At 35.4% G+C, this 144,179-nt stretch overlaps 5 protein-coding genes across 10 annotated transcripts; 3 read left to right on the top strand and 2 right to left on the bottom strand.

Annotated features, from left to right (window-relative positions):
• Positions 1-9,179: 9,179 nt before the first annotated feature.
• On the top strand, positions 9,180-14,026 carry LOC121408073 (uncharacterized protein KIAA0895-like). The gene is made up of 4 exons (XM_041599403.1): positions 9,180-10,004; positions 11,326-11,602; positions 11,960-12,265; positions 13,296-14,026. Exons 1-4 carry the CDS (start codon positions 9,324-9,326, stop codon positions 13,577-13,579), a joined length of 1,548 nt encoding a protein of 515 aa, XP_041455337.1. The 5' UTR covers positions 9,180-9,323; the 3' UTR covers positions 13,580-14,026.
• A 13,950-nt stretch (positions 14,027-27,976) lies between these two features.
• LOC121408072 (endonuclease/exonuclease/phosphatase family domain-containing protein 1-like) lies at positions 27,977-53,923 on the bottom strand. The gene is made up of 8 exons (XM_041599402.1): positions 53,816-53,923; positions 46,169-47,252; positions 45,493-45,544; positions 35,139-35,246; positions 34,321-34,527; positions 31,117-31,168; positions 29,427-29,618; positions 27,977-28,095 (listed from the first exon to the last, which is right to left on the bottom strand). The coding sequence occupies exons 2-8, from the start codon at positions 47,134-47,136 to the stop codon at positions 27,977-27,979; spliced, it is 1,698 nt and encodes a 565-aa protein (XP_041455336.1). The 5' UTR covers positions 47,137-47,252; positions 53,816-53,923.
• Positions 53,924-56,874: 2,951 nt separating this feature from the next.
• Positions 56,875-84,234, bottom strand: LOC121408070 (craniofacial development protein 1-like). 2 transcript variants are annotated; one of them, XM_041599398.1, is made up of 9 exons: positions 83,662-84,231; positions 73,127-73,241; positions 71,661-71,719; positions 70,435-70,622; positions 68,545-68,651; positions 64,685-64,855; positions 60,949-61,021; positions 60,389-60,474; positions 56,875-58,784 (listed from the first exon to the last, which is right to left on the bottom strand). In XM_041599398.1, the coding sequence occupies exons 1-9, from the start codon at positions 83,723-83,725 to the stop codon at positions 58,688-58,690; spliced, it is 960 nt and encodes a 319-aa protein (XP_041455332.1). In that variant the 5' UTR covers positions 83,726-84,231; the 3' UTR covers positions 56,875-58,687. The 2 variants fall into 2 exon arrangements, with proteins under 2 accessions (XP_041455332.1, XP_041455333.1); XM_041599399.1 differs by lacking the exon at positions 60,389-60,474 and having other exon boundaries at positions 58,696-58,784; positions 83,662-84,234.
• LOC121408071 (transmembrane protein 170A-like) lies at positions 83,664-93,972 on the top strand. Of its 2 annotated transcripts, none has more exons than XM_041599401.1 (4): positions 83,664-83,752; positions 89,126-89,206; positions 90,809-90,979; positions 92,678-93,972. In XM_041599401.1, exons 2-4 carry the CDS (start codon positions 89,137-89,139, stop codon positions 92,806-92,808), a joined length of 372 nt encoding a protein of 123 aa, XP_041455335.1. In that variant the 5' UTR covers positions 83,664-83,752; positions 89,126-89,136; the 3' UTR covers positions 92,809-93,972. The 2 variants fall into 2 exon arrangements, with proteins under 2 accessions (XP_041455335.1, XP_041455334.1); XM_041599400.1 differs by having other exon boundaries at positions 83,672-83,757.
• Positions 93,973-99,463: 5,491 nt separating this feature from the next.
• LOC121408069 (mitogen-activated protein kinase kinase kinase 7-like) lies at positions 99,464-143,828 on the top strand. 4 transcript variants are annotated; one of them, XM_041599393.1, is made up of 14 exons: positions 99,466-99,630; positions 108,572-108,883; positions 120,914-121,205; positions 122,507-122,834; positions 125,146-125,291; positions 128,063-128,112; positions 131,625-131,774; positions 132,780-132,850; positions 134,243-134,804; positions 134,974-135,066; positions 136,121-136,525; positions 137,718-137,867; positions 138,925-139,095; positions 140,433-143,828. In XM_041599393.1, exons 2-14 carry the CDS (start codon positions 108,580-108,582, stop codon positions 140,702-140,704), a joined length of 2,994 nt encoding a protein of 997 aa, XP_041455327.1. In that variant the 5' UTR covers positions 99,466-99,630; positions 108,572-108,579; the 3' UTR covers positions 140,705-143,828. The 4 variants fall into 4 exon arrangements, with proteins under 4 accessions (XP_041455330.1, XP_041455327.1, XP_041455331.1 ...); XM_041599395.1 differs by lacking the exon at positions 99,466-99,630 and adding an exon at positions 107,460-108,284; XM_041599396.1 differs by lacking the exon at positions 134,974-135,066 and having other exon boundaries at positions 99,464-99,630.
• Positions 143,829-144,179: the final 351 nt, after the last annotated feature.

The raw sequence follows: 144,179 nt of genomic DNA, 5'->3' as shown, positions 1-144,179 counted from the left end.
ACGTTTGCCTTTTAACCGTTAATTTAATTAAGCACCGAACATAGCCCATCTATACTCAACAAAAGGGTACGCCTCCATATCAAAATGCTGAACTTTCGAAAGGAATGATTTTAATATATTTCGTAGGTGTTTTTAAATACTAATTAAGCATCACCTTTGTCATGTTTGTAAAAATGAGATTGATCGGCTGAGTCATGCATGAGGATTAAAAGATTAAATTGAAAACGACGATTTTTTTTAAGTCAAAGGAGTCGTTTTTCAGATTGTGTAAATGTTGGGCGAAGTTTTTTTTGGTGCTTTTTGTGGTGCTAATGCTCTTTTATTATTACTATATCCATCATTAAGTCATTCCACACAAAATTTGGATTTGTTCATGCATGTTTGAGTGAGCATTATTGTTTGTGACGTATCATCATAGGGGTTTGTGGTAGTATCCTCTCTAATTAAAAGAAATGTTAGAATTTGAAATTTTTTTTTTTAAATTTCAATTCTTTTTATTTCATTTCCATTCAAAACATAATACAAAGTAATATAAAGTAATACAAATCAAGTACAATTTTACAGAAGGGCATTCTTACTTCGTAAAATAAAAGTATAATATAGAGCATAAATGGAAATGAGGGGGGTCCACTAAAAAGCAAATCTTTTAAAGTGTGGATCCCCCTTGGAAATGAAGAAAATATAGTCGACTTATTCTCATATGCGTACATGTATATATTACAGGAAAGAAAGAGAGAACAAAAGAAATCATATTGATGCAAACATAATTACTGAACAAATGCAAAGCTTTTCACACAAAGAGTCTTCGTTGTAAAGGATATATTGCGCAAGACAGAGAAAAAACAACAGAAAGAGGGGATGACAAGACATAGAAGACAAGAGTCAAGACAAAACAAGAGACAGGACAAGACAAGATAACTATATTTTAAAAAGGAGGAAAACTAAGAATGGGAAAGGGCTGACCACGAACCAGCTTGATCTGGTGAAATAACAAAAGATGATATAACTGGACAATATCAGATGAAATAAGATAAAACAATAAAAGTGAAAAATGTAAGGATTATAATCAAGAAAATTAAGTGTTAGTTCCGTTTCGAAGAATTAGAGGAATTAAGCAGGATAAGTTTGAGTTTACGTTTGAATGAATTTAAGGAGACACATGTCTTTAACATTATTAGCTAGTGAGTTCCAGAATTTAGGACCGTTGAAGAGGAATGTATTTTTGGCCAGTAAAGTTCTGTAAAGTGGAATATGAAGTTCGTCAGAGTGCCTCGTGGGGTAGTTATGATAAAATTGATTTTTTGGGAACATGGCATCAAAAATATGGGGAAGTGCATTATTATTATAACTGTACATGAAGTGCCCTAACTATAGTAAATACAGGTCTTTGACTTTCAACAGTTTACTTTCTAGAAAAAGTGGGTCCATATGAGAACGGAAACATGTACTATAAATAGTACAAAGTGCTTTCTTTTGCAAAAGTAACAATTTATCTAATAAATATTGATGGGTATCACCCCTAGTAAGAATCCCGTAGTTTAAATAAGGCAAGATTAAGGATGAGTAGAGCATGATTAATGATGTGGAGGGAATGCAAAATTTTAGCCTATTAATGATACTTATATTTCGTGAAATTATTTTGGATATATTTTCAATATGATTTTTCAAAGAAAGTTTACTGTCAACTGTTATTCCAAGAAATTTGGTGTAAGGTACCATTTCTAATGGGGTATTATCAAACATAATGTTCATCGGTAACTTTTCTATGGAATTACTAAATAACATGTATTTTGTTTCGTTAAGGTTCAAAGATAATCGATTGGCTCTTATCCATTCAGTAACATTAATAAGTTCAGAATTGATAACATCAACTATAAAGTTTGTGGATTCTGATGAGAAAAAAAATGAGGTCGAATCATCTGCAAACCAGATAAGGGACAAGATTTGGGATTATCTACAGAAATCATTTATATAAATTGTGAAAAGAAGCGGGCCAAATAAGCTACCCTGAGGGACTCCACAGTTAACATATTTCAAATTGGAGTTGTGATCTTTAACAAACACGTAATGTTGTCTGTTGAATAAGTATAGCTCCTGAACCACTCCAAGGACTTCCCTCGCACACCGTAGTGAAACATTTTTGAAAGTAGGATTTCATGATTGATGGTATCGAAGGCCTTGGAGTAGTCCAGGAAAATACCCACAACTACTTTGTTGACAAAATTCATCAGGGCATGAGTGGTGTTGTGCTTTTCGCGAAACCCAAATTGATCATCAGATAAAATATTATGCATTGACAAAAAGTTTTCGGTTCTAACGTATACTATTCTTTCAAGGATCTTAGAAAATGTGGACAAAAGAGAGATAGGTGGGTAATTACCAACATCCAACTTATCAACTTTTTTAAATAAAGGAATTACCTTGGCTATCTTCATTTGATTTGGAACTGTACCATTTTCTAAGGAAAGGTTGAATATATGCACCAGCGGGGAAACAATAGAATTTATTACGGATTTTAAAATAAAATTATTAATTTCATCAAAGCCAGGGCTTTTTTTATTTTTCAAACCAGATACAATATCAATAACTTCTTGATTATATGTTGGAGCAAAAAATATTGAATTTGGGTTAGGCGGGCCGAGATAGTCCGAAAAACTTTTCGTCGCGGGAGGAATATCTTTAGCCAGATTTGCGCCAATGGAAGAGAAATGGTTATTAAAAATATTTGAAAGGTTGTCACCATCATCAACAATAACATTATTAAATCTAATTTTGGAAATACTTGATTTATTATTGGATAGATTCATGGTCGGTTTTAGAACCTTCCATGTGTTTTGCATGTCGTGTTTAGAGCCAACTGCCTCGCAAAGTAATTTTTCTTTTCAATGCGTAATATTTTATTTATTTAGTAAGTGTATTCTTATAAGATGTGTATTCTATTTTTTATTGTTCTGTACCTTTCATTTTGAATTTATAAAATAAGTTATTTTTTTCTATTAATCGAACGTAATATAGATGGCGATATCCATGGTGACTTAGAAATCGTTTCGTTTGTATTACGCTTATCTTTTTTTAACGGTATATGCAGGTCTAATTTCTCATTAATTAAATTCATAAAAAGGTTAAAGGATTTTTTTGCAATCATGCTTTTAGATATGCAAGGAATTGTCATTGATATGTCCACACTGGCGTTCCGTGGGTCATGGCATTGTGGGGGCACCAGCAAACTTTTTGAATCACTGAGTGCGCGCGCGAAGCGCGAGCTGATTTTTTTATATTCACACCTAAAAAGGGACATTATAATCAAATTTATGTAATCATGATAGGTACCTGTCTTGCTAAACAATGCGAGCGCGAAGCGCGAGCTGAAATTTTCGTATATTTTGACCACAAACAGCGAGATTTTAAGGAATATATTTTAGGAATCCATTAAGAGTATGCATATCTCACCATAGTCATCTAATGCGAGTGCCAAGCGCTTGCTGATTTTATTAGAATTACATCTGAACAAATGAAACACTCTTTGTAGTCATTGCAATCATGATTATCATACGCATCTCACCGAAGCGCGAGCTGAAAATTTAGATAATTTCAGACCTGAAGTGGGGCATTCTAAGGTTTCTTTGTAGGAATTAACTATGACCATATAGGTATTCCATTAACCAAATGATGCGAGCGCGAAGCGCGAGCTGAAAATTTTTCATATTCAGATCAGAAGGAGGGACATTTTAAGGACTGATTTTAGGAATTCACGAAGAGCAGACATATCTCACCAATCCACTAATGCGAACGTAATCACGGACAGGAAATGTTTATATACGGAGACCTTAACATGGGGCAATCACTTTTTGAGTCATGTAAAAGAAGCATATGTCAATATATGATAACTCAAGTGCTAGAAAATATATTTGGTTTATATTGACTTGAAAACGTGATGTTTTAGTACAACAGGATTATATATCTTGTTAAACAGACAATGCGAGCACCAGGAACAATGAAGACGTAGGCCCTGGGCAAATTATGTTTCATAAAGTTATTATAAAAATGTTTCTTATGTAATGTAACATAAATAATTATAATATAACATTATAATGAATTATATTTTCTTCTTTCCCACTACGTTTCTCTTCCTTTCTCCCTCCTTCCCCCCTGTTTTTTTTTTGGGGGGGGTCGGTCAGCCGATGGGGGGGGGGCATGTGCCCCCCATGATGGTTTAATGGTTTTATTAGAGATTACATTCAAAATGTTTTAACATTCCATCTTAATCCCTCCCCCCAAAACCCCAACATTGATGAATTGGAAGAAACGGGGGTTTCTCTTCAATGTTATAATAAGGACAAAAGTATTTCGTTTGCAAATGATGAACTTGCTCTTTATTTGCATTTTATGATCCAATGATATTGTTTTATTTGTTAAGCGGTATTTTAGGAAGAATTTTCACCAACAAAACAATTATCTCTTGTGATTTTTTGTGGGGGGGATGTTTGTACAGGCCATCCCCCTCCTCGAAAAGTGGGGGGATATATCCCCCCATCCCCCCCCCCCGGATTTACGCCAGTGGTAGCAATTTCTTTAACTACACGAGTAGGTTTAGAAATCAGTGGCAAGAAGGAGGCCGAAAAAAAAGTTTCAAGAAAATCTTGAGATGCATTGTTGTGTTTCAATAAATCAATGTTAAAATCACCTATAAATACTACATCCTTATTAACGAGAGCTGGATTATTGTTGTTTCGGAAAGGTAAGTTAGAAAGTCATTCGTATTTGAGTTTGGGGGTCTATAAACTACACCAATAATCATATTTTTGCTACCAGGAATATTAATTTCAATAAATAGAGATTCTACAGTGGGGTTCATGGAGTTGAGATAGTCACAAACCGTATACTCATAGTCATGTGAAATATAGAACGCTACCCCACCACCAGGTCTGTCTTCTCGATTATTCATTACGAAATCATATCTGTTTAGTGAAAATGGATGGTTAGAATCGCACGATATCCATGTCTCGGTGAGGTCAATTGAAGAAAAGGGGCATTTTTTTTAGAATTTGAAGTGTTATTAAAAAATAACTGAAGTTCATCAAAATGTTTATTGAAACTTCTATTGGCATCCATTATGCAGATTGTATCGTCATTAATTTTTTTTGTAAGATTATTTACCTGATGTTGCGTAATATACTCAGAAGAAGGATTTTGCAATATATCATGATCCTGTTCAAAATCGAGATCCAATTCTTCCGAAGCTAAATTTATATTCTTAGTAACAAAATTATCATAAAAAGAAGGATTCATTGGGTTGCTAAGTACAGTATCCTTAGGTCTCAATTCGATAAAGAAGTCATCATTATCAAATGATGTAAATGGAAACTGGTGTGTATGCTAAGAAGTCAGTACATATCCGAAAGTGTTGTGTTATGTCCAATAAAGTGTCGGTCAAGGTCATATAAAAGGCAGTCAAGCAAAGTAACAGCGAGGGGAGAAGGCAAAGAACACAAAACACATAAAGAACATGAAGAGGAGGCGCAACACAAATGATTCTTACACAAAACCGAGAACGAAGGGCAAAGACCTAGTGTGAACGATCCAAAGTAGGTGAGAACGGAACGAATATAATCGAAACAGACATTGGCGGAGGACATAAAGTGAGAAGCTCCAAAATAAAATAATATGTAGTGAGATACACCTAAATAGTACATTCAAATATCAAGATATAATTTCAAATACGTATAGTGAATAAAGAATAAAGGAATACGACATACATGGCATGATAATTGAACATATTTGAGCACAAGTCCTATAAGAATCGAACAAGAATACCAATCACCAAATATTCGGAAATTATTCTATAGGTGTGGCAAGAGCAAACAAAAATAAAGTCAATGAATTGAAAGGAGGGCCGTGCCCAACATGTTGAAATATCAAATGGATAATAGAAAAGGAAGATTGCCATTTTGGTGAAACCAGCCATTAAAAGTAATTATTAACAAAAGGCAGACATTGCCTTTTCAAGTAAATTGTTTAAACAAAATGTCGATTATTAAACTTGTAATCCATAGTAAAACTGACAATAAAAAGTGATGCAAAAATGTTAGTGGCTCCCCTCCCCATTTTTAAATTCTTGATCCGCCACTGATTTGTCCATAAATTGGATTGATCCTGAGAAATTGTTAGGAAAAGAATACATTTGTGCAACATAAAGAGTATTTATTCCTACGTTTTCAAGTGTGCTCGCTCATGACAGTGTAAAAGTTCGGAAAGTGTGTGGTGATAAAAATGACGGATGATAAAATCAACAGCATTGAAATCACGTTTAAAACTGAATTTGCCCCCATTTTTTATTTTATAACCCCTCAAAATGAATTTGTGACATTGAAAATGCCACCCCCCCCCCCTTGATGCGTGCTCACTCATCCATAACTATAAACAAATCGATTTCATTTTTGCACAGAATTCTACCCATTACTGCCATATGACTTGCGCAAGACAGTTTTGAAGAAAAAAAAGTTCCACCATATTGAATAAGGGGTAACTTTATGCACACAAGTTCTATGAGAGAGGAAATCAAAATCTATGATAGAGGAAATCAAAGTTAAATGACGTTTTGTCTCATGGACGATTTCATTAGTTCTGCAAACAGATTTTTCATGAAACTTCTCCATGGTTTCAGAGAGACACTATATCCAGAAGGCGCTCACAACAAAACATTCATTCGATACGGCACAAAGTGGGACCAAGGCCAAGGGCTAAGGCCTTGAACTCGTGCTTAAACGATCTCATTTGCATAATTGTGTGCTCACTATTCATTAGACATCGGGGTTTTCATAAAAATCAAATCAAATGAACTATGCAAGAAGGTTTGTGACATGCAAACATAAAAAAGATCTATCAACATTCCACATGTTCATTCAAGTGTGAATGTTTAATCAAACGGCTTAGAATCATGAAGCATCAATTAGTCATGAACATATCCAAACACAGGTTAATAAGATAATTTCAGTTCCCAAAACGAAGCAGTATAGTTGCTTAAGATATTTGAAAATCGCATTTTTTTTGTTTTCATTAAATATTCATTCAGCCGTGAAATGACGAGTATTGTTGAACAAACTCAACCACGTAGCCAGGATTTCATTTTGGAGGGGGCGGTAAATGCACGCGAAGCGTGACTACACATACAGACCGCGCGAAGTGCGTTCCCTAGGCGGTGGGTGCAGGGAGGGGCTTTCGGTGTTTCATAAATTAAAATGAAAAGGAGCCGTCTCTCTTGTCTATAGTACCTTTATCAGCTCCAATTCAGTTGACTTTATTGTGATTTTGAACCTTGTTTTCAAAAGTGATTGTGAACGCACAAAAAAGTACAATGGAGGAAATTAAAATAATAACCCCGCGCGAAGCGCGGAAGCTAAAGCGTTCTATCATTTTTTTTTGCAAAGAAAGGGGTCCCGAGAAAAGGGTATTCTCTAAGATATATTGAATACTTCCCTCGGAAAGATCAGATTTGATTACAAACAATTTAGCGACAGTGATATCGTTAACTCGCAAAACAGAGGAGAAGAATTATGCCGGGAAGAAGATATTCCTCCCCGCGCAAAGCAATGAAACTCTGAAATTTCAAAGGGCGGACGTTTAATCAAATACAGATATCTCTAATACCCCATCGGCTTTAATTCAAATGATTTTCTAAGATTATTGAACTTCATTACAAAGAAAATAGTGCGCAAAAAGTTGAAACTTCTGTGATTTATTGAAATTATATTAAAATGGATATGTAAAATTTCTGTGACTTATCCTGAAGTGTGGAGGTGACGGCAGAAATTGATAGAAAGATTTTACCCGCCCGGAGCAGACCCGACCAGAAGTTGCGCGATCAATTAAAAAAATAAAAAAAGATATAACTTCATATACTTCGGCCTAACCTTACTCTAATTCCATGCCCTAATGTATACATTTGAACTTTACCTGGCAAGAAACACATATGGCTGAAAGTGGAAAAAAAAGGTTAGAGAAAAGGTCGGGGAAACGATGGAGAACTGCAATATTGTCATTTAATCGCGTGCAGCGCGGAAGTAAAAATTCATATATAAATTTAGAGCAAGAGTAAAGGAGTTTCTCTTTTGAGAAAAAAAGTAAAGAATAAAAAGAAAAAAAAAAACACACACAAAGCTATCTTTTTTCCATTTCCTCCCTTCGCTTTTCCTTTTCTTCCATCTTTTTTCCCTTCTTTTTTTGGGGGTACGCGCCTGAACAAACTTAAAGGACAAGTCCACCCCAACAAAAACTTGATTTGAATAAAAAGAGAAAAATTCAACAAGCATAACACTGAAAATTTCATCAAAATCGGATGTAAAATAAGAAAGTTATGACATTTCAAAGTTTCGCTTCATTTCACAAAAACAGTTATATGAACGAGCCAGCTACATCCAAATGAGAGAGTCGATGATGTCATTCACTCACTATTTCTTTTGTTTTTTATTGTTTGAAATATGAAATATTTTGATTTTCTCGTCATTGCCATGTGAAATGAAGTTTCATTCCTCCCTGAACACGTGGAATTCCATTATTTTAACATTTTGTGCTTCAGGCAAGGAGGTCCCAATCGTCAAATTCGTAAAAATTGAAATATTGTATAATTCAAACAATAAAAAACAAAAGAAATAGTGAGTGAGTGACATCATCAACTCTCTCATTTGGATGTAACTGGCTCGTTCATATAGTTATTTTGTTAAAAATAAGCGAAAATTTGAAATGTCATAACTTTCTTATTTTACATCCGATTTTGATGAAATTTTCAGCATTGTGCTTGTCTGATTTTTCTTTATTGATTCAAATCAACATTTTTCTGAGGTGGACTTGACCTTTAAAGCATCACTCAAGAGCATTAGGCTAATGGGCCCAAATATTGTCTGACTCTATTTGTTCATGGGCCCAGCGCCCATCCATTTCTTTGTCATAGTTAATGCTGGATACGGTAGTGTTAATTGAAATTGGATCCCCTTAACCCCCACCCCAAAACAATGATAATAATAAAAGTCGTAAAATAATAACAACAAGAATGATAATTTTTAAATGATATAATATATAGGGCTGAGGTCGACTCGCATATTCAAGCATCGTCGTTTGTGCTATACTGCCCTCTTTCGATTCAATTTTTACATTGAAAATTGCGTTGTTTTTGCAGCATCAGCTGTGCTGTTGCCAAGCATTTGTGCATAGCGAGCTAGATTGGATCGTAGTCATACGAATCTCTGAAACGAACCAAACTACGCTTTCTTATTCAAAAATTCACCACTGGTTACGATTAGAAGAAAGATGAATATACTTCGAGTATAATGATTGCCATAGAATCTTTGCCGATAGATACATCTATTACTCCAATAAAACAACATCATCTATTAAATCGAAGAGGAAAGTTGACTCGAAATAAACTTCGTCCAGTCGCCCGGCCCAAGAGCATCCAGCGCAACCCCGATGGATTGGCATGTTCGCAGTTGACGCCGGTGCATCCATCAAGTCCTCAGTCAGTCTTGTGTGTTGCTGACAATAAAAGTGTTGCTTCTGTTTCTTCAACAGGAAAGTGTCCCCGCAGGAAATTGAAGTCTGGTGATACGGATAAAAAGGTGAAACCTCCCGGCATGCCCGGGAAGTTACCACGAATTAATAAAAAGAAAGATGAGGGACTTGCAAGATCAAGAAAATCTGGAAAGCGTTCAAGTTCAAGCACAGCAGTCTCGGCATCGGAACATTCAGATTCACAACATCATCCAAAAAATCAAAGACAAAGCCTGAAAAATGAATCGATTACAGAAGATGGTGATAAAGCCAAACCTCAGAAGAAAAAGACAAAATCAGTGTACATCTTAGAAGCAATCAAACCAAATAATGTTCAATCAGAAAAGGAGAAATTCATGCGATTAAGGGGTCGTTACAACCCTGAATTTGAATATGATAATCCAGCATCCGAAAAGGTGATGAAGAGCTATAGTCAAGCTTCCAACAAACTTATACCTCAGGTAAGCTACTGTAAGTTTTGTGGCATCGCCTATTTCTAAGCACTGTGGAAGCTAATGTAAATAAGATTGATTCGAACCGCTAATTTGTGGAGGTGTAGTTGTGATCAATTTAATTTTCAATAAAACTGAAGAATGGTGCATACTGACCAGCAATTACCTTGGCTAAACTTTGTTTAAACTAAAGAGTAAATATCTACTAATTAAACATGCAACCACAAACATAGACTATAATCTTCAGTCTCTCTCTGTACCATCTTTTTTGTTCTGCTGAAATATGTTGACTACATGTACACTTACTCAGGATTATGGATACTAGGAATTGTCACCTGGATTTTTTTTATAAATCCCTAGAAAAGAAGGTTTACATCAGGGTCGGTGATCCTAGGGGGAGGGGGCACAGTGCCCCCCCCTACTTATTGAAGCATCGAAAAAGTGCAAGAAAAACGCCCCTCATGAACGTGTACTGTGCAACTTTTACCTGAGGAGGACCCGTTTTTGGTGTTAGCAAGTGCAATTTCTTGTGTCGATGCCAATTTTTACCGAAAAATGCCCCCTAATGAATGTGTTCTGTGTCCCTTTCACTTGAGAAGGACCCGTTTACCACTTGGCTATTGCAAGTGCCCTTTCTTGAATCAGTTTTGCTTTTTACCTAAGAAAAGTGCCACTCACGAACATGTTCTGTGGAATCTGTGCCCTTCACCTGAGAAGGGCCCTTTAATGTGTTAACGAGTGCCCCTTTGAAACAAGAAAACAATATTCTCATTTTTATATGTTACTACTAATGAAGGAAAAAAACTTTTAAGAATAATCATACATGCCTTAAGTTTCATGAGTCATGTGAGTGGGTAGATAAACAGTGGCGTACAGATGGGGGACTCTTCCCCCCCCCCAAAAAAAAAAGAAGATAAAATAAAAAAATTACAACCAAGAAAAAAAGAGAAAAGATAAGAGAAGGAAAGAGACAAGGGTGAAATATATTATTTTCTGAATATTTGAAATTCTATCACAAAATTGGATTTTTATCATAAAATGTCTAATTTTTGCTCACTTGCAGCTTCTTATAAACTTAAAAGTGATGCAACACATCTAGCCCCTTCAAAATTTTTGCTCATCACACCCCTGTAGGTCAGTAATTTTTTCTTTGTTTTAAGATAGTGCCCTGAATGAAAGAAAAGGTGCCCTTTTTCCCAGTGCCACCCCCCCCCCCACTTTCAAATTAGCCTCACCGCCCCTGGTTTATATGTACCTTTCTAATATACCCGGTATGTGCTTTTCAATCCTTTGCATCAATAATAATTAGATGTTTTATTTCTACTCTTAGGCTTTGAGGATCATGGAGAATGCTCTAGATAGATATGGAAGCTATGAGGCTTTTGAGGAGGCTATTGCTGGGGCTCGACTTACAGAAACAGAATTCACTGGACTCTTCAAAGGATTTGTGAATGCAGAAGGACTGGACAATCAAGTTTACTTGAATCTAACCCCCGATCTTTTGTCTCGAGCAGTTATGACCAGACTAAGATCACGACCTACCATGAATGTGAACAGTAAAGTTTTGAGGAGAGGTTGGGCCAAAGGATTACTTCAGCATGAGATTGGTAAGTTTTTGATCTGTTATGAAGTTTCAAATACCGAAAATACAGATTTGGTAATTAACCTTTTGTTTGATTTGACATTTTTAAGGCCATGAAGGAAAAATTACCTGCATCATTTTAAGAAATGAAGTTGTAATCAGGACATCAGGATCTATTTATTATTGAAAGCTAACATATCTGAATCAAATTTTTATTCTTCAATAACAAAGGAGAGAGAAAGTAAAGTTAACCTCAGTATTACCATATTTTGTTAAAGTACTAACAGTTATCATTGGTATCTACTACTTTGACATGTTTGCAGGTTACATACATGTACCATTTTAAGTTGCAAATTACAATGATGTTTTTTTTTTCTATTAGGAACTCATTATATGAGAAGTGCCAATAACCGCTACCAACCCTGGCACAACAACCGAGGTCGTAAGCGACACAAGCTACTTCCAATGAATCCTACAGAGGAGGGTTTAGCCAGTCTTCACAGTGTCCTAGGGAGGGATGATCCTTGTTTGTGGAGGTCAGCTATGCTGTATTATACTGTCTATCAGGCATCTCTACTGCCATTCAGGGAATTATTTGAACACCTGTCAAGGTTTATCCAAAGCCCTGAGGTTCGATGGGACTATTGTATGCGGGCAAAGAGAGGGCAAGTGGACACTTCTAAACCAGGTTTGTGAATGGAATTACAATTTCATTATTCATCCTTACTATACTATCAAGAATAGGAATTCATAACATACATTTCCACTGATGGTAGTTAGTCTTTCTTACATTTCCTGTAGAAATGCAGTTTGTACCAAGATCTTTAGTCAATAGATTTCATTTCAAAGCAACCCTGGTTTTAGGCTGGACAATTCAACAAGTTAAAGGACAAGTCCACTCTAACAAAAAGTTTATTTGAAAAAAAGGAGAAAAATCCAACAAGCAAAACACTGAAAATTTCATCAAAATCGGGTGTAAAATAAGAAAGTTATGACATTTTAAAGTTTAGCTTAATTTCACAAAACAGTTATATGCACATCATGGTCGGTATGCAAATTGGCAGACTGATGACGTCACCCACTCACTATTTCTTTTGTATTTTATTATACGAAATATTCTAATTTTCTCCTTGTCAAGTGCAGCAAAGTTTTATTTCTCCCTGAACATGTGGAATTACCAATTTATTAACAGTTTATGGTTAAGTTAAGTTGGTCCTTATTGTCAAATCTGTAAAAATTGAAATATTATATTATTCAAACAATAAAAAACAAAAGAAATAGTGAGTGATAGACATCATCGACTCTCTCGTTTGCATATCGCTGAGTTGTGCATTTAACTGTTTTGTGAAAAATAAGCAAAACTTTTAATGTCATAACTTTCTTATTTTACATCTGATTTCGATGAAATTTTCAGTGTTATGTTTGTTTGATTTTTCTCTATCAATTCAAATCAACAATTTTCTGGGGTGGACTTGACCTATAAAGAGGTGACTGGTCCAAGCTAATTTCATATCATGTTTTTTGTGTAATTAAAGAATAAATATTCATAGATGTTTTAGTCACCCAAACCTGATGGTAGAAGTAAGCCCTTAGGTAGAAGATAAATTGAATGATTAGCATCGCCCGTGTGTATTACACATCCTCAAATATCTGAACATTTATTTAGCCTAAGATAGATTTATCACTTGTTATAATTTCTTGTCCTGCTTGTGTTTCAGGTTGTTTCAACAAGGATCAAGTATACCTCAATGGTGCTCTTCAGGTTTTACGCTTCCGTTTTGATATCGACTTCCATGCCCTGGTCAAGATGGGTCGTGTGGCTTATCAGGATATAGAGCGATTGCGGAATGAGGCAGTCTTTGCTGAAGGCGTCGTCAGCGTTCCATCCTTCATGGCAGATAAAGATAAATACTTGCAGAAACTGAATGAGATCAGACTCAAGAACAGGCTTACAGACAAAGAACTCTGTGAGGTATTTCCTGTGATGGAAAGCTGCATTTGATGATTACCTCATGTTCATACTTGTTTGAAGTAGCCTTATGAAATTGTGTGTGTAGCTCCTACCAATCTGTTTTACTTGAATGATAGAATATGCCGAATAACACTGCATCTATGAAAAAGATAGAAAGGTCTATAACATTCTTTATCCACCATTTAAATGAAAGATGATTTTTACCTGTTACTTTATCAGAAGAGTGCAAAATTCTGGAAGAATAGATCAACTGACAGAGAGTCGGACATAACAGGGTACTATGTATTCTTCCATTCCATCTACTGACTTCGATATTCAATGACATTTGGTTACTGGTACTTGAGAAGGGATTAGATTTTTCTAACTGTAAAGGCCACTGCACATCTTACGACTTTTTGCGATCCTATTTTGGAACAAATCGCATTTTACTCATTTTCTGAAAATGTGAATGGAACATCGTTTTATTTGAGGTTAAATCAGTTGAAAGAATACTAATATAACCATTTTGAAAGATTGCAAGCCTTTATTCTAGAGTAAAGGCCAAATTAGTTTCAAATCGTAGCCAATCGTACGACTGCTATGACGTCATTACGACTAGATATTAAATTTGCTTATATTCTAAGAAGGATGATAGCATAGTCACAGATTTGAACATAGGTATTTGTACGATGATTGAGAACATAAGACAGTAAGATATTCCATGTCTCAATATTAACATCAAATTCTACTACAATTTATTCTGATATTGGGTTGCAGACCAATCGTAAGATGCGCAGTCGCCTTAAGCTGTTTTCAAATATGTGAGATTGCTATTTGCTGTTTCTATTAAGCACATGAGCTGGAATATTTGAAGTATTCTGTTAGCATCTGCTGGTGTTGTAATTTGTGAAAGTCTTGGATGTTTGAAAGGTTGTCAATATCATGTTGCAGAAAGAGTTTACAATCAAATAAAACTTGAGTTTATTTGAGACTTGCTTTTATTACTTGAATTGTGTTCTCATGCAACTTAATTCTGCAACAGGTCCTGGGCCTGATATGGAAAGCCAGCAACACTGTCTTCTAGAATCAAGGAGCTCTCCATATATTCAGAACGTTGGTGCATGTGCAGTTTATTTATCAATTTGCAATGCTTGGATGAATGATAATAATATTGATGGCTTTATAGCTTTGATTCATCAGATGAACACATATCTGTGTACGTGAGGGCCCATCTTACATTATTCAGATTTTTCATAGTCTTGTTTGGTAATCTTATGGTTTCACATCTTTGTTTCTTTGGGATATAAGCGTGTAACATTGAAGAGGAAGAAGAAGAATGACAAGGCTGACTGAGGATATGTGTGAGACAATATTTGGCTGATTATGTAGATTAAGATATTAAAGTGTGTCACCTTGCCAATATTAGTGACAAGAATTATGAGTAAGTACATGAGTATTGTAATGTTTTTATATACTATTTATAATACATAACAAACAAAGAAATGGTTATAGAATGCTAACTTGCCATTATATGAATATCATGAATCAAAGACATCATATTGATTGCTTTGAATCAATTTAATCAATATTAACTCTTTGCCCGCCACGTACACTATCTCCCTGCGCCACATTAATTTTGGGGTGCCGTATGCATTGTGTGTGAACTGTGACTTGAGTCGTCGTTGGCAGTCCGCTGTATGTGCTGCGAGTCGTGCGTGGCGGGCAAAGAGTTAAACAAATTGTTATGAACAAGAAATAGGTGATTCAGTTGAAAAACTCTCTTTATTGGTTGAACAAATTACTGCTGTTTATAATTTGATATTTGAAGCAATTATTTGATTGTTTGATGTTAATGATGTGTTCTTAGAGATATGAGAATTACCTATTATATAAACAGATGCAACTCTTTAGTTCATGGTTTACTACAAACATGTCAATCAGATTACATTTAATAATTGTTGAAATGGACTACTGGTGGAGTGACTTTCATGAAAAAAATAAACCTTGCTCATTTTTTTAAAATGAAAGTCGCTCCATCAGTAGTTCATGTCTACAGTGACATGACTGTGTAATGCGTTACTGGTTCCATGTCATCTAATTTCTAGTAAACAATGCACTAGAGAGTTGCGTTCAATCCTATACGAGATGATTCACTGATAAAATGGTGATGAATCTTCACTATCTCTTATTTCATCATTGAATGCAGGTTTTGTGTTCATTCTCTGTTGAACACATCTAAACTTTTATTTGTGACATGAACAGCACTCTTAGATTATACTCTTCATAGGAGTTCTAAGAATTTCTTAGGATAAAACATACAAAAAAGGGTTCTATCTACTTTCCCTTCACTTCAATTTAAATTGGTTTTCAAAATTATTCTATAACCGCATCATCCTTGGATGACATGGTACAAGGAATGATAGTCTTGTCATGGAGTAAGTATTATACATATAATGTTTCTACACACCATGTGAAATATACATGTATATATCTTGTGCCTTTAAAGAATGTCTTCGAAATAGAAGATTGTGGTGCTCATATTATATTACCTTAACAATACAAATTATGAAAAATATCTTATATGACTTTGTGGACTTATATTTTTTTATATTGGATTTCTAGAAGTGAGATGCAGAGGTTTATATTCTTGGGCCGTTTGATAAAGCTGTCCGTAAGTTATAAGCGACTTTAAGAACTGGTGATCCTTTCTTGTGGTAAATGGCATACACCAATATGTTCATTGGCGATGGTTTAGTGCAAAAGAAAGGATCACCAGTCGTTCTAAAAGTCACTCTTAACTTACAGCTTTATGACCCCCCCCAAAAAAAAATGGTTTGATTTAAAATCTGGTCTAAAGTTGTAGTTTAATTATTGATAGCCAATAATGCAAATCTCTGAACACGATACATTCAGTTTATCAGCTCCTTTGAAAGTAAACTCATTCCTATCTTTCTGCAAATAACTGAAAAAGTTATCCTCACCATCGAAGCATGAAGAAAGCACAATAATCATAAGTACAGAAATGTACAGAAAATAGAATTAAAATACAATATAAGGTAGTTAGAGATGAAGAAATAGGAGAAAAAAAATAATATGCAAAAAAATGAAGCATCTGTGGCCAATCAGGAGCATATCACATTTATCATAGAAAATCACTGACAAAGCTTCATGAATTTAAGGGATACTCCTTACTGAAAATAATTATATGTAAATATTGCAATACTAAGAGTAAAACATTTAAAAATTTCATCAAACCTTGTTAAAAAAATTGTTATAATTAGTCAATGAAATTATTAAATTCCAAAATTTAGCAATCTTTTGTGAAAACCATTATAGCATGCTGTTATAAATATTTTTTGTCTCGCCTGCATAGCAGAGCGAGACTATAGGCGCCGCTTTTCCGACGGTGGCGGCGGCGTCAACATCAAATCTTAACCTAAGGTTAAGTTTTTGAAATGACATCATAACTTAGAAAGTATATGAACCTTGTCATGAAACTTGGACATAAGGTTAATCAAGTATTACTGAAGATCCTGCCAGAGTTTCAGGTCACATGACCAAGGTCAAAGGTCATTTAGGGTCAATGAACTTTGGTCAAGTTGGGGGTATTTGTTGAATTACCATCATAACTTTGGAAATTTATGGATCTAGTTCATGAAACTTGGACATACGGTTAATCAAGTATTAGTAAACATCCTGCCTGAGTTTCAGGTCACATGACTAAGGTCAATTAGGGTCAATGAACTTTGGCCAAGTTGGGGGTATTTGTTGAATTACCATCATAACTTTGAAAATTTATGGATCTATTTTAGGAAACTTGGACATAAGAGTAATCAAGTATCACTGAACATCCCCTGTAAGTTTCAGGTCACAAAACCAAGGTCAGTGGTCATTTAAGGTCAATGAACTTTGGCAGTTTTAGGGGGTATTGTTAAATTACCATCCTAACTCTGAAAGTTTATGGAAGTAGTTCATAAAACTTGGACATAAGAGTAATCAAGTATCACTGAACATCCTGTATGAGTTTGAGGTCACATGACCATGGTCAGTAGTCATTCAAGGTCAATGAACTTTGGCTGGTTTGGGGGTATTTGTTAAATTACAATCTTAACTCTGAAAGTTTATGGATCTAGTTCATAATACTTGGACATAAGAGTAATCAAATATCACTGAACATCCCTGTGAGTTTCAGGTCACAAAACAAAGGTCAAAGGCCAGTTAAGGTCAATAAACTTAGGCCATGTCGGGGTAATTGTTGAATTGCCATCAAACTTTGACAGTTTATGGATAGAGTGAATGAAATGTGGACATGGGTGTAGTTGACAAGTCTTAAGCCACCGTTCAAATGTTGTTTATGGTCAATGAACGTGGTATTGTATGAATGGTGTTTTTGTGAATGATTATTTTATAGTAGTTTTCAAAGTTAGCACTGCTGCTATATTAAATCGCGTAATGCAGGCGAGACTGCCAGAGGCGTTCCACTTGTTTAACACAAATGACTTTTTAGCCTTGCCTATAAATTACACATGATCAATATAACTCATTCACAAATAAGAAATAATAACTCAGACATGTTTTTAAATATATGCTTTGAAATTTTCAGAACTGACTTTATTTCACATTTCAACTTAAATAAGGGCAATCAAATTCACCCTTAATCAAATTCACCATTAATTATGAAATATTTCCCTCAGTGATTTTCTACCATGGCACCATAATGTGTAGGGATTGACAAACACTTCTTGAAATTCAGTTGCTTGAATTATATTCTTTAGATGTTGAATTTATTTTTGTTAAAGAAATATCACATCCCATGTATGATGTATATATAAAATGAAATGATTGATATATGATAAAAGTATCTGATTAGGGGGTTTCTTTCCAAAATACATACCATCCAATATTAGTTGGATTCCAGACATTCTTCTTTTTTAAACTAAATCTAATCATATTTCTTTTCAATGAATATATCCTCATAAATACCACAAAAATACTCTTTCTGAGCAAATAAAGGAAACTTGTCAATTTAAAGGATTTCCATCACTACCTTCATATAAATATGTATAAACCTTTGCACATGATTGAATTCTACATTGCTTTATAATTAAGTAGCAGCAATCAGCAACATTTGAACTTGCCCACCTATCATTTAAATGCTAACAGAAATCTAATTTTCCCTATATTTACACCAATACCAATTAATCTATAACATCAGTTTAAAACTGTTATCAAGCACCTTATCAATACTAGTGCAAAACACATAAACATAGATTGCACCAATTAACAATTGAAAGGGGGTTTCTTCTACAAGAATATATTCTGGAAGGCTCAATGCAACATAGTACAGTATCATAATCCTTGCATAATAGAATTATTAAAAATCCGTACAATAAAAATGAACGATGATAGATTAATGGTAACCATAGAATGAATTTTTATTAAATGAAAACTTGGGACTGAATTCTTATTCATGCTCCATAACATAAAGCCTACCAAGATTGTGAGGATTATCTATGTGATTGATCAGACACAATAATAATAAAGAAGAAAACATTAAAAAAGTAAAAATGGGAGAGTAAAGATTGAGGAAAAGAAAAGGAAAGAAAGGAGGATGAATAAAAGTGAAACCAAAAGAAAGAAAGAAACGAGTTGGTGGTAATATTCAAACATGACTGGTTGCCATTATACCCAACAACCAACCAACCCAATCAATGGTTTAATTATAAATTCAATCAATTACAACCTCACAATCAGTCATAAGCTTTGTCATGGGGATTGGGTCAAAATAAAATGGCTCAATTACACAAAACTTGGAGTAATGAAAGTAATGGAAAAAATTGATTCACCTCAACCATAGTTTATAAAACACATAGTCCCCATAATACAATATTATGATACTTCTATGAGAGTAATATAGTTCATACTACATTGCTCTATGATGTGTAGCAGCAATTAACATCTAAAACTTGTCAAATCACCATAAGATTTTATTGACTAAGCAGAAATCTTCTTTTCCCCTTAAAGTGAATTTAAAAACAAATACTACTGTAAACAAAGTCATACAAATGATGGGCACTACGTACATAAACATATGCATTTTAATTTTTTAAATTAGTTTTTTTTTAAATATAGATTCGATCACACAAAATACAGACATGATTTTGACATGCTTTAGGCAAAATTTGAAATAAAATACAGGAACCATTGACACCAAGACTGTCTGAATTGCAAAAAGTACACTTGGAAGCTGTTATATGTGGGGGGATCAAAGAGGAAGTTCACCCTGGCGAAGAGTCTGATATAAAATACCAGAAAAAATAATAATAAATACTGGTGAAGGTTTGAATGAAATATATGAAGAATTTTTTAAAAAAAAGTTACAAGAATTTCAAGTTTTTGATTTATGACATCACAAATAAGCAGCTACCCCGTAGACTATGTAATATAAAATGCATGAATTTCACATTTCTAATGGTTCATTAAGACTGTAAACATGTGAAATAATAAGTTTGCTGATATACTGAGTGTACAATATAACCAATATTAATTCTTTTGAGAAAATGATATTTCATTCATTTTTCTAATTCCATAATACATGGGAACTGTGGAAGCAGCTCATGTATGATGCCACAAATAAAAAAATTAAAATTCTAATAACTTTTAAAATCTTTGATGGACTTTCCTCAATCTTTCACCAATATTTTTTTTATATTATTCTTTATTTTTACAATAAACTTTTTGTCAGGGTGAACTTGCCCTTTAAGTTTCCAATTATGAAAGTTTCCTTCTTTCTGAGGAGTGTAATCAGAATAACTTTCGATCCATTCATAATTGCATTTATACTTTATAAAACATGCATACAAACATGATCACTTCTTCCTTTGTCTAAACAGAAATAATAAAAGCTTTGTGAAAACATCCAAACTCACTAAAAATAATCAAAAGAATACACTTGAAAGAAGGGTAAATTCATTTGATTGATTAACTGGAAGTAAGCTTTGTGGTGTATTTATCTAGACTTTTAATTAAATGCATTGCAAGCATCCCTGCATACATGCAAATATTTGGCTTATGTCTATAAGCTACATACATTGTTTAATATTGGTCAACACCCATTGTTATAATCGAATCAGAAGCTCAGCTAGGCAATGTATTTTTATCATATATATTACAACAATGAACAAATACTGGCAACTGCCACACAGAAGATTTCTACTCCTGATAAATAAAGGCAAGTCTACACAAAAGTTACACACAAAATACATTGCCATATAAATATAAACACACAAAAAAAATCACTTTAGCAGTATGCCAATCAATTGTCTCATCAGGTAATTGTCTCATTAACAATTCCTTGGTCTGATATTTCACTGTACTATTTATTATAAGTTTCTAAAAAAAAAAACCTAATTTCGTTCTTTGCAACTCCCTTGCATCACCCATCATATGAATATACAGTGTGATCAAAAAAAAAGTTTACACTTTCAAAAAGCCCTGGGAATTAAAAAATATACAACATTTGGGTAATTTTTTCACATATAATCTTGGGTTTGGGTCTCATCTATCAAATGAAAGTAAAAGTTTTGACAGAATGTTACACTTGAGTGAGAACTGTCCATTTTTTGTAAAGCTCACAGAAATCTGTGCAGAAATGCTCATTTTCACTCTGTGTCAAGGGGAAAGGGCGAAATCAAACTTACCCTGTGAAACATTTATCATACATTTCCCTTGCACTTTGGTCAATTGAAATAAAATGGATACATTCAAGCATTTTGTAACTATTTTGCCACCCAAATTGAAATTTCAACACTTAGTAAGCACAACCTTTACCATTTTTGTGCCAGCTGGATCTGAGGACATAACTGAATCTTAACAAATTTTATATCAGACATCTCCAGCATTTTTTTCACCAAGTTTTTAGCATTCAAAGAGGGTTTACATTTCATTTTTGATTAAATACTTAATTCTCCACACTTTTCCAAAGCTTGACAATGAATAAGAAAAGGAAAATCAAGCCTAAGCCGGTCATGTAAATCACAGCTCAGTGTAAAGCAAATATCGTCACGATGGCCTCGTGTGTGGGGGAGTGGGGTGGGGCGCAATGCACTCTTCAAAGTGTTTTGGGCAAGAAAACAAGTTTAAAAATGTTAAGAGATATTTTCAAATTAATTTTACTAGCTAACTTCCACATGTTCTTCATGATTAAGGTCTACCTTTTTTCGCATAACTATTTCAAAGTTCTGCGCAAATCATTTTTCACTAAATTTTCAAAAGTAAGTGGTGCTCACTCAAGCGGAAATATTTTTTGAGTTATATCGTCATTTGCTTAAAAGGATCTGTACCAATGCTAAAATGTGGAAAAATCTTCAAGATATTACAAATGTATAATTTTAGAGGATTTTTTCTAAGTGTAAACTTTTTTTTGATACGCACTGTAGAGAAGATTCTATAAAAAATGGTAAAGTATGAATAAATCTATGTATAAGAATATTACATCGGACAACATTGCTTTGCAATAATCTTTTAAAATAAACATAACAGATGAAAGGTGAATCTCAAATTAAAATGTTTTGCTGTAAAATGAAATAAAAGAGATGTTTTATCTGTGTGAATGATTACGTTAGATATTATACAATATAGTCCAGTTACCATAATAAATATACATGGAACCAAGCTACCACACATCAAGCTATATCCCAAAAATTTTCAGGAATTCACATCACATTTATAAGAGTTTACATAAAAAAATATATATTTTGCAACATTTCTCAATGTAAGTTTTTGAATCAACCCATTCTGCAAAGAACATACGATTTCAAAATCAAAACATGTATGAGAGCAGAGTGACTATAAGAACAGCATTAATTTACAAAGACAGGTGCAGAACATGCATGAAATTACTGGTAAATACTGTGGTTTTTACTATGTCACTGGCGTTGTACAAACTTCACCTTTTCAAGTAAATGTTCAAACATGGCCAAAAACATATCACACACTAAGCCATTAGCTCCCCCCCCCATTGTATTTAGTGTACATTTAAACTAATACTGGTAATGGTGTACTGTATTGAATAAAAAATAAAATCAATCTTGGCTTGCTAATATATCCAAGGAATAAGACTTGATTCATTTTAAGATAATCATAATCTTTAGTATTCTTCATCCTGTCTCTTTTAGAGAGAGGAGGGGGGGGGGGGGGGGTGAATAATATTTTGAATATGATCATGTTTTTAATTACTCTCACTGATTTGAAAAGAAGATATATTCTGAGTAGCAAATTAGGACAATTTAATGAATCTTTTCACACACATGGCATATAAGATATTCTGTCTTATTTCTTATGGCAAAGGTAATGGCATGACTGAATTATTTTGATATTGTGTCTAAAAAAATACCAAATAGAGTTCGAACGTTTTTTTGTATGAGAAAAGCAAAGCACAATGGGTTGCAACATTGTTAATTTCTTGTAGGTGATACTCAAATCATAAACACACAATATTTTTGGGGGAAGGCAAGAACTCATTCACAACCCCTTCTCTGATGCATATTTGTTATGACCTACCTCTACGTGCATAGATATATATATATTTCAAGAATGGCGATAAAAAGACGTGGGTTTTCTCAAATTCAAGCTTTATGTGGGTTTGATTAAAAATCAAGATATGAGAAGTACAAATACACAAATGCAAATTATATATAATAATCTGTTCTGAATTTTTCTAGTTTCCATTCAAATTAAATCTGCTCTCTAGCAAACCAAGAATTCATCACTATGAAATAGCAATAAGACAACCATCCATTTATTATTGATTAATCTATCATTGCTGATCAAAATCAACCACAATTTTATCATACCAATTAAAAAAATCTGTTTTATTTTTAACTCAACAACAGTATTTTTTGTACCTAAGACATGAAGTATAGTGATTTCATACCACCTGCTATACAAAACTTTAATGGATATTGATAAATACTATTTTTATCATCCCCAAATTCTAGGCATCAAATTTCTAATTCAAGATTTAATCTTATCCTGTTGATGGATTGTACAAGTGCATCATGCACATGTAGCCATATTGTACTTTAATTGCATTGTCCATGTTGACCCAGAGGTTTTTCTAGCTGGTTCTTGTCGTTTTCCTGACAAATAATTTTCTTTTAAGATGAAATGGAGTTGATATTTAATGCTGCACTTTGTTTTGTTGTGCCAATAGGGTGACTTATTTGTACAAATTCATGAATAATGACAATAATTGAACCAAAGTATGTTACATGCTCACAGTTCACTATAAAAAGGTGATCAAATGAAAGCTTAACCAGAAAAAGGTGTCATTTAATATTTGTGATAAAAGCCACTTAATTTAACCTGCTGAGAGCATAGCAGATCGCGCAAATTGGCATCAGTACTGCGACTATTTTCCTATTAATATCAAACTCCATTACATATTGAAATCAGAATATCCATTTACAGGGACTTTTTCTGGTACATTCAAAGACTATTTTTCAAAACAACATGTTTGGCCATTTTGAAACCATTTTAATTGAGATGTTAAAATGGTTGACTACATTCTCATTGATGCATCTAAACTGTTTGGCTAGTAATCTGCTAAGCATAATATCTAATCTTCATCCATTCAAAGTCAATGACAATGCTTCTTAAAGCTGCATGTTATATCTCAAACCCTTCACATTACCACAATTTACTCAAATCAAAGTAAATCACTGAGCTTGTAAATGTAATATGGAATATAAAGGCAAGTAATGATTAGACTTAGACAAATGTGATGGCACGAGATCATCTCATATGTTGAACACTCATTTGAAACTAATCTAACTTTCTATCTAAAACATCTTGCATAATATCATTTTCAGCCAAAATCACACTTTACTTCACATGAATAATACAACATAATTATTTATATTTTAAAATTTTGTATGGCAGTCAGAGCACTTCAAATCACCATCAATTCAGTGAAAATCTATCTAATTTTGACATTCAAATGGAAAATGGTAGTATATAACTCCTCAATGGAAGATGAATTTCAAAAAAATAATATGCTACAGAAAAATACATTTCTCTTTCTCAAAACCTGTAACCAGAGCACTTTATTTCTACATGTATGTTACAAAAATAGGCAAGAATACATTTAAGAATGGGTCATTAGAGAGTTCAAAATGTGTGTTATATAAGCAAGATTTTGTCTCAGTGACCAACTCTATCCAAGAAGTGAAACCATTTGTGATGTAAGACAATCTCAGATGGCTGTAAAAAAAGGAACTAAAATTTTGAAAAATCTCAGATTTTATTAATACCCTGGTAAAAGTGAATGGAATTTTGAAAAGTCAACTCTCAAAGTGGCGCATAAAATTTGTCAATGCAAGAAAATAAACTAGCAATTTACTTGATGACATGCATTACTCAGTACTCTCATTACTGATGTGTATTTCTTTAATCCTATAAATTCTAAAGTGCGTATCAAAAAAAAGTTTACACTTTGAAAAACCCTTGGGAATTTAAAAATATAAAACATGTGGGTAATTTTTGCACATATAATCTTGGGTTTTGGTCTCATCTATCCAATGAAAGTAAAACTTTTGTCAGAATGTTACTCTTTAGTGAGCACTGTCCATTTCCATTTCTCACAGAAATCTGTTTGCGCAGAAATGCTCAATGCTCATTTTCATGCTGTGTCAAGGGGAAAGGGCGAAATCAAACTTACCCTACGAAAGATTTATCATACATTTCCCTTGCACTTTTAGTCGATTGAAATAAAACGGATACATTCCAGCATTTTGTAACAATTTTGCCACCCATAGTGAAATTTCAACTCTTATTAAGCACAACCTTTACCCTATTTGTGCCAGCTGGATCTGAGGACATAACTGAATCTGAAGAAAAGTTTATATCAGACATCTCCAGCATTTTTTCACTAAGTTTTTATCATTGAAAGTGGGTTTACATTTCATTTTTCATTTAATACTTGTTTCTCCAAACTTTTCTCAAGTTTAGCAATGATAAACATAATGAAAATCAAGCTTTAGCCATTCCATGTAAATCATACCTCAGAGTAAAGCAAATATCGTCACGATGGGCTCGGTGTGTGGGGGAGTGGGGTGGGGTGAAATGCATTCTTCGAAGTATTTTGGGCAAGGAAACAAGTCTAACAAGGTAGAAGATATCTTCAAATTAATTTTACTAGCTAAATTCCATGTGTTCTTCATGATTACGGTCTACTTTTATTCGCATAACTATTTCAATGTTCTGCGCAAATCATTTTTCACTAACTTTTCAAAATTAAGTGGTGCTCACTCAAGCGGAAATATTTTTCGACAGTTATATTGTTATTTGCTTTAATGGACCTGTACCAATATTAAAATGTGGCAAAATCTTCAAGATATTACTAATGCATAATTTTACAGGATTTTTTTCAAAGTGAAAACTTTTTTGATACCCACTGTATAAACATAATTTTAATATACCGACTTAAAGAAATATATTTTAAAAGATGTAAAAATATAAAACAGGCAATTATACTGGCAAGATGGTAAATTCTATTAACACCTTCAAAAGGCTACTGTTGCATAAAATGAACCAAGAAATGAATTGAATTCAAGGACTCAATGTAGTAATAAGTTTCATTCTCTTTTTTTTATCATTACAGCTCCCTTTTAAAGTGAGAAAAAAGTATTCAAATGCAACCATTGTATCGTATTTTGATAAATATCTACTTTACAATCATGAGATTTTGATTAATATTAGTCATGCTTGTTTGTAAATGTCTGTGATTTTTTTTCCTTTCTTTTGAGGGCCTCAAAGAGAACTTTCAAGGAAAACTGATAATTATATATGAAACATGACAAACATGTTGCTGTCAAGACAATCTAAATCAGAGAAATGTAAATCTCTGTTTGATCAGTTTGCTCAATCATCTGTTCTATCATGATTCAATTATAACTGATTCTAATACAGGATTCAAATGACACTGATCATAACCACTATTAGTAAGACTACTGATTTTATGAGCATTATTCTATTAAACTTAGAAAATCAACTGTTAACTTATGTCATAATCTGATTTCAAATTGAAAAAAAAATTCTTAAAATATAAAAAAATTAGTGAAAAACAAATGTAAAGTCATACATGGTCACACACGTCTCCAAATAATTCTGTCTAATGGCCTGGTCACACCACCCGAGCGTTGTTGGAGCGGTCGTGGAGCGGAGAGAAAAAAATCATCACTGCTCGCTACCGTTAACCATTTTCGATTTTGATTGTTTTTTTTTTTTTTATCGATTTTTTTCCCTAATTTTGTGAGCGTAATTCTACCCTATTTCCCTACCGCTCCACAAGCGCTCCAACAACGCTCGGGCAGTGTGAACAGGCCTTAAAGATATGGTAAATTCTGTATTAGAAATATTAGACACCACCCCCTCCCCCCAGCCATGGCATCAAACCATTATTTATCCCCTCTCAGAGAAATCATCATAACTGGAATATAAGCTCAGCCCATGTTATAGAGTGATCAGATACCAGTCCACCCATGGAATACACCATTCTTTATCCCCTCTGAGAGAAATGATCATAACTAGAATATAAGCTCTGCCCAGGCTATAGAGTGATCTGATACCAGTCCACCCATGGATTATACCATTATTTATCCCCTTTCAGAGAAATGATCATAACTGGAATATAAGCTCAGCCCATTTTTAGAGTGATCAGATACCAGTCTGCCCATGGCATACACCATTCTTTTTCCCCTCTGAGAGAAATGATCACAACTGGAATATAAGCTCAGCCCAGGCTATAGAGTGATCTGATACCAGTCTGCCCATGGAATACACCATTCTTCATTCCAACATTCTTTATCCTCTCTCTATCACATACATGCATAACACCAACTATTATGTGTTGCACTATCTTGGGTGTTGATATCGGATAAAAATGCACCTTTTTAGTCGGGTCGCAGCTGAGCCAGATCTGACAATATGGCGCTATCCATTAAGCTGACGTTATCCTGTAATGATTGCATTTATGTATTATATGATGTGATCGTAACTGGAATAAGCTCTGCCCAGGCTATAGAGTGATCTGATACCAGTCCACCCATGGATTATACCATTATTTATCCCCTTTCAGAGAAATGATCATAACTGGAATATAAGCTCTGCCCAGGCTATAGAGTGATCTGATACCAGTCCACCCATGGATTATACCATTATTTATCCCCTCTGAGAGAAATGATCATAACTGGAATATAAGTTCTGCCCAGGCTAAAGAGTGATCCGTTACCAGTCCACCCATGGATTATACCATTATTCATCCCCTCTGACAGAGGCTCTGAGAGAAATGATCATAACTGGAATATAAGCTCTGCCCAGGCTATAGAGTGATCTGATACCAGTCCACCCATGGATTATACCATTATTTATCCCCTCTGAGAGAAATGATCATAACTGGAATATAAGCTCTGCCCAGGCTATAGAGTGATCTGTTACCAGTCCACCCCAGGTCCAGCCTGCTGGTATGAGTGGATGTGAAAGACCTTCCTTGATAACACCACATGAACCTACATAAAAAAACAACATTGAAAAGATGAGTGTAATGAGTGAGCAAACGAGAGAGAGAATAAAAGAGAGGGGGAGGGGAAAGGAGAGAGCAGGGCTACAGATAAACACTGACCATGAGCAATTTGCCATCATGGCTCTCTCACTGGTCTGGATGCATGTTCAAAATCACACCACCCTAAGTCATATCATATTGTTAGTGGCTGCACATGATAACTTTTGTATATATCTTCCTATTGAGAGATAATCTTAAAAATCAGTTTTATTTCAATAACTGATATGTATTTGCTTAAATACCAACAAGAAGTATAGCATTTTCAACATGTACAACAAAAATAGAGTGGGATCATATTTTGCAATTAAAAAACAAGGTACATGTATGAAACGAAAGGTTTATAGTAAATTGTCAATTTGATAGTGAATGAAAAATAATTATCAGAGACGGCAAGCAGATATGCTGTTATACAATTTTTTTTATGTAGGTGTACAAATCTTAATCATTCATGCTTATTTTTATTTAGCCAACAGGATCAGATGGGGTCAAATCAAACCAACTAGAATAATTTCCTGCTATTTACATCTCCTTGCAGTAACCTTTTTTTTAAGGACAATAATACTTATGCATGGCCATTGTATATCATGTGTACTTGGTGGCCAGCGATGCTCTGACTAGAATACGCATATTAGCCTATCACAGGGTTCCCAGCTTTTCACAAAAAAAAAATTCCCTGATTTTTACCTGATGAAGTTTAAACATTTCCTGATAATTATCTAATGTTTCCTAAGTTGTTGCAGTGAATTACATGTATTTTCAGTGTAAAAACAATAATGTAAAACTAATTAGTAAACACTAAAAAAGTACCATAACCAGTCATTCAATGGATATTGTTTGATATGCAACAAAATATAACAGAGTCTGACTGACTACCGTGCTTTCAACTTTTGGGCCAATCAAAATTCCCTGATTTTTTCCTCATTTCAGGCATTTAAAAAAGAAATCAAATTCCCTTATTTTTTCCCTGACTGGAAAGAAGTAAATTAATTAATTTTCCCTGATTCCCTGATGGGCTGGGAACCCTGTTATCAACATCCATAACTTCACACATTTCTGGCCTTTGTATTTGTGTTGGAGAGTCATTGGCCATCAATTAAAGATACAGTATACATCTCGATTGATACTGTGTTGTCTTGATGAAATGTCATATTGGTGGGAAGCAGCAGGCTGATAGATGCTACACACAGATTTTTGTAAATTGTGACATTTTTTTTTTGAGTGACTCCTAAATACTGTAGTTACTATGATAAGCCTTAAATGCTTACTACATGTATTTACCTCTAAAGCACTTCTGTAGCTCATTGCTGAAGAAAAGATTATTAGTATGCTTCAGTTCTGGCGAATGGTCAACTCCGTTTGGCATCTGACCCTTTGGTGACACATGAATCAAACCACAAGTGATCAAAGGTGATAGATCAGAGAGGTCATGACTTGGAAAATGATCTGATGCTACGATCATGCTCTCCTTATCTGTAACAAAAGGACAATATTAAAGTAACAAGTGGAATGCCTCTGGCCGTCTCACCTGCATCACGCGATTCAACATCGCAGCAGTGCTGACTTTGAAAACTACTACAACTCGCACAAGATGTTCAGTGATACTTGGTTACTCTTATTTCCACGTTTTATGAACTAGACCAATACACTTTACAGAGATAGGATGGTAATTCAACAAATACCCCCAATGTGGCCAAAGTTCATTGACCTCACATGACCTTTGACCTTGATCATGTGACCTGAAACTTGCACAGGATGTTCAGTGATACTTGATTACTATTATGTCCAAGTTTCATGAATCAGATCCAAAAACTTTTAAAGTTTTGATTGTAATTCAACAGATACCCCCAAATCGGCCAAAGTTCATTGACCCTAAATGACCTTTGACCTTGATCATGTGACGTGAAACTCATGCAGGATGTTTGGTGATACTTGATTAACCTTATGTCCAAGTTTCATGAACTAGGTCCATATATTTTCTAAGTTATGATGACATTTCAAAAACTTAACCTCAGGTTAAGATTTTGATGTTGATTCCCCCAACATGGTCTAAGTTCATTGACCCTAAATGACCTTTGACCTTGGTCATGTGACATGAAACTCTAATAGGATGTTCAGTAATACTTGATTAACCTTATGGCCAAGTTTCATGAACTAGGTCCATATACTTTCTAAGTTATGATGTCATTTCAAAAACTTAACCTTAGGTTAAGATTTGATGTTGACGCCGCCGCCGTCGCTGTTGGAAAAGCAGCGCCTATAGTCTCACTCTGCTATGCAGGTGAGACAAAAAGTATCAATATACTCCCAAGTTCCATTTCTTTGCATTAACTTGTAACAAAGGTTACAAATGCATGAAAAAGAGCGAAAAGTGCTTCTACACATTAACCCCCCCCTCCCACAGCTAAACACAACACAATAAGACTGTATTGGACATGCTCAAGTAAACATATCAATGTACTCATTATTCAAATAAAGTAATAATAACTTGTGTTTGTTATCGCACTGTGTGTACATGCATTGCACAGTTTAAAATTTCATCAAGTACAATAAAATATATAAAGTAAGAGTACATAAATTCATAAAGACATCACATCCACTAAAGTTTGTTATAGACTTTTTTTTTTTCAATTGGGCTATTAAGGTGTCTTTTCTGGATGAATTCAAGTTCCTTTCCTTTTGTTGCAATTTGTTTCCAAAATGAAATAACATCATTACACTTCGGTATCACGCATTGAGATACACACTGGGTCATTATCAGCTTCTCTCAGAAAGATAGCTCCATCCAAATCATATAAGAAATAATATTTTGTCCTCTCACTTTCACCAATGCTAATTAGTTAAAGAAAAAATCTTGAACAAAGCAGTGCTGTTAATTCTACTTCTAGCAACATCATTGCTAAGATTTAAGTGCTCACATTCAGAACCAATTTATCAAAGGTACTAAGATGACTAATCTTGCTTTATTTACCTGGGAAGTACTGTTCAATGGTACGGCCTAATGCTTCAATGGACAGGAAATCCTGGAGGAAATAACACAAGAAACAATGACGATGGTTGAGACAGGACGAGGGTTTCATGTTTATTTGGAGGTAATTGAGGTGGTGGTAATTTCTATGAGAGGATTTCAAGAATTTATTTAATAAACAAAAGATATTCACTGAGAGAACAATGCATCCAGCTCATTTTGCATCGAAAATTTGATTGAATATATTTTCTCTGATTTACCTCATCCATACAAATGTACATCAGCTATCTACTAGCTGTTAAGCAATTCAATTATGGTAGATACCATTGCCATCAGAATACCCATGAAAAGGGTAAATAATATGCAACAAGGACACAGTCAAGAGAGTAGATAAAGAAAATGAAAAACTGCAAAAAATTGAATAAGTGTTTTTTATTTCGATATGGTATAAATGACAGCTTTAACTGATTAATCTCCTGCATTTGTTACTCCAAATAATTTTCTATATTGGTATGTTTTACTTGTTTTGTAACTTCTTTGACCTGCCATTCGTTTGGAATAAAACGGATATGTACAAATTATATCACTGTCCTGAACTTGAATAAAGTCATGATGAAACAACATGATATTACTAATAATGATAATGATAATAATGATAATAATAATGATGATGATGATAATAATAATAATGATAATAATGATGATAATAATGATAATATGAAAAATAATAATAAAAACAAAGCATGCTGGGGACAAAACTCTATTCAAGTTTTTTAAAATTGGAGGAGGCATTTTATAATCTTGAAAAAAAATCAGGGAGGCTTGTGTGTCATTGCCCAAGGAAAACAGAGGGAGTTGGTAACAAAATCAACATACCCCCCTGCTACTGTTAATTTGACTAAGTTATAATATAAAGTTATTTGTTTACTTTAAACGCTGTATTACTCAGGATATTACACTACCAAATACATTTCAACTCATAAAACACAAAATACTGGTATGATATTGATCCAGCATACATTAGAGGCCAGAAGTTTACATACACCCAAGAAATTCAAAGAAAAGTTGACACTTGCCAAACATCATAAAATTTAGTGTATTTTATAAGATGTTTGTGCTATCATGACAAATTTGATATCAAACAAAATGAGCATATAATGTCCCTTCATCACATTGCTTTGTTATCAATAGCTGAAAAATATGTAGGTGTATTTTTTTCCCCAAAAAATCTTCATATTTTAGACAAATATAAATAAAAACTGACAAAAACATTTCATATTTGTGATAGTTACTTCTTAACACTTCGTGTGGTCCAGTGGTTAGAGCATTGGACTCATAATCGCAAAGTTGTGAGTTCGAATCCCAACTCTGCCATTGTCTCCACTTTAATAAAAAGGCCCAAGAGTGATTTCTGTCATCTATTACGCCAGCTACTATGACTGATTAACCTAGACGTAAAATTTTCCAAGGTAATTGGTTATATACCAGCTTGGCGTTTACCAGCAAAAAATGCTGTCCTGCCGAGTTCCTAAGGGAGTTACCACAAACAAAAACAGAACATTTCAGATTACACTTTTTTGTTCAGTGGTGACATATGATAGAAAATGTAATATAAATCATACATTTGACATTTATAGATTTCTATGAAATGATGTTTGAAAATGTAAGATACAATAAAATACATTTGGCACAAATATTACTTGTTTTCTTCAAAGAAATTTCACCTGAAATATTCCCAAAAGCATCCAAATCATGTGAAAGAGCTTAATACGCTCTTTCATTTGACACCAAATTCTTCATGGAAGAATTATATTACTGAATATATAGTAAATGTTACGATGTTTGGCAAGTAAACAAATTTCACTGAATTTCATGGGTGTATGTAAACTTTTGGCCTCTATATACATTGCAAAAGAGAAGGAAATCACACCTTCAGTGCTCACAGAGTAAAAGTATCTTGACTGTTTATAAAACAGCATAGTTATGTTCCTTTACAGGTGAACAGACTTTCCTCTCACATGGGGAAAAGTTCATATCCAATAATGACCAGGATATCCTACATCCCACACACATGTCATTATTACAATGATCATTTCACAGTATTCAACTACATACATGAATTATGTTTTCTTGTATGGTACATAATAGGTAAACACTCAGGTGCGCTGCTAAATGGCAACTTGGCAATTCCCTCTTTACATAAAAATCAATGGTGGAATTAATCTCAGGATCAATGTAATCCCTGCCCCCCCCCAAAAAAATACATAAATAAATCGAATAAATAAATAAAACAATGAAATAAGAAATAAAATAAAATCAAATAATTAATGAACATATGAATGAATGGATTGAAATGAAGTAAAATAGAAGAAAATAAAATTAATGAATAATGAAAAAATAAATAACAAAAAAATAAAAAGAAATTAATAATCAGACACACTCCTGCCAACACCAATCTCCTAATAAGTACCACTTGGATACACAGGAAAAAAAAGAAAGACAATTTGGAAAATGAAAAGAAATATCTGAGCTCTAGCTATCAAATTTAAGGCCAACAAATACATGGCCATGAATAAACCCCTGTCATAATGCTATGCCTCTCACCGACCTCTTTAGGATTTTGGTGCTCTTTCTTATTCTTATTTATGCTATCATATGAACATGTGCCCTACAGAAAAGTAAACTAGCTGTTATAATAGCCATGGGACAAAAAGTGGGAGCACACTAGACCAACTTGAAGAAGATAATTAGTATCTCCTTGATTAGACAGACTCTCGCAGTATAAAACAGATCTACATCTCAGATAGGCTAATACATGTACCTATTCGGTCTTCTTGACTAAACCTATTCATTCTTCTATCAGTTTGGTTTGAGGCTCGGTCTACATTTAACCAATTCAGTCTAGTACTCAATTAGTAGGCCTACTATGATGCCATGTTGGTCAAGGCTCTGTTTTGTCTAATTATTATCTTTACTTTGTCAAAAGAATATTTGGTTCATAAACAATTCAACTAATCATACAGAAGTGATGGACTAAGTAGATGTTAGATAAAAATCGGTATTCTGGGCTAAAGGGCAATTAGACCAAATGTAGTACAGATAGACTAACTGGTTGAGATGAAGTAGGATTAGACCATATGAGATGAGACCAAACGGAAAATAGATAAAGAGGATGTAGACCAATTGGCAATCAACTGTAAAGCTCACCTCATGCTGATGATTGATATGATCATCATCTGTATTGAAAGGAACATTGAGGATAGTGATCTCAGTATGAAGAATAGCAAAGCGTCCAAGGAAGGGTATCCCTCCTGCTAAAGAGATGGTTTGGTTAGATGACGGTTTCAGACGGTATGAATGCTTCAGGCGGACATGTTGGCTGGTATCCCACAAGTACCCACAGGTTCCAATGCTCTGATAAAAAAAATAAACAGTTATTGAAATTAGGAGAGTTATGATGTACCTTTGCTTAATAATCAAATACATACATGTAGCTGTATTTGAGAACTTTGGATTCTTACGAAAAGTCAAGTACTAGTATTTGGTGCAAACTGGTAACTTTGCAAATAATTAATGTTAAGTGTATCAAAATGCCATTGTGCAGAGCATCTGGTATGTAACATGTATTCTCAATGAATAGTAGACCATGTCTAACGAACATTACCAATGCTGTAATATGTAAAAAGAAGACAAAATATGGACACTGCAATTGTGTTAAACTGGGTGTTTGAAGTCTGCTTATGCTTTAATTGGCTCAACAACAAAAGCTTAGTGATTGACTCGAGGCTAATCTATACGATTGATTACAGTACACATAGTTATTATGTGCATATCAATCACAAAAATCATATCAATTTCTACAATATAAGCTTCCTGTTACAGTGTTCTCAGCTTCCTTACTAAGATGCTTTGAAAATAGTGCTTCTCTAAAAGAATCTCATGAAGCTGATAGTTTGATACACCTGCACTAACACACAAAAAAAACCATAAAATTTAACCAAAGAATTTCTTCATGTGATTTATACCTGGTTCCGTCTATCATCAGAATAGGCTGTGATGCAGGTCCAATTCCCCCGATGTCCAGACCAGGCCTTCACTGGTCCTAGACTTGGATTGTTTAGCTCCGCACAGACCTAAATAAAAATGCAATCACAAAATTCACAAAATTTGCACAATCGGGGAAGAGTAAATCAAGTATCATTAAACATCCTGTGTGAGTTTCAGGTCACATGGTCAAGGTCAAAGGTCATTAAGCCAGGTCAGTAAACTTTGGCCATGCTAGGGGGCATTTGTTGATAACTTTGAAAGTGAAATGGATCTACATCATGAAACAATGACATATAAGGGTAATCAAGTATCACTGACCGTCTTGCAGGTTTCTTAGGTCACATGATCAAGGTCAAAGATCATCATTAAGGGTCATTCAAATTACATTTTGTAATGATATGCATGGTGTTTTTGTGAATAATTATTAAAAACTTATTTTCAAGGTCAACACTGCTGCAATAATGAATTGCGTAATGCAGGCAAGACTGCCAGAGGTTTTTCACTTGTTTATAGTCAACATCTAATGATTCCTGGGTAAAAAAAAAATTTAAAAAAAATTAACATTTAAAAGTACACTGTACATGTATGATCATCCATAAGGCCTGTTTGGGGGTAAAAATGGACACTTGTAACAAGCTAAAACACAAGGTATGCCATGGTGAAGTCCCTTTTTGTGTTGTAAGCTTATGTCACAGGGGCCTCTGAGGTTAGTTGGAACAAACGAAGGGGCTAGTTGGAACATGTTCCAACTTACCCTAAACATAATTATGAATAAAAACATTGGATTTGAGAAAAAAAATGAAGACAGTATTTCACACTCTTCTGAACTTGTATTGTAAACCATGCACGATTTTTGAGCCCCTAAAGCAATATTAAGGGGGAGGGGGGGTCAATTGTTACCAGTAGTCTATTACTATTGAACTACACTGTAGAAACTTTGTCAGTTCATTCCATTTTGAATTGGCACTTACATGTAGATAACCTTTTTATATCTCTGAGTAGTGACAAGAAAATTCATTCATCCGTTTGTCAAATCTTCATAATCATTATAATTTCATGGAATATAAACTTCAACTCCAAAAATAATCTTGGAAATTAAAAATCTTAACCCTGGTTAAATTTTGAATATTATAATCATAAGTCCACAAAGTCAAAGTTGTCCTTGATAATGCGACCAGAAAATTAATTTAATTAAAACTTGATTACTCTGATGTCCAAGTTTTATAAACAAAGTTCGTAAACTCAATAAAGCTATGACAATTCAAAATCTTAATCTTGGTGAAGTCGAGATTTAACGTTGACAATGCCACCAGATGAAAAGAAGCACCTACATGTACACATGTCTTGTTTTTACTTTGATTTCATGTTTGAGATTCTTTCTCAATAAAATTGATCAAACAAAAGCACTGATAAGCTAGGGAGGGCTAAAGAGTCAAGTAATCTACATATTCCTGAAATAGCATGTTTTGTTTTCAGGCAAAAGCATTGTTAGTCAAACACGTGACCACTGGTTCATGTGTGTGACCATGTCCTTAGCTAATGATGTATCTAATTAACACTTACTATGGATTCATATTTGGTGAGATGCAAGGCACACTAGATCTAGCTTTGGAGAAAAAAAATGCTAAGACCAGAGCCTTGGTTTAGAGGGGGCATACCCTTTTTGTGTTTTGGGGTCACCTGCGTGACATCTGAAAGTAATTAATTTCCTTTAATTATGTTAAAACAATAAATTTTACAGTTTTATTTCTATTCAAATCAAGAGGAATACAATCATATCTCGACATTATAACATTAATCAAACTTGGGATTTGGAAACCATTATTCACAATCCAGGTCGGTTCAAATAATTTTTTTTTTATATATAATTTTCACATTTAATTATCATACATGTTAATTGATGCAAATGAGGAATGACAGTTTGCAAAAATCATGAAAAAAATGCATTTCATGAAACTGCTGACATTGCTCTATTTGAATATGCAGCTTAAAGTCAATAAGTTAAAACTTCGCTTAAAAAAAAAGGTTCACCTTTCAAAGAATGGCCCAATGGATGAAAGTAACATGCAAAATTGGTATCATTTTCAGTGTTGCATGCTCCAGTAAAATTCATAACTTAATAACCATTTGTACAAAATTTGTGATTACAACATGCAAGTCACTCTATCAGACAGTGCAACAAACTCTTTTTTATTAGAAGTCATCTTGACAATTGCTTGGTTTTTAGGATATCTGTTTAGTGTGGACAGGGAAGTGGGAGGTGGTGTGGATATATTCTGACTTTAATACTCCTACCTTTTTCTCACTATTTTTTTTTAAATCTTTATTAAATCTGACTATTGTAAACCCTGTGCTATGATTTATACATTTTGAACAGGCAAAATTTCTGCCTAACCCAGGCTAAGGAAATACTTGTTTTTTTTAACACATAATTTAGTAATCCTGGACAAGTGGTAGCCATTCATGAGCGCTTATCTCTGATTTGACGGCATCATTGACTCTGTGGCATCCATTGAAGCTTGAGCACTGTCCTGGACTTGACCAGGTTTCTTTTCTTGCAATGACTCTTAACCCCAGACTTTCACATTAAACATTGCAATAACCCTGTTATTTTGCAAGGTCAAATAATCATTAATAATAATGTAACCTGTGGGGTTAGCCCACTGCAAATAAAAAGACCCCCCCCCCCGGACTCTAGATGGAGCTAACTTGCCATTTACGTTAAGCTTAAGCTGCACCTTGAGTACGGGGTTAGAAAAATTTTGCCCTTGAGAAAAGGGTAATATTAAGATTCCAATTGTTTGTTCAGTGATGTCAATAAACTACTACCAAGTTATCTTCAATATTGATTTACAATGTATAGACCCGAGTCTGAAGTTCAAGCAAACAAGTGACAAAAAACACTTGTCAAGGTGTAGATCTACACTTATATCATGCTTCACAAAACTAAAGCTACATTTATCTGAATTTTCCTATGCATTATTATCATAAAATATTGTTGTTATTTTTACTATCATTTATTTATTATTATTATTATTTTTCATTATTATTATCATCATTAATAGTATCATTATTTTTTATGGAAAATACATTTTACAAAGAGAGTCCTTAAAAATACAGATAAATACATGTGTAATAAAAATAAGGAAGAAACCAATTTTATACATGTTATGAAGATTGTAAAAAACTGCATTTACAATGTATAACCCCATATCAATCAAAGTTCACTTCTCCACATTTTGTAGAATATTGTTTCAAAGCAATACATGTAGTCAATCAGGATACATAGTGGCGTGATGCCAGTATGTTCTTCCTGTTGACAGCTGAGATTAGCCTTGATTCAAAGCTTAATCATTTTGATTCAAGGAATATGACTCAAGAATGTCACAAGACGGTCTTATAACTGTGAATTTCTAAATAAGGATCCATTCTCTTATTTCTTTATACATCAGTAAAATGCCCAAATTTGATGTTCTTTAAGAAGATTTTTTTCAAAAAAAGTGACCAAATTGTGTGTATTGAGGAAGTGTCACAAATCAGTCAAATAAAAAGAGAGAATACTGGAAAAGAGAATAAGTCCCAACATGATCTGAGGGTCATTTGAAATGGCATGATCACATACCATATGTCACAGAAGAAACTTATGTCAAACTGTTTACTCACAATTGGAGGGGGGGAGGGGACGAGTGGATATCCTGCGCATCCATGGGGTTTTGAAAAGCACCCTAAACAAGTCTTTTCCATGTTCCCAAAAAACTATTGGCATACTGACCAGAACAGAATAGCTTGTCATAGACGTGATCATATACATCGGCTTTACCTTTACTTACATTGGGTTTAGTACCACCCCTCCTCCCACACCTCACTCAATCGGACCCTGAACACGTACAGATAGTGTTGGCGTAAAAAGTTTAAAAGTACATCCTTTTTAAAGTATTCTAGCCTTTTTATATCCTTGCAAATTGGATTGTAAACATACATACTGTAGCTTTCCTAGCGAAATATATACCCCTTTTCAGTATTTTTATGTTTTTTACACCATTATTACGTTACATACGCCCAATCTTAAAAAGAGAGACCCTACATGTTTCTTTGGACACGCATGATATCCACTCATCAATGGAAGCCCCCCCCCACCACCGCCCGGCTCACAATTAAACCAAGTGAATCTCTCTTCAGTCTATTTTGATATGATTTGTTTAAATGGATAGAACTTATAGGCAAATTTGTGTATTCATTTGATGATTTTGTGCATTTTCGTAAAAAGATAAATATCATAAACTTTGCTGTCAACTAATATTATCAGTTACAAGTAGCTTAAAATATATAGACCCAATTCATGTATTCATTGCTTCATGTTCCTAAATGGTATTCAATATTTTTCTTATTATCTTTTATCTCAAACTGGTACACGTAAAAGTGCAAAATGACAACAAATGACAGGAAAAATCTGTCATTAAAAAAAATAAATCTGTGTAAAAAGTTGACATTATCCATATGTCATCAAATACAATTCACAATTGGCTCAAAGAATTGAACAAATCTGCCAAAGATGATCATATTTGTATTAAGAAGTATGGCGACACGTTTATTTGTTGAAAAACTAATAGTGTGCATGACATCAAACAAAATGTGCCCTGCAATTTGATAAAATCATTCGCATATCATGTGAGCAGTCAGTGAAAGATTACAACATGGAGCTATTAGCTCCATGATATAATGTCATCATGTATAGTCCATGGCTTGCATTTTTTTAGTAATTTATAGATTCTATAATAAATTTTAAACAGAAGAAGAAAAAAAAATCAATTATCCCGCCATAAGAAGGCCATGTTAATCTAAATTGGCCTCAGTGTCATGAATGCAAATACTTTCCTGAAGGGAACAACCACACTTTACATTCATGCTGCTATATTGAGAAATGGATAGACATTTATACCTGGGGCCTGTTGCATTTAACTTCTTGCCGTAAAATTATGATAAAACTAAAAACCCATGCTGGCACAACAGGGCACTATTCTTATTATGAATGTGAATACTGTCCTTTAATAGTCATGTAACCAACCAGGCTGTAGGTCTCTGTATACTTTTTAAGTGTTAATAATAATTTTGATAACATTATGGAATATTTTTCATTGTGTGCAAATGTGAATAAAACAAAACCCACTTGAAGTGAAATGGCCCGATAAGTCTCTGTATACTTTTAGTGTTGATAATATTCTGAGAATTGTATAGATGGAAAAATGTTATTGTGTGTATAATGTGAACAAAAAACAATACCAACTTGAAGTGAAATGGCCCGAATCCTTTCACATAATTGCACACACACAATGATACCGCAATTGGGTACCAACAAAGCATGAGTTAGTATTTGGGGTACTTGAAATATTTGCTTGCTGTGTCACCATCACATACATCAAGGTCAGTACACGTAGGTAGCATTATGAAAATCACATGAATGCTAATCTAATTGCAGAATTTATTTCTACTTTCTATAAAACTTAAGCAAGTTTATGCATGGTAAGTCCATTATTAAGCTAAATTCATCCTTGCCAGTAAAATTATTTGAGTGAGAGAGAAAAAAAGAAGAAACACTGAATTGTGAAGGCTTGACTGAAATTGGACCTGTGCCCCATTGCATAAAAGTTACTATTATGGTATCTTTGCCATCCAATGTTAACTTTTACACAACAGGGCCAGGAATTAATTTCAGCTCCATAAGAAATGAAATCACTATGTAAATCTCAAATTGGTAACTTAGTGGTTAGGACAACTTTCACATGTATTTTTTAAACAGAAAATTGTGTCCCCTTTTGGTTGGTTATAAAAATATTGTATGTTGTTATAGTTATAATCAAATCGGACTCTTCTGGCAGTCTCACCTGCATTACGCAAGTCAATATAGATCAGCAATGCTGACTCGAAAACAAATACTGAATAATTATTCACGTACAAGTGGAACGCCTCTGCCCTCTGGCAGTCTTGCCTGCATACACAATTCAATGTACATGTAGCAGCAGTGCTGACTTTGAAAACAACTAATACGATGACGTGTGTATGAAATTGATTGAACTTAAATTACCTTTGACCTCAGTCATGTGACCGGAAACTTGTGCAAAATGAGATTTGATTACCATATGTCAAAGTTTCATGACTAAAAATCCATTTACTTTCAAAGTTATTACATTTAAAAAATACCCCAATTATAAAAGTCCACTGCCCCAAAATGACCTTTGATCTCAATCATGTAACCTGAAACTCATGCAAGACAACCCATGATACTTGATTACTCTTATATACAAGTTTCATGAAATAGATCTACTACTTTCAAAGTTATGAGGACATTTCAAAAACTTAACCTTGGTTCAGATTTCAATGTTGATAACTCCAACATAGTTAAAGTTCATTGACCATGGTTACAGTATGTGACCAGAAACTCATGCAGGATGATGTGATATTTTCTTTTATATCCCAGTTTCATGAAACAAGTCCATAAACTTTTGAAGTTATGATAATAAAAAACTTTAAGACTCAGACCAGACCCAAAAGTAAAATTGAAAAATCAGATACCAATGGAAGCTTGTAAACTACTAGTACTAAACACAGCAACGCATTTTCAATGTTTACGCTGCCGTCGCTGCTGTTGGAAAACAGCGCCTATAGTCTCACTCTGCTATGGAGGCGAGAAAAAACACCTTTCCAACTAATTTCACTAACCATAAATTACCTTTGAACATGATCATGTGACCTGATCTAGTACCATTTAAAAACTTCTTAACTTTTGTTAAGATTTCAATGTTGATGCCCCAACATAGACCAAGTTTATTTGATGCCAAATGACCTTTGACCTTGATCATATGACCTGAAACTCGTGCAAGACGTGCAGTGATACATGATTACTCTTTATGTCCAAGTTTTATAAACTAGGTCCACAGGCCTACACTTCTTCGGTGGTCATCCAAACTGCCGTATCACACGTACAATGGTTCAAACCCATTTCAGAGAAAAATCAACCTCAATGTTTACTATAATTTTCACTTAGTTCCCCAGCCTTGTAACATATCCATTGCTAGAAAAATACATGGTTGGAAAGACTAAGACAATTGCTTGACATTGGTGTCTTTATTTTTACACAAAACAAAGGATCAGAGAAAATATCGCAGAAGAATTACATGCTTGCAATTTTGATTTGAGCGGTTTAGATTTTTCCCTGTACAAAAACGCAAATGACCGTGATTTCAATGCCCGCGATCAGTCAAAACGTCATATGGCTTTTTCACGTGCAAAATCAATGCAGTGTCGACGATATGAGCGGGGTGACCAGATTTCACAAAATGAAATACGGGACAATCGACAAAAAAGATCAACAAAGAAGGCTACACACTGTTACACCTGTGACAAATTATAAAGAATTGGAAGGGCGAACGAAAGAATGAAGGAGAGAAAGAAAAGACGAAAGAAAAGAGATGAATTGAGAAAAAAGAATAGACAGAATAAAATGATGAAAGAAAGAATAAAAGAGAGAAAATGTTTCCGTCATTCTTTGAATTGAATACAGAAAGAAAGAAAAAGAAATATGGAAGAAGAATACATGTATGAAAGACAAAATAAAGGAGAGAAAAAAAGTAAGAAAAAGGAGGAGGAAAGAAAGAATGAAGGAAAGAAAACTGTTTCCTTCATTCTTTGAAAGAAAGAAACAAACAAAGAATAAGGGAAAGAATTAGAAGGAAAAGTAACATAAAGAATGAAAGGAATGAGGAAAGAGAGGAAGAATGAAGTGAGGAGGGAATGAAAACATAATGGAAGAAGAGAAAGAATTAAAAGAAAAAGGAGAGGAAGGGAGGGGGAGAAAAAAAAATTTAAGAAAAAAGAATAAAGGAAATATAAAAAAGGAAATTTAATAAAGAAGACGGGTAAGAAAAAGGGAGGAAAGAAAGAAAATGAGCACACAGAGAGAGAAAGGATCAGGAAAGACAAATAGGAAATAAAGATAGATGGAACAAAAACAAGCAAGAAGGAAGGATATAAGGATGAAGAAAGAAGGATAGAAAAGAAAGAAAAAGGAAAAGAGTTCAAACTTCAAGCACAAAACTCTAATCATCTAACAAAATCATAATGAAATTTGGTGTTTTTCAAATATATTTTTGAAATAAAAAAACTGTTTTAGAAATGAATAAAATTTGAAAGTGATTTTGTTTTACTTAACAAGTGGAATGCCTCTGGCCGTCTCACCTGCATCACGCGGTTCAATATAGCAGCAGTGCTGACTTTGAATACTACTCTAACTCGCACAAGATGTTCAGTGATACATGGTTACTCTTATGTCCACTTTTTATGAACTAGACCAATAAACTTACAGAGATATGATGGTTATTCACCAAAAAACCCCAACATGGCCAAAGTTCATTGACCTTACATGACCTTTGACCTTGATCATGTGACCTGAAACTCAAACAGGATATTCAGTGATACTTGATTACTCTTATGTACAAGTTTCATGAATCAGATCCATAAACTTTCAAAGTTATGATGGTAATTCAACAGATACACCCAATTCGGCCAAAGTTCATTGACCTTTGACCTTGGTCATGTGACCTGAAACGTGCACAGGATGTTCAGTGATACTTGATTACTCTAATGTCCAAGTTTAATGAACTAGACCAATAAACTATCAAAGTTATGATGGTAATTCAACAGATACCCCCGATTCGGCCAAAGTTCATTGACCCTAAATGACCTTTGACCTTAATCATGAGACCTGAAACTTGCACAAAATTTTCAGTGATGCTTGATTACTATTATGTCCAAGTTTCATGAATCAGATCCATAAACTTTCAAAGTTATGATGGGAATTCAACAGATATCCCCAATTCGGCCAAAGTTCATTGACCCTAAATGACCTTTGACCTTGGTCATGTGACGTGAAACTCATGCAGGATGTTCAGTGATACTTGATTAACCTTATGTCCAAGTTTCATGAACTAGGTCCATATATTTTCTAAGTTATGATGACATTTCAAAAACTTAACCACAGGTTAAGATTTCGATGTTGATTCCTCCAACATGGTCTAAGTTCATTGACCCTAAATGACCTTTGACCTTGGTCATGTGACATGAAACTCTAATAGGATGTTCAGTAATACTTGATTAACCTTATGGCCAAGTTTCATGAACTAGGTCCATATACTTTCTAAGTTATGATGTCATTTCAAAAACTTAACCTCAGGTTAAGATTTGATGTTGACGCCGCCGCCGCCGTCGGAAAAGTGGCGCCTATAGTCTCACTTTGCTTCGCAGGTGAGACAAAAATTAAATGAAACATCGCGGCATCATACACAACAAGACTCAAAACGAAAGCTGAAACAACTAAATCTAGTTATGAAATCTCAGTAACTTGTTCCTCCGATTACATCTCCAAATCAGTAATCTGAGAACCCATAATATAATCATACAAATTTCCCGCCGATTTTGTGAGTATTTTGGCATGTTTGGTGGAGAGAATCTGCTCCGATCCTACATGCCTAGCTAGTAGCCTGCCACACAATGGCAGGAGGCCAGTTCGTTAATTGCGATGTATTGGGTTAGCAAGAAAATCACCGCAGAACTTTCAAAAGTTTATCGATTTTATTGTTGTCTCTGCTTCGTCATCTATTGGTTATTTTGATGAAAAATCGTCACTTTTAAATACATTTTGTTCAATATTCTGAAATACGGGACAAATAGGCGTCCCGGGAAGGGTTTGTCGGGACGCCGGGACAAAGAAGCAAAATACGGGACAATCCCGGGAAATACGGGACGTCTGGTCACCCTGGATATGACTGTTTGGCGCATATGCATATTAAGTGCATGCAGCTGTAGTTTGCTACAGTACACATTTCCAATGGGATTTGCACGTTTCATCAACAATTTGTATGCAGCACCATGTACAATGTAATAGAGACAAAATCTACTGCCTTAAAAACAAAGAAATTAGTCTGTTTAAGACAGCACACACAGATGTAAACCCTGGGCCCCGTCTTGCCAAGAGTGACGATTGATCCAATCAATCGCAACTATGGACGGCCAGTAACGTCAACATAATTTGTTCAAAATATTTTCTACATGTAGCTATTATGTATATTCATGCATTCATTGTTTTCTTGAAAATTCACTGAGCTCCTCTTTGCATACAAAGTACATTGTGCAAATTTTTCATAGAGAAAATTATGACACGGATGGATTTCAATAGAGTTACGATTGATTGGATCAATCATAACTCTTTGTTAGACAGGGCCCAGGTGGATTTTGAATTGTTATCATGATTCAATCAATTTACATGTATGGTGAACTTACCTCATCTAATGCAGTACTGTCTACAATGTCTTGGCAAGCTATTAGGCTGAGTCTATAGTAAAACAGAAATTCACAGAAGGTAAAAGGCCGGAGGCTTATAAAAGCATTATATTACCAGGAAATAAACACATGCCATAAATAAATTTTTTAAAACAAGTCGATAGCAAGGCAAAAATGCAGGCGCACATATAATATCTCTGACAAGGCTACATAGCCAAGTTTTAGGTCCCGCTACAATCTCTCGGATAAAATTGCAACCATAATAAGCAAAACAAGAAAACGTATTTATTTATTTTCTGAGTGGGGTACAATGTATGTTACAAATTCACATTAAATGAAAAAAAAGGATTGTTAAAAAAAAAAGCTAAAAATCTGGAATTAATCATTTGATTTATTGGTTTTTAAAAGTGGGTCAAAATGTTCAGATGCTACTTACTATCAGAAGCCACTTTTGAAAGAAATACAGAGAATAACATAAAGTAAAGCAACTCATAGGAAAATTGATTTAAAAAATAAAGCAGAAAACGTGCCTCAAATGCTGATTTTTTTTTCTTATTGTTACGAATCATACACACAACAATGATATCTGATTGGACCAGAGATTATCAGTACATATCATTATTCATTTGAAGTTATCCTTAGAGAAAGAATAATTACTATTGTAACTCAAGCTTACCCATTTTCCAGCAAGGTCATACAAATGACTTCCTTCACTCCAGGGTTTTTAACTTTATCCAGGCTTAATTTCTGAAGGTTCCATGATGCTACACGTAGTCTACCAATCCGTTGAGAAGGTGTTCGACGTAGCATCATTCGTCCTTTTCTCCTTGGCATTGTAGCAAATGGAGTAGGCATCGATGTATTGTCCGTCTGTGTTGCAGATGTGACATGGACTTTTTTTGATCCCCCATAACCAGATGGTAAGGTTCCATTGGGTCTTTCCCGGTCTCGCAAGAGTGGCAGTGAGTCTGAGGAGAAGTCTTCCATGATTGACATGGTAGTTGATGTGCTACACGTGCTTTCATTATCATCGATAGTCAAACAGTGTCTAATCTTTTCAAAATAATAGGTCCCTATTTCAGGTACCTTGCTAACATCTGTAAGAAACTTGTACTGGCCAACTTCATTCCTATAATCTACGATACGCTGCGCTAAATCTGTTCCAATTCCAGATACTTTGCTCAGATCAATTGCTGTAGCTTTATTAACATCCACTTTTATTTCAACACTTTGTTTCAAGAGTGCATTCAAACGGTGACTACTCTTTCGACTAGATGATGGTGTAGAGTGACTGCCAGGATCATATTTCCCACAATATATCTCCATCCGAATTAAAGCAAGTTTATTAGCACCTACTCCAGACACAAGAGCTAGATCTTCTGCTTTCCGAAACCCACCAATGTGGTTGCGATATTGGATTATGTTGCGGGCAATGTTGCGGCTGATAGTTGGTAAGGTCATAAGCTCTTCTTCTGTTGCTTGGTTAATGTTAAGCTGATCCAGTGTCATGACAAAGTCATTGGCACTATATGTAGCACTGATGTCACGACGGTGCCGCTTCTTCTTTGGTGACATGAGATCATGTTCACTATGGAGGCGGGACTTCTTAGGCCTCCGCCCACAGCAGCTAGTGACCATACCCATGGCTCATAGATTATGCAACAGTCACCAATAAAAAACGTCTTCATAACAGCTGTGTACCTACTCCTGGGTCAGTTATTTTTATTATGCAGTCATTCCAGTGTCATCTCATCTTGCCTCTGCAAGATAAGAACATTAAAAAGAAATGGGTTATAAATACTGTGACAAGTTGAAGGCAAACACTCCAGTATCTACTGCATGAACTGTACGCTATAAAATGTGCAGCAGCGTTGACTTTGCAAATTGAAATTATAAATTCTCATGATTTTTTCCCCTAAATTATTTGATTTTGTTTTACCTCATTAATGTCAGTTTTACTTTAACACAGTACGAACGCTTATGTGCACCATTGCTTATAAGCTAACATGCAATCATGCAGAAGTGCCAGTGGAAGGAAGGAAGGAAGGAAGGAAGGAAGGAAGGAAAGAAAGAAAGAAAGAAAGAAAGAAAGAAAGAAAGAAAGAAAGAAAGAAAGAAAGAAAGAAAGAAAGAAAGAAAGAAAGGGAGAAGGGAGGAATGAAATAAAAATAAAGGAAAGAAAGAATAACAAAATAAAACAGGAAAGAATTAAGGGAAGAAGAAAAAGAAAGGAAAGAGAGGAAAGAAAAAGAAAGAACAAATAAACAACAAGAATATGAGGGGAGAAGTCAAAAATTAAAGAAAATAAGAAGGAAAAAAAAAGAAAAAGCAAAGGCAAAGAAAGGGAAGAGTGAAGAAAACAAGTGGAACGCCTCCGGTCATCTCACCTGCATCACGCGATTCAACATAGCAGCAGTGCTGACTTTGAAAACTACTATAACTCGCACAAGATGTTCAGTGATACTTGGTTACTCTTATTTCCACATTTTATGAACTAGACCAATACACTTACAGAGATAGGATGGCAATTCAACAAATACCCCCGGGGGGGGGGGGGGCACTCAGTATATAATGCATAGTGGGTATGTGCCACGGAGGGGACCCCCATTTTCACACTCAAATTTCCGTTCCACGGCATAGCATTTTTGCCTTGTTGAGAAAAAGAACAAAGAAAGCCACTCCAAGGCATAGCATTTTCTTCTTATTGAGAAAAAAGAAGAGAGAAATCCGCTCCAAGGCTTCGCATATTTTTTCGTTACGCCGCTCCCAATGTGGCCAAAATTCATTGACCTCACATGACCTTTGACCTTGATCATGTGACCTGAAACTTGCACAGGATATTCAGTGATACTTGATTACTCTTATGTCCAAGTTTCAAAAGTCAGATATAAACTTGCAAAGTTATGATGGTAATTCAACAGATACCCCCATTATGGCCAAAGTTCATTGACCTTTGACCTTGGTCATGTGACCTAAAATGCACACATGCACTTTATCCTTGTGACACACTACTCACCAAGTTCTGCAAGAATCTTCAGGATTGAAGGAAGCAGACTACACAGAAGAAGAATGTTCAGTGATACTTGATTACTCTTATGTCCAAGTTTTATGAACTAGACCAACATACTTTCAAGGTTATGATGGTAATTCAACAAATACCCCCAATTCGGCCAAAGTTTATTGACCCTAAATGACCTTTGACCTTGATCATGTGACCTGAAACTTGCACAGGATATTCAGTGATACTTGATTACTATTATGTCCAAATTTCATGAATCAAATCCAAAAACTTTTAAAGTTTTGATTTTGATTGTAATTCAACAGATACCCCCAAATCGGCCAAAGTTCATTGACCCTAAATGACCTTTGACCTTGGTCATGTGACATAAAACTCTAATAGGATGTTCAGTAATACTTGATTAACCTTATGGCCAAGTTTCATGAACTAGGTCCATATTCTTTCTAAGTTATGATGTCATTTCGAAAACTTAACCTTAGGTTAAGATTTGATGTTGATGCCGCCGCAGCCGTCACCGTCGGAAAAGCGGCGCCTATAGTCTCACTCTGCTATGCATGTGAGACAAAAATAGACACAGAAAACGAAGGAAAGAAAGCGAGGAAAGATTAGATAGAAGGAATAAAAGAGGCATGAAGGAAGGATCTATAGAAGAAAGGATGAAGAAAGAAGGAAAGAAAACAAAGAAAGAAGCTCAAACACTGGGAACAAAACAAATAAAACTCAATCATCTAACAAGTTGAATTTCTTTGCAGTCTCGTCTGCATTACATAATTCAATAAAGCAGCAGCAACAGCTATTGCAGAATTATTCACAAAAGAAAACATTCATATGATTATAAACACTATGTCCATTGACCCTAAATGACCTTTTGACTTTGATAATGTGACCTAAGACGTGTGCAAAACAATAATCTATACTTGATTACCCTTATGTCTGATCCTGGGCCACTTCCATTCACGAGTGGATACCATGCGCGACCATGGGGTCTCGAAAAGCACCCTAAACACGTAATTTCCATATTCTGAAAATGCACCCCTTAACAAGTACTGGCGTGTGAAACCTTACCCTTAACAAGTATTGGAAACAAAACGATACTCTTGGCAAATATTACCTGAAATGAACCCCTAAACAAGTATTAAGGGTCCTTTGGTCGTCGGCTTTACCTTATTTGGCTTAGTACGACCCCACATCCTTCTACACCTCGCGCAAATCGGACTCTAAACAGGAAGTGTTGGGGCAAAAAGGACATCCTTTATAAAACATTTTAATTTTATTTTATCATCCCCGCAAATTTGACCCTAAACACGTAATCTTCCTAGCGAAATAGATACCCTTTTTTCATTATTTTTGTGTTTTTGACACCCTTATCACGTTACGTACGTAATGTGCCCTATCGTGAAAAAGACATCCTTTTTACGTGTTTTTTTGGTCGCACATGGTATCCACTCGTCAATGTAAGTGGCCCCCCCGGGTGTCTGATTCATGAACTAGATGCATAAACTTTCGAAGTTAGGATGCTAATTTAACCAAAAAGAAAACAAAGTTCATTGACCTTAAACGACCTTTGACCTTGGACATGTGACCTCAAACGCACAGGATACCGTAAGTAACGGTCTATTAACCCCACCTTTTTCTCAGCGGGATAGAAGCAAAAGCCGGGGGTGCGGTTTATCCACGGTGACGGGTCTGAACCAGCCCGTTGTAGCCCCTCCCGAACATGTAAGATGTCTGCCAGTTCACAACACATCGAGTGGCCGGGTGTAGCCGCCCAGGGCAATGTCGTTTAAGGGGTATGAGCCACGGGAAATGGGAAGCGATTATTACGATCTTATATTGTCCATAACAAACGCACCTAAAACGACCTTTAAAAATTTCACGGGAAATGGGAAGCGATTATTACGATCTTATATTGTCCATAACAAACGCACCTAAAACGACCTTTAAAAATTTCACGGCGGCATCTATGACCACGATGTGGAAGAGAAGATATCTATCCTCGTAAACATCGTCAGAGATAATACCGCGTCTTTCTCTGATTAATGCGACCACTAAATAGCTAGCACCTCAATAACAATCTTGAAATATGTTCTGAACAATCACGCACTGTAACTAGATCTACGCCAATTTTTTTTTTCCGATTTTTTCCTTCAAGGGGCATGATCGAAGATCGGCAAGTGATCGCCAATTATGGTGAAATCGAATGGAATCGGTTGCTGATTGCAAATCGGTTACAAGCTTACCCAAGTGAATGTGAATATCCCTCTAATACTAACGTCATTTAAGCGTTGATTTTTCTTCTCGTTGACAAAATACGGACATCGCTTCTAACTCCCAAATTTTCCATCTAATTAGCTAAAGAGGGCACGTGATTTAAAGACACTACAAGGGAAAGACTAGGCATAAAATCTTTTTACAAATAAATTGATGCAAAGCGTTACGCGAAGACGGCAAAGTGTCCAGTCTTTTTACTGTAAAGACTTCAGTGGAACGTTTATTGACAAACGAACGGTAGCACTGTGGGCTTCGTTCAAGGTATGTATCTTCTATTTTTGTTGGTTTAATTTGTCATCGCTTTGAATGTTTTTCAAAAAGTATTATCGTCAGCCAAAATAAATAAGTATGTTTTGTAAGTTATTGAATTTATTGGTGTCTACATTTTATAGAACAATCATGGGAACTGCGCATACAATGAATCAAGAATCTAGTTTTTAAAAATACCAACAAGCTGAATTAAGATTGTGAATTTTATTAGCGCCAAGTGGGCGCTGTGGTGTGCGCCTGTAATCCAAGCTATGTGGGGAAGTTACAAATTGAAGCTCAGAGGTTCGAGCCCTGGACTGGTCACGTCTTCCGGATAGTGACATCAAAGGTCGGTCGCAGACGTAAATAATCATATCTGATTAATACACGTCTGACAAAACTCAAATACACACACACATGCCACCAATGACCTTCCTCTTATTTTCGTGGAAGAGACATGCGAAGCAACTTAAATTCAGGCCGAGGTAAGCGATTTTGCTTTTTTTATGTGGTTTTTATAGGCCTATAGTCACGTATTGTATTACTGGACACTATTGTGATTCCCGACACGCATATGAATGCGTTTGAAAACAATTTCGTACCGTCAGACTTCCGCAATTCATTTTCACAGATCAATACATAGAACAAGATTGCAAAAACAGGGCGAAAAAATCAAACTTTTACTTTTATTTATCTCTAAAATGACAGAAAATGCTTAAAATATCATATAACATAGTTTTGCATTAACAATTGATATATTTTCTAACGGAAATATAGGCCTGATTTGCCGAATTTCAATCTTGTCGGCTCCTTCGATCGTATGATGAGGTGTGGTGTATTGTGGGTGATCGTCGACGGCTAGTTCTCAAGGTACAGTGCGCGAGGTTTACAGTGAGTAGAGCCGTCGATCGGCAGCTAGCGCATCGATAGAACTTGATGAGCGTCACAATACGAATGAGCACTGGAAAGTGCCATGAAACGTGCAGCTAACCAAAAAATAAATTAAGTTAACAAACTCAAATTTATTAGTATTACCAACACCTGCTCAGATTCGATATAAAAAAGCAAACAAAAAGTTAGCATTTATTCATGATATGATGTAAGAAAAAATCACAGAAATTTGTTCTTCCATCATTATAATCAAGGATATCTTTACCCGTCCGGCGCGCGTCCAGAATCATTATAAATGTAATTTGTCGCGCACAAAAATAATTGTTTTACGTGGAGGAGTATGCGGCAAGTGCGATGCAAAGAAAATGGTTGGTAAATATAAAATAATTTTAATAATATTTGGAATAGCAAGTGCAATTTTTTCTTGATTGTATTTCCTCTAGTTGTCATTTTTAAAGCACTGAAATAAAGGTGTCTGGCAATAGGATACAATAGAAAAATATTGGTAAAAATAAAATGGATCGCTTTTCACCAGAAAAAAGCCCTGGTGAGTAGCAGAATGAGTTTCGGCTAACATTATTGGCATTATCGTGATATAGGTAACCACCATTCACTTCATACAGCAGCGCTTTATTCAGTCGCACGCATGGTAGGGTGTCTGGAGAAAAAAATTATTTTTCTTATTTCAAGAAAATATCACAATTTCTTTGTGAATTTGATGAGAAATGACCTTCAGACTGACAGAAATGTAACATTTTTGAAAAAATTCCAATTATTGGCTGCAAAAAAGAAGAATGAAATTAGGTTAATTTTCAGCATTTTTCTGCCATAGACTGTGTAGTTAAGAAATGGGACACACACAAATCCAAATTTTTAGCTTCCGAGAGCTGTTATAAATTTATCATTAATGCCAAAAACTTGTCCATAAAGAGTCCAATAGGATTTTTTATGCTCTTTCTGATGGTATGATTTTTATAAAGATTTTGAAACCAGATCACAATGAAAAATTGCGACGAAATGAAAAAAAATGTGCAAAACAGAAATTTCATTTTCCCATAGAAAACGCATGGGGAAATGGCAATCTCAACACACACATAAATAAGAGTTTGAAAATTTTCTCTAAATCCTTATTTATAATGATCATATAAACTTGTCCTTACTGTCAAAAGAAGCCCCTGAATTTTCTCTTTCCATACATGCCAAACACAAGTTAATAATCAATTCAGATCACATTTTTCTAGCAGCCTGAACTTCGTGAAAAAAATGTGCCACATTTTCCCCTAAATCAGCCTGTTTTATGCTGACACTTTTCAGTGTGGCTTCAGACACCCTACGCATGGTTCCCTATTTCCACCTCCATTCACTTTGTAGGCCTACACAAATGCGCGTACACTAATCTATGAGTGGTTTCCAAAACCACGATTTGGCCACATTATTCATGTATGAAGCGATGTTAACCGACAACTCTAAATTAAATCCATTGCGTAAACACGTTGGTTAACCTGGCACTAGTGTGAGTGGGCCTAGAAATTCTAGTAGAATCTAACTTGGATCTGATTCTAAATCCTCGGGATAGACGATTGTCTTAACCAGGCGAATTAGCTCCTATGCAATTGGAATAAAGGCATCACGGAATCGTGTTATCCTAAATTCATTATGTGTGAAAATAAATTGCATACGACGGTAACGGTATAGTCTACCGGTACCGTATAAGCTAAGCAGGGACAAGAAACTCGCGATCATATTATTTATCATCACGTCCATTTTCAAGTAAATTTTCACCAATTTAAATTATAATCTCTTAAGTAAAAGTATTCCAACAATTGAAAGCAACCACTTGTATTCTCCAATGAATCTAAAGACGAATATTAAATATCTGGAAGTGGAACTTACCCTACAGCGTCGGGCCTGGCTTGGTCCTCGAACGTCAAAGCAATAAGACGAGGCGTTCGGATCATGGATGGAGTGCATGTGTGTACGTGTGGGAGTCGAGTACATTACTAGTATTACAGTGCAGTGTTTGAGGGTGTGAAATGTGGGTGTTGGAGGGGAGGGTGGGTAACGAGGGGGCAGGTAGAACCGCGCCTATACTTTTATTATAAGTTTTTTTTTTCTCAGATATTTGTGAGTCATACCTCATCTGAACTTTTGGAATAATGGACCTTATTTCGTTTTCGGACTAACCTTTGGAATAATGAACCTTATTTCGTTTTTGGACTAACAACCTTCGGAATAACAAACCCGATTTTGTTTTCGGATAAACAAACCTACGGAATTGCGAACACGATGTTCAGATTAACGAACTATTTTTCTTTTTTGGATTAACGAACAATGAGGTAAAGGCAATTTCCTTGTTTCGGAATTATGAACCTTCGGAACAGAGAACCTTACGAATAATGAACCTTTGGAATTACAGACTAACTGGGTTCAAATCATAAAAAACACATATTATTATCATCATTAAAAGAAGAAAACCTATTTGGTCCACTTCCTTTAAGGTCAAGTCCACCCCAGAAAAAGTTGGTTTGAATCGATGGAGAAAAATCAAAGCATAGCGCTGAAAATTTCATCAAAATCAGATATAAAATAAGAAAGTTATTACATATTAAAGTTTCGCTTATTTTTCACAAAACAGTGATATGCACAACTCACTGACATGCAAATGAGACGGTCGGTAATGTCCCTCACTATTTCTTTTGTTTTTAATTGTTTGGATTATACAATATTTCATTACAATAAGGATGAACTTGACTGAACCATATAGTATGAAATAATGTTCATTCCACATGTTCAGGGAGGAATTAATTGTTGCTTCACTTGACCATGAGAAATTTAGATTATTTCATATAATAAAATATGAAAGAAATAGTGAGTGGATGACGTCATCAGTCTCCTCATTTGCATACCTAGCAGGATGTGCATAAAACTGTTTTGTGAAATTAAGCAAAACTTTAATTCTTTTCTTATTTTACATCCGATTTTGATGAAATTTTCAGTGTTATGCTTGTTGGATTTTTATCTTTTTATTCAAATAAACTTTTTGTTGGGGTGGACTTTTCCTTTAAACTATGAAAATTTGATATCCCCTGGGATACCAGGGCCCGCTGGGAGACCAGTTTCAGAACTAAAGTGGTTTCCCTGGGTAAATATACCTATATTATTATCATTATTATACCCATCTCAACATCCACGTGTGATTTTGAGTCATAAACTCAATTATTCATAATTCAAATTTCTAGTTTCATTCTAGTTTTCATGGTTTAAGTATGTATAATGCATATTTTGCCTGTGCTATTATCCTGTCCTAACACTCAATTCCTGTATCTGGGCCACGTTGCATGAAAGTTACTATAATAGTTACTTTGCCATCAATGGTATCTTTCATGAATTCCTTGATTTTGATTGGCTGTTGGGTCACGTTACCATCGTATTTACCATTGGATGGCAAAGTTACCATTAATTGTAACTTTTATGCAACAGGGCCCTGTACGGCTTCCCTGATGTAACTAAGATATAAGATACATGCATGATGCCACACATGAAGAAATTCCCTTGAAACCTTGAAGTACTCTCTCCTAAAAAGCATACATGCTGTCCTGGAGAGGGTTGTGCTGTGTCAGGTGCTGCCAGTGCTTCACGTGATGTGGTGATCCTGTGATGGTATTCCTGGTGCACTATATACAGTGCACTTGATGCAGTGTGCTGATGGTGTGTGTGTGTCCCTCTTACAGCATCTTGAAGGGAGGAGGCAGCAACATTACTATTTCACATACTTTCAAAGTCTCTTTTATCATGTGTGTTGGTGGATTAGATGTTCTTTTCAGAAGAGGAAATGTAATAAGGTTTCAATAACATATATCATGGACAAAGAGCATGAACTAATATTAGAATGCAAAAGAAATGTTTTCTGTTTTTTTTTTTTCTGGTCCATCAAGGGGAGAAATCTTAATGTGTGACCTCACGCATCTATCTCGATAGTTTGGTGTTCTTGACATCCAAATGATTTTATCACTCATACGGTCTTTTTTATTTTGCTCAAACTTTCATAACCAGAGCAAAAAGGAAATGCCAAACACACTGCAAATATTAAACATTACTTGAGTTTTCGCTCTTTCCTCCTGCTGTTATCCTCACTGACTCGTCCCCTCACTGCAGTTCTACTCTTTCTCCTAACAAATCATTGTATAATTGTAATTCTTATATACTCTTTCCCTTTTTTTCTTTTACTTTCTACCAAAATTTAAATTGTGTTAACCACCCATCCACCTAAATGATAAAAAAGCAAAGAAATAAAGATCTGATGTGTTTTTTTTCACTACACAGATTTTTTTAAATCTAACAAATATGTTACACTTATCATGATGTTGTTTGTCAACATTTAACCTTTAATAGGATTCAAACTTTCTTGTACAGCCATGATGTTTTACCTAATTGTATGTCAAGCAATAAATGAAGATTTTTTTTCATCCTTATTAGAATGTCAATTAGAACAGAAACTTTTCCTTCTTTTATTACGATTTAGATAAGAAAGCACATGCAATATAAAACTTCTTCATGAGTTTCCACAAAGATCAATTTCAAAAGGTGCTGTTTCATAAGGCTTTTTGTAGTTACACATGACTTAATGGATGACTGGACCATATTCTTGTGCTAATTTAAGTGCCATAAATCTTTAAAGGCACTTTAACCAAGTAGGGTTAATTTGTTGCACAATAAACTGCTCTTAAAAACAAGATAACAACAAGATTATTCATCTACATTGAACATATTTTGACCATAGCTGAGTGAAATCAAAGGATTCTGAACCTGATATAACACTCAAAAATATATTCCAGTCATTTGTAATCATGCTATGCATAGCTTTATCAGCAGTTTTGTTAAACAGCTACATGCTTTTACTTCTTATGGTGAAAATTTTCAATTAAAAAAGATGCCTTTTTGACACTATGAGCTCACTATTTACTGTTTTATATTATTTTCTTAAAAAATAAACAAAGAAACAGCAAAACAAAAGTTGCTGAAGGCCAAATAAATGATGAATTCAGATTGATTCTTCTGCTTCATAAAAAAAAATCTTGAAAAGACTACTGGTATATTTCACAGCTTACAAATATCAACGTATAACAGATACCCTAACATACATCAACTGCCTTTATATAGAAAACACGTTTAGATGCATTTCTACACGATAAGGTTTTCTTTCAATATAAAATTAGGTTATAATGCAATTCTAGCATTATTTGCCTCCTTCAAAATATGATTGTGGTATTTTTAGATGAGTAATCATAAAAATCATAATAAGTTAGACTGTAATAATTACACAATTGACCCGTTTTTATAAAAATAAAAAACAAAGATAAGAGTTACATCCTTTTATAGCTGTATTTTAAAGTGCAATCTTTGAACAAAATAAGATCTTTACAAAATATGAGTTTAACATAGTCAAAATACCCCAAAAAAGTTTTGACTGACACAGAATTTTACATTATAATATCTACAAAAAGTGGGCAATATAAGCACAGACTGATCTCCTGATTACATTCAACTAATATAATAATGGACTCATGTGATTTGGACTCTTCAAAAGCTAATTGTAAATTTCTTTGCAGTGAATAAGCATCTTAGAAAGTAAAGGCTCAGGAGACAAAAAGATCACAATGCAATCCCTAACAGTACATCAGCAAGATATAAAAATGTCTTGCTGTGCTCTTTTAAGTCTCACATTTTATGGCCTCATGGTCAAATAAATCTACACACCAGCAGGGCCTGAATAAATCTAAGACCATCTAAAGCCATAACCTTGGATACCCTATTGATTGTTCCTTTTACTGGCCTTTGACATATTTTTGCTATAAATACAAAAATGTGTCCTTTTGAAAAGTGAACTTGCCCCCAAAATATTGAAATATGAGTTTTTGAAATACATTAATAATTCAAACAAAAGTGAATTTCAGAGGCCTTTGATCTCAAAAGGAGCTTTGGTCAAATTGGTAGACCCCGACATTGCTGTTCTTTAAATTCCTTTCTTTTCACATATGAAGTATTTCACAAAAGTCAACCTTTCATTTATCAGTATACCTCACCTTCGACAAAAGTATTCACAAGATCCATTTGGCACTCTCTATTAAAATCTGATCAATTTCTTTAGTCATGTAGGTCACTTTTTTGTACAAGACGCAGCCATTTCAGAGTCCCAATAGAATCATTCACAATTGTGTCAGGAAGAATTATCTGAAATCTCTGACCCCTATATTGTTGTTAATATCACCAATAACATTGCTTCTATTGTATTACCTAAGCAGCAGCAGATTTAGGAAAAACAGTGACCAAGGTAAGCGCTGAAATCCTACTCCTTTAAACTTTTGATGCTACTGGCTAGTACAGTACTTGGTTATTTTTGCACTCCCTAAAAGTGTCCAGTGGAGCGCATACACCAATGTATCCAAGTAATCCATTCAAAGATAAAATGTTACTGAAATGGAATCTGGATATGCCAACGCTAGGGCTAGAATCATGATCTGCTAGTAGTATGACTTGTAGCCTGAAGATGAAATAATTGATATTGACTCCATTCATTGATGAACTCCTATACATGAACTACTACCCAGTGAATTAAGCAACTGATCATCAGAGAAATCATTTCATATTCAATGCTTTGGGTCAGTAACGAGGAGATGAGTTAGATGGATCATGCACCATCAGCCTGAGTATATTAGGAAATATTCACATCATCCAGATATCTACATCAATGTCAAGATGATGTCATCATCTCAAGATCTTTGTCTGTGCCATTCGTAGATCTCTTTCAATCTCATACTGCCTAACGTCAGCCCTCTGCAAAAATCTTTGCCTCTCCACAAATCTAAGAAAAAAGAAAATTTACATATCAAAATGTCATCAGGATCCACTAATAAATTCTACAGTCCATTACAGAGTATTGTGTCGACAAGACAAAGGATATGCATGTTTAAGCAAACAATTCTTCTAATGAGGTGATATTGAACTGTCGATGACAATATATTTATTTAAACTTTTGTGGCTTGATTTGCAAACTAGGAGGGGGTTCAACATCATGTACTATGCAGATAAACTTGTTCTTCATTCAAGCGTAAAATTTAACATCCTTTGCCAAATGCATGCATTCATAATTGACCCTGTATCAGTGTACATGTTTGGATAAGCGCAGTTATGTACATGGAATCTGGATAGTTCATGGTTTTTACCCCTTCCTAGTTTGAACTTCTTTTGTGAATCCGGGTCGGTACATTCAATGTCATGTCCATATAGAGTCGTTACAATCCAAGCTTCACATAGATTTATCATGCTTTTGAATAAATAAAAACAAATTGAACATGAATAAGAACAGGTTTGTGGGAACATCCTGTAATTGTCCCTAAATAATATTGTTGCTTATTGTCCAGAAATACTGTAGTAAAAAAGAGTGATATTTATTTTCAATTTCTGAATTGTTTGAAGCTTCAAGAACTTTGGGGGAAGATATTTTGTACCAAAAAGAATCAGAAGCATTCTTTCCAAGGACTATTTGATATTTCTGCAATGTCCCAATCATCAAGCTTTATGCTAGAGTTCAAAGCTTATGAAACCATTTAATAACAGAATACATGAGGAATTTAAAAATGCCAGTTGTGATGACGATCTCAAAATAACTTTTTACAGAATCTAATACAATGACCACCCAAGTGTCTGTTTGTATCAATAAAAAATATGTGCCAAAGGATTCTGGAAGAAATTGTGCAATTACTGAGAAATAAGCAAAATAAGCGCAGATTCGATCACTTCCGTCGGGTCTTTATTCCACATGTGCCTATCTGTGTTGGCGATCTCTAGTGTGATCGTTTTTTCAGCTAAGATTTTATGATTTCACAAAGTTCAGTTTATATAACCGTACCAGATCTAGATCCACAATGATCTAGTAATACTTATCCTTGGTTTTACAGACTTTCTCACAAAATCAGTGTTTTACTGCAACTACTTTCATTTAGCTTTAAGGATATTTATAAATATTTGTTATTATAATGCATTTATAAGGAGAAATGGGAATACAATTAATAAATTCAATTTTTACAGTTATTTCAGTCTTCCATGATTTTCTATCACTACTAACTTCCAATTTGGACATTTTTAATTTCTAATTTATGGAGGTAAAATGTGGATAAACAGGGAGGGGGGCGAGGGAGATTGCAAAATTACTAACTTTGTAAGACCCAGGTGCTCTAGAGTAATGGGGGTAAATGAATTATTTCAAACCTTTGATCATCAAAAAAATATCTGACTACTGACAGTCTTGGCAAAAGTGAGGGCATAAGACGATGGGGGCAAGTCTCGTATTTGGGTTTTAAATACTTTTCTGAAATTTTAGCTAAGGCAAAAACCCCTCACATAAATCCAATCTATGTCTCATGGAAGTAAAGGGCACGCAAAAATGAAACTATAAATATTCCTTACCCATCTTTGCCTTTATTATGTATTTTCAGTTCATCTGCGATCCCTTCTTTATTCTTGAAACTCTCCCAATCTAAGCGAGATTTTTCCTTCGAAGAAAAAAAATATGAATCATATTTAATCATACTTAGTCATTATCATCTTCTGCATTATCTTCCTCTCCTATATTGTTCTTCTTTCTCTTCCTCTTCTTTTCCTTCCTCCTCCCCTTTCCTCTTATTCTTCAGTTGTAAATATTTCCTTGCCCACCATAACAATACATCTTCTCTTTGTTCTTTTCTAAAAAATGTATTAGATTCGTCCGGTTTTCTCATCTTTACAAATTATAGTAACCTTGTAGTATCAATGTTACAATTAATTGTAAAGATGAGAAAAACAGGAGAATTATAACAAAGAAAATATTACAAATGGACACTTTTTTACGATTTAATCATTATGGGGGCTGGTTGTTGAATATTATAAATTTGGCATTTTATAACCACCACTTATCACAATTTATGTTTATCAAAGAAAATAATTAGAATAAATCCTGAAATTGAAATTTGATTCGAAGTATTACTTACCAGTGTACTAATTTTCTGCTTTTTGCCAATTTGACCTAAGACATTTCCTAGTCCACCACCAGATCGTTTTAACCTGCAAAAATAATTTGTTTTAAAGAAATCATCACATATTACCCAATGACTAATTACCAGGAGGGTGCTAAAGGGGCAGGAGGGTGTTTCTCCCCTCCCCTTGGGATTTTCAAGTAAAAACAAGGCAAAAGCGATTTTGTGTCTCGCCCACGTATAAAAATAACCAGAAATATCGTGATTCGCGAGGGCATGCAACAGAATTGTATCAAAACTTCATTGTAATATGACTGGGATGGAATAACACTTGCCTTAAGAGCCTTGCACGTAAACTTTAATGTTGACCTGAAAATGACCTTTGACCTTATCATGTGACCTCCGACTGCAGCATAACATGCAGGTCCCCCAAGTCCATCTACCATCCAAGTTTGGTTGAAAAGCACCTTACGGTTGCGGAGTTAGGTAAGGTTGACCTGAAAATGACCTTTGACCTTATTGTGTGACCTCCAACTGCAGCATAACATGCAGGTCCCCCAAGTCTATCCACCATCCAAGTTTGGTTGAAAAGTGACTTACGGTTGCAGTTAGGTGTCATAAGAGAGTCTTACATGTAAACTTTAAAGGTCCTATGAAATTAAAACTAAAGATGTGTTAGTAGAGGTATTTTGCCATGAAAATTGCGAATCTGTGACCTATTTTTGATAGTTTAAGAGTTATTCCCTGACAAAGAACTTGACAGGGAACGCCCACCTTTTTTCCGGCGAAAACCTCGAATAGAGCTGTCAATCATAATGACGTCACTTGCAGAAGTCGGCTTTCGCTAGCGGCTCGCGTTCGGCTTTATTTACTGTATGTTTGCGTGCACTTTGACAGAGCTGAGCTAACTTTACTGAACTTGAGATTGACCTTTACTAATAGTAATGGCGAATTCCTCCCTTTCGGATGAAGAGTCAGCATGGTGGTGGTCTACTTCTCTCTCCGAAAGATCTAGCTTCGAGTCTGATGATGGTAGAAATGGAAATGATGGAATAATTAATCCATATCAATTTGAGCCTGCAGCCAGTGACGGAGCTGACGAGGAGGAAGATGATGCCAATGGCAATGCCAATCTGGATCAACAAAGGCTTGTTGACAACTATTGGTAGGTTTATAATTCCAGATTTCTATTCAATAACAATCTATCTGAGTTTTTGTATAATAAATAGTCCCAATTTGTATGTTTGATCTCATTTAGTTCTCTTATTTTCTCGCCTCCACTCGTCTGTGGTGTAGAAAATGCGTTGATGCTCTTGCTTTGGGCGAGCTCCTCGATTCGTTCATGCACGGTGCACTAGCGCCAGTGATCTCTATGCCGGATACGCTGCTCGCGCTGCCGCGTACTCTGCACTGAATCGAGGCCCAGAGGCTCGAAATTTATTTGGAAATCACGATTGTGTGGTATGCCTTAGATTCTGTAAAGATCGAGATTTGCATGAAATTAAGATTCAGAAAACAGTTTTTGTAAGAATTGCAAAAAGGCTGATTTAAATTCCAGAAGAAAGTTGAGCAAGCTCGAGGACCGAGTCAAATAAAAAATCACGAAATTACATTCTGATAAGTCTTGTGAGTGATGCTCTAATAAAAAATGAGAGCTTTTCGGAGAACAATATCCAGATTTTGAGTATGCTACATAAAAATATGGTTATTTATCAGGCAGGTAAAAATTGTGTAATGTGAAAGATCTGCTTGTATTACATTCAATTAAAAAATACAATAACAGGCATCACAAAACGAATCCACACGTGAAACCTATGGACCGGCAGCAAAACAAACCAACGCTGGTGCTGCTTTCTTCAAGTGACGTCACTGGTCACGTGATACTCCGAAAAGACGTTCTGCAGAATTTTTGTGGGTGGGGCGTATTGGCACAGAAAATGGGCAATTTTCCACTTTCATTTGGCTGTGAAATTAAAATTATATTTTTCTAAAGAGAATGGTGCGGAGAATTGCGATGTGGGAACACTTATTCAACGAAAAATTGAAAGTTTTACAATTATTTCATAGGACCTTGAACGTTGACCTGAAAATGACCTTACCATGTGACCTTCAACTGCAGCATAACATGCAGGTCCCCCAAGTCCATCTACCATCCAAGTTTGGTTGAAAAGCGACTTACGGTTGCGGAGTTAGGTGTCATAAGAGAGTCTTGCATGTAAACTTTAACGTTGACCTGAAAATGACCTTTGACCTTACCATATGACCTCCGACTGCAGCATATCATGCAGGTCCCCTAAGTCCATCTACCATCCAAGTTTGGTTGAAAAGTGACCTACGGTTGCAGAGTTAGGTGTCATAAGAGAGTCTTGCATGTAAACTTTAACGTTGACCTGAAAATGACCTTTGACCTTACCATGTGACCTCCAACTGCAGCATAACATGCAGGTCCCCCAAGTCCATCTACCATCCAAGTTTGGTTGAAAAGCGACTTACGGTTGCGGAGTTAGGTGTCATAAGAGAGTCTTGCATGTAAACTTTAACGTTGACCTGAAAATGACCTTTGACCTTACCATATGACCTCCGACTGCAGCATATCATGCAGGTCCCCTAAGTCCATCTACCATCCAAGTTTGGTTGAAAAGTGACCTACGGTTGCAGAGTTAGGTGTCATAAGAGAGTCTTGCATGTAAACTTTAACGTTGACCTGAAAATGACCTTTGACCTTACCATGTGACCTCCAACTGCAGCATAACATGCAGGTCCCCCAAGTCCATCTACCATCCAAGTTTGGTTGAAAAGCGACTTACGGTTGTGGAGTTATGTGTCATTAGATTTGTGACGGACGGACAGACGACGGACGGACAACATTTGGATCCCTAAGTCTCGCCTTCACCTCTGGTGGGCGAGACAAAAACACCGAAAGAAAAAAAGAGTCTAGATCAATTTTCTTGACTGCCACTTTCGCCAGACCAAGAGTTTACTACATCTGATTTATGAAATTTACAAATAATTAACTCTATGAGCTTTGACCTTGTGACCTCAAAATCTATTCAGATCCAATATGAGCCCTCAAACTGTTCAATAATTGCAAGAGATACATTTTCATGTATGACATTTGACCTAATGACATACAGATATAATTAGATCATTGTCCCTTCAATATATATAATGCATATACATGACCAAAGACTTATCTATCATGATGCTTGAAGGCAGAGACTCCAACCCTAAACACCTGATCTGGAGATTCTCCCGCCTGGATCCCCTAGCAAACTGGAGACTCTAATTTGATGTGCGAAGAAAATTTAAAGCAGGAGAAAATACATCTTATGCGGGAGACACAGGGCCTGGGTGGGAGATATAAAATCTCAAGCGGGAGATTTTGCGAAAAGGGCTTTTGGCGGGAGATCTCCCGCCGAAAGCGGGAGTGTTGGAGTCTCTGTTAAGGTGAGATCTTATCCTAAACATACCTAATCTCAACCAAGTTGGCTAAGGTGATTTAAAAAAAAGTACAATAAAATCAATCTTGGGGTAAAAAATTATCTCCCAAACTTCACCTGATGATAAATTATTTTTCATTACAATTCATTTTAAAGATAACTGATTCACAATGTTGAAAAGGAATATCCCAAGCTGTAACTTAATGTCCCACTTGTACTAAAACTTGTTTGGTCACACTTGGAGATTAATCATTAATTTCATGTTCCAATATCCGCAACCTTTCCCAAATGTCTGAGAATAGTCTACATACCCTGAAGAAATAGTTGGTTTTGATGATGAAGCAGGTGAGTTGGGAAGTACTGCCGACCCAGTGTTAGAACTCCCTGGTATAGTGGTGGACTTGGCAGGACCATCCTTCTCCTCCTGCTCTTTGATGTAATTCTTCGCTTCTTTTGAGGAAGCAGATACTTCTTTGGTGACTCTAAAATCAATGAATGTAATATATGGGACATGTTGACATGAATTCACAAAGGTGGTTTGAATTTGTGATTTGAAACCATGACTGGTTAATAGTGCTTTTATTGAGAAATGGTCCAATTATGAATGCACACTTTTTGGTTTGAGTCTATTATTAAAGCAAATTAACTGATACATAATGCAATTGACTGTGGGTTAATAAAAGTCTCAATCATGGCCATAATAGCATCCATTGCCATTTCAATCTTAAATCTTAAATGACTATATTTTTTTTTCCCGGGGGGGGGGGGGGGGATTCCCAAATTCTCCAACCTAACTAGCTGAACCCATGTACTCTTCTGAAATTATGCCATGCATGTTAGACGTTACATTACTCAAACACATAATTTCATGTACAAATCCAATGCAAGAAAGTTTTACTCTCAGATCAATAAAATGAATTGTGCTTCAATAACTTGTCATCATGGGACACCACAATGGGGAGAATCTGATTTTATCAGACAGATTTGGGTATTCAGGCATTCTAGTTCAGGCATATTATTGACTATCAGTAGTAGAACAACACAACTACATGTATTTACCTTGATTATGAAACGAGAGAGAAAGGAAGAGAAACATTCTTATATATCAGTGTTCTAGCTAGACCCATTTTAGTGGTGGTCGCCATTTCACGGCATTGCACAGTTTTTCAGGCCAATTAGTGGTCTAAATGCCAAATGTGGTGAAGGAACATCAATGAAATAACAATCTGGCAACTTTGAAAATAAACTAATATTTATAAAATATATGCTTAATGTAAATCATGCAAATAAAACAAGATTCTGCCTTGTAGGAAGTTAGTTTTGAAACACTTTTCATTTTGAATAAGTGGTGGACAGAAGCAGTGTTTATAATGATGAGCGGTGGTCAGAAATCTGTGTCGGTTGGGCCTGACCACTGCCGTCTACTGTAGCTATGACACTTATATGAATGGAAACTACTACATCTACCTTATCCTTCCCATCCTGGGCCCAGTAACTTTCAAATTAATTTTCACTTGCCATTATACATTTTTTTAGTTAAGGTGACACTTTCTATTAATTTTCATTATGTCAAAGAGTTGTGTTCCTTTGTTTATTATCCTGTTGCATGCCTTCATTTTTTTGTGTGCCTAAAGATTTGAGGAAAACCAGATAAACTGGTCAAAAGCTTGGAAATAAAAGGGTCAAGTTGAACCAATTTTTACGTCCCACAGCCTCTTTCTCTTTGTCAATCACGCTCTCTCTCTCTCTCTATATATATATAAACCTCTGAAAAAAAGTTTGGAAATCTGTGTTTGGCCATTAATTTCTTCCTACTCCCAATTTTAAACAATGCACATTTTACATCATTTGAAAGATAATTTAATTCTTTTTAAAATGATACCATGCTTGTTATGATCATGTCATCATGAAAAGAGCAAGATTCAAATGTGTTGGATGAGGTCTGAACTGAAAAGCTGCAAAACGAGCAAAAAGGGTTTGGAAATCTGAGTTTTGACCATTCCTTTCTCCCAACTCCCAATTTTACACAATGCATATTTGATATCATTTAATTTTCTTTAAGATGATACCATGCTTGTTATGATCATGCCATCACGAAAAGAGCAGGATTCAGAAGTGTTGGATGAGGTCTGAATTGAAAAGCTGCAAAACGAGCAGAAATAGTCATGAAGGGTCAATACAGAACATGGTTCTTTTGTCTGTGTCAGTAGAGATGAAAATCCATTCAAACCAAGCCCCTGCTTCTGTAGTGATGGTTCTGTGAGATGCATGGTTTGTGTCGTTGTTTGAAATACCCATGCATGTTTCTTTGTTATTTTTTGCTTGTGCAGAGGTGTGTTTGATTCCATGTTAATGTTGATGTTAAGGTGCATGAAAACAAAAGAAATTACTGAAAAACTCACTCATCGCCACGGGAAAAAAGAACAATGACTGTCAATATTGCGTAATTTTGCAACTTTGGAATTTTGACCTTGCCCCACATTTCAAGGCACTGCACCTCCATGTGAATGATAATCATATCATATAGGCTATCATTTTAAAGAAAATGAAATGATCTATTCAGTGATATTAATTACACATTGATATTTACTAAAACCGTTGAGGAATTATCGGTCAAAGTAAAAACAAAAAAACGCTGAGAAACTCACTCATCACCACGGAAAAAGAACAATATTGTGCCATTTTGCAGCTTTTGAATTTTGACCTTGCCCCACATTTCAAGGCACTGCACCTCCATGTGAACCATAATCATATCATGTAGGGTATCATCTTAAAGATAATTAAATGCTTTATTCATTGATATTATAGGTTTTCCCGTCCAATTTCGTCAAAATTTCAACCGATTTAATGATGTAATAATTCAATTTGCAATTAATTTGAATGACCTATGAGATCAGCATTTAAATAGCCAAATACTTGATTTAATTTAATTCTACTGGCACTCGATTTCATAGTTATTTCATTTAAACATTTATAAAGAACGATCAAATTAAAATAGCTGAGTAGTGTTTTCAAATTCGCACCGGTACCTTCCTTGCGAACGTTTAGGAATTCAAAATCATTAATATGCAATCACTTACAAGATATGGACAGTGTTTTTCGTTGCTGTTTTTTTTTTACTTCTTTTGAATAATTATGGAAATGGGTTTTACTCCTAAATTGGATGTTAAAAATTTTATTGAATTTTACATCTGACAGACCATCATTGGGACAACAACTCGTTTTTGTTCCACTTTCATAACTATAGACTGTGGTCAATACCATGATACCCATCCCCTCCCCAAAACGATTTAAATTATATACAATAATGTAAAATAAAAAAGAACAAGATGATGAAGAAAAATACCTACCATTGGTATACAAGGTCATCGACCCACTCAACGGCGGATCCAGGGGAGGGCACAGCCGACTCGTGCCCCCCCTTTAGAGGCACAATTTTTTTTTTTTTCGTGGACGGAATACCCTTATTCTTTGGTTAAAAATCTTCTTTTTTTACTCGTCAAATTCCTCCGGAAAATGTGCCCCCTTTTCGGAAATCCTGGATCCGCCCCTGCACCCACTCATCAATCACTAAAAGAATATGCGTTTACAACCATATAATAATTATAAGTGTTGCATGAATTACGTCTTTATCAAACATAATGGAATAAATGATTCTGACTGAAAAGATCCGCAAAAAATAGAAATATAGGGTAAAGTTTGAAAAAAAATGAATACAGAAACATGATACATGTATCTGAATTTGGAAGTTTAAAGTGCAAATATGTGTGCCGATAAATGAAATTGAAAATGGTGTTTTAGGCGAAATTAAACGATCAGTTCGTCGTCGTGAAATTAAATGACACCTTAGGGCCATTAATTTGAACGAACTTCTCTCTAAATTGAATTTCTACAAAATTCAAAGGAATGATATAGAACGGAATTGAATACTAAATGAATAAAAATGAACCATGTGTGCAGAGGGTGGACAGAAATCTTTCGAATTTGAACGTCCTTTCATTAATTGAAATGCAACTCTGATGAAATTGGACGGGAAAACCTATAATTACACATTGATATTTATTAAAACCAGAGAGGGATTATCGATCAAATTCAGATTTCCAAACTTTTTTTGAGGAGTTTATATATGAAATTTATTTTTGACATTACAAAACAGTAAAAATGAACTCACTCTACTTTTTCTCCAGCAAAGTCAAAAACTTTAGTTATTTTAAGAGTGCTGTCTGCCTTGCTCCCATTTGTTTGTGAAGTTGGAGTTGCTGACTCATTGGAAGATGTCTGAAATACAAATAAGAAAACAACCATGTCAGGATTCTTTCTAAACTAGGCTTCAAGATTAACAGCTTCATACATATAACAAGCTTTGAAAATACCTGCAATTATACACAAGAATGTTTTTTTACCAGAGGAAATGAAGAGAAATTCATGCCTAAAAATGGTTCCATGAGATTTGTTTTATTGACAGAGCCTGCATGTTAAACCAAACATTAAATCCAACCAACCTAAACATAACAGACAACTAAACATAAATCCCAATCACAAAACCTACAAAATGTTATGTTATTCTAAAAATATATCATATAATAATTTTTAAACATCAAACATTAAATGCAAGGAAAAATTAAGACAGATCTGTTTGATTTTTTATACTTCAAAATTATTAGCAAGTCCAATAATTTTCTTTGTTTTTACCAAATTAATTTTTTAACCAATATTGGCTAAATTTTTTTTAATATATTGTATTATTCAAAGAGGGTCTCAGGGTTGCTAATACATGTACCTATGCACATCCTATATCTCCCAAAGAACTAATCTTGAAATATTAAAACAGAATTTGACATTATACCTCAATGAGGGATTTTAAAGACAAGATATAAACATGTATTTTGCCTGTCCAATCGATTAACTTATTAAACACAAAATCTACCACAATGGCCCAGCCAGTGTTCAGCTGTCTAAAAAGGGACCATGATATTCATACAAAGCTACTCCACAAACATCATTTTCCTATTGCGCTTATGTAGTAAATCATTGGTCCGTAATATTCGTCAGCGTTGAAAATAGACAGGAGCTATAAACAATTTCACTCTCATCTGCTTTGGAATCACTCTCGCAACTGCCTAAATCTGCAAATACCAAGCGACTCCCAATATGAAAATCTCTCCCGTCCTCGCCCACCCAGTCTCCAATCCACACCTGCATAGTAGCCAGACAGCCAGGCCTGCACAGCTGCAGTTATTACTTCCATGCATCGTCACTTTCTGACGTGTAACTGAGTGGACTTTTTAGAATCATGGGTGCGGCGCTTCCAAAAAATGTGTATCAAGTTTCAAACTTCAATATTCGGGGGTAGTATTTTTCAAAACGCTGCACGGCGCCAGGTCTCACCGTAACTTTGATAGGAAAAGTTTGAGTTTTTATTGCGTTTTGAAGACACCATCCTAAATTTGCTAGAAAATAAGTGAGCAAAAAATCTCGAACAAAATCAGATTTTTAAAATTTTTGCGTATTTTTCAGCAATTCCACTTCTTAAATCTGGACTAAACCACAGCTTGCTCTAAAAATATGGTGCTGATCCCGCAATTTGAAGGGCGAAATAAGAATTTCTAGCAGGGATTTTTGTTGAGTGTCAATTGCCCGAGTATCAACATGCATTTGCTATTTGGAGCGTGTTGCCGTAATGAATGAGCTGTGCTGCGGTCAGTGGCTGCGCTGGCGTAGTAAATATCCGTATTTCCATTTCATCAAACCCAAGCACGAGCCTTGTATACACGAATGTGCATGCCATGTATGCTGTGTGCCTGCGCTTTATACACTTATGTCACAATTAGCCAGGGCTAGGATTACTTCATCAAGTTAAAAAAATAACATGAAAATCAGACATGTCAGAAGTACCAACATGTAAACAGAATATATTGCTTCATAATAAAATAGCTTATATTACACATCGTACAACTGCAGGCCTATAGGTGATAATAATATTTTGACTGGCTTTAATTTTCTGGAGATACCACCACATTATATTTCCCTCAAAGCCAGTCAATATTATATAAATATCTACCTTTTTAGGAGATGGTGTCACAGATTTAGCAGATTTGTTATTTTGTATTTGAGAAGATTTAGGCTTTTGATTAACACCACTCAAAAAGCTACTCCACAGATCATCAGCTCTCTTCTTTTCTGCTTCCTCCTTTTTCCTTCTAGCTTCTTCTTTTTCTGCTTCTTGAAGCTCACGTTGAATACTGGATGCTAAAAATATAAGGCATGATTTAATGGATTTATTGCTATAACAAGAATTTTTTTGTCTCATAATTATAATATTCTGCTTTTATAAAGTGTTTAATACATCAAAATGTTTCACATGCTTTACAAAGATATCTTATTGCAGCCGATTCTGATTATGTCTTGTACTTCCACACTGACAACCCCCACCCCCCCAAAAAAAACCATTATAATAATAAAGCAGCTTTAACATACTATTTTCGCATTTGACAATGTACCACTTAAAACCTACTTAAGGAATGGAAAAGTGCAGATTAATATTTTACCTAAAAAAAATGATACTGGAGCAGTGATGGGATTTGATCACATGATCCACATACTTCCTATTTTATTTACATCATAATGCTACCAAGACTCTTCCATGGTTTGGGAATTAATTATTACTGTATTTATGCCTCTGTCATATATTTCACTGTTGTAGAGATAGAATATTCTGGCAAAGCAAATTACAATGTTACTCTAATAGAAATAAAAAATAAATTCATGCCAATAAGTGGGCCAACAATAAGATACTGAATCATTGATATTGAACTAATTTATGTTTTTGGCTCCTTATCAATGAAGTCAATGAACTTTTGTTAAACCCATATTTTCTTTTTTTATTATTGTATATCAATTTTTTGTTGCAAGCAGATAAAAAGCATTTGAATAAGTTGAATAAGTTGAGAATTTTGAATAAGTTGAGAATGAATAACTTATTATTAGTTGAGAATGAATAACTTAATAACTTATTATTGGCTTTATCACCGGGAATAAAATAAACTTTATTTCTAATTCTATAAGAATGACATTGTCATTTGCTTTGCCAGAATATGGCATATAAGGAAAGCAAATATTATGCGAAATTTCAGTTACTTCGTGGGAAAGTTTTTCACACGACGCCAATTAACCCTTACCGCCTCTTTATAAACAGCATTTAAGCATTTTTCAAAAGAAACCTGATCACTCGGGTCTACAACCAAATTAAAGAATATATTTCAGTGGAATTTTACTCTTTGCTAATACCTTCATCGTTGGCATCATCACCCTTTCCTTCATCTGCTAGAGCTGACCACCCTCTTCTCCTTAATATGAAAAGAAGATTAAAAAAGAAAACTTTGAATTTAAATAGAACAGACCTTGTGCTCTACAAATATTTTTTTTAGAATAAAAACTACGTAAGGAACAAATATTTCTCAATAGAATAATTTCCTACCTCTACGTATGACACCAACTTATATATTCCACGGCAGCAACTTCATAGCAGATTGAAAATATATAACTTAGGACTGAATGGCCAGTACCCATTGTATTTTTTTCTCTCTCTCAGTTTGATAAGCATTATAAAAATATGAATGTTGTTGTTGCAGCTAAACTTTTGTCTCCATTGGAATGCACAATCAGTAGCACTGGGTAATTTGTCTTTATACTATCCATTTTAATATATCCAACATGTTGTTTTTAATTTACCTTCACTTCTCTATCTCTTATTGGAAACAAAGAAAATATAAACCAGAAAGTGCAAGTGAAAGAAATCACAACAAAATATGTAGAATAACCAAACTAGATAGATATCCCGAATCTGATTCAAAGACTACTTTCTAACAGAAGGTAGGACTAATGTTGGAAATAAAAACTATGTATGATCATCCATCATGGCTTAAATTCATTTTACCTTACTCTAGAATGAAAACATCCAGAGAAAATATATAATCATATCATTAAACAAGGCAAAAGCGATTTTGTGTCTCGCCCACTAATGAAAATAACCAGAAATATCGTGATTTGCGAGGGCACGCAACAGAATTGTCATAAGAGCCTTGCACGTAAACTTTAATGTTGACCTGAAAATGACCTTTGACCTTACCATGTGACCTTCCACTGCAGCAAAACATGCAAGTCGCCTAAGTACATCTACCATCCAAGTTTTGTTGAAAAGTGACTTATGGTTGCGGAGTTAGGTGTCATGGAGAGTCTTGCATGTAAACTTTAACGTTGACCTGAAAATGACCTTTGACCTTACCATGTGACCTCCGACTGCAGCATCACATGCAGGTCCCCCAAGTCCATCTACCACCCAAGTTTGGTTGAAAAGCAACTTACAGTTGCGGAGTTAGGTGTCATAAGAGAGTCTTGCATGTAAACTTTAACGTTGACCTGAAAATGACCTTTGACCTTACCATGTGACCTCCGACTGCAGCATAAGATGCAGGTCTCCCAAGTCTATCTACCATCCAAGTTTGGTTGAAAAGCAACTTACGGTTGTGGAGTTATGTGTCATTAAATTTGTGACGGACGGACGACATTTGGATCACTAAGTCTCGCCTTCACCTCTGGTGGGCGAGACAAAATGTATGTACAGTATACCGTGAGAACGATTCAAGGGATATTTTTTAAAAGTTTTTATAGTTTATATTTATAAGAGCATGCGATATACTACAATGCATAGATATAGTGCATTGAGTGCAATTGTTTTATTCAATCAAGCTTACCTCCTGCTAGTTGAAACTTTTGATCCTTTCTTCTTCTGTTTTCCTACACCTTTCTCATGGATGCTCTCTTCTTCTTCAACTGTACCTTCTAGTTCATCAAAGCTCTCATCTTCACCTTCAAGAGAAAGGGTGAGGAGAGATAGATCTAGGAGAATGCTATATTTTAAAACACTAATTTTCTATGACAAGAATGTGAGTTGCCTGGATATCATGTTACATGATTTTTTAAAACTTTCATAATCTTAATTGGCGTGATTTTTCTTCTACGCTGTTGACAAAACTCTTAAATCCACACCCAGAGATGGTGCTTATGGCCAGGTCTTTATCAAGGCATGTATTCTATAGTGTACGATGCAAAGTTTTACAAAATAATATAAAACTTTATGAATAAATGCCAGGTCATATGAACTTTACACAATGTCAGAGGCATATGTATGTATGTATTTGAGATTTATCAGACGTGTATCAATCAGATATGATTATTTACGTCTGGGACCGACCTTTAACGTCACCATCCGAAAGACGTGACCAGGGCTCGAACCTCTCCATCAATTTGTAACTTCCCCACAGCTTGGATTACAGGCGCACGCCACAACGCCCAGTTTTGTTTGTTTGTTAGGTTTTGTTTGTTAGGTTTTGTTTGTTTCCAGACTATGGAGGGTGCTCTATATTCTTTGGGCCATGTTTTTTTATTTTCACTTAGTAATGTCATGAATGGGTACTGTCCTCTTATATTCCATCCAAACATAGAAAGATACATGGGTCATTTTAATCAGCTGCTCTCCAGTGCCGGCTGCACAAAAGCATTGTTAGCCAAACAGAGGACTAACAGTTCGCCCAGTCACATCTCTTGGATTGTGAAGTCAAAACATTTATTTCAATAATGCATTGTTGTAACATTAGACATTGCTGCCACAATACCAGTTGTAATAGGGCCTCTGTTGTATTGGTGTATTGTTAGTACTCACATTTCTGTGGTCAGTACAGATGAACACTTGGTGATACAATATACCTGAAATGTCGGGAGGATGTAAGCGTTTAACTTTGGAGGGTATTCCTTTCCGGGGGGGGGGGGGGTCACTCACGACAGACGACGGATGACATTTGGATCCCCAAGTCTCGCCTTCACCTCTGATGGGCGAGACAAAAATTATGAATATATAATTAGCCCAATTGAAGTCAATGTATTATTGGCCTGGTTCTAAATGTAAGGAACCATAAAGCTGTTCGTAAGAGCGACTTTTAGAACGACTGGTGATCCTTTCTCACATGCTATTGCTTAACCTTTGCCAATAAATATATACCATTTACCACAAGAAAGGATCACCAGTAGTTCTTAAAGTCACTCTTAACATACAAACAGCTTTATGAAACACCCACCAGGCCATTAATACACTGATTTCAATGGCGCTAATTAAGTATTCATGCATGAGATCATATCATGGAGCCCCATGGACCAATTCCCACCAAATGTGGGTAGTGGAGGTATCATGCTCTTCCAAAATAATGATACCAAAAACGCTGAAATGCAACAAGGCGAGAGCAATTTTGTGTCTCGCCCACTTATGAAAATAACCAGAAATATCGTGATTTGCGAGTTTTGTTGAAAAGTGACATGGATAGTCTTGCATGTAAACTTTAACGTTGACCTGAAAATGACCTTTGACCTTACCATGTGATCTCCGACTGCAGCATATGATGCAGGTCCCCTAAGTCCATATATCATCGAAGTTTGGTTGAAAAGCGACATACGGTTGCGGAGTTAGGTGTCATAAGAGAGTCTTGCATGTAAACTTTAAGGTTGACCTAAAAATGACCTTTGTCCTTACCATATGACCTCAGACTACAGCATAACATGCAGGTCCCCTAAGTCATCCAAGTTTGGTTGAAAAGCGACATACGGTTGCGGAATTAGGTGTCATAAGAGAGTCTTGCATGTAAACTTTAACGTTGACCTGAAAATGACCTTTGACCTTACCATGTGACCTCCGACTGCAGCATAACATGCAGGTCCCCCAAGTCCATCTACCATCCAAGTTTGGTTGAAAAGCGACTTACGGTTGCGGAGTTAGGTGTCATAAGAGAGTCTTGCATGTAAACTTTAACGTTGACCTGAAAATGACCTTTGACCTTACCATGTGACCTCCGACTGCAGCATATGATGCAGGTCCCCTAAGTCCATCTACATGTACCAACCAAGTTTGGTTGAAAAGCGACTTACAGTTGTGGAGTTATGTGTCATTACAGGTTTGTGACGGACAACGGACGGACGACATTTGGATCCCTTCACCTCTGGTGGGCGAGACAAAAAGTGAAAATTGATGTCACACTTCTGTACGGTAGGCCTACTCTACGGCAAAACCTATTGATAACATTGGTTCTGTTTCAAAATCTCAATGATTTTTGAAATACTCAATTGCACACAACAAAAATCCATGCCTCCATCATAACCAGATCAAATATGAGGCAGCCATCATTTTCAAGCTCAATCACCCAAGATGGGGGTCTCCTGCATTCTATTCATTTCAAGTATAAAATTTTCTTTCAAGTGAATAATGCATTTTGTTAATATTCATTTTTCATTGCTTACACATATAATATGACTATTGTATTATTGTTTTGTTAAATACATGTATGGATTACCTTTGTATGATATATTTCTTATTCATCATCAATGCAAAAATCAAATCAAATAAAAATATACACACACTCAACTTTGAACATTTGACCTTTGAACCACAACAACGGTTTCATTACTAGATATTTATTAAAGGGATGGTCCGGGCTGAAAATATTTATATCTTAATACATACCGGTACATGTAGAGTGGAATTCACTGAACAAAATGCCAAAAATTTCATCAAAATCGGATAAAAAATAATAAAGTTATTGAAGTTTAAAGTTCAGCAATATTTTGTGAAAACAGTCGTCCTGAATTTTCATTAGGTGGGCTGATGATGTCACATCTCCACTTTCTGTTTTCTTATGTTACATAAAATAATTATTTTTTCATTATTTCATACTTGTGTGAATAATATGTCTACCTTATGAAATAAGTTGCAGCAATAAATATCTAATGCACTAAAAAATGTAAAATTTTTCTAGTTCTTGGAGAATTTTTTTTAATAAACCTGATTTCATATAATAAAATACAAAAGAACAAATGGAGATGTGACATCATCAGCCTACCTAATGAATATTCATAACGACTGTTTTTACAAAATATTTGCTTAACTTTAAAATTCAATAACCTTGTTATTTGTTTTCTGATTTTGATGAAATTTTCAACATTTTGCTCAGTGAATTTGACTCTATTTATTATTAAGATATAAATAATTTCAGCCTGGACCATCACTTTAATACAGACAAGCACTGTCATCTCCTAGATTAACTGCTGACATACATGTCAAGTGATCATCTGCCAGTATCTTTATATTATGAAAAATTATTCTGAAAATATAACTTAGAGTTATGAAGGTAATTCAACAGATACCCCCCCCCAAAAAAAAAACATGGCCAAAGTTAATTGACTTTTGACCTTGGTCATGCGGCCTGAAATTCGCACAGGATGTTCACAGCCAAAGTTCATTGACCCTAAATGACCTTTGACCTTGGTCGTGTGACATGAAACTCAGACAGGATGTTCAGTAATACTTTCAATTTCAATTCAATTCAATTTTTTTTATTTTCCACTTTCAATTTCATATTTACAATTATGATACAATTGACATAGCAACATATAATCACATTTGAAGTACATACAAAATTGATATTATAAAATTAAATTAGAAAATTATCAAATCGAAATATAAATTGAAAGGGAGGGAGGGCAAACTAAAGAGCAGAGCTTGTATAATGTATAATGTACAATGTAGGCCCCCCCCCCCCTAATATTGTAATTACGTGTTTATAGCAACTGAATTGCTCTTTTGTAAAAAAAACCAAAAAACAAAACAAAACAAAAACAAATGGAATGCCTCTGGCAGTCTCACCTGCATCACGCGATTCAATATAGCAGCAGTGCTGACTTTGAAAACTAAAACTATCAAATGATTATTCACAAAAAACACCATTCATATAATGATACAATACTATGTTCATTGATATTTGACCTTGATCATGTGAACTAAAACTTGTCAGTGAAACTTGATTACCCTATATCCACATTTTAAACACTACAATATATAGACTTTGAAAGTTATGATGGTAATTTAACAAATACCCCCAACTTGGCAAAAGTTAATTGACCTTACATGACTTTTGACCTTGATCATGTGACGTGAAACTCAAGCAGGATGTTCAGTAACACTTGATTAATCTTACATGTAAGTCCAAATTTAATAAACTAGGTTATGACATTTCAAAAACTTAAGCACAGGTTAAGAATTTGATGTTGATTCCCCCAACATGATCTAAGTTCATTCACCCTAAATGACCTTCGACCTTGGTCATGTGACCTGAAACTCAGGCAGGATGTTCAGTAATACTTGATTAACCTAATGGCCAAGTTTCATGAACTAGGTCCATATACTTTCTAAGTTACGCTGTCATTTCAAAAACTTAAGCTTAGGTTTAAGATTTGGTGTTGACGCCACCGCCATCGCCGTTGTCGCCCCCGTCGAAAAAGCGGCGCGTATAGTCTCACTCTGCTATGCAGCTGAGACAAAAAGCATAACAATATTAACATTATGTAATATATACATTATTATAATATACATCATATGGGCCTGCATCATATTTAAAAAAATATATCATTCATCAAAGACATACTGTATACAATTTAAAGGGGATTTTGCATTGTTAACCCCCTTAATGGTGGCTGTATGATAGCTAGCCGTATGTGTACGAGGAGAAATTAAAAAAATGTTTAAAAACTCCTCGAAACAGACGGCTGCCAGGCTGGATCAGGATCCAAAGAACCCGTCACTGGAGCCTGTGCTGCCTCCTTTTACGTTCCAGCTTTCCATTACTCCCAGTCTAAACGCCTCACTGATTATACTTCATCATATAGAGCTGAATTAGCAGCAATTATCTTAGCCCTCAACTGGTTAGAAAATCTTGATGTATACGTAGGAGTAGTAATATTTAGTGACTCATTAAGCTCCCTCGTAGCAATATCAGAACAAAAAGAAGTACCTTTTGTCTCAGAAATTCTTACCCTACTAACAAATTTAACATATTTAGGCATAGATATAAACTTTGAATGGATCCCCAGCCACTGCGGTATTAGTGGAAACGAGATAGCAAAAATGAAAGCAAAAAATGCATTGCAGAAAATTGAAATCAACAACAAATTATCTTTAACAGAAATAAAACATCTCATTTTCAAAAGATACAATCTAGAATGGCAAAAAAGATGGAATGAATCCCACTGCCTACTCAAATTATACCATCCCACTGTTAATTCTCCCTTTTTTGTTCCCTAATTAGATTCCACGAAACCATTATCCACAGACTCCGTTTTGGTGTAATAGGATTGAACTACGATTTAAAAAGACTTAATATACACCCCACGGGACTTTGTGATACATGTAGGCCTAACAAATTTGAAACAGTTGAGCATTTCTTAATCGAATGTCCCAAATATATAATAGAGACAGTTATGCTACACCAGCGCTAACATCTAGCCACCTAACTTGCCAACAAAACAATTACCTAGCAGTTTTTTCTACCTTTGAGTTCCTAACACCAAGTGTCTACCAAGGAGACTACTAGGGCGTGAAACAGGTCCAAAACGAACAACAACAATGCTTCTTACAGAAACAAATCTTTCAACCTCCCAAAAAATAATGGATCTCTTAAAGAGTAGTAAGGTAGAAACCCCATCTGCACTGGTCCGTTTCGTTCTCAGAACGAAACGACTATATAAAGTCTGAATAAGGAGGAAGAAAGGAGACTTTTCTCCTCCTTTCTTACCCTTGGCTGATTATCCGAGTTTCTTTAATTTGGCGATTCGTCAGGGGGACAGAAAGGAGATAAGGATGAAGAGAGAATTTTCGTTGTTTGTTGGTTTGTTTAGTTCTATTTTCAAGTTTTGTTTTGTTTGTTTTTGTTTGTTTTTTGCACTTTCATCCCATACTTTAGTTTCGGTTTCCCGAAACCTGGAGTTTTATCAGGCCACAAATCCAGTTTACTTTTGCTTTTTCTGTTGCAGCTTACTGTAGCAGAAGAAAATCAAACGTGCTGCAAGAATCAGAACGCATATAAAAGAAAAATAAATTAATCTAAAAAAAAAGGAAGGGAAAGAAAAAGAAATAAAAAGGAAAAAAGAGAAAAGAAAAAAAAAGAATTAAAAAAAGAGAAAAAGGAAGAAAAATAAGAAAAGCAAAGGAAACAGAAGAAAAAAAAGAAAAGAAAGAAAAAAGAAAAGAGAAGACAAAAAGAAAAAAATAACATGAAAAAGAAAAAAAAAGACAAAGAAAACTAGAATTTTAATTCGTCTTACGGACGAATTAGGTGATCTGTCTGTGAATCTCATGATTATGATCTATTTTTTTATAATGATCACCATGTCAATGCAGATCAATATGAGCATCATGATATTAAGAGCAGTTTTATTAATGAAAGGACATGTTTAATACTTTTGAAAGACATTATTTGAAAGAAAAGGTTGTAAAAAAAATTTCTTTTCTAAAGAATGACAATTCAAATTTAGCAAGTGATAACACGAAATAGTGAGCAGTGGTGATGAAAGCAAGAATCTAGAATCCAGTTTTGAAAAATTTAAATCAGTATCCATAGACTAGAGTTTTGGTTACCTCATGAACAATCATGACCAAATGACCTTTCATTTCTTACATTACGATAGGTAGATTTCATTGCAAGATATTATGCAAGCATGTCTTACATAGCAGGATGGAGAAATTGCATAGACCAAGTGAATAGAAAGCAAAGCAATGAACACTGATGGAGGTATTTGGAATGCGTTCAGCATGTTCTTATAACAATACTTGGCCAACTCTGAAATACCAGTTGCTAGTACACGCATTGTTGTTTTTATGCGTGTATTGAAACGCACAATTCAAAAGAAAAATCAAGACATCAAGGTTGTTGCTAATATCTCATTAAATATAAAACAATCATGTCACTTTAGTACGAATGAACTTCTTATCATGCGCAGAATGAAACACAAAATGGCTTATAGGGGGTTACACGCAAAATAAGACAAAACTTAATAAATAAAAAAAATAGATCCTGATGGGTTTCGATCCAGGGACCCTCGCATTACAAGGCAGATGCACTAACCATTCGACCACAGTAACTGCCATACACTTTCTAGGCAACGATGAAATATAACCTCAAATTGAATTTTTCAAGTGCAAGTTTTATCATAATGATATACTTTTATACATTGTTAATATTTATGATGATCTCTTGCTTAAAAGGATAAGATTGTAAAATAATTTGGAAGAATATAAAACAAGCTACAATATGTAGAAAACCAGGCCAAAAACGACCAATGATTACGGAGTTATAGTCATATTTCCAAAATTATTAAAACGTCATAAAACAAAAATGGAAAATTTTAGTTCTGACGCAAATTTGATGACGTTATGATAAAATTTATTGTCAAATGTGACATGAAATCACATCTACAAGTCCTATTCTATCCGAATATAAAAGAAAATTTGGGGGTCAACGGACTATCTGAAGAGTTATATAGAATTTTGTAAAAGCATGTTTTTGCACATTTTTGGCCTATTGTGAACGCGCGCTTGCGCGCGTAATTCAAACTTTGACGGAGGCGCATTCCTTTATTACTGGTCGTAGAAGGTCGGTTAAGGTATCAAATTATTGGGAATTTTATAAAGAATGCATTGATGTAAAATAAAGTGCAGTTGTGCGTTGCGTAAGGACGTTACGCGCGTAAACGCGCGCGAAAACCTGTGAGCGCGCAAATTCCTGAAATGCTTAGAATGACCTGAAACGTACTCTACTTTGATCAAAAAGTGATTTTGAGCATTTTAAAATTTCGACGCGCGCGTACATGCGCGTCGTGACCTGTACATGACGTTTGATGACATGGACAGTTGACCCTTGATCTAAAGTTAATTTGATGTTAATAATGTTAATTTTTGATGATTGATAATGGAGATATGATTGATAATGTGATTTTACAAAATGGCGCGTAGATGACGTCACGATGACCATTTGACGTTGAACTTGTTTCGTACACATTGTATGATAACTGTCCATAATTGATAATATTTTGATGAAAATTGATTGAATAGTTTTGATGATTTTGGTGGAACAAGAAAAGGGTGGAAAAAGAAAAATAAATAAAAAGAATAAATAAAGAAATAAATAAAAAAGAAAATTCGTAGAAACACAAGAGGTGATCTGTCAATTGACAGATCACCTAATAACAATAAAGAAAAGAATTAAAAGAGAGAGAAGGAAAAAAGGAATGGAAAAAATATATAAGTAGCTATATTACATGATTTTTTTATTTTTTTTAAATACAGACAAATTATACATCACTTGAAAGGTTTTTTCAAGACAAATTCAATGGTGAAGACCAAATTACAATTGGAGCACCATAACTGAAGATATGGCCTCTTAAAGGGACGCTATACGCAGAACTTTTCTGCCACCCAAGACAAGTACCCATTGGGTGGCAGATCTACAGGTACTTGTAGATCTAAGAAACTTCCATACTTTTTTCATGTAGGTTACAAAGTTAATTTGACTAAAATGCAACACAAGAGGTGATCTTGTAGAGCATGGCTGTGTTACCTTCATATTTTTCTTATTCAAACAGCTTCTATTTGTGAAAATATAGTAAGATAACAAATTAGAATAAGAGAATTGCATGGAACGCTTTGCGTTGTTAAAAAAAATTAATCAACTCTTGGGGGTCTCATTCCTCAACAGACTTTAATCAGAAAATAAAAATGAATGTCCCACTATACTTCCCAGTATCTGTAAGATTTATATCATTCAAAAGTAGAAAATTAAGTTTTGCAAGTAATTTTTTTTTTCTTTCTGTTTGTCCATGTTCACTCTGTATTCTGTATAATTACCATGATGTCTCTTTTTGTTTGCAGATCTGAGAATGCGAGATCAGACAGCTGGAGCTGCAACAGTAGCTAGAAATGTACTCCACTGCTTAGAATTATAGAATATATTTAATATATTGGAATATATAAAGTTAAAAAGCAAGTCTCTGACATCTGAATTTCTACTATAGTACATTTAAAATCACATTTACAAAATAATCTCCCTCCTAGTAAACATAATAAAACAGGGACCCATTATTGTGTACATCATGTGAATTGATGAGACAGCTTATTGATATGATGACACAAAACAACAGAATATAGATATAGTCATGTATCTATTCATTTTAATACCAGTACCAGGCAGCAGTCAATGCATGGTCTGCGCCTGTACACCATGAAAAAAAATGAGACTGGAATTAAAAGTGCTTTAATTCCCACCTTTTTTTTTTCTTGAAATATTAAGTTGAAATTATCATTAATTTATCATCAATACACATAATTCATGCAGAAATCAAATGCACAACTTATCACCTACAACTAATTTCAATGGGTTTAACAATAACATACATGCATCAAGTACCACACCCACGGCCACCACGCCCACTCACTCCTTTCGGTCAGCCATGGCACCAAAATCACACTCTAGGCGGCACAACATGGGCTTGCATTCGCCTCTTGCGCAGCTATGCGACACATTCTTATATATCAAAATTAGATTTTCTGATACAAATACACTTCAAAGAATTAATTTATATCTGATATTTGACTGTTCCCTGGGAAATTTTCTGTTTATACGGCTTTGAAGTAAGAAAATAGAAACACGATTTACCGTAAGTGTCCAAAAAACTCCTTTTTGTAACGAAAAACATTGCCGACATTGAAATGAAATCGTCACTAACTTGTAGAAGAAAGTCTGCCGATTTTAATGATACATAACACATGGTTATTTGATGCCCCTAGAGGGTGTCAACAAGTAAAAGTAACTTGCAAGATTAACCCGGTTCTGGAGTCATATTTTCCAAAATGGCGACTTCCATCGTGCGACGACGGACAGGTGGTGCTCTCGAAAACGGCCTTAAAAACAACATTTTGGCGATGCAAATGTGAGTAAATTGACTAGAAATAAGAAGTTTAGATATAATAGAAAAAGATCGTAACATTTTATGAAAAAAGGATTTGAAATGTTGATACACTGGCTCAATGAATTTTGCCAATTTTGTGTGTTGGCAGAATAGGAAATGTGTTAAACGCGAAACCGTTGCGATCGCTAATATAAGCTACTGAAAATGAACAAAAGCTGTGGCAAAAATAGTCAATCCTGACTGGTTGCCAACCACGGAAAGAAGAAGCGCCTAGCCTAGCTAGGCTTAACCACCCAAGCCAGGCTAGGCCTAGGGAGCTCCAGCCGGCCCGCGCCCGCAAAGCGGTCCGCTTAGCGGGCAGAACGTCTGAAGCGGCCCTGGTTTAGCTTGATACACCCGGATCGGCTGGTTTAGCTTGATACCCTCGAGATCGACCCCGTGCATTACTTACCAGAAGGAACGTAGTCATCATCTTCAGTAGAGCTACTGCTATGATCACTGTCCACACCAGCCATTGCCCTCGGCCGCTCTCTAAAAGTACGGTAAGGTAAGCTCCGTAAGCTCGCGTCCTTAATTTAAGTCTGCAAAATTGCATGCAATTGATGTAGATCCAAATTACCTCAATTTTTTTTATTGCTTCAGCTTGTCTTTGGGCTTTGGCAATTGCAATAATGTCTAAATGCAAACCGTGTGGCATCCGAGTCGTGTAGTCAAATCGTCTCGCACAGATTTCGGCTGTCTTGAGAGTAGACTCGGTCGACGAGTATACGGGATATGTTTACCAGCTAGCGGCCCTGATCTATACAGCGCGAAGTACTGGTGGACGAGTAGTAGGGAAATTATTTGTAGGGGCAGGGTTCTCTAACACTATTACTAAGAAAACCTTATTTTTAAAACACATTTTTTTTCCACAGATCAAATCTGGGGAGTGTTTCATTAATAACAGTAACACTTTTGTCTGGCAAGTTGTCAGATCTGACAACTTTCCTTAATTCTGATTGGTTGAGATTGGCTGTCAAAGCAGGATCAGGACTAGACAGCTGGCAGCCGTCTGTTTCGAGGAGTTTTTTAACATTTTTTTTTTATTTCTCCTCGTACACAGACGGCTCGCTATCGTGCAGCCACCATTAGGGGACTTGCAATGCAAAATCCCCCCGTCGGGGATTTTCAATTTTTGTCTTTAATGAATAAAAATTTCGAAAATTATAGTGACCAGAGTGCATTATATTCCCTCTTGGCATCAATTGCCAAAAAACGGAGAAAAATGAAGTTAAAAGGAACAAAAACAGTGACTTACCTCGGCTGTCGCGCAAATTCACTTCCCCCTTTTATCCGATCTTAAGTACATAAACATATAGCCATTGAGTCCCCTGTACAGATCGCGCTAGAACTTCGGTCTCTGTATTTGGTGAGTGAAGCCAACGAAGTTCAGCTGAACAACCAACAAAACAGAGACAGAAGCTTTTGGTCTAGATCAGGACTTGCTTAATCATGTCCGATAGTATATATAGGATGGGGGGTCGGGTGTCCGGACATTTAATATTTTTGAAGCCTTCTATTTTGTCTTTGGATTACACTAAAAATATGAATTCAATAGTTGAAATCATCTTTTATTTTGTTCTCTATAATATTTCCTAACATTTTGTACTAAAATTGTTATCAAAGCTAGGCAGCTTCACTTGTAAATTCTTCGAAATGGCTTTCTAAAATCGATCGTCCGGACACACAACTGGGTATATGACCAAGGCTCCACATTAACTTTTTTGGAGGTGGCCCGTTCGGGCCACCAAAACCTTCAAATAATTTTTTTGGGTGGCCCGTTAGTAAAGTTTGGTGGCCCGAAAAATATAAAGAAAAACATCAATTAAAAAAGGAATAAAATAAATTTCTGAAATATTAATTCTGCAGCCACTACCACTAAGTTACTTCCACTTTGTACATCTTGTATGTAAATCATGCTTGCTGTTATTTTACTTTGCTTATTGATTTGTGGTAATATATAAATTGTTCTATCATTGTAAATATGAAATGATTGAAAGAGAACAAAAGAATTGTATTTTTCCCAGGTATTAGGCCTATATACTATATTAATATTATAGCAGGAGAAAATCACAGAAAAATATGCTGCAAAATTAGAACAATGCATAAAAGGGGGAAACAAAAATAGTTTTTTGAATTGTATATTGAAAAAAAAGAAAACAAAAATTATAGAATAAATAAGTGAAATACAACAAAGGAAAGAAAATGAAGAAAGAAAAAACGAACAGGAAAAATTTAGAGAAAAAAACGAAAGAAAATGAAAGAAAAATTAATAAGACAAAATTAATAAAAAATGGGGAAAATTATTATTATTATTCAGTAGAAACATATTCTTTAATCAGGCATATTGAATGGGAAGGGGTATAAATGGTTTAATAACTATAAAAAAATGAAAGAAAAAAAATAAGAAAACGGAAAAAGTTATATCTGGAAATAACAGTGAGAAAAGTCCTTCCCTATATTTGACAAAATGATGGAAAAATTCACATTTCATATCAATGAAATGCCTTCCCAAAGTATTTACTTCCTTAAGAGTGGTTTAAGAACTCATTTATAAACAAGAAAGAAAGAAGCTGTCTGTTTATTTTTGGCTAGAAACGACACAGCTTCGAAAGAAACCAAATATCAACTTACATACAAATGCACACGTGGGACTGTGATGTACTCACCTATGACTATGAGTTTTATGTGTATTAATGCATTTGGAAATCGGTCTTTTTGAGTCAAAAGAGAGGTCATAATTCCTCTTTTTAATGCTTGCAAATAATCAGGATTTAGTAATATGGATGGTTACACTTCGTAATTCCGAAGGTTCGTAATTCCGAAACACGTAAATTGCCTATACATGTACCTCGATGTTCTTTAAGCCGAAAACGAAAAAGGTTTCTTTAATCCGAACATTTGTGGCGTTATTCCGAAGGTTAGTTAATCCGAAAACAAAATAAGGTTCGGTGTTCCAAAGGTTCGTTAATCTGAAAACAAAATAAGGTTCGTTTTTCCGAAGGTTCTTTAATCCGAAAACGAAATAAGGTTCGTTGTTCCGAAGGTTCGTTAATCCGAAAACGAAATAAGGTTCGTTGTTCCGAAGGTTCGTCAATCCGAAAACAAAATATGGTTAGTTTTGGGAAGGTTCGTTAATCTGAAAACGAAATAAGGTTCGTTGTTCCGAAGGTTCGTTAATCCGAAAATGAAATAAGGTTCGTTAATCCGAAAACAAAATATGGCTCGTTAATCCGAAAAATGAAAACCGGGAAAGCAGAGGCAAGGGGGGGGGGGGGGCGGGGGACACTGTTGCCTTTCAATTGTTATGAGGAGGGGAAGGCAAGGGCAGCCGAACAAATTTTCGTTTGGGGGTTTAAGCCAAAAAATGAAACTCATACGTCAAAATGGGCACTTTGGTGATATTTTCACCTTAAGAATATCATCTGCTTGAAGTCATTGTGTGTTTGATAGTGATTAAGTAGAGAAAAACTTTTTTAAAGTGACTTCTTATTATGGCAAAATGTGTATTTAGGCTTTATTTTTCGGGAGAGAGTATATAATGAGCGAGCGGCTTGGTAAAACAAATTCAAAAGTGAAGTTGTAAAACGTTTTTTTGGAGTCAATTATTCTTAAAACGGACCAACATACTTAAACATACTGACCAGAAAAGGAACCTGTTAAAGAAAGCATTTAGTGACCTATTTAGGATGCATATTTCACCAATCGAATGAGAGTGCGAAGCGCAAGCTGAAAATTTGCAATATTCCAGCCTGAACACTTAACTTGTATACTTTGAAAGGACTATTTTATTTCAAAAAAAGCATGAAAAACGGCATTTTTATTTTTGAAAAAGGAACTTTCCCATTTTGGAAAATATTAATTTCCCTGTTTTTTATTTCATTTTTGGGGTGCAAGTGCCCCCTGCCTCCCTCCCGGCGGATCCAACTTTCGTCAAATATAGCAATTGCTCAGATAAAATCGAAATTAGCTCATGCTTGTTCAGGGCGCATATTCTTAATGAAATACATGCTTTTGGCCACAACACACACATGTATCATCGATCGTTTTTACTATCATTGCATAATAACGTGTAATCTTGTAATGACAACACCGTTTTTGTTACCAAAATGAATTATTTTCATTTTCGGAAATACGAACCTTATTTAATTTTCAGATTAACGAAGGAATTACGAATCTCATTTTGTTTTTGGATTAACGAACCTTCGGAATTTACGAACCTTATTTCGTTTTCGGATTAACGAACCTTCAGAATTACGAACCTTATTTTGTTTTCGGATTGACGAACCTTCGGAATTACGAACCTCATTTTGTTTTCGGATTAACGAACCTTATTTCGTTTTCGGAATTACGAACCCTCAAATTTACGAACCTTCGGAATAACCGAACCTTCGGAATTACGAAGCTTCGGAATTACATGTACGAATGTATGCGTGCGAAATGGACTGTAGATGGGCATTTCATTGGTGTAAAATGTGACTTTGATGTAGATTTTCAAAGTTCTGTGGAAGATTTCTTAGCAGTAACATTTCGTATCGCAGCTCCCTGAGTCTGAATAGTCTGCCAGCGCACAGATGGCCACCGCTAATGTCGAGCCTTGCTTATGACTCAGGGGCCGCGGAACGGTTTTCAAAGTGGGGGGGGGGGCTAACCATGCTAAAAAATCACAATCGTATGATCATTTTTACATTTTTGTACACAGTTTTGGAAAAGCCCCCCAGCCCCACCCCCCCCCCATCGGTTCTGCGGCCCCTGTGACTGATCATGTGATGATGCCTTGATGGGGGACCTAACGTTAAACTTAACTACGCATTTTGTTTACAAACAATAAAAACTATGCAAACTTGAACAAATTATCTCTCACTAATTTGTGGGAAACATTCTAAAGATTAGTAACCGAGATGAGAATATCACATAACTCACTAATGCGAAAATCCCGCTGTGTTAATGAATAATGTCAAGCATTGATAAATGCATTTGATATTAACCATCAAGGCGAGATTGCCGGATTAGCCCAATGTTACTGTAAGGTTAGAAAAATTATAAGTTCAGTTGTAAGGTTGGAAAAATTATAAATTTACTATAAGTTCAAAGCAGCAACTCGAATCAATCGTCAAACCAAATGGGAAATTAGTGAAACTGAGACGCAAATAAACAGAACTGGAGCCAAAGAATTCTGGTAATGCACTGACTGTTAAATCTCTGGGCTACTTTGCCTCAGTAAAACTCAGAATCATAGTATAATTTACATAAATATTTAAACAAGTAGTCAACCAATCAAAATAAACTAAATGGAAGGATCGAACTAAAATGTAAAAACCCAATTCATAAGATAAACCAATAAGGAATGAGATTAAGATGACAGGGATGTCTGGTGATTATGTAATAATGGAAGTAAAAATTAAGGAATCAGGTGAGGGATGGAATGAGTGGAACACCTGAATAGAGAGAATAGAGAAGGACTGAAGATGACAAAAGAGAATCAGAGGAAATGCATTCAGAGTAGAATGAATGAATGACAACTGAATATCATTAAACTCAAATACCTATGTTCAGACTGCAAGGACTGTACTGAAAAGAAATGCAAATGAACTAAAGTCTAATTGGAACAGAAATGTAAAACAGCTGCAGAAAAAACAAGGAAAGGAAATAAACAAAATAGGAAAATGACAAAGTGACCATCCTACATTATGCTATCAGCATTTCTATGTGGTCGATACTGATGTTTTGTGAATTTAGTATGATTATTGATATCGCTGCCAGAATCGAAGGGGCCTAAGGCTAGTTTGGCTTGGAGGACTTGCCCCTTTGATTGTGATTGATTTGTCAAGTCATAGTGACCATGTATAGGCAAAATTGTGCTTGATTTGTTTCAGATACCATCAAAATGAGTGACGGGTTTCCATCATTCCAAAGTGTTATCAGCTTGAAGTCAAATCCACTTGATGATTGGATAGGTTAGTATAAACTTTTATAAAGTCAACATAAATCATGATACCTCAGCCTTAACTAAAATGACATTGTTCTCTCAATTTGAAAGTATGAATATTTGATTGATTGATTAATTGATTGATAGGTTGGTTGGTTGGTTGATTGATTGATTTATGATTTCATTCATTCAGTTGGTCAGTCATCGGTTCGTTGATTGATTCATTGACTAGTTAATCAATAATAAGTAAGTCACCAGGATCATGAGACAATCTTTTTTAAATCACATTGTTTTGACTATTTACAAGTGTGCATAATTCATGGTTCTATGATCAGCTTATATACTCGAGTCATGTCATACTATAATAGCAGAGTCATTTGCTCCCATACCCACTGAAACAATTCAAGTAAAATCGTTCATGAAATAAAATCAGTAGGCCTATCCATAACAACACTATATCATCAACAGATAATATACAGTAGAATTTGATTTTCAAGGATGTCAAATAATTTAAAGTATTTTCAATAATTCAAATATTTTGTGTACAGTGTTTTGAATATTTTTTTTTTTTTTTTTTTGGCCTGAACGAAGTTCGGCAGAGACCTAGTACCAATATTCACTTTTCATGTTGGTCCGTTGGTCTGTTAAAAAATGTTAAAGATTTTGTTCAACTTGCTCTCATATCTTTATTTTTCATCAATTATTTACATAATTGGTACATAGGGTCCTTAGGTACGACAACATGTCACCTTATGAGAATGATTGGGTCAAAGGTCAAATGATATGAGGTCATGTTCATCTTAATAAAAAGTTTTTATTCCACTTGCTCTCATTTCTTTATTTCTACATTGATTTTTATCACACTTGGTGAAAATAATCCTTGACCTTGGGTATTGTGTTGTTGAGGAAGGTGGGGTCAAAGGTCATTTAGGGGTCAAAGGTTGAGTTTTTATTCAACTTGGTCTGATCTCTTTATTTCTGCATCAATTATATTCACACTTGGTTCATACGATCTGTGGGTAATACCACATGTGTGGTTGAGGATGATGGGTTCAAAGGTCATGTAGAAGTCAAAAGGTCAAGTTTTTATTCAAATTGGTCTCACTTCCTTCTGCATCAATGGTGTTGGTACAAATGATCCTTCTACCACTTGTGTGTTTATGAGGTTGATGATGGAGTCAAAGGTCATCTAGGGGTCAAAATATCATATTTATTGATTGCAAAATCAGGCAAGACTCATGGTTCATGAACCACCTGTAAGGACAGTGATTTTCCGTTTTACCGGTAAATGAAACAGAAATTCCGTTTGGTTTTTATAATTTCATGTAAAATTTTGTGGAATTCACATTGGCAAAACGGAATTCAGGTTTTTACAGTGTACATTGTCAGTGACAAAACGGAATTTCCATTTTTAGATAAAGTTGAAACGGAATTACAGATTTTCAGAAACGGAAAAAGTTCTTTTTGAAACGGAAAATCACTGTCCCTACACCTGGTTTCTGTAGTGTGTTGGGTATGAATGCATTTTTAAAATGGTGATAGTGCTCAAACTTAGTGAATCAATATATGACCACACTTTTATCAATTCTGTTGATTTTTTTGTATTGAACTCATATCTTGTTTTCAACAGCAATGTGGTATCAGATTTTCTTGTGGTACCTCTTCTCATCATCACTCATACATGCCTTAGCTGCTATCACTGCATTCTGTGCGTTACGCAAACATAAGATTGGCCGTCTCTATTCCCTCTGGATCATGCTAATGGGTTTACTTGGACCAATCACTGGTGGTATTGCAAGCAGTGAGTATTTCATTCTTGATTTTGCACTATCTAGCGTTGTCAGCTGTTTCTTTATTTCATCCACAATGAAGAGGCCTGTATTTTAGACCCTGTTCATATCAAGCTGAAAGAACTACGTGGTGATAGATTTATTAGTATGATGATGTCTTGTCATCACAGAGTCCAGGCACACTTAAGATGGCTCTTGTCGAAACACATAAACAAACATGGATTTCCTAAAAATGATTTTGAAAAAATATGGTTTTAATCCTGTTTTGAAGTGAAATCCATGTTTATTTTAAGGTCAAATCCACCTTAGAAAAGTGTTGACTTCAATTAATACAGAAAAATCAAACGAGCAAAATACTGAAAAGTTCATCAAAATTGGATGTAAAATAAGAAAGTTTTAACATTTTGAAATTTCGCTTATTTTTCACGAAACAGTTATATGCACAACTCAGCAACATACAAATGAGAGTCGATGATGTCCCACATTCACTATTTCTTTTGTTCTTTATTGTTTAAATTGCACAATAGTTCAATTTTTACAGATTTGACAGTAAGGATCAACTTGACTGAATCATAAAATGTTCAAACAATGGTACTTCCACATTAAAGGAAGAAATAAAACTTTGTTTTACAGGGTAATAAGTAGAAAATTAGAATATTTCATATTTCATACAATGAAATACAAAGGAAATAGTGACTGGATGACATCATCAGTTCCCTCATTTGCATACCAACCACGGTGTGCATATAACTATATTGTGAAATTAAGCGAAACTTGAAAATGCCATAACTTTCTTAATTTTACATCCGATTTTGATGAAATTGCCAGTGTTATGCTTGTTGGATTTTTCTCTTTTTATCCAAATCAGCTTTGTGTTGTTTGGACTTGTCCTTTAAGTGTTCCTACACGGGCCTACTAAAAATTGTGTCTTGACTTTGTGATGAAAAGTCAACATATTTCTAAAAATATCATCAAGGAGCCCTCCTGACTAGTTCTCATATACTTTCTTAAATTGGTTTCCCTTAAACTAGTTTTAGACACCGGTTTAAAGGATTGCTTTGCTAGCGTTCTCATCACAATTTGAACTGGGTTCCAGATCCACTTGTCTTAAAGTGATCTTGTTGCTGCAATATGGGAACGTTCTCAGTGGGGTCACATATTTTGCGCAAACTGAGTTTTAGGTCACATGATTAAGGTCAAAGTTTAATTAGGCTCAATGAACTTCGACCTTGTTGGGGTATTTGTTGAAATGCTATCATAACTTTGAAAGCTTATGGATCTAGTTCATGAAACTTGGACACAAAGGGTAATCAAGTATCACTGATTGTCTTGCGCATGTGTCTTAGATCACATGATCAAGGTTTGTATACTGTAAAAAAGTGGGGCTGAAACCCCCCTCTGTCTTTTGACTCTGTATATTTAGGGGGAGGGGGACTTTTTTTGCATCATATCTGAACCTCACTTAGTTGAGGAGGGAAGGTCTAAAAAAGAAAATGATAAAATAAGAGCTGTCATTTTTTTGATTTTGGATTTCATCTTAAAATACATGTATTGTATCAGCAGACAGTAAGATAGAAATGTATTTGACTGTGACATGACTGTAAATTATCATTATTACAGAACGTTGCATAATAACATAAACCCTCTTTGTCTTTTCTCGGTAAAAAAAAGATCATAAAATAAACTCTCAATGTCTTTCTCTTCTATAGGTGCAATTATAGCAGGACTATTCTACACAGCCAAGATATCAATGTATCCTCTATGGGCTCTAGTCTGTGGAACTGGTCAAACATTTGTTGTAGCCCTTGTCTCTTTCTCAAGAATCTTGGGTACATTATGATGTAACTCTGATCATGTATTACTCACTGGACAAATACAAGGGAATTGTAAAAGACATATATGGCTTCAGAAGTTGGATCTGGAACAGATATGCCATGTCTCTTTCTCCTGCATTTTGAAATTTGAATACCACATTGTACATTCAGAGATATAGGAGAATTTAACATGAATATGAGGATTGCGAAGTGAATGTGCATTATGTCTGCTGTGCAAACCCTTCACTTGATTTAAGTGGTCTGAATATGCAGCCTACAATAATTTGTGTGTAAAGAAGGAAATTGAAACAGCAAGTATTATATGTGCTAGTCTTGTATGAAGACCCACTTGTTCTTCAAAGTTTCAGTCAGGGACTGTGCATGTAGACTTCTACAAGTTTGGTCATTGTGAAGTGCCTCTGATGGAAACTGCTCTGGATTCATCTGTAGAAATCATGATGAATATGATGTGGTCAAAACCTAATAGTTATTCTCTGTCATCCTGGATAATTATAATACTGTGAAAGCAATTACACAGAAGAAGTTAGATATGATGTCAAAAGTCATTAAAGCAACCTTATTTTTTTCTTCTTTGTCTGGGGTACCTTTTGATTTTAAGCTCTGTACTGGCTCTGTCATTTGTACCAATATTATTCAAATTTATTTTAAATTAATTAATGCAAAGTCAGTATTTAGCTGTAAATCTTTAAATATAGCCACAAAACTGCTAGATTTTGGTCTTGACACTATTCTTAGGATTATTATTATTTGTGTGTTAAATAGATGGCAATATCAGATTTTTTTTCTTTTACATTAAATTGTTTAAATTTTGTATGTACCGGTATATTTTTTATTTTATTTATGTAATTGTTTTTACTTTTTATGGAAATTGTCGGCAACACTATTTCAGTCATAAATAGCATGAAATATATGGCTCGTAGTCAGGAAAAAAAATAATGCTACATTTATGAATTTTGGCCACATTGAGAATTTGCATTGGACTTGTACATGAAAGTTTTTGAGCAATATTGGATCTGACCAAGGGGTTCCTTGATCTGACATACAAAGTGTTTCATCACTTTGGAACCACATCCCCCCACAACGCGAATTTGGTCTTAAAATTTGAGACTTTAAGGGAAAAAGTCATGACATGTCTCAGCGCGAGTTTTTTCTTGTTACAGATTTATCATGAAAAAATGTCAAGGGGGCAAAAATTAGTAAACTGGATAGCTGGATGGATTAAATCTGTTTCAGAATAAAAAAAATCTTATATTTCTTTAGCATGGAGAAAAATTAAACGAAATGTTGACATTTTGGCTACCTATTGTTTCAGCACAGAATTTTAGACCATAGCCTTAGTAGTTAAACTTCACTTCAAAATACTGGCCTTTGTTTCAATTTTATGTGTATCTCGTGAGTAGAACTAAAGCAAAAAAAAAATGGTGAATGAATTTTATGAATGTTGAATTTGCATTTTATAGAATGGTAAGTGGAAAAGTTTAGAATTTGGAGGAACTTATTCAATTGTGTTGATGCATCTGTAGAGCTTGAATTGGACATAAATCATTTAAATGTGGGAGAAATCTTTAACCTAAAGGTGTGAAATTGATATTTACAATTGTTGATATATGATTGTCCATAGACAGTTACAATTAAGTGTTTACAGTTTTGTTCAATTTAACATTTATGTTACATAGGGCATGGTTAGAACTTATGTTGAATATAAATCAAAGTCCAGTAGGCAGTTCTATAGAGTGCGTATAAAAAAAACACGGGACAGTTTTGAAAATGCTCTGAAAGCTTACCTTTGAAATGCAATTTAGAAAAAAAAAAGTTTGTTCATGCTTGAGCGAACATGGGACGTTTTTGTCCGGGGACCAAAAAGAGGCTTGCGCCAGAATGGCCGAATATGAGTAATAAGATGATCAGACTTCTCACTAATCAGCAGACTTCCTCTTCACCTTTTCATTATCTGTGCAACACTTTTCGAATTATGCTGTCAAATTTTATTTAAAAATTTTTTTATTTACTCGAATTATTTTTTTTCATCTAAACTTCTTTTACCTTTATAAATAAGAAAAGAAGACTTGTTGTCAACCCAAGCAAGAAGATTTCCATTGTAAATATTGTAATTATTTAAATCATTTTATTATGTGAAATAAGTTATGTTATGGTAGCTTTAAAAGACATGAATCAATTTTTCAAGGGGTTATTGATTCCTTGACCAAGTTTGATTATATGCTTGACAGGACAAACAGGAAGAGATTCATGTCTTTCAATGGCAATGGTGTATTGAGTCAATTTTGAAGGAGCTAGATATGGCAGATCGGGTAAAATGTATCAAAAAGTTGTGAGTGAGCGAAGCGAGCATGCAAATGCTCCCACTTATCTATTACAATATCAAATTTTGTGATAGATTTTTACATGATATTCAGAACATAATATCATATTTTACTTTCTATCTTTCCTTTTATTTCCTTTCCACTTTTTTCTTGGTCATGATTTTTTTAATTGAGGGGGGAGGGGGGACATCTTCAAGCCCCCCGCCCATCTGTATGGCACTGTTCAAAAGGCACCATAACCTTTGTAGTACACAATTAAAGGATTTGAAAAAAAAAATACATGCTCTCCCATACTTCGGTTGAAAAAAATTGTTTTTGCTTGAAGAAGGAATATTCAAAGCTAAAAGAGAACATATTAAAAAGAAACAACAGAACAATTCAAGCAAATAAATAGATTTGAAAATGAATTTTGAAATTTGAAAATTGTGGCAAAGATAATGAAAAAGTTAAGAGGAACTGGAAGTCTGCTGATTAGCAAGAAGTCCGATCATCATATTTATCCTTTAATGCCATTTTGGCGCAAGCCTCCTTTTTAACCCCAGACAAAAACATTCCGTGTTTGCTCAAGCATGAACGAAAACTAAATTTTTTAATGACATCTGAAAGATAAGACTTCAGAGCACATATTAACATCAAAATATAGACATCATGATTTGAAACCAAAATTTTATACACTTCAAATCTGTCCCGTTTTTTTATACGCACTGTAAAACGTATTTACAACAGACATTTATTATGTGAGATGCAACAACAACAATCACTACTCCGTCGTATTGGTAGCAGCCATAGCTTTCTCCGCATTAGTGGTTACGTGTAATAACATAGTATTGTCTACGCTTGCAGACCTTTATCAGTTATTACCACAGGGCGCTCGTCTCGTAAATCTTTTGTACATGTGATTTTTTGACCTATTGAGTGTCTGTTTATCAATGCAAGGATGAATGTGTTTTAATTACCAGTATTTAATCAATTCTGTATTTATTGAACTTGGAGGTGTATTAAGGCAGGGTTACACCAAAACCGAATTCTGCCAAATAAATTTGGACCGATTCTGACCGAATATGGCCTGATTCAGATGAATTCAGAACCTATTATGATTTGGAGAACTCCCTGAATCAGAGACGAATAGTCCCGGAATAGGTCCCAAATCAGAACAGAATACCTGAATGCCTCCCAGAATCCAACCAAATTCCATCCGAATACAACCCGAATGCGGCCCGAATGAAATTTGTTGTGGCCACATTCGGAAGTATTTTGGAAGGTATTCGACTGGATTTTAACATTTCAAAACGCGACAAATCCCTCCCAAATTTTCTCGCATTCGGAGAGGGAGAAAAGAATACTCTTGTCTTGAATATGTGTTAGTTTGATGAATTTGCAGCTGATTCAGTTCCGGTGTATCCCAGGCTTTAATAAGTACAGGAAGGGGAAAATATTTTACTGTACCTATGGTTGGGATGTTATGCTTTATGTTCATGATTTCAAAATATGTAAATGATGCTAAAGAATAACAATGTTTGAACCTTGAAGGTATTTATTTTATGTACGTGGATGCTGGAAATATGTGTCAGTAACTATCCAATTTACAGGATTGTGAACATGAGCAAGCAATTTATATATTATAGACCTGTGACTCAAGTAAATGCCTGCATTTGGTTTTGACTGATGTAATGTGCAATATATATTTTTATATGACTGTATACATGTACTTGTACCTATTTTTGTGTGACGTTTGTTAAAGGGAAAACTCGCCAAAATGTTTTTTTTTTGATTGAGAAAAGGAAAATCCAAGAAGCAGAACTAGGTTTTAACAAATTCAGACAAAGTATGAGATAGTTAAGAATGTAAAAAGATGTTGTCAGTTAAAGAATTATAAGAAAATACTAAAGTAAAGTAGTTAAGAAAAGTTGAAATCACAAGGGTAGAGATTACTCCTCCACAGGGGCGATCCAGGATTTTCCAAAGGGGGGGGGGCACATTTTCCGAAGGAAAAATTTGACAAGCAAAAAAAAGTCCTCACTTTCAAAACGGGGGGGGGGGGGGGGGGGGGGGGGGGGGGGGGCACAGTTGTGTTTTAACAGCATTTTTACATTACAAATTTTAATTGTGCCTCTCAAAGGGGGGGGGGGGGGTATGAGCCGGTTTCTACAAAAGTTTTATAAGGACATATCATCATGGGATATGTACAGTATATCTGATTACTGTCCTCAATGTGAAGGTGCTTAAAGGGTAATGAAACCCTTGGAACAAGTTAGCTTGCATGAAGACAGCAAAACAAAAATGGAAAGATAATTCTTCATTAATATATGAATTTGTTTATTATCTATAGTAATAGTTCATGTTTGCAGTTAATAGGAAAGGCATAATGTTTTTTTATTATCTTCGTGTCCGTATTAGTAAATGAATACAAATTTACAAGAAAGTTCATCTGTGTTGATTGAAAATAAAAAAACATTAAACTTGTTGAGAGCAAATTTTCTTTTCTTTTTTTTATACCAATTTACATGTAAATCACAAAAGAATGTTTTTTTATCAATTGTAATGTGATATAAGCTGGATATTAACAGTGCAAATAATAAATTATTCATATTCAGTATATGTAATTTTCATGTGATGTATTCATGATTTACCTGTAGTAAACTGGGTTCCAAAAGAAAATTATCAAACTTTCCAAGGGCACTGCGCGAATTCCACTCAGTCAAAATTAGTAATATTTTTACACAGGCTAGCTTCAATAATCTAAAAAACATGTCAATAATCAAGAGATTGGCTTAATCACAGAGAGGATATAGCCCCTCATTTTAATTTGTTTCAGAATCCAGAGTCACAAAAAGCAAAAGATGAGATGAAACAAACTAACTTCCCAGCACTTGTCCTTCATGAGCATGTTTAAAAGGGTACTCCAGGCTGAAAATAATATGATTTGAACAGATCAAGAATAATCAGACAAAAGGCAAAAACACCGAAAATCTTATCAAAAGTGGACAAGGAATAACAAAGTTATGGCATTTTAAAGATTTACATTATTCAGGTGAAATGATTCTAGGCATGTCTTCGTGAAAAACTGATGATGTCATATAACCACTTGTTCTTTTGTATTTTATTACATGAAATTAGGTTTCATTCATTTTTTTCCTTCAAGAACTAAAAATAGTGGAATAACAACCAATTATTGCATTAGATATTCATTTCTGTAATTTGTTTCATTAGAAGGGAGACATATTCACACGTATGAAAAAATGAAAAAATCATGATTTCAAGTAGTAGCATAAGAAAAAGAAAAGTAGGAATGGGACATCATCAGTCCATCTAATGAACTTTCATGATGACGTGCATAACAGTTTTCACAATATATTGCTAAACTTTAAAATTCAATTACTTCGCTATTTGCTATCAGATTTTGATGAAATTTTCAGCATTTTGCTCTTTGAATTTTACTCTTCTTATTTAGATATAAATATTTTCATCCCAGAGGATCCCTTTAATGATTGGCTCAGTTCAAAGAAGCTACAGGAATTAACATCAAGCTTTTAAACGACTGGACCGATCACACAGCCATACACTTACCCCCCCCCAGGATGTCACAGCAAGTGGGGGACAATCTGAACTCGGTGTGTGTATCTCACTCAGCCACACAGTGTGTGGCACACACAGATAACACCATGTTCAGATTAAACCTTGCTTACCGGGATCTGTCCGTGGCTGTGCGATAGTTCAGTCACTTAAAATTTTTATCTAACTCCCTGTAGCTTTTTGTGATCAAGCCAATCTCTATGAAGGAAATTTGTGATAAACTAAGCTAGCCTGCATAAAAATGTTCATTTTGACTGAGTGAAATTTGTGCAAATTAGCCCTTTCAAAGTTTGATCACTTTTATTTTTAGATCCCAGATTATAAACTCTAAAGCTGGTTCCATGACATTTGCTCCGGTGACAGTTGAGGGGTAGGATGGGTAAAATTTTCTATGAAACTTATAAGTGAAGGAGCGAAGCTACTTATTAAGCCTCTCTTTGGGACACTTTTGCATTTCCTAAAGTGAAATTGAAGAATTTCACACACTTGGTGAATTTTGCAAAAAAATTCAGTAAAAAAATGTAAATTCATTTTCAAAATTTCTAGGGGACAACTACCCCCCCCCTTTCCCCCTGTAGTGAACAGCCATGAGACGAATCAAAAATAGGGGGGCTGACCATGCAAAAAATCACAATCAGATAATCATTTTTACGTTTTTGTATACATGGTACAATAGCAGATCAATCAATCGGACATCAGCTGATCCATCGTGACGTCATGCGCAGAGTGTTAAAACATAGTAACTTGCGCAAGCTGGGATTTGCGGGGGATTCCCCCATCTTTCACGCCGCCATACTACATGCACTATCGCAGTCAGTGTATGATCTTGGACCTGGATCGACGGCGCCTAACTCTTCAGAAGTTTGAAGCCAAAGCAAGACCAATTAATTTGACCAAGATTTTGACACGAAGTCAAGCATACACAAGCCTAAGGTATTGTACGAGTTCTGTTTAGATTTATCGTTTATTGCCAGAATCGTGTTTATGATTATGGCAATTGGGGCCTGGCTGTGTCAGTGTGTGATGTGTCTGAGTGGGACTGTGGGGAACCACCTGCACCTGCGGTCGCGAAGGGGAATTTTAGGCTGAGGCTGAGCCTGGTTGTAAAAATAGCAGGAAAAGGAATTAGGGAATATTGGATGGCCTTAACTGAAGTGGGGTGCGTAGAAATAGTTCAGGTAGTTCAGCGAACAATCGTGACAATTCTAGACCTACAGGCTACACATCCCATGAAAATTGGTCATTCAATATTATTTAGAATCTAGATAGTATGGCAGTCATGGCAGTGTATCCTATTGCCGGACACCTTTATTTCAGTGCTTTAAAAATGACAAGTAGAGGAAATACAATGAAGAAAATTATACCTTGCTCTTCCAAATATTCTGAAAATTATGAATATGATGAAATGATTTCATATTTTCCAACCGTTTTCTTTGCACCGCACTTGCCGCATACCCCTCCGCGAAAAACAATTATTTTCGTGCGTGACAAATTACATCATAATTCCGGACGCGCGACGGACGGGTAAAAATATTCTTGATTATAATGATGTAAGAAAGAGTTGGTGTGATTTTTTTCATGATATATCATCTCATGAGTAAATTCTAAGTTTTTGTTTGCTTTCTTATATCGATTTTGAGCAGATCTTTGTAATAAATTGGTGTTTGCTAACTAATTTCATTTAAAAAAATTTTTTTTGATTGCGTGTTCGATATGGCACTTTCCAGTATTAATGCTCATTCATATCGTGACCCTCAGTCAAGTTCTATCGATGCGCAGATGATCGTTGATTGCTCTATCTACCTCGCGCATGGACGGCCGGGGTACATACGTTGAGAACTAGCCGTCGACGATCTGATCGATGGAGCGGACGAGATTGAAATTCGGCGAATCAGGCCCGAAATTAGGTCCGTATTGCCATCAGAAAATAGATCAAATGGGATCAATTGTTAATGCAAAACTATGTTATATGATATTTTAAGCATTTTCTGTCATTTTAGAGAAAAATAAGGTAAAAGTTGGATTTTTTCGCCTTGTTTTTGCAAACTTGTTCTTTGAATTGATCTGTGAAATCGAACTGCGGAAGTCTTACGGTACAAAATTGATTTCGTACACAGTAATATGCGCGTCCGGAAATATGGTAGTGTCCGGTAATACAATATGTGACTATACCACTTGTTCACTGCTACCACTAGTGTTGTCAGTCGGTCCGGGATCGGGATGACTTCCCGGCGGTCTGAGGCTCCGAGACGGTTCCGGGATCAATCAACTTAGACCGTATCCCGGCAGGAAAATAAAATCAATAATGGCCAAATTCATGTTGTAATATTTCCCTAATTAGTAATTGTACTTACGAAATACGAGAGAACAATTTAGTTTCAACTGGCTGTGTGCACATGCACCTCGAAATATTACGCAATTACATAGCTATCTGTACTCGTCGATCGCATGAGCATGCACGCAATCTAGCTTTGCACACGGCTCCGAGAGATCTACGCAGACAACAATCGTCTACTGTATAGTCTCATGTGCAGACCTCTTTCGCCTCAGTTCGTTTTTACTGAGTCATTCATTTACCCCATATTTCGAGTTGAATCTGCTACGATATGTATGGACTAGTGAATTTATCATGAAATAATTTACTAACAATTGACGATGATGATCTATGAGTATTTGCAAATTTAGTCATTTAAAAAAAGGTCGCCATTAATTTTGTGATGATTGCCGGATGATTGTATTTGTTGGGGTATTTTTTTGCGAAAGGGTTTGCAAATAACAACTAGACGAATGCGCATCATGTTTCAGCTGGTTGGAGCCGGGAGAGAGAGAGAGAGAGAAGGGGGGGGGGTTACGGGAAGTGCTTGGTCGTTCACGACTGGGGACCATATCTGTCATCTGTTGACTTGATGTTTACAATTGCAAACCAGTCGGTCAAATCATGGAGCTGTTAATAGCTCTATGGTCAAATCATTTCTCCTAGATATATTTCGACTTAAATTATAAAATTGTACCAAAACGCTGTTAGAATTGGCGATGTTTAAAGTGGCGTTGTTTAAACTTTGAAACAACATTGTTTTGAAAGTCATATCATACCCTATATGTTGTAAAAATATGTTGTTAAATGCATCAAACAAATTATCAATGATATTAACAGTTTTAAATGATATCGTTGGAAATTGCAAAAAATATTTAAAAACAAACTGTTTAAAGTTTTAAAAAAAAATCTATTGGTTTGATAGTTTAAAAATTAGTTGTATATTGACTGGCTTAAACAATGTTTCTTAATATTTAAATAGTTGTTCAAAATATTTTTTTTTTACTGTGAATAGTCTGAGTATCTATTCAAATAATGTTTTCTCGATCGAAAGTAATTCATGATTAAAGAAAAAATGAGTTTGTTGTTTTGATGCGAAGTGCCGGCCGCCGGGACTAATCTTGTGTAAATTTCCAAATAAGATTCTCTGATAAGATAGTATTCACTTTTCTCAGTAGTAGTGATATCAAGGAGATATCTCCTTGGTGATATCATACTGTTCAGAGTTACGAGAGAGGGAGAGAGAGTGAAACTGAAAGTTAATCCATATTCTGGGCTAGCTAGGGCCACAGGCGCACTGACAAGACATTACGCAATTTGCTTATAACTGTCAACCACGTGCGCACCGACCACAGATCAGTGGCACCGACACGTGTGTTATTGGACTGTCAGATCAGCAGCTGGATTGACTCAAACATAATTCGGGTCATGTCAGTGGTCATTAATGTTTACAGTTTGCGGTGGTGGCACGATTTGACTGTCTCATCATTATTTTCCCCACGTTTTGAGTGAATGTTTACAATTTGCGGTGGTGGCATGCACACTTTGACCATGGAGCTAACAGTTAATAGTTCTATGCTTTGACTGTCTGGTGCACCGCAAGTGCGCAGTGGTTTAAGGCTGGAAATGTAGGTATACACTTTTGCATTGCATTTGTGCGTGGAGATATGTTTCGGGATTCGGGACGAGCCGGGATCCCGATAAGGAAATTTTGAAGTTGCCGGGACGGTTTCGGACCGGGATTTTTTTTCTAGATAACAACACTAGCTACCACCGTGCCTGTAATGAATCTACAGGTAGGACTATGTATGCCAATGTTGTACAGGGCACACACTTTAAAAAATCATTAAAATATCACTTTTGTGACCAAAATTACTAATTTCCATACAGTTGCAATTTATTTTTCATTAGTAACTTGGGAATAATTTTTGTAATCACCAGAGCGCTCAAAAACTTGAATTATGGTCATATTTTTGTGTACGCCCTCTATTGGTGGAAAGTAATATGGCAAGAAAATTTTCATTTTTTGATCTCTATTTTTAATTAAGAAAAAAATGTTTTAAAGAATCAAATTTAAATAAGAGCCAAGTTGGATGAATAATAGGTGTGATGGAAACTGTCAGTGTAAAACAATCAAGCATTTGCCCCAAAGAAAAAGAGAAAATAAGCCAAACATTGCCACCCTTATTTTGCCACACATGGAGATATAACTGAGAACAAGGTTATATTATAACCTTGTTCATTGAATGAGTGGATAGTACCACTCTTAGAACCAATGAGGTCCAAACACTACCCCCACAAAGCTAAGCTGTAAGCATATCAGGCTCGACATTAGCGTTGGCCCGGGGCCACCAAAAATTCATCTCAGGCAACCATTATTGAAAAAATGTTAAGTTTTGGTGGCCCGAATCGGGCAACCAATAATTTTCAAAGTAGCGCAATTTTTCTCCCGATTTTGCATGCATTCATCAACTTTCTACAGTTCAACTTGCAAGCCAATCCGTCATGCGCTTTTTTTGTTAATCTACACACAAATACACACTCACACAAAGATTGCATAGTCAAGACAGTATGTAGGCCTACCGCTAGCATACAGTAACTATTCAGCCAGCCGTGCCAGCTGTCTGGCTGAGCTTTGCATGCATGAAACCACTGCAGCTAGCTGTGCGCTAGCATACTGTGATACAAAATGTTAGTGCTAAGAATTCTTCCCCAGAACTTTGAAAATCTATGTCAGAGCACTTGTTCACTGCTACCATTCTGCCTGTGGAGAAACTACAGGTAGGACTATGGCATGCCAATGCTGTATTGAGCACATACTTTAAAAAATCATTAAAATATCACTTTTGTGACACTAATTTCCATACAGTTGCAATTTATTTTTCATTAGTAACTTGGGAAAAATTATTGTATTCGCAGAGCGCTCAAAAACTTGAATTTTGGGCATATTTTTGTGTGCGCCCTATATTGGTGGAAAGTAATATGGCAAGAAAATTTTCATTTTTTGATCTCTATTTTTAATTGAGAAAAAAATGAAATAAAGAATCAAATTTACTTAAGAGCCAAGTTGTATGATGAAAAGGTGTAATGGAAACTGTCAATGTAAAAAAATCAAACATTTGTCCTAAAGAAAAAGAGAAATTAAGCCAAACATTGCCACCCTTATTTGGCCACACATGGACATATAACTGAGAACAAGGTTATATTATAACCTTGTTCATTGAATGAGTGCGCCGTCACTTTTTGCACCAATGAAATGCCCTTCTACAGTCCATATTACTGAAACCTGATTACCTGTAAGCATTAAAAGGTAGAATTATGACCTCTCTTTTGACTCAAAAAGACCGATTTTCAAATGCATTAATACACATAAAACATATTGGTGAGTACATCACAGTCCCACATGTGCATTTGTATGTATGTTGATATTTGATTTATTTCGAAGCTGTGTCTCTTCTAGCCAAAAATAGATAGACAGCTTCTTTCTTTCTTGTTTATAAATGACTTCTTAAACCACTCTTAAGGAAATAAATACTTTTGGAAGGCATTTCATTGATATGAAATGTGAATTATTTTTCCATCATTTTGTCAAATATAGGGAAGGAATTTTCTCACTGTTTTTTCCAGATAACTTTTGCCGTTTTCTTATTTTTTTCTTTAATTTTTTTTACAGTGATTAAACCATTTATACCCCTTCCCATTGAATATGCCTGATTAAAGAACATGTTTATACTGAATAATAATAATAATTTTCCCCATTTTTTATAATTTTGTCTGAACCAGTTCATTTCTCTTACATTTTCTTTTGTTTTTTTCTCAATTTTTTTCCTGTTTGATTTTTCTTTCTTCATTTTTTCTTTTGTTTTATTTCAATTATTCATTTTTACAATTTTTCTTTTCTTTTTTCAATACACTATTCTGAAAATTATTTTTGCTCATTTCCCCCTTTTACACATTGTTCTAATTCTGCAGCATATCTTTCTGTGATTTTCTCCTGCTATAATATGCTGGAAAAGAGTAAATGAACTGGATTTGGGGCCTGCATAATTTAGGTTTTACGATCAAAAAGGAAGAAAAGAAAAATCATTGTTTTGTAAATCTATATGAGTTTTCTATATATGCACTATTTATTTACTTTACCATTTGATATGAGTGTGTCTATATGGAGATTAAAAGTCCACATAACCTCTTTCAATTATTTCATATTTACAATGATAGAACAATTTATACACAAAATAAGCAAAGTAAAATAACAGCAAGCAGGATTTACATACAAGATGTACAAAGAATAGTGGTATGTGGTAGTGACTGCAGAATATTTCAGTTTGTTTTATTCATTTTTAATTAATGTTTTTCTTTATATTTTTCGGGCCACCAAACTTTTCTAATGGGCCACCCAAAAAAATTATTTGAAGGTTTTGGTGGCCCGAACGGGCCACCACCAAAAAAAGTTAATGTGGAGCCTTGATATATCATTATATGATAAATTGATAAAGCAAAAAAAAATTTTCTCAGCATTTTATGTAAATCCTGTCGATCTCAATCACGAGTATGGTGAGTGCGACTGAATATTCATTTTTAAAAAGAAATCTCTATAAAGATGTGCTAGCGTATAGTGCAAGCGCATATAAATCGACGCAATCTTGCTCCCTAGCCACACCTGGCAACGAATAAGCAATGCAATTTCATTGTGATGTAATAATAGCTTCATGCACACAAGCATTTATTAACCATTGATCTTGTGGGTGGGGCAAAATATTCAATGCAATTTTTGTACAATAAAAAACAATTAAAATATTGACATCAAGTATATAATACAATATAGAGTCAAATAATGTATACAAGAATGAGGATCAGCAGGGAGGTCCAATGGGGGAACTTAGATGTTGCTGATCCCTAAAAATAATAGCAAAATGAGACTTACATGACATTTGTATTAAAAAAAGTCAATAGTATACTCATTCACACACCCAATCTCTAAAGCTAGCAGAGATTTTCGTTTGAATACATTAAGAGAGGGACTAGATCTGATTTCTAAAGGTTGCAATTCCATATTTTGGGGCCATTGAAATAATTGACTCAATAAGCAGCGCTGTTATTCCGAGGGGGGGGGGCACTCAAATTATAATTTGATGGGGGTGTGCCTCAAGAAACCCTGAAATGGGGGTCTAAAGAACTGACCATAAGGGTAAAATACAGGATCTTTGGAACTATATACGGAACGGAATCGTGGTACTCTACGGTGCACGCTAGTGCTGTGCATGTATATGTAGGCGCTAGCGGTGCTCAGAGCTGCTAGCTGAGGGCGTTGTGAAGCAGTGAGTGCAGTTGCGTGAGGTGCTCATAGGGACAGTGATTTTCCGTTTCTAAAAATTGCCTTTTCCGTTTCAGAAAATCGCTAATTCCGTTTCAGCATGTCTGAAAACGGAATTTCCGTTTCCCCATAGACTTTGTGTACAAGAAAAATTGACAATTCCGTTTACATAGAAAACCAATACGCAACGAGTAGCGATGTCAAAATGCTAGCGCTGCTCAAAATTTGCATCTACCAATGTACTAACATCGCTTTAAAATCCATATTAATCTAAGAGATTCGAGCTCATAAAATATTTAGGAAAACATAATCAACATGAATATATTCTCACCTTTCATATTATAAGCATTATTTTATTGTTAAATGGGATTTTATCGCTGATTTGGGGACTTTTCGGACATCGTTTTGAGCAGTCGACGACTTCCGAATATCCGCCATTTTGGATTTGATGAATCACCGTGATTATTATATTATGACCGAACGTAGAGGGCAGCAACACACGGCCGGATTCTGCCTTCTATGCGGACGTAAGTGTAAACTAATTTGGATACGATCGAGTGATGGAGGCTCGAGTGTAGTTACGATGTGTTGATTGTCATGATTGTTGTTGCAAAGTGTGATCATGTTTTATCAGTTGATATTCGTATTTTGTTGAGGATTTGGGATTAATTTCTGTTGCTTTTTTGTGCATTTTGAGAAAAAAACATGTTTTCCGTGATTTTCCGTTTGAAAAGCCACTTTCCGTTTCAAACAGCCGATTCCGTGAATTCCGTCCGTTTTCCGCGATCGCGGAAAATCACTGTCCCTATGCTCACACTGGGCAATTTTGCACGGCTTGGGAACTGAGATATTTTGTAGCGGGGGTCTTGCAAGCGGGGCGAGGCAGCTTCTGAATTGAACTCTTGTCTTTTTGTGTATGTAGAGAACTGAAAATTAGGTCTGAAAAAGGGAATCACCTTTTCTAATGGAAAATTCATTGTTTTATTTTTTTGTTTTACACTTATGTTTTATCTTGATGCTGATTTATTATAATTTATATTTTATTGGGATACAAACTAGAATGGGATTTTTCAAATTTTTGTTGTCTATTAAAATATATTATATACAGTGTAAATAAAAGAATAAATGTGTTTTTAATTATTGGGTTATGATTGAATGTATTGAATATGTGAATTAGTGTATTACAAATCACATGGGCCTATCTCACAAGAGTACGCTGCTCAGAATGATGCATTGTGGTAATAAACCTGTCCAGATATGAGTATTTGAGGACTTGAGGTGGGGCTATTAAGGCTACTATTTCATATTGTCTTTAAAGGAAAAGTCCACCCCAACAAAAAGTTGGATTTGAATAAAAAGAGAAAAATCCATTAATCCAACAAGCATAACACTGAAAAATTCATCAAAATCAGATGTAAAGTATGAAAGGGGGCTTCCAAAGTAGTTCTCACCCATTTTGCCTATTAGAAAAATTCACCATTTTTGAGCCCCCATTAAGAGGAAGAGTAACTTCACACAGTTGCATACAGTGGGTCACGGCATTGAGGGGGCACCAGCAAAAATTTTGAGTCGCTTAGTGAGTACAGGGCAATTAATACAATTTAAAAGCAGCTTTTCTTTTCATTTTAAAACTTCCTGCAAATGATAAAGGAGACATTGCTCAAAATTCTCGCTATTAAAGCTTATTCTTACAGGAACCTGTCAGAAGTTACCCCACCCTCTTTTGTATATGACTTATGGTATTCCCATTAGGGCAAAATTTGATTATTTTTTATTTCTTTGTTTGAATCATGCAATATTTCAGTTTTCACAAAATTTTACAATAAGGATTAACTTGACTGAACCAGAAAATTTATAAACTTTGATAATTCTACAATTTCAGGGAGGAATAAAACTTTGTTTCACAGGACAAGGAGGAAACAATTGGAATATTTCAGATACTGAAATACAAAAGAAATCGTGAGTGGGTATGAAGCTTCATCAGTCTCCTCATTTTCATACAAACTAGGATGTGCATATAACTGTTTTGTGAAATTAAGCAAAATTAGAAAATAATATTCTTATTTTTCAATGTTTTCAAGTTTTTCAATTTTGTGCTTGTTTGATTTTACCTCTTGTAATTTTAGTTGCCATGGTAATTACCCTAATGGCGAAGTTACAACAGTTGTAACTCTTTATAAAATAAGCCCTTTGTCTGATTAATATTGTATTATGTAGAATTATTTGTATTGTATATAATTCCTCAGGGTCAGGTATGATGGATAGCTCTTGTCAACTTGATGATGACTGCCTTGCCAGGCTTGCAAATAACATTGGAGAAGAAGAAGCTGAGACACTTGGACGTAAACTCGGTTTCAAACAACCTGAAATCAATCGTTATATTGCCACCAACCTGCGGAGTAATCAAGTAACTTGTGCAGGAACGAGGCAGATGCTGTTTGATTGGCGCCAAAAGGTATCACAGTCAGACCAAGCTGATTTATTGAGGAAGTGCCTCTTGGCTGCCCAACTTGTTGCATTAGCTGAAGAGTTCCTTGGAGAGAACACTCTTCTAAAAGGTTAATGATTTTTATTTTTGTATGTAGATGGGTATTGGAATTGTGCATGTGTGCAACACCTATCAAAATATACTAACAAAATGTTATGTTGAATTTATTAGGGAAGAGCATGTATGCAAATTTTGTCAAATTTGATATGAAAGAAGGGTTATATTCAAGACTGTTTGCAGGGACTCATGAAGAGGGTAGGCTTATGTATCTTACTAATTAAATAATGCAAACTAATGCAGATTGCAAGCTGAAATGTTTTGACATTCCTAATTGCCAAAGGGTAGTTGTAAGCATCAACATTAAAAGGAGATGGGAAACCAGTTACAGTACAACTTTAGGGCAAACCCCATACTTACAGTGCACGGCCATCATAAGGCTGGGTTCACATAGAAGTATACGGTATTCTCTATTCGCTATACGGGCATGGCGGGTCACATAAAGGTAGCACGCATGTCCTACTTCAATACTGTAGTTATGTTTCCAAATTTATATTTTAAGATTTCAAACCTGTATCAGCCTAATTGATTTTATTAATCATTCCTATTTTTGCTTTGATGACTTCATATTTAGGGGGGGGGGGAGCTTGATTCTACTCCCCCATCCCAGCTCTGTGAAATCATAGCAAAAGTGAAATAATAAATAAATCATTTTATAAACAATATTTTCTTGAATGAAATCTATTTCCACATTATTATTGACTTATTATAAGAATAATTAAGTAATTAATTGAACATGACTCAGAGATACACAACAACATAGCTCAAGTAGCCTTCGCTGCAGACCTTTTTGACCTTGTATCTTCAGTCATTTCAAGGTCAAAAAAGACAGAACGAAAAATGCAGAGCACACATAAATCATACAGCATGTGCATGAGATAAACTCTGAAGTGCTGGATAACTTAAATATGACGGCATGTGCTAAGAAATTCCAATAAAATTAGTACCAAGAAATCATTTCATTTGAACTTACCTCATTTAACCAACGCACACAGTAAATATTGAAGGGAAATTCAGAACACCACCTGCCATGTCTGTATACGCTGCACGAAAATCGAACAAGTACGATTCCCACTATACTATACTATAGGCAGCTATACGTCATTTTCGTATAGTGCCCTCTCATGTGACCCGGTATTAGGAAATCCTATTGTTCGATTCAAGCTATTCGCGTGCCCTCGAAAATGTGCACTGTATACCTGAATAGTATACTTCTATGTGAACCCAGCCTAAGGGGAGATATGATGACATCATCCCTCGCAGAGGGCGATATTTCATTAAACACATCAGACATAATAACTCACTGGCATGTTTTATAATATAAGGAAAAGTTGCGTATGACAGTAAATAGTTTAATGCGAGCGCTAAGCGTGAGCTAATTTTTGCCTCGCCTGCATAGCAGAACAAGACCATAGACAACGCTTTTCCAACGGCGGCGTCAACATTGAAATCTTAACCAAGGTTAAGTTTTTGAAATGTCATCATAACTTAAAAAGTAAATGGACCCAGTTCATGAAACTTGGACATAAGGGTAATCAAGTATTACTGAAGTTCCTGCCTTAGTTTCAGGTCACATGACCAAGGTGAAAGGTCATTTAGGGTCAATGAACTTAGACCATGTTGAGGGAATCAATATAGAAATCTTAACCAAGGTTAATTTTTTGAAATATTGTCTTAATAAATGGACCCAGTTCATGAAACTTGAACATAAGGGTCATCAAGTATTACTGAAGTTCCTGCCTTAGTTTCAGGTCACATGACCAAGGTCAAAGGTCATTTAGGGTCAATGAACTTTGGTCATGTATGGGGTATTTATGGAATTGTCATCATTCATAACTTACAAATTTTATGGATATTGTTCATGAAACTTGGACATAAGAGCAATCAAGTATCCCTTAACATCCTTTGCAAGATTCACGTCACATGACCAAGGTCAAAAGTCATGTAGGGTCAACAAACTTTGGTAATGTTGGGGAATATGTAGAATTGTCATCAATACTTTGATAGGTAATGGATCTACATGTAGTTCATGAAACTTGGACATGAGCGCAACCATGTATCCCTGAATATCCTGTGCATGTTTCAGGTCACATGACCAAGATCAAAGGTCATTTTAGCTCAATGATTTTTGGCCTTGTTGGGGGTATTTATTGAATTGGCATCATAACTTTTAAAGTATATGGATCTAGTTCATACTTGTACTTGGACATATAGTCAGGCAGCATATGTCATGATTTACCGGCTACTTCGACAAATTGGCTAAGTCTGATTTTTCACTTTTATGTGATTGATGACATCACAAGGATCAACTTTCAACTTAGTGACAAATTGGTCATCTTGACCATGTAAGGGGTCAAAATGGGGTCAATAGGGGTCAAATTTTGGAATTGCCCCGATTGTGTCGAGTTATACATCGAATTGTTTGTCTGGTTATACTGAACAAAAAAGTGTACATAAACATATACTCTTGACCTCCCGTAAAAGAGTTATGACCGGAAATAGCAAAAGGTCAACGAACTTTCGTTACATTATATATATGAAAAATTACACTTAAGGTGTTAAGAAAGCTATTTTCCGGGGGTTCTATCTTTTCTTTTTCATGTTTGTACTTCTTTTTATTTTCGATTTTAATAAGTTCACCTTCAGAGGTCCTTATCCAGAAGATATTAGGGTCAAGACAAGGTCAGGGAAAGGTCAAAAGGTCAACATGTAGCTAAAATACACTAAAAGCGACTAGAATCGTAGAAGTCTCATTTTTTATGGGTTCTTTATTTTGAAAAGTCTGTATCTATAACATTAAATAAATTAAGATGTTTATTTAGGAACAAAGTAGATTAACAGAGATAGACGTCGAATGCGTTTAGTGTGGTATCATGGTATTGCAGGAATACCTTGTAACAACTTGACAAACCCTTATGCCCTTAAATCTTATCATCTTCATGATGTAATAAGTGCAACCAGCTCTTTCCGAGTTTCTTTTTTAAGGAAATCAATTTAAGTTCAATTCATTTTCCATTTAGTCTTTGATATGTAAAGAAACATTTCCTTCATTGCTTTGTCAGAATATTTCAATCAACAGAAATTATTGTATTGTAGTAGGGTATAAGGTAATCCTATGTTAACAGAATAAACATCGATTGACCAGTGCCCCAGCTCTAACATTTCATTTGGATTAACTTAAGAATAATATTATGTGGTTTGGATGTAGGATGATATTATAAGTTGGGCTCCAATTGCTCTTTAATTAATTCAAAATGTGTGACGGTTATATTATTTCTGACAAAGAGGCAACATCATGCAGGCATGCGTATTGTAGAAGTGTATGTCAATTATGCTGATGTGATATATTCTGACCATTACTCGATCTCTGGAGCCAAGAAGGACTACACAATTCTGGTGTTGTGCTGTTCTGAGCTAATCATCGGGGCCGCTTTTGCATATTGTAAAGAGAAATTTATAGATTTCGTGCATACTTTTGGTCAATTATTATGTATCTTTCAGTAAAAAAATATGCAAGTCACAATTTCTGGGGGTTGCTGCCACCTCCGCCCGCTGCGGCATGGGCGTGGTTTACTTCAATGAAATTTGATGTGTAGGCCCGGTTTGAAAGTCCATTTTTGATGCACGTGTACACGGCGTGTTTTTCGGTCGTGTACACGTTGTAAACACTGAGTGAGAGTGAGTTACGGTATTTTTTCAGTGTTTCCTACATGTAGCCTAAGTCACGGTTTTAAAGCTTTGCCTGAGAAGTTAGAAGTATCAATCCACAATAATTGGTGCAATTAAAAAGTTTACTCAGCTTAGCAGGGCATTAAATTAATAAAGAATGCAAAAGTAAATCAGTGCAGGGCCCTAGTTAGCGCCGACGTTCATTGGATGCGCATTTTGCATACTGTACCGTACATGCATGCACAGATCGCTGCAGAATTAAGTGTAACTGAAGTTATCGATTGATTTTCATTATTTTATTGCCAATTTGAGGAGCGTGTATTTGTAGGCTTGTAGCACATGTGTATGAGCGTATAACATTTAACTGGAGACTCTCGAAAGCGTTCTTCAATCACTTATGGAGCCAATTTGAGAATCGCCAATTGCGACAGCGATCATTGCTCCAGTTACGTGTTATACGCTCATAAACATGTGCTACAAGCCTACAAACACACGCTCCTCAAATTGGCAATAAAATAATGAAAATCAATCGATAACTTCAGTTACACTCAATTCTGCAGCGATCTGTGGATGCATGTACGATACAGTATGCAAAATGCGCATCCAACGAACGTCGGCGCTAACTAGGACCCTGCACTGACCGGAGCATACCCATTTCGTGTGGTACAAAAACTTGAGTCTCCAGAATAAATGTGGATTAAATCGGCGATTTTGGAAGTAAACTCACTCTAGATTAATTGAAATATATTGACATATTAGTGATTAAAACATGTGCAGTGTCTGAGAACTAAGAATTAATGTGAGGCTGTGAGCTTGTTCACTGACTTTACAGTCCCACGCAAGCTTTATGCAGATGCTACCGTGTACACGGTGATGGAATTTAGTACACGTGCACTGACTTGACCGTGCGTGTACACGTGTACCCGAAACGGGCCTAATTATTCTTTCTGGCAACATCCAGGTAGTTCACAAAGTAGGAGAAAAAAAGACAAAAAACAATCAGCATCTTTGCATATCTCTATTATGAGAACAGGTATTAAGTTTAGATTCACGTTGTATGCTCTGGAAAAAAAACTTGATAAACGCTTGATAAAATAGTAGGCCTAAAAGCCGTGTTAATGACAGCACAATCAGAAATATTGTGCAGTCTTTTTTGGCTCCAGAAATGGTCAGAATATCACATTAGCAAAATGGACACTAACGACTACAATGAGCATGCCTGAAAAATGTTGCCTCTTTGTTAGAAATAATATAACCGTCACTCGTTCCAATTAATCAAGGAACAATTGGAGCCGAACTTATCGTATCATCCTCCATCCTAACCTCATTATCTTATTCGTTAGTTAAGTCAAATAAGATGTTAGGCATCTTTCTTTGGAGTTGGGAGCACTGATCAATCGATGCGTTAATTAGCATAGTATTACACATATACCCCAGTACATTACAATATTTTCTGTCGATTAAAATATTCTGTACAAAGCAAATGGATGAAATGTTTCTTTACATATCAAAGACCGGTAAATTCGAAATGAAAAGAAGTTGAATTGAGTTCCTAAATCAAGCAACTCGAAAAGAGCTGGTTGCACTTATAACGTCATGAAGATGATACGATTTTTATAGGTTTTGTCAAGTCGTTTCAAGGTATTCCTGCAATAAACCATGATACCACACTCAAACTATTCGACGTCTATCAATGTTTATCTATTTTGTTCCTAAATGAGCACATTTTACCCCCTTTTTATCTAATGGATAATGTTTAGAGACTTTTCAAAATGAAGAACCTACTTCTAAATTCAAACCGCTTTTATAGTGTATTTTGGCTACCAATGAAAGTTTGTTGACCGTTTGACCTTTCCCTGACCTTGTCTTGACCCTTAACCGCTCACGATGGCGGTCTCCTGCATTCATTTAAACTGTTATTTTTTTTTTCGATTGAATATTGCTTCTAGTCGATATTTATTTTTCATTGCTTTATTATGACTATTGCTTTATTACGTTGTGAAACTGAATTGTACCACCTTATTGTTATGTTGCATATATTATCTTGAATGCAGAAATAAATCAAATCAAATCAAAATATCTTCTGGATAACGACTTCTGAAGATGAACTTATTAAAATAAGAAATAAAAAAGTACACACATGCAAAACAGAAAAAACGAAAATATTAGCTTTTTATCACCTTCAGTGTAATTTGCCATATAATATACAATGTAACGAAAGTTCGTTGACCTCTTGACATTTCCGGGCATAACTTTTTAATGGGAGGTCAAGAGTATATGGTTGTGTACACTTTATTGTTCAGTATAGCCAGACAAACAATTTGATATATGACTCAACACAATCGGGGCAATTCCAAAAATTGACCCCTATTGACCCAATTTTGACCCCTCACATGGTCAAGATGACCATTAGAAATTTGTCACCAAGTTGGAAGTTGTTCCTTATGATGTCACCAATCACATAAAAGTGAAAAATCAGACTTAGCCAATTTTTCGAAGTAGATGACATATGCTGCCTGACTAATAAGAGTTATCAAGTATGGATGATTGTTTTGCACACATCTTAGGTCACATAATCATGGTCAAAAGTCATTTTGGGTCAGTTGACATAGAGTAATATCATATTCATGTTTTCTTTTGTGAATAATTATTCAATAGCTGTGTTGTGTATACCAAGAAGTCTGAATTAAGACTAGTGCCAGGATACCCGAATTAAGGTGCACAAGAAAATCGTGTAGTAAAATGGATGCCGATTAAAGCAACGTTTGTGTTGGAATTTGCAGAGTGAATACTTGCTTTATTTAGACCTCTACCGGAGTTATGGACTGGTATTGAACAAGCTGTTTTCAAAGTCAGCACTGCTACTACATCGAATCGCGTAATGCAGGCGAGACTGTCAGAGGCAGTCTACTTGTTTTGTTATATATTGATGTGAATACAGAATATTTTTTTCTATTGAATATTAGGCCTATATCAAAAAATTAAAGAGGATTCCTTTTTCACTAAATAAATAATGCGAGTTTAAAGCTCAAACTGAAATTGTGTTGAGATTTAAACAAAAACCTTGGAATATTATATGCACTTTGCTAAGCTGAAGCTTTGTTTAGCTCCTGAAAAAAACTGGTGGGGGAGGGGGCTCTCTGCCCCTATTTTTCCTGGGTAGGGTAATTACCCTATGTCTACCAGACTATACCACAAGGAAAAAAAAAACATGAACCAATCCTTGCTAGAATGTCAAATACCATGACAACAGTGGATTACTGTTTTTTTTTCCAATGAAAGGTGATTATCCAGCAAGACTTTCTATCTTAGCAACATTTTTTAAGTGGGGTCCTGATCATTGATCACAATTCAAGTAATAGCACTCTGTGAATTAGCAATTGTATGTCCATCCAAACATTACCATGCTTACAAATATGGTCAGAAGTTGTGTTTGATTGTAGTTTGTGATAATAGCCAGCATTCAGATGTAGCGATTGGAACAATTGGTGATGGCGCTATCATTCACGAGAAGCTACTGTAGAAGCGGTTATTTTCGCGGATTTCACGAATTGCCGATCGGCCGCGAATTTAACAACACGCGAAAATATTGACACATTTCTTAGTCAGTGCCAATGTCCCCAACAGCAAAGCTTTACTGTAGAAAACATCCTGTTTAGTGAGAAAATGTGTGTGTGTGTATTTGAGTTTTGTCAGACGTGTATCAGTCAGAAATGATTATTTACGTCTGGGACCGACCTTTAACGTCACCATCCGAAAGACGTGACCAGGGCTCGAACCTCGAACCTCTGCATCAATTTGTAACTTCCCCACAGCTTGGATTACAGGCGCACGCCACAACGCCCAGTGAGTTATGCACTTGTATATGTACAAAAAAATAAGGCTTAGAAAGTAGTTAGTGATTCAAAAAGTTAGCTAGAATTTCACTTTTTTTAATTTCTCAAACAAAATCAGAGCCTAAACTATTTTCTAATATTATTTTATCAATATTTATACACTCTCTGTAATATCAAAATGTATTTTTCATGAAATAATTTGATTTTATTTTCATCTGATTGACTCTATACACACGTATTGGCAGCTATTTGCATACTCATTAATATTCATAAGTCACATGACCAGAGCTTTTAAGGTGAAGATTCTGTTCACAAAATTCCACATTTTTGCACTTTTACCAACTTTTTGAAAAATGAATCGAACAAATCACAAATTCCAAAGATTGCTTAACCCTGTAGATTACAGATCAAATTGTGGCATGATGAATTTTCAGATCTAAAGGTAAAAAGAGTGAAATGCAAGCCACCTTTTTACACAGTTTGTAACTGTTTTTACAGGGACATATTTATGTACAAAAGACACATCAGCATAGACTTAGAAGAGTATAAATTTGCATGTAATTTGCACTAGTTTTGCGTCTTAGAAATGCTGTGGAAATATTATGTACATGTACATCTTCCAATGAAAATGTCGGGACCCCGCGATTCGCGAAAAAATTCTGTACGCGAAAATAACAGCTTGTACAGTATATAATGTCTATCTATTAAAGATACATGTCACAGGGGCCGCGGGGGGGGGGGGGGCTTCAGCCCCCACATTTTCCAAAACCCATGTGCAAAAACGTAAATATTACCATATAACTGTAATTTTTTGCATTGTCAGCCCCCCTTTGAAAACCGTTCCGCAGCCCCTGCCGTGATACACGTACTAACATAAAAAATGCACACATGTTTATTCATTGTTTTTATTATTATTATGGGCAATTAAAGAATTGAATAAATTGAAAGAATTGAATTATGCTTCGTAGTACCTGGGATGGTAATCATTTCAACAATGAGAAGTATTTTACTCAGTAAAAAGTAAAATACTCAACAAGTAGTGTTATTCAATTTTCTAGGGGGGGCGGTAGGTGTTTCACTTAAATCAAAGCCAGCCCTCAACCATACTTAAATCTGGCTTATCTGCAGTTTACTTTATAATTTGTTTAATCATACATGCTGTGCACAGATAAATACGTAAATTCTGCATTATTTGCCTCGGATTTTAATAATGATGTCACAAGGTTTATGATTAAGTATATATTGCTTAAATTTGGCTTGAAGGAATAAAATACTTACATGTAGAAGTGATCTGAAAGTAATAGTATTTGCCTAGCCAAATAATAGAATTACTGTAGTCTGTGCTCTGACTGATTGGAATACCGGACCTGGGGAGCTTTTCATCAACATTTCTATCTGGCAAGTTGTCAGATCTGGGGCCTGTTGCAGAAAGAGTTGCGTTTAAACGCAAGTCAAAAAATCAAACGCAAGTCCCAAATACGCGCTGTTGATTGGTCGATAATCAAGTTGCGCTTGATTTTTAGAGTTGCGATCGATTGCAACTCTTTCTGCAACGGGCCCCTGACATCTTTCCTTGATTTCAATTCGCTGAAAAGCACTGTTATTATGGCAACTGTTGGATAAAACAGGACTTTTCAGACGTTTTATCCGACATGAAACAGTCCCCTGGGGAGCGTTTCATCAACATTTTCGTCCGACAAGTTGTCAGATCTGACAACTTTCCTTGATGTTGATTGGCTAAGAAGCAGTGGTAAAATGGTAACTGTCGGATGAAATGGGACTTGTCGGAAAAAACGTCTGACAACTCCTTTCACAAAGCGCTTCCCAGGTCAGTGAAATTTAAAGGAGTCTTTTCCTGGTTGCCAGGATATCCAAAGGGACGGATATGATATAGAATACTGTCTATCAAAAGAACTGGGAAGTTTATATAGTATGACTGCACAAGTATTGCTCAATGATATTCATCATGTACAGTGACAGAGCTAAATTCTATTCGAACATAACACTGCAAATATATATATATAGCCCATTTGATCGAAGTTTTCTTGTCAGAAGTATGATCTGATTTGTCCTGATAGAGTTATTCTCCCCGCATATTTTGTACCATTTTCATACGGATCCTGGCATGCATGAAGTACTTCCAGACTACATGTAATCTCCAAAAGGACGTAAAATCTCAGTTTGCCAAGTTGCTGGTTGAAGAATGAAAACAAATTGTGTGCAGGCAGAAAGAAACCTAATCATCCTTCCACACACACATCCACACCCGCTCCTGCATACACACCCCCAAAAAAACCACTTCTCCCACACACACTTGTGAAGGGCTCAACATAAATAAAGTTCTGCTTCAAAATCAGGCATGTTAGTTTGGAGTTAAACAATGGGATAATTGGCCATTGTTGATCAAGGAAAGATGAGATGAGGGGAAATCACTGCTTTGTCTATGAAGTTGAAGCGTGTGTGTGTGTGTGTAGGGGGAGGGATGGGTAGATATGTGTCTGTGAGAGAGAAAGGGTTAATGTATGAAATGTAGTGTGTGTGGGTGGGTGTACATTGTATGTTTGTGTGTGTGTGTTAAGGGGTTGGAATGATGGCGGATGTCTTTCTGCATGCAATCAATTGCTTTTCCACACTTTATTTTATTCTTTACCTAGCAACTTGGTGCTACTGAAATTTTATGACCATTAAGAGATTGATGACAGTCATGCATGCAAAGATCATTTTATGAAAGTGGTACCAAATTATGCAGGAGGATAACTCTATCAGGACATATCAATACATTAATAATTAAATGTTCATGCTTCAGGCAAGACAACTTCAAGATCATATGGGATATTTTTTCTGATTCACTCATTAGTGTTGCAAGGAAAAGTCACACTCCATTGTCCAAACCCTTTGGCATGAACATGTAGGCCTACTTAAGAAGCTGTGCAATATCTTGCAATGTTTCTGTGACGTTTTAGTCAATATAACATGCAACTTTTAGTACGGGTAGCTGCTTGCCCTCATCAGATGGTGCTAATAGTGCCATATCTCATGTCAAGGGGCGGAGTTTCATACAAGATATACGAGCCTACACCAAACAGAACATACAACTGTAATAGAGGGTGGTAAATTCAAACGAAAAAATCTGTAACTTGAGCTTGCACAGGTTAAAATTGGGAACCACATCATACTCTTACATTCCCACAGATAGGATATAATAACCAAAGCTTTATTTGTTGATTAATTTATGTATTCACAGGTTATGATGTGCTTGTAATGTTAGTCACAGGTTTATTGAATAATTATGTTGTTAAACATGAAAGTTACACGTGCACACACATGTCTCCAGCACATGTATAAAATAAATCTCTACCGTAGTTGGTTGGCAGTGAGTGGATGCATTATTGCCCTTGATAATCTGTACATTGATGTTTCAAAATATGGCAATTTTCTAATGTGTGCAAGGTGGAATTAATCTAGTTTTCCTGACTATAGGCGCTGCTTTACCGACGGTGGCGTCAACATCAAATCTAAACCTGAGGTTAAGTTTTTGAAATGACATCATAACTTAGAAAGTATATGGAGAGTTTCATGTCACATGACCAAGGTCAAAGGTCATTTAGGGTCAATGAACTTAGACCATGTTGGAGGAATCAACATCAAAATCTTAACCTGAGGCTAAGTTTTTGAAATGTCATCATAACTTAGAAAATATATGGACCTAGTTCATGAAACTTGGACATAAGGTTAATCAAGTATCACTGAACATCCTGCATGAGTTTCACGTCACATGACCAAGGTCAAAGGTCATTTAGGGTCAATGAACTTTGGCCGAATTGGGGGTATCTGTTGAATTCCCATCATAACTTTGAAAGTTTATGGATCTGATTCATGAAACTTGGACATAATAGTAATCAAGCATCACTGAACATTTTTTGCAAGTTTCAGGTCTCATGATTAAGGTCAAAGGTCATTTAGGGTCAATGAACTTTGGCCGAATTGGGGTATCTGTTGAATTACCATCATAACTTTGAAAGTTTATTGGTCTAGTTCGTTAAACTTCGACATTAGAGTAATCAAGTATTACTGAACATCCTGTGCGCATTTCAGGTCACATGACCAAGGTCAAAGGTCAATGAACTTTGGCCAAATTGGGTGTATCTGTTGAATTACCATCATAACTTTGAAAGTTTATGGATCTGATTCATGAAACTTGGACATAAGAGTAATCAAGTATCACTGAACATCCTGTGCGAGGTTCAGGTCACATGATCAAGGTCAAAGGTCATGTAAGGTCAATGAACTTTGGCCATGTTGGGGTTTTTTGTTGAATAACCATCATATCTCTGTAAGTTTATTGGTCTAGTTCATAAAAAGTGGACATAAGAGTAACCATGTACCACTGAACATCTTGTGCGAGTTAGAGTAGTTTTCAAAGTCAGCACTGCTGCTATATTGAACCGCGTGATGCAGGTGAGACGGCCAGAGGCATTCCACTTGTTTTTCCTCATTATTCCTTATTTAGTTTAAGAAATGTCACTTTATTTATTTAGAAATGCCCTCAGACGATGTTCAGAGACATTCCAATGAAGCGCTTGCAGCTGGGGATGACCAGATTGATGGAGGATTATCTTTACTGCCTCAACCTGAAGTAAAGCTGGATAGTATCAAGATGGAGGACCTGAAACTAAAACATCCTGATAGGACAGAATGTGATTTCCATGACAAGAAAGCAAGGGAACATGACAATTTTCATCTAGGTGGAGGCTCTTTTGGGAATGTTTTCAAGGCTGTACATAATGTTCATGGTGAAGTGGCTGTTAAACTTGCAAAACCTGGTAAAGAGTAAGTTATAAGATTCAATCAATTGGAGTATTTTCAATGTTCACTTACAGATTTGTATATTCCTAAAAATGTCATGTTAAGTGTGTTGACTTGGATATATTTGTCTTTGAGGTCTGTACAGTATAATCTGCAGATATTTTTTCTTCAAATAGTATCTTTGACAGGGATTCATAACTAAAAACTAATAATCGTTTCTACATCCCTGAGTTTGCTACATTTAATAAGTGTTCCCCACTCAATCAATATCTTAAATAATCTCTTTTCCTGCTTGAGGCTGTTGTTATACCTTTGACATTTTATATCATTATTATTTGTTCAATACTAAAAAAAATTAAATCAATTTCCACACCAGTGACTGATCCAGGCAGGATGCAAGGGACCATGCCCCTGCTCTTATTTATATTTTGAGAAGAGCCCCACCAAATGCACATACAGTGGAGGCAGAACTTATTACAGCACCTAGCATATATTTAAATTATTTTAGCTTTCATTCCGTTGGCCATTGAGATGACTATGAAATTGTCGAAATGTCTACAAAAGGCATCACTTTGCTTTAAAAGGGTTCTCCGAGCTGTAAATAATAACTGTATAATTGCATAAATAAAGTAAAAATTAATTGAGCAAATGCTGAAAAATTCATCAAAATCTGATAAGAAATTAGTGAAGTTATTGAATTGTAAAGTTTAGAAAAATGATATTCTGTGAAATTCACATCACTACAGGTGGTATGATGTCACATTCCCACTTTTCTTTTTCTTGTGTTATTACATCATGTGTGTGATGTGTCTACCTTATAACGATTAGTTGCAGCAGTGAACATAATATATTAAATTAGTTGCCAACCAATACTACTTGAAGGACAAAATTTGAATAAACATAATATATTGTTATAAAATACATCTATAAAAATGTAGATATGACATCAGTTTTCTAGTGGAATATTCATGAAGACATGCATACATTAGAACTGTTTCACCAAAATAATGCAAACCATTATTCATGTCTTCGTTATTCCTTATCAGATTTTTATGAAATTTTAGTGTTTTGTTTTCATCAGGAATAGTGATCACTAGGTCTCTGCTGAACTTTGTTCAGGCAATATCTTTAGTTTTCTTGTACACATCATTGATTTTACCCTTTGTTTAGAATATATTACCGAATAGACTTCCTCCAAAATACTACCTTTTCCTTCGTTGCTTGATGATTTTTATTTTGTTCATCGTCCTCATTCAAGTATTTAGTTCTTCAGAGGCAAAGTCAGATATCAGAGCTAAATTATTCAGTGTAATTTATCTTCTCAGAGATCATGTAAAGATGTACCAGAAAGAGGCAGGAAAGCATGCCACTGCCCTTACTTGCAGAATGATCGTCACAATCAAAGGCATTGTGCAGTGCGAGGATGATGCCTGTCAATGTGGCGTCATGGGGTTTGTTTTAGAGTATATGGAAAAAGGATCTCTTTGGACCTTCAGGATTAATGAATGGAAAGATGATCCTCAACTTTGGCCACTAACCAATAGGATGGTCTATCAGATCTCCAGTGGAATGCATTTCCTTCACTCCAAGAACATAATTCACCGTGACCTCAAGCTGGAAAATGTTCTCGTTGATAAAGATCTCAATGTAAAGGTAATGATTTTAATATTCATAATATTGTTTTTTGTCTTGCCCACCAGAGGTGAAGGCGAGACTTAGGGATCCAAATGTCGTCCGTTGTTCGTCCGTCGTCCGTCAGTCACAAATCTAATGACACATAACTCCACAACCGTAAGTCGCTTTTCAACCAAACTTGGATGGTAGATGGACTTGGGGGACCTGCATGTTATGCTGCAGTTGGAGGTCACATGGTAAGGTCAAAGGTCATTTTCAGGTCAACGTTAAAGTTTACATGCAAGACTCTTATGACACCTAACTCCGCAACCGTAAGTCGCTTTTCAACCAAACTTGGATGGTAGATGGACTTTGGGGACCTGCATGATGTGCTGCAGTCAGAGGTCACATCGTAAGGTCAAAGGTCATTTTCAGGTCAACGTTAAAGTTTACATGCAAGACTCTTATGACACCCAACTCCGCAACCATAAGTCGCTTTTCAACCAAACTTGGATAGTGGATGGACTTGGGGGACCTGCATGTTAGGCTGCAGTCGGAGGTCACATGGTAAGGTCAAAGGTCATTTTCAGGTCAACGTTAAAGGTTTAATGTAAGACTCTCTTATGACACTTAACTCTGCAACCGTAAGTCACTTTTCAACCAAACTTGGATGGTGGATGGACTTGGGGGACCTTCATCTTTAATATGCTGCAGTCGGAGGTCACACAATAAGGTCAAAGGTCATTTTCAGGTCAACCTTACCTAACTCCACAACCGTAAGGTGCTTTTCAACCAAACTTGGATGGTAGATGGAATTGGGGGACCTGCATGTTATGCTGCAGTCGGAGGTCACATGATAAGGTCAAAGGTTATTTTCAGGTCAACCATACCTAACTCCGCAACCGTAAGGTGCTTTTCAACCAAACTTGGATGGTAGATGGACTTGGGGGACCTGCATGTTATGTTGTAGTCGGAGGTCACACGATAAGGTCAAAGGTCATTTTCAGGTCAATCTTACCTAACTCCGTAATCTTAAGGTGCTTTTCAACCAAACTTGGATGGTAGATTGACTTGGGGGACCTGCATGTTATGCTGCAGTCGGAGGTCACATGATAAGGTCAAAGGTCATTTTCAGGTCAACCATACCTAACTCCGCAACCGTAAGGTGCTTTTCAACCAAACTTGGATGGTAGATGGACTTGGGGGACCTGCATGTTATGTTGTAGTCAGAGGTCACACGATAAGGTTAAAGGTCATTTTCAGGTCAACGTTAAAGTTTACATGCAAGACTCTCTTATGACACCTAACTCTGCAACCGTAAGTCGCTTTTCAACCAAACTTGGATAGTAGATGGACTTGGGGGACCTGCATGTTATGTTGTAGTCGGAGGTCACATGGTAAGGTCAAAGGTCATTTCCAGGTCAACGTTAAAGGTTTAATGTAAGACTCTCTTATGACACTTAACTCTGCAACCGTAAGTCACTTTTCAACCAAACTTGGATGGTGGATGGACTTGGGGGACCTTCATCTTTAATATGCTGCAGTCAGAGGTCTCAAAATAAGGTCAAAGGTCATTTTCAGGTCAACCTTACCTAACTCCGCAACCGTAAGGTGCTTTTCAACCAAACTTGGATGGTAGATTGACTTGAGGGACCTGCATGTTATGCTGCAGTCGGAGGTCACATGATAAGGTCAAAGGTCATTTTCAGGTCAACATTAAAATTTACGTGCAAGGCTCTTAAGGCAAGTGTTATTCCATCCCAGTCATATTACAATGAAGTTTCGATACAATTCTGTTGCATGCCTTCGCGAATCACGATATTTCTGGTTATTTTCATATGTGGGCGAGACACAAAATCGCTTTTGCCTTGTTTTAATGTTTAGTTAAAGATAGATGGCAAGTAACTCTGCTGTTCCACTATTCCCATCTGAGAAGATAAAGTTTTTGAAAAGGCTTTAAAACAGGTTTATACAGAGTACTATTGACATATGTAGGCCTATCCATTTTCTGTATTGTGCAGTGCACATTGAAGGTTTGGCTATTGGTTTTGATCCCTGTGATTTTTTCATTTATCGTTATAGACTGTATGAAAACTATTCTTTAGTTTCTTTGGGAAACAACAATCACAACTAGCTTTCTTGCCCAAGTTAATCATATTCACTTGTCCGTATAACCAAGGCATATACATGTAATATGGAATGTCATGAATCTGATATAATGTATTCCTCTTCTGTGTGCCTTGCCTGTCTATCTTTGTCTTTCTATATTGCTCTCTCCCTCTCCTCCTCCCCCCCCCCCCCTCTCTCTCTCTCTTTCTCTGGTCTTTCACTCAAATGGTGGCATGATCAGATTGCCGATCTTGGTCTTGCAACAGACCTGCAAAGTTCAACTGGTGATAAATGCTGGGGTACTGACAGTCACAAGCCTCCGGAAGCATTCAGGACAGACATACCCAACTCTGTCAAGATTGTTACTCCAGAGTATGATGTATACAGGTGAGAGCTGGAATATGATTTCAAGTATTCAAATCTTATTGCATATAAAACCATTGGTGACACATTTATATACCCAATGGATGCAAATTGTTTGATCATTTGAAAATTATTGAAGGGGTTTGTTAAAGGGATATCCCAGGCTGAAAATAATATGATTTTTAACTCTGAAAATTTCATGTCATTAAAATCAGAAAAGGAATAACAAATTCCTGATATTTTTAAATGTTTGCATTATTTTGATGAAACAGTTCTATTTGTCTCTTTATGAATACATGCAATGAGCAAGCTGATGAGTTCATATCCCCTCTTATCGGAGGCGCGATAGCTCAGTCGGTAGAGCGGGGGGATCGTATTCCGGTGACCCGGGTTCGATTCCCACTTGGTGCGCTAGTGCCCTTTGGTAAGGCATTAATCCTCAGTACCAGGTCCTTCGGAGGGGACCTTAAGCCGTCGGTCCTCTGGTTGCTTGCTTACAAGCATTCATGCTTTCTTAGCAATCAGGTAAAAAAAATCACCAATCACCAATGAATTCTTTTGTATTTTATTAGATAAAGTTACAGTCCGACCTCTCTTATCCGGACACGTTGGGACCAGCACCAATCCGGATAAGGGATTTATCCGGATCTGGGAGACCCAATATTAAATACACGCAGCTGCCTCCGCGACAGTAGCTGCACGTAGTCTATTTAGTGGGCATACACAGACAGTATTCACTGCAGTGTCAGTGCAAATTATAGGCGGTATTTTTTACGGAAATAAAATCAATTGGTGGCCAAAACTGTTGGATAATTTACCTGCTCAAATAATTGAGGTATAAATCGAGCATACCTCAAAAATAAAAAGAGAATGAAAGACTCGATGAAACTAAGTTTTACAATTAGATCATCGCGGCGGCTATCGCAGCTTCGCAATGTCAGCCATTGTTACACTGACTGTAGGCTTAACCCTATCTAGGCCGGGGTATTTTTTGAGTTCCTATGGCCGGGGGTGGGGGGGGGCTGGGAGGCCCCCCCCCTAAGATCTCAGCCGTCGACCGTGGGATCGCGCCGAAAATTGGCACGCGGGTTGTCTGGGACATAATCTACAAGATTGTATAGTAATTTATTTCATGCGAATGGCTATTAAGTGATAAAATGCTAATTTATGCGTAATTAGTATGCGAAATCATACTTTTTCCTCTAACTCCCTGAATAAAGCTCCAAATGTACTAATTTTTGGTGTAGAAACTCTTTGTGGTGTCCTCAGCAAGAGTACATGAAAAAAATTGTGTTATCAAATCATTTTCTTATGTATTATATTGTTTTTTTGCAAATTCTTATGTATTTCTTTGTTTTTTTACCTTTTGTTTTTCATTGTTTTTTCAATGAAATTTGTTGGGGACTCTTCTGTGATCATAAAAATCATAAAATGAATACATTTAGACTGGCAAAACTAAAAATAATCATACATTTATGAATTTTGGTTGAAAACACAATTTGGATTGACTTTGTACACGAAATCACATTTTTGAGCAATTTTCGGTCTGACATGCAGTTGCGTAATTTCGGAACCACTTACCCGGGTGACGCAAAATTGGTCTCAAACGTTGCGCAAGACTTGAAAGTAAAAACTCAGCGAGCGACGTGGTAAAAAAATTTCGCACGGCGAAAATATCGCGCGATTCGTTGAGGGGGGGCCTCCGAGGCCCCCCCCCCGACCTAGATAGGGTTTAACATGATAGATGGTGCTGTCCGTATTGAGGCTTAGCGTTAGCTAGCGAGACATGTGTTGTCCGGGAAACAAAAAGAGAACGTGATGAAATGTTTGCACTGCGCCCCAATTTCCTGGAAAATTATCCTGTCTAAGTTCTTTCGGTGATTTGGGTGAGATATTTTCATGAAAAATAATGTTGTTTTAGGTAGACTATATTGAAAAATATATGTAATCAAAGTGGGTTTGCGGATAGGATTGAGTTTAGATTGCAATCTCAATTTACTCACGTACTAAATTGAATAAAAATAAAAAAATCTCGGCAAATGTGCGTCCGGATAATAGAGAGATCCGGATAAGGGTAGGCCGGAGAAGAGAGGTCGGACTGTATATTGGTTTAAATTTTATGCCAAGAATGAAAAAAAAAATGGATTGACAAATAATTTCATGCATTAGATATCCATTACTGTTCTAATTTTGGTATAGCATGGACCTACCACTACTGGACATTCAACAAGAGAATTTTATGGCTACCACCTTTTTTTCAGCTGTCAAAATTGCTGTCACACGGCTAGCTTTCTCTTTACTTGCCCGCTTGTGTAATTTATGATAGTCACTGCGTTATCATTTGCCCGCTTTTGACAAGAGATGACCATGTTATAGCTCTACTTGATCACGCATGAGGGAAAGCCCCTGCATTTCATTACCAATAAGACATGCTATTTACATTGGGTTTTCATAGCATAATATTATGGTATTCATCTTGTGCAATTGTCTGATCATCAAAAAAAAAGATAAGTGCGATTCTATGTAAAGATAACTTTAAAATGTTAGGTTATTTATGTCTTTCTGCATATATTTCTTACAAATTATTGTTGCAGTATATAAAAGTATATATTTCTATGAGAATTTTTGTGACATAGGAAACTTCAAGGTATAAGGCTCTGGACATTAAAGGGGGCACAGTGCATATTTGGGTGAGAGGGGGGGGGGATACGGGTAGACTGCCCCCATCCAAATAAGCCCCTGATGGAAAAAAAAATCTGTAAATCTATTTTCTTTGTTTTTGTATTGTCCTTCAGCTTTGGAATGACTTTGTATGAACTTCTTACAGGGATTCACCCTTACTCTGGTGAGTGATTTACTTCCTGTTCAGTACCACTATCGATACAGTCATGTAATGACAAAATTTCAACAGTTAAATTAGAATTAACTACCCGGTAGGTTCTCAATTGAGTATATAGTGCTGATAAGTGCAAGTGCTAAATCAAGTTACACATCATTTACAAATGGTCCAAATTTTAGGAAATCCCAATTTTTGAATTTCATATGAGTTGCAGCTGACTATTTATGCAATTTGTTCCTTTGATGCAACATTGGAAAGAAAGTGATGAATAAATGCAATACAATTATTGTGAAAATATGCTGTTATATTTGCCCTTTCATAAAAACGTCAGTGAGAGAATGTAAAGGTATCACTGCTCATTTAGCAGCATCTTTTGACTACTTGGGGAATTAGACAATTTATTTCCATGGTTCTCATGATAAACAATGTCTTGAACATGAGATATCAGAAAAGGCATTTTGTAGTTTTTGTCTCCATTTTCCCTATAATCAACAAGATCATTGTCTTGTCACTTTGTAGAATGTCTTGAACATGAGATATCAGAAAAGGCATTTTGTAGTTTTTGTCTCCATTTTCCCTATAATCAACAAGATCATTGTCTTGTCACTTTGTAGAATGTCTTGAACATGAGATATCAGAAAAGGCATTTTGTAGTTTTTGTCTCCATTTTCCCTATAATCAACAAGATCATTGTCTTGTCACTTTGTAGAACTTTTGTAGAAATAATTACCTCAAAATAAGTTCTGCAGCTCAAGTTTGAGGAGGAAAAAAGTTCTGCAACAAGCTTGAGGGGTAATAAATTTCTTAGTGTGCCATCATGAATTTGGTATTATTGGAAAGTATGATTATTCCTCTTTACAGTATTATGGAATTTAGCAACAAAAAAGATATCGTCATTCAAATTGGCTTTTCAAAACTTCTTTTTTTTTTTGGGGGGGGGCACTATTTTGGCTCTGCAGTGCCATACACATTCTCAAGAGGTTTTTAATTGCCTTGGCTACCTTTTTTTTTTTAATTATGTGTTTTATTGTTTTTCAAAATCACATATAATCACAATATTTACAGGTAACTGGAAATGATTTGAAACAGTTCAAAAGCAGTAAAATCACAAAACAGAGATGAAATAAAAAATAAATGGAAAAAAAATAAAAAGGGTGACATAAATCAAAATGAAACATTGGATGATACAGGTTACTTTATAGGGAATACACATTGAGATGAATTTACATGTATAATCATTTGTAGCATATTACTCTGCATTGTACAAGTCTCAATTTAAGATACAAAAACAAATAGAATGGAAAAGGGGGAACTACCTGTATCTAAAATAAAAATCATGTATCAAATCGCCACTTCTTAAAGTGTACAGTGAGTTTGTTTCTTTTCTTGGCTAGGTGATGCTCAATTTCATTTTGTTTCTTCACAAAACTTTTAAATATTGCCTTGGCTACCTTATCCTCTGGGTATTAATTTTGCAGCAGAGGTCCCACTAATCTGTCGATCAAAAACAATGCACACATTATTATATATTTAAAATCATTAATGATGCTTGATGATAATTTTGTTGTTATGTATATTGAAGTGACTAACACATTTTTACGGAATCTGCATTCCTCCAGATTGGAACATGTCTACTGATAACTCCTACAATGTGAATTAAAAGGTACTCCTATATTTTGATACCAGTGCCAGGTTGTGTCCTTGTAACTAATATAATGCACTTATCAATTATATCTCTGGCCCTAGGTTTCCCAAGGACCAGCAGGGACTTACCGGGGGATATACATTTTGCTGAGTAGTTTTCAGCTACACAGAATTACATCCCCACTAAAGTAGCTTGAAGTCCCCGCACTGCTAGGCATGCATTTTCTGTACATCCCCCACTATGACCATTTCATAAAGAGTTTAAACTGTGGTCACTTTGCCATTATGGCAACAACCATGGAAATCTTGATTCTGATTGGCTGCTGAGCCCTGTTAACATGGTTGTTGCCATAATGGCAAAGTTACAATAGTTGTAAGTCTGGACCCAGGTTCCCGCTAGCCGCACTACAATGTGACAATCCCCGCATAGGCATGACCCCACAGGCCTGGACTTATGACATGTGCAATATAGGAATCGACCTAAAGCAAAATTCATCTAATTCAAGAAGTAGTTCAATTAATGAAATACAGGCATTCCTTTCATATCAGTTATACTGTCAACATACTTCAAACCACAGTTATGTGGTAAAATATTCTGATTCTTGATAACCAAACAACCACCATGACTTGTGTTTCCAACTACTCAGAATGACAGGTCTCCTTGCATTGCAGCAGCGCACACAGATGTACACTTCAGCTCAAAAAAGTATTGTCGCATCAACCATCGAAATGCAGTGGCTTTCGCCTTGCTGCCTTCACAGCCAAGGAATTTAATCTTCCCAGAATGCATTTTCACTTTACAGAAAGTATGCTCAAAGTAGCTAATAGAATCTTCAAAAAATGTGCTATTAGTATGTTCCTAGAGAGAATAAAACTTATGTGTTTGCAGCGTTTCTTTCAAAAATGTTTTGTGTACAAAACAATATGTGTATTCAGTATCTGAGAGTATGGTGTCACATCTTCGGGTAAGTTCCCACTATGTCCCGGCAGTGCCAGGAAAACATTTTGTACAGCCAGGCGCCACCACCTGCCATCAAATTTCCAGGTTCAAGATGATATTTCCGGGTTTCAGGCTGATCTGATAATCAGACATTCACTTTCACAATTTCGTAATTATGTTCAGTGTATTTTGGCATGAGAACATCGCAAAATGGCCGTCACGCAAAACTAGCGTGCGATTGTGAATCACACAGTATACCGTAACCCAGGGAGCTCCGGCCCGCCAAACGGCGCGCTTTGCGGACCGGAGCTCCCTGGGTTAGGTATACCGATGCAAACAGCGTGTGGCAGTGTGTCTACGTTGAAGCGCTGAGAGATCGAGAGTGTGGTGAGTCGATTGAGTCAACTGAGTGAGAACAAAGCAAAAATACAGAGTTTTATGGCACTGGGACTTTTTTATTTTTGGTACAAATTCATTTCTTTGGAGAATACAATACCACATTATTGTCTGGAAATAGTGATGGAACATGCAAACGAATTCATTCATTTTGTTAGCAGTATTGTATTGGATTTAGACTCGGATCAATAGTTACCACAACGTATGTCTGGAAAGTGTTACGGAACATTGTCATTGATTGCCATTGCGATTTTAAGTGTTTACTATACATGGATTCTTGAGGACTTCGCTCTCGTCATGTGCGCTTTGCGCACATCAATTTAGTTCACAAACAAATTTTAAGGGCCAAGAGCAATTTGCCACTTGCATCCCTGTCTACTGTACATCCCTGGCTGGGGATATAATTCATAAGTGCATTTGAACATTTTGTACTTGGATTCACCAATATTCACTCACAGAATTTTTAATGTAATTCAAAGTTTCAGATATTTTTAAAATGAAGCTAATATTCCTAACACTGTTATCTTTTGTATATTAGATAGAGGATTTGATATGATGAAGATACTGAAAGTGGAATCCAAACAATCTCCCTGTCTGGATCCTGTTCCTGAAAACACTCCTCAAGATCTGATAAGTATAATGGAAAGGTCTTGGAGCTATGAACCAAAGGATCGACCAAATTTTAAAGGTTCGTTTATCGCTGATTTACCCTGCATGCAGGGTGTAGCATGTGCTAGTCCTACATTGTAATATATTCAGCAATGCAATACATGTTGTGATTATACTTTGGACAGGGTAGTGCTTGGTGAAGGGCCCACAGAAATGAGATGTTTAAGCAATTAAAAGGGTTGAATATAAACCACAATAGTGCCCTTATCCTAGGTCTATTCTTTTGACATCATATAATTAAAGAAGCTCACCCTAGTCATGGGACAAGTATTGATGTGCATCTAGAGAAGTGCGAGGTCACAGCTTGTTGCAAAATCCAGGAATTATGACCACATTTTTATCAGTTTATGGTGGCTCAAAGGAAATACACACAAATTAAATCAATTGTAAATATAAGTTTTATTTTCTGAATTGTAAAAACCAACAATCCAAATAAGTCTGATGCTTGAGACTACAAATTCCAAAACAAGTTCAACAAACTACATTGTACTCTCTTTGTGTATGGCATGACATTAAATAAGTAATTGTTCTGCCTTTAATGTTTTGTCAGAAAAATATAAAATTTCTGTAGCAAACTGGTAATGTGGTAACGAAATTGTACGGCAGCATAGGCACAAGATCCGTCTAGGAGGTGTCAAATTGACCCCCTCCCATGACCATTTGATTAAGGGTTAAGTCAGTAAATTTCATTTTTATGAACATTGATTATTTTTCATATTGATCTATTATCAGCTATTTAATTGCCTACTTGCTCTCTTGAATAGCTAGAATACACAGTCCTAATGGATCTCTTCTAGTCTATTATTTAGACAGCTAATGTAAGTTTTTGACCAAGGAGGGGTTTATGCCTGTAAAAAGGATCCTGCATTATCACATAAATGTCCTATTGCAGCCTAACATTTCTAACCCAGCCTGTGTCTACTATTACTTTCATCAAGATTATGCCTGAACAGCTCTAAATTTTAGGAAAATACGTTTAATCTTATTCTCATCAATTGCATTAAAACTTTCTTTTATTCCCTAGATATTACAGATAAGGTTGCACATCTAGGTACTCGTCCAACCCATGAATCATTAGGACATTATTTAGGAAAGGTTTGTCTCAAAATTTGTTTTATCATGATATAAAAGTTCATTATCTTTTGTAAGTGAATCCCTGTCATTGTATTTAACCCTATCTAGGCCGGGGGGGAGGGGGCCTTGGAGGCCCCCCCTCAACGAGTCGCGCAATATTTTTGCCGCGCAAATATTTGACCCTGCTGCTCACTGATTTTTTACTTTCAAGTCTTGCGCAACTTTTGAGACCAATTTTGCGTCATTCGGGTACGCGGTTCTGAAATTATGAAAGGTTATGTAAGTGCATGTCGGACCAAAATTTGCTCAAAAAACGTGATTTCGTGTACAAAGTCAATGTGAATTGTGTTTTCAACCAAAAATCATAAATTTATGATTATTTTTAGTTTTGCTGGCCTAAATGTATGTATTTTATGCTGTGTATTATCTTAGAAGAGTCCCCAACGAATTTCATTGAAAAAACAATGAAAAACAAAGGGTCCAAAAACATAGAAATACATAAGAAATTGCTAAAAACAATAAAATACATTAGAAATTGATCTGATATCACAATTTTTTCTCATGTACATTTGCTAACAAAGAGTTTCTATGCCAAAAATTAGAACAATTAGTGCTTTATTTATGGAATTGGAGGAAAAAGTATGATTTCGCATACTAATTATGCATAAATAAGCATAATTACGTAATAACAATTCACATGAAATAAATTACTGTACAAATTTGTAGATTATATCCCAGAGAACCTGCGTGCCAATTTTCGGCGTGATCGTGCGGTCGACGGCAAAGATCTCAAGGGGGGGCGTGGGAGGCCCCCCCCCCCCCGGCCATATGAACTCCCAAAATACCCTGGCCTAGATAGGGTTAAAGAACACCAAACGTTATTTGCTGCAATACTTTTTTTACATTGGATGATACTACCAAGATAAATCATAATATAAAATGTGAAAGAACAAAATATGCACATTGTTCTATGATAATTCCTTATTTAGTTAGAGCCCTGTGTCATAAAATATGCAATCAATTGTATAGCCTTTTAGCCAGGCATAACTTTAAGTCTATTGAAAACCCATGTGCAGGAATCAAATTGTGAATATTATTGTATCTCTTTATGTTACACCTCTTAACTGGTTACAAACTGTCTGATTTTAAGCAAAATATTTTACCCTCTTGTGACTTCTTAATATTGAAAAGCTTGGATGGTGGAAGAGGAGGGGCACCTTTTTTTTTTTTTTCTAATTTTCCATGATAGACAAGAGGTGCCCCTTCATTTTTCTTGTCCAAGCTTGATGATCCGTTGTCTCTGAAAAATACAATTACGAAAATTTGTATCTTAATCATGTTCCACATTTTACAATCCTGGTATTTTGTCTAATATTTTAAGGTGTTTTTTCTTCTGTTATGTAAATAAAACAGCCACAGAACATAACAGAACAGGATAAAGCCCCAACCAGACCTCAGAGTAAAACCAGTACAAAAGCTCAACCTGTGACAGACAGTGAATCTTTAAGACAAGGTATCAGAGGATTATCCTTGAATGACCATCCCACCACTTTACCTATCACTGAAAAAGTAATGCAACATCACATTGATGTTCAAGAAAGTGTGCCCACTAATAATGGTCCAGAAGCATCTAGCACTATGGATCAGCCAGCCCTCCAGGATGCTTCTAAGCCTTCAAGCTTTGGACATTTGAAAAGTCAGGTATCAGGCCAGCAGAATGAGGGTAACTTCCGTTTATCAATGGAATCTGGACAATCAATGAATTTCACAGGTTTAGTTGGTGTTCCTACTGATACAGCAAGTGGCCTTAGTGCAAATCAATCTTTACAGTCCAACATGGAACATGAAAGAGAGTCAAGTCCGTTGAACAGGGCCAAGCATAGGCATGGAAGTGGGAAACCAGTTCCTGCTGAGAGCTCACATGGTGCCTCTGAATATGCAGTAGGACCCATGGGAGGAGGACCTATACACCAAGGTAGATATTAATTCTCCATTTCAGTTCTTGACTAACTTGACTTTGATAGCAATGATAATAATGAAAGGGATTTGTCAGGCATTTAAAAATGAAAAAAATGTACTGATTATGAATGAAAGTAACAGATATGTTTTATAAATTAAAAAATAAAAAAATTTCATCTTTACAGAAAGTCCCGCAGTGCCCCCATTCCAATTCGCACCTATAGAGAGAGACCCAGTGATCATCTTCCATTCGTCACAACCAAGCGATCAGGGATTTGGTAAGGGAAAGATACTTTTATTAGAATGATCTCCATGTAATACAACTTTCACTCTTTACAAGGTATGGGAGGTAAAGAGAGAGCCCTATAGTACTTATAAAAATACCTATAACAATCATACTGCAATGGTGAACAATTACAGAATTAATTGAAAAGAAAAATTACATGCAAGATGAAATAGATGAAATTCAAAAGCATTTATATCAAATTAACAATACACAATGAATACATAGAGTGATCGAAATGTAACAATAAAATGGTAAACTACGTGAACATTAAAATAAGATGAAATAGGCGATAAAGATCATGCTACTGGCATGAGAATAAAAAAAAAACGGAGAAGCAAACAAATAATACTATAATTTATTAGTACAGATAAAATAACAATTAAATAAAAACAAGACAATTCTCTAATTGCACAGAACCCCCTTGTGGAGATGTTGACTGTATCTAGTTTAAAAAAAAGAAAATAGCTTGTTTAAAAAGGTCTTACAGTGAAAAAAAATAACATCATGTTATGCAGGGCCAACTGAAAATCAGCTATATCTGAAGATAAGATTTATTATTATATTGGAAGGTTTTCATTATTATTTCATTTGGAAACTGTTAGTTTGTGCATGTTTGAAATTTTCATGAATTTGCATTTGAAAATTACCAAAACTACCATATATCAAATGAACACATCCTTTAAAGTTATAAATGTATATCATTTGAAAAAGGAAATCCCATGAGCAAGCGATTGAAATTTGGTATGAAATTTATTTTATATGCAAAGACAAAAAAAACTATGGACCTACAAAGTAAAGTTCTTGGGATATACTAAAACAAAATTTAGTCCCCTAAGATGGTAGGACTTCTCCCCCCTCCCATTTTAAAATAATGTGTGTTTCAAATTTCAAGAAATTTCCTCTCATTAACGTGTGCTTATAGTAGATATATTTTTTTAAAGATATGACCGATCTGATGCTGATGGGTGGCCTATCATTAGATTTGGGCGACACATGACAACTGTGTCAAGTTCAAACTCATGGTCATATATATGTCATTTTTACAGAAATTCAGCTGAAGGTGAATCTGACTGTGCCATTCCGGACTTCACTTGCAGCAAAAATGGATCAAGTCATGAAGAGTCTTGAAAGGAGTAAGCAACGACACTATTGGGACAGCAGTTCATCCCTACCTTCTTTGTTTTCCTTGATGGGTGATATCACTCTCCATAGACTCGTTCTTCCTGCTACAACCGATGAAGATGATTTTACACTTTACCTGCATGTGTGCAGCAATGACGATCTTGATATGCTTCATAGAAAATCAAAAAAATTACATGAAATCTTGTATGGTTTCTTTGTGGATGCTAATCTCCAAGAAGCATGCCATCCTGTCAAACCAACTCTGAAAGTAGACCTATTGGAGGAGCAGTACAATAGAGCAAAGGAATTCTTTCAAAAGAGAGAAAAGGGTAGGTTGTCCAATAACAGTTCCTACCCCAGAAACATACCCTATTCAGTTCATTAAAAAAGGCAAATCTTGATCCTGTAATTACAATCTCTACTTGTCAAATGATTTGAGGATAAATTCATTATTTGATTTATAAGGAGTATTGTGCTCTGTATATAGTATCTTGCATCACTGCATAATTTATCACACATATTCTAAAGATTTCAAAGAATCTTTGCTAATGTTTGTGAATTCAATGGAAATCTTTTGAATCGATGAATGAATTGATACATTGTCATTTCTGTTCAAGTTAATTATACAAAAGATATCTCTAGAAATGTAAAATAAAATACAGGTGACTCTGCATTAGTCAAATCTTGGCAAAATTTGACTTAGAAGAGATATTTAACATATGTTTCCAATAATCTTGTCTGAAAATTTGCTAAGACTTGGGCCATTATTGGACTAATGGAAGGTTGACTTATGCAGAGTTGCCAGCAATTGTGTATAGCATTAAAGGGGAAGTTCACCCTAACAAAAACTTTGTTGTAAAATTAGCAAGAAATAAAATAGAATATATTGGTGAAGGTTTGAGGGAAATCCATTAAAGTTTGATAAAGTTATGAGAATTTCAATTTTTTTTTATTTGAGATGTCATAAACGAGCAGCTGCCCCATATGTTATTTAATTTTGAATGCATAAATTTCATATTTTAATGGTTTGTGATGACTTATTTTTTATTTTTCTTTTAGGAGCTGTTGTAAAAAAAAATGTGTATTGAGGTACAAGGTACAATAAACACCATTTTCAATTTTTCTGAGAAAATGACATATTGATTTTTTACCATAAGATATGTGGGAAAGCTGCTCAATATGACGTCACAAATCAAATAATTCTAATAACTTTTTTATTCGTTGATGGATTTTTCTCAAACTTTTGCCAATAATTTTAATTCTTTTTTCTGCTATTTTTACAATAAACTTTTTTGTAAGAGTGAACTTCCTCTTTAACATAAAGATTTCTACCTAACCAGTGTTGTGTGTATATGGACAGAATTGAATGATGGTTTTAGTCAGGGAATTGACTGTTTATTTTGCTTCTGTCAAATTTACCCCATGCTTTGTTTGAAAGCATTTTGTTAGATATTTGTGTGCTATCAAACTAGTTTTTCATAGTCCGGGTTTTTACATTTGAAGTATTGTTATTCCCTCCAGATACAAAGAGTAAGAATTCAAAGCATAGTGACAGTGAATCAAGTACAACACAGTCAAATAAAACCAATCCAGAAGATACCTTAGCTAGTAACAAACCAGGACCTACTTTCCCTCAGACAAGTTCCAGTGGAGCTGTGCAGATTAATACAGGTAAATATCAAGCTACTATTCAATATGTAGGTCACAGAGTAAAAAAAATATAGAGAGTAGAGACATTCATATTGCCATTGACATAAATTTTGAATGGCAGAACTGTTGTTGTTTCTTTGTGTTTTTAATGCCTCCTTCCCAGCACCCAGTGGCAAGTGTCCCTGTCCAAGTGTATGGTTGGAACAACCCCTTATCGACCACCTAATTTTTTTAGCATCGTATTTGCGAAAATATTTATCAGTTTTACCTAGTTTTCGTCTCGTTTGTGCAGAAAATTGAGCAGATTAGATTCTTATGTTTCGATCGGCGACTGATTCAATTCGCTTATATACAACGAATACGACGATTTTACATTTGCTCATTTCACCCTACTTTTGAAACGGACCACCCGCGATACACAAAGTTTATGGCTGATTCTTGTCACGGTGTCAAAATATTTTGACTCTTCCAAATCAGTTCTATGATGTCAAAATGCGAAATGATCGTCTCAATACTTCCACTGCGAGCTACGGCACATGATTCGACGATTGACGACGGATATTTGTTCTAAAGCCTTTCCTATCGGATTTCTTGGTATGAACAACTGTTTTTTGGCGGGGTTCGGGTCTAATCAAAACAATTTTGATAAATTTTTACCTTTTCCCCCTTCTTTTTATCTTGTGAAATCGATTCTTACTGTTCATATGGACACTGCGCCTACTCTCCCGCGCGTATCGTTTGTAATACGCAATAGTTTTAATGCGCACTAGGTGGTCGGTTTCAAAAGAGGTGGTCGAAATGTGGTGGTCTCACTATACATGGATGTATGGGCTATTTAAAAAAAAAAAAATGGGGGGGAGTTGAATGCTTGAAAGCCTGAATATCAATCAATTTTTGGCAGATATCAATGCTTGACAAATGCTGGAGGGGGGTAAGGGAGGGGGTAGGAAGGGCACTTGTCTTGAGGTCTCCCACCTGTATGTGGTCTATGATCTAGACTCTTCACACATCTATTTCCCAATATTCTCAAAGAATTGTGTATTATTTCACAAAGTCAATGTTTGTGTGTTTTGTGCAGGAAAATGTATGATTAATATGTCTTCTCTACCAAGCAATATGGTGATTGGAGATCAGCACATAACCAATAATTACTATGGTGGATCTGAACAGACAAGTAGAGGAAAGGGAGGAGCAGCAGGCTACTCTAAAGGTCGCCAACCTAAAAATAAGAAGAAAGAGAAGCTATGTGGTAATTAGGAGATTGAAATATTTTAATGGTAAAGTTTAAAATTGTTAATGTTTGATAAATATCATAATATTTTGATATGATCCACCTTATTTAACTAGGAAGGTAGATAAACCATCAAACACATCATTTCATGTCCCATTCTTACTATAAGATATATATTTCATTCATCATTTTTCAATTAGATATTGTAATTTATGGTATTTGTACTGCTGTATGTGATATCAGAACTGCCAACCTGTAGGATTCAATAGGATTTTTGCATGAGAGTAGGACAACAGGATTTATCTCAAGAAATTTTTTTATTTCCTAATTTTAAATATGTGTGTTACATGTGCTGTATTATGCATGTGTTAAAACACTGTGTTTTTATAGCATATACCTGTGCTTTTTTTTTATGAGACGGAAATAATGCATTTTTAGCAATGGGAAAAGAATAAGCACAATAAACACTAATAACTAATAATTTTTAGCTTATATGGGGTTTCGATTCTGAAATAAATGAGATTTTTGTGTACCGGTAGATAGTTTGTTTAACCACAGCACATGTATACTCTCATACTACACATCATAAGACGGTAAAATGGTCTATCTTCTAGATAGTAATTTTACTATCTTACCCCATTCTTCAACGATTTTCGAGATAGACCGTTTTACCTTCTGATGGCCGTGTGACGTGGTGGTAAACTGGTCTCACTCGAAGATAGATCATTTTACCATCTGACAGCGATGATTAAAAAAATCTCAATTAAGAAGGTTAAAAGGTTTATGTCAAAGCTTGTTTTATCTCCAAACGATATTTCCGACAATCGGCTAACTCAAAGATAGACCATTTTACCATCAAATCTGAAGGAAAAATACAAAAATGTACCAAGATAGTGGAAATTATCTCCGAATCAAGACATGATGGGATTTCTCGATAGCACCATTGGAAAGAGCGCCCTCACATTTCAAGGAAAGTGAATTTACCTCACAAAAGTCAAATATTCGAGTTAGACCGTTTTACCATCTGACGGCCGATAAGCAGGCCATCTAAGTAAAATTAAAAAAGGCCTTTTTATTGATAGCAAAATTGCAAAGGAATTTGGTGAGCTAGATTTTGCTTGTGATGCACATGGGGCAAAAATGGGATTTTTGTGTTGAAAATGGGATTTTCATCATATTTCAAACAATAGAAAACACATTTCTCATGTAGAAAATGGGCCATTCTAGATGATTTTCAGACTTTCTAATCAACTCCAAGTGACATCACCATTTTGGGGCATGTAATTTTATTCTCTTAACAAGGTTCAAATAAAACATATTTCGATTAAGAAGTTGTTGTATCTGTTAATTTGCAGAATCCAAGGAAAAGGTTACTGAGCTTTTACTTCAAGATACTGCTGACCTTGTCCCAGTCAAGCATGTGAAATCTATTGGGCGTTATTTAAGATTGACAGATGTGGATGTTGGTAATATAGAGTATGAACACAGACTTGAGAGGAGCAGTGAGATTGTCTACCAAGTTTTACTTGAGTGGAAACGACAGAATGGTTCTCAAGCTACCAAGGCATCTCTAGCCAGTGCATTATGGAAAGCCAAATGTTATGATGCTGCAAGCACTATTCGCTGATGGGAAGTTGTTTCAGATGTGCCTCAACGTTGAAGGTTTTTGATAGAACGCATTACATTTTCACTTCAAATTCAGAATTCAGAGTTGCCCATTTTCAGCAGAAGAGTTTGATTGAGATCAACATGATTTTCATTTTCTTGAATAGCATTATGAAAGATGTGTGAAAAGCAATGAACCATGACTCTTTATGAAACTATTTGCAATATAAATGATTAATGAGTGTTATGAATGAAACGATAATACACGCACTCAAAGAGTGCTTGTCTATGTTTGCTGGATAATGCAAGGAGCCAGTGTATGATGCATTTCAATGTTTTTTTTAGTACTCCAAGACCAATGGCTTACAGGTATTACACATGCAAATCAAAATTGTGGCATCTGATTCTGTGATTCTAGAGTGAGTGAGTTTCAAATGAATTACAGAATTTAGCAGCTTTGCTATTGCAAGCATTAGCCTACATTTAAATATTGCATGAAGCTTTATTAGACAGAGGATATTAATGTCATGATCATTGGGAGATATCGTACATGATCATTAAATGAAATTACCATTATGCATCAGGTAATAATAAATTATGAATATTTGTGATAATTGATAAACCAACCTTTTGTTACATCAGTCTGATAAATTGTTCTGTTCCATTCACATCCAGTACTAAAGATTGATGAATTTTAATTATTGTATCTATGTAAATACATACAAGTAGCTATATGATAATTCCAATAGGTTTCCTCATAAGCTGCAACCATTACGAATTAGAGTAATATATATAACATTATTGTCATATCCAATGGAGGTGAAGGCAAGACTTGGTGATCATGACTTCCGTCCATCTGTCACATATGTTCACATGCAAGACTCTTGTAACTAAAATTGGGTCCAGGGGTCATGCCAGGTATTTTGATGGGGGGGGGTGGAAGTATGATTTATTTTTTCTCAATTGAATATCAAGGGTGTTGTAAAGCTACACAATATAGGCTTGTGCCATCACATTGGGTTATTGGGTCGGGCAAACATGGATACCCGATCATTAGAGAAAAGGGCCACCTGAATTCCTAAAACATTGGGTCCAAATTACCTGACCATTCAAGAATTTTCCTATAATTTTCATAAAATATCAGTAAAGTGGACCAGACGTATCAGAGTGATCTTTTCTCAAATTGTCAGGTAAACTGGACCCAATGTAAATGTTTCTGGCTTTTTGGGAGTTCTTTTCTCGAATGGGCAGGCTTTGCGATTGCCCGACCAGACATGGCAACCAGATGTGATGACACAAACCCACAATACAGTGTGTCCCAGAAAAAAGGATACTGTAATTCAGTGTTAATTTTTTTGTCATCATAATCCTAAATTTGCTTCATGGGATGTACATCAATAAAAAGATATACTTCCCCTCTTTCATTTGAAGTCCATTTCAACATTAATAATGTAATGGATTGTTGAAAAACAAACATTTCCAACCTACAGCAGACAATGGGTTACTGGTGAATGCCAGATGAGTGTGATTTTGAGGTTGGCTTGAATGTTATGTTTGAATTCTTACTTGTAAAAGAAATTGCTTGAAATGATTATATGATGCAGGGCCCGCAGCCCAATGTTAGGGGGGGTGAACCACATAAAAAACTGCTACATTCCGAGCCAAAATGGCTTTCTCCTCTACACTTAAAAAGTGATGTACCCCTTTTCTGCTTCACCTTGCCCCCTTCAAACATGTTTTGCCGCCCCTGTGAATTTTGAGATAAATTTAATCAAAATTGTCACCATTGTAACATTGAGTTCCCATAACGTAGACTCCAACCCACAACAGCATTCACCATTAGCCTATTTTCTGCTGCTTTGTTGGGAAAATCAAATGCCTGTTTTTCAACGATTCATCGAATAGGTAAAAATCAAGCTTGTTTCATGCAATTTATTCTCGACCATGCGTCATTCATATTTGACTCATAGGATGTCAGATGGAAGAAGAAAAGATGGATATTAAGTTTGAAATTTGTTTTTTGAATAGATAGCAGGTAAAGCTAGAACTCAAAATCGCACCACTTTCCATTGTTTTAACTCAGTCATGTGTGCAGTTTACCTTGTAAATACATCACAATTCGGCCTTAGCCGCAATGATGTCTTGATGTTTATTAATAAACCATTTATCTATTTTTCTATATATGAACTTTGAGATGACTCTCAAATGAAAGAAGAGAGGCACATCTTTCCATTGATATACTTTACCTGAAGCAAATTTATGATTACAAAGGCAATAAATTACACTGAATTACAGGCTCTTTTTTTCTGGGATGTACTGTATATTCGTCTCTCCTTTATGTTCTTCTTCTCCCTTCCTATTTCTTTTTCCCCCCTCCTGTGTCTATTTCTTAATCAGAGGGGACAGTTGCATCTGTAACTTCAGTGCAATCGGGAGTCCAATTCTATGTAGGTCTGACCCCTGTATGTGGGACCTTCCTGAAGTTATTTGTTTCAATTTTCTAGTTCTTACTAAAGTTTGTAATGCTGTCATATTATTATGACTTTGGCAGTTCGTGAAGTGAATTAAAATCAATTGAGAAACATGGGCATCAGACATACAAAAAGAACATTTATATTATGTGGGATGGCCAAGTTAAAATCCTCCTGCAAGACTCTTTTTAAACTTGTATTTTTGTATCTGTTTCTCTCATGGTACATAATTGTTTTATGATACGTTGGTTCTACTTATCCACTTAAATTTGAGATTTACCAGTATATTTTTTTGTATTGAGACAAGATTGTCCTTATAGAAGATTTTTTTCAGTTACACAGAAAGATTTGTTTTGTACTCTTCTCCATCGTCATCATCATTATCTACTTTTTCTTCTTTCTTTACCTACATTTTCTTCCTTATCCCCTCGTTATTATTCCACTCCCTTTTTGCTTACTCATTTGAATAATTTATATATGTTATTGAATTGTCAATAAGCCAGTTCGTAGTTCATTTCTGCGCATGATCAGAGGAAGGTCATTTGTACTAAAATGACATGGTGGTTTAAAATCTAATGAGATAAGCACCAACTTTGATGTCTTGATTATTCATATATTCTTTTGAATTGTGCTTTTCATTTACATTCAACAATGTGTCCACAACGACTGGTATTTCACAGTGTAGTGTGGCCGGGGGTTCTAACAGGTCTTCCTCGCAGTCATAAGCAAGCCAACCCAAAAATAAAGATGTTGACCAAATGTAGTGTAGTAGGGTTCTGATTTATTGGTCTGCAATGCAGACCTCACTAGGCATTGCCTTCACAAATTATACATTCAAATATATTCAAAAATAAAGTCACATGATAAATTCAACCAATAGAGAAACAGAGAATGGAAGAACCCAGAAAAGTGGAAGAACCAAGGGTGAAAGGTGAACCAATGAGGATGAGATAGGATGATATGAATGAACAAGAATGTTCTGAATGTAAATGAGAAAATGACAATAGAAACATGTGAAGCTGTATG

Source organism: Lytechinus variegatus, chromosome 2 (assembly GCF_018143015.1).
Source record: "Lytechinus variegatus isolate NC3 chromosome 2, Lvar_3.0, whole genome shotgun sequence".
Classification (NCBI taxonomy): Eukaryota; Metazoa; Echinodermata; class Echinoidea; order Temnopleuroida; family Toxopneustidae; genus Lytechinus; species Lytechinus variegatus.
This window is presented reverse-complemented; position numbering and strand designations above follow the sequence as displayed.

Bases quoted from the DNA above. Each gene is read 5' to 3' on its own strand.
- LOC121408069 (XM_041599393.1), top strand. From the start codon at position 108,580: ATGATGGATAGCTCTTGTCAACTTGATGATGACTGCCTTGCCAGGCTT. The intron at 121,206-122,506 runs GTAAGTTATAAG...TTATCTTCTCAG, and splicing joins CTTGCAAAACCTGGTAAAGA to AGATCATGTAAAGATGTACC. The intron at 135,067-136,120 runs GTAAGGGAAAGA...TCATTTTTACAG, and splicing joins ACCAAGCGATCAGGGATTTG to AAATTCAGCTGAAGGTGAAT.
- LOC121408073 (XM_041599403.1), top strand. From the start codon at position 9,324: ATGATTGCCATAGAATCTTTGCCGATAGATACATCTATTACTCCAATA. The intron at 10,005-11,325 runs GTAAGCTACTGT...TTCTACTCTTAG, and splicing joins CCAACAAACTTATACCTCAG to GCTTTGAGGATCATGGAGAA. The intron at 12,266-13,295 runs GTTTGTGAATGG...CTTGTGTTTCAG, and splicing joins AGTGGACACTTCTAAACCAG to GTTGTTTCAACAAGGATCAA.
- LOC121408070 (XM_041599398.1), bottom strand. From the start codon at position 83,725: ATGGCTGGTGTGGACAGTGATCATAGCAGTAGCTCTACTGAAGATGAT. The intron at 64,856-68,544 runs GTGAGTTCATTT...CATTGATTTTAG, and splicing joins TTTGCTGGAGAAAAAGTAGA to AGTCACCAAAGAAGTATCTG. The intron at 60,475-60,948 runs GTAAGTAATACT...TTTTCTTCGAAG, and splicing joins AGCAGAAAATTAGTACACTG to GAAAAATCTCGCTTAGATTG.
- LOC121408072 (XM_041599402.1), bottom strand. From the start codon at position 47,136: ATGGGTATGGTCACTAGCTGCTGTGGGCGGAGGCCTAAGAAGTCCCGC. The intron at 35,247-45,492 runs GTAAGTTCACCA...ATTTTTATTTAG, and splicing joins ACAGTACTGCATTAGATGAG to GTCTGTGCGGAGCTAAACAA. The intron at 31,169-34,320 runs GTGAGCTTTACA...TATTTCCTCCAG, and splicing joins ATATCAATCATCAGCATGAG to GATTTCCTGTCCATTGAAGC.
- LOC121408071 (XM_041599401.1), top strand. From the start codon at position 89,137: ATGAGTGACGGGTTTCCATCATTCCAAAGTGTTATCAGCTTGAAGTCA. The intron at 89,207-90,808 runs GTTAGTATAAAC...TGTTTTCAACAG, and splicing joins TCCACTTGATGATTGGATAG to CAATGTGGTATCAGATTTTC. The intron at 90,980-92,677 runs GTGAGTATTTCA...TCTCTTCTATAG, and splicing joins CACTGGTGGTATTGCAAGCA to GTGCAATTATAGCAGGACTA.